General features: G+C 38.8%; 2 protein-coding genes and 2 non-coding genes across 4 annotated transcripts; 2 read left to right on the plus strand and 2 right to left on the minus strand.

Annotated features, from left to right (window-relative positions):
• Positions 1 to 2,198: 2,198 nt before the first annotated feature.
• Positions 2,199 to 2,306, minus strand: LOC112793666 (small nucleolar RNA R71). Its single transcript, XR_003198368.1, has one exon. It is a non-coding gene; the product is annotated as a small nucleolar RNA R71 (small nucleolar RNA).
• A 25,919-nt stretch (positions 2,307 to 28,225) lies between these two features.
• Positions 28,226 to 104,069, minus strand: LOC112777330 (uncharacterized). Its single transcript, XM_025821685.1, has 2 exons — positions 103,681 to 104,069; positions 28,226 to 28,424 (listed from the first exon to the last, which is right to left on the minus strand). Exons 1-2 carry the CDS (start codon positions 104,067 to 104,069, stop codon positions 28,226 to 28,228), a joined length of 588 nt encoding a protein of 195 aa, XP_025677470.1.
• LOC112792977 (small nucleolar RNA R71) lies at positions 64,947 to 65,053 on the plus strand. The gene has a single exon (XR_003197693.1). It is a non-coding gene; the product is annotated as a small nucleolar RNA R71 (small nucleolar RNA).
• An 8,747-nt stretch (positions 104,070 to 112,816) lies between the features above and the next one.
• LOC140183517 (uncharacterized) lies at positions 112,817 to 115,279 on the plus strand. The gene is made up of 3 exons (XM_072231965.1): positions 112,817 to 113,927; positions 114,608 to 114,732; positions 115,094 to 115,279. Exons 1-3 carry the CDS (start codon positions 112,817 to 112,819, stop codon positions 115,277 to 115,279), a joined length of 1,422 nt encoding a protein of 473 aa, XP_072088066.1.
• The last annotated feature ends 28,900 nt before the right edge of the window (positions 115,280 to 144,179 follow it).

Here is a 144,179-nt window from a genome sequence, read left to right on the forward strand (position 1 = left end):
AGCTTGCTTCATATCAACAATCTCCGTGGGATTGACCCTTACTCGCGTAAGGTTTATTACTTGGACGACCCAGTGCACTTGCTGGTTAGTTGTGCAAAGTTGTGATAAAGAGTTGAGATTGTAACTGAGCGTACCATGTTGATGGCGCCATTGATGATCAAAATTTCGTGCACCAAGTTTTTGGTGCCATTGCTGGGGATTGTTCGAGTTTGGACAACTGACGGTTCATCTTGTTGCTTAGATTAGGTTATTTTATTTTATTTTGTTCTTCAGAGTTCTTAAGAATGAATTCTAGAGTTTCAGATGATGTTTTCATCATCACCAAAGCTGATTGATTCTCATCATTTTAGCTCTTGAATGTAATGTCCTGCTGAAGCTTGGCTAGCCATGTCTAATCTTTTTAGACTGCAGCTTTAGACTAACATTGCATGATTCCTGGAATTCTCATTAAGAATTTTGATATCCTTATTTTCTTTTCCACTCAATTTTTGAAAAATCCAAAAAAAAATTATAAAATCTTAAAATCAAAAATATTTTATGTTTCTTATTTGAGTCTAGTGTCTAATTTTAAGTTTGGTGTCCATTGCATATTTTTAGTCTTCTAATTTTCGAAAATTACATGCATTATGTTCTTCATTGATCTTCAAGTTGTTCTTGATGATTTCCTTGCTCTGATCTTTAAATTCTCTTGTCTTGAGTGTTTTGTTGTTTTTCATATGCATTCTCAATTTGTTACTGTCAATAGTATAGAAACTTCTAAGTTTGGTGTCTTGCATGCATTGTTTATTTGATTTTAGTTGCATTTTGATTATTCCTCATCATTAAAAATTCAAAAAAAAATTTAATTTGTTTATTTTCAAGTCAATAATACAGAGAATTGAAGATTCAGAACATGCAGCAGAGGAATTACATAGAAAAAGTTGGGCATTCAAAATGCCCAGTGAAGAAGGAAAACTGGCGTTTAAACGCCAGAATGGATACCATTCTGGGCGTTTAACGCTAGGATGGCACAAGAGGGAAGATTTTGTTTTTAATTCAGATTTTTTTTCAAGTTTTCATAATTTTTCAAAATCAAATCTTTTTCAAATCATATCTTTTCAATCATATATTTTCAAAATCAATTTCTTTCCATTTTTCAAAAATACTTGCTAACAATTAATGATTTGATTCAACATTTCAAGTATGTTGCCTTTTCTGTTGAGAAAGGTTTAATGTCTGAATCATATCTTTTAAATTTCTTGTTAGCCAAGTCATTAATTTTAAAAATCAAATCTTTTTAAATTGTTTTTCAAATCATATCTTTTTAATCACATCTTTTTCAAAATAGTTTTCAATCATATCTTTTTGATTTCTAATTTCAAAATCACTTTATTTCTTTCCCAACTTTAATTTTCGAAAATCATTCATCAAATTTTCAAAATTTCTTTTAATTATTATAAAATATTTTACTTTATTTTCGAAAATTCTTCCCCTCTTCTCGCATCCATCTATTTAAGGACTAACACTCCTCCACTATCAATAATTCGAACTCTATCCCTCTTGATAAGTTCGAATTCTTCTACCTTCTCCTTCTATTCTTCTTTCCTCTAACACCTCAAGGAATCTCCATACTGTGACATAGAGGACTCCATACTTTCTTGTTCTCTTCTCTTTCATAAGAGCAGGAACAAAGACAAAAGCATTCTTGTTGAGGCTGGCCCTGAACCTGAAAGGACCTTGAAGCGAAAGCTAAGATAAGCTAAAAATTACTCTCTGTAGAGGACCTAACAGAAATATTCAAACAAGAAGAAGACATGGCAGCCGAAAACAACAACAATGCCAACAATGTAAGGAAGGTGCTGGGTGACATTACTGCACCTACTCCCGACTTCTATGGGAGAAGCATCTCTATCCCTGCCATTGGAGCAAACAACTTTGAGCTTAAGCCTCAATTAGTTTCTCTAATGCAACAGAATTGCAAGTTCCATGGACTTCCATTGGAAGATCCTCATCAGTTTTTAGCTGAATTCTTGCAAATCTGTGACACTGTCAAGACCAATGGGGTTGACCCTGAGGTCTACAGACTTATGCTATTCCCTTTTGCTGTAAGAGACAGAGCTAGGATATCGTTGGACTCACAACCTAAGAAAAGCCTGGACTCTTGGGAAAAGCTAGTCAATGCCTTCTTGGCAAAGTTCTTTCCACCTCAAAAATTTAGTAAGCTTAGAGTGGATGTCCAAATCTTCAAACAGAAGGAAGGTGAATCCCTCTATGAAGCTTGGGAAAGATACAAACAATTGATCAGAAAGTGCCCTTTTGACATGCTTCCTGAATGGAGCATCATAGGTATCTTCTATGATGGTCTATCTGAACTGTCCAAAATGTCATTAGACAGCTCTGCTGGAGGATCTCTTCATCTGAAGATGACACCTGCAGAAGCTTAAGAACTCATTGAAATGGTTGCAAATAACCAATTCATGTACACTTCTGAAAGAAATCCTATGAACAATGGGACGAATCAGAAGAAAGGACTTCTTGAGATTGATACTCTGGATGCCATATTGGCTCAGAACAAAATATTGACTTAGCAAGTCAATATGATTTCTCAAAGTCTGTCTGGAATGCAAGCTGCACCAGGCAGTACTAAGGACGCTTCATCTGAAGAAGAAGCTTATGATCCTGAGAACCCATCAATGGAAGAGGTGAATTACATGGGAGAACCCTATGGAAACACCTATAATCCTTCATGGAGAAATCATCCAAATCTCTCATGGAAGGATCAACAGAGACCTCAACAAGGTTTCAACAACAATAATGGTAGAAGAAACAGGTTTAGCAATGGCAACCCTTTTCCATCATCTTCTCAGCAACAGATATAAAATTCTAAGCAGAGCCACTCTGACTTAGCAACCATGGTCTCTAATCTAATCAAAACCACTCAAAGTTTCATGACTAAAATAAGGTCCTCCATTAGAAACTTGGAGGCACAAGTGGTTCAGCTGAGTAAGAAAGTTACTGAACTCCCTCCTAGTACTCTTCCATGTAATACAGAAGAGAATCCAAAAGGAGAGTGTAAGGCCATCAACATGGCCGAATTTGGAGAGGAGGAAGAGGCAGTGATCGCCACTGAGGAAGACCTCAATGGACATCCACTGGCCTCCAATGAGTTCCCTAATGAGGAACCATGGGAATCTGAGGCTCACACTGAGACCATAGAGATTCCATTGGAATTACTTCTGCCATTCATGAGCTCTGATGAGTATTCTTCCTCTGAAGAGGACGAAGATGTCACTGAAGAGAAAGTTGCTAAGTACCTTGGAGCAATCATGAAGTTAAATGACAAGTTATTTGGTAATGAGACTTGGGAGGATGAACCCCCTTTGCTCACCAAAGAACTGGATGACTTGACTAGGCAGAGATTACCTCAAAAGAGACAGGACCCTGGGAAGTTCTCAATACCTTGCACATTAGGCACCATAGCCTTCGAGAAGGCTCTGTGTGACCTAGGGTCAAGCATAAACCTGATGCCTCTCTTTGTAATGGAGAAGCTAAGGATCTTTGAGGTACAAGCTGCAAGAATCTCACTAGAGATGGCAGATAATTCAAGAAAATAAGCTTATGGACTTGTAGAGGATGTTCTGGTAAAGATTGAAGACCATTACATCCCTGCTGATTTCATAGTCCTAGAGACTGGGAAGTGCACGGATGAATCCATCATCCTTGGCAGACCCTTCCTAGCCACAGCAAAGGCTGTGATTGATGTTGACAGAGGAGAATTGATCATTCAAGTGAATGAAGAATCCTTTGTGTTTAAAGCTCAAGGATATCCCTATGTAACCATGGAGAGGAAGCATGAAGAGCTTCTCTCAAAACAGAGTCAAACAGAGCCCCCACAGTCGAACTCTAAGTTTGGTGTTGGGTGGCCACAACCAAATTCTAAGTTTGGTGTTGAACCCCCACATTCAAACTCTAAGTTTGGTGTTGAGAGGTTCCAACATTTCTCTGAACATCTGTGAGGCTCCATGAGGGCCCACTGTCAAGCTACTGACATTAAAGAAGCGCTTGTTGGGAGGCAACCCAATGTTATATTTATCTATTTTCCATTGTTATTTTATGTTTTCTATAGGTTGATGATCATGTGAAGTCACAAAAAAATTTGAAAAAGAAAAAACAGAATGAAAAATAGAAAGAAAAACGGCACACCCTGGAGGAAAAGCTTGCTGGCATTTAAACGCCAGTAAGGGCAGCAAATGGGCGTTTAACGCCCAGTCTGGCACCATTCTGGGTGTTTAACGCCAGAAAGGGGCACCAGACTGGCGTTTAACACCAAAAAAGGGCCGCAGCCCGGTGTTTAACGCCAGGATTGGCAGAAAGGGCGTTTTGCACGCCACTTGGTGCAGGGAGGAGTTATCCTTGACACCTCTGGATCTGTGGACCCCACAGGATCCCCACCTACCCCACCACTCTCTCTCTTCTTCACCCATTTACCAATCACCTCAATACCTCTTCCCCAAAAACCCCCCACCTATTGAATCCCACCATTCTCTTCACCACTCACATCCATCCTTCATAAAACCCCACCGACCCCACCATCCAAATTCAAACCACTTTTCCTCCCAAACCAACCCATAATGACCGAACCCTACCCCTCTCTCCACCCCTATATAAACCCTTCTTCACTCCTTCATTTTCACAACAACCTAAATACTACTTCTTCCCCTTGGCCGAAACGCAAGCCCCCCTCCATCGCCTCTATTTCTTCTTCTTCTACTCTCTTCTTTCTTCTTTTGCTCGAGGACGAGCAAACCTTCTAAGTTTGGTGTGGTAAAAGCATTGCTTTTTGTTTTTCCATAACCATTTTTGGCACCTAAGGCCGGAGAAACCTCTAGAAAGAGGAAAGGGAAGGCAAAAGCTTCCACCTCCGAGTCGTGGGAGATGGAGAGATTCATCTCAAGGGTGCATCAAGACCACTTCTATGAAGTTGTGGCCTTGAAGAAGGTGATCCCCGAGGTCCCTTTCAAACTCAAAAAGAGTGAATATCCGGAGATCCAACATGAGATCCGAAGAAGAGGTTGGGAAGTTCTTACCAACCCCATTCAACAATTCGGAATCTTAATGGTTCAAGAGTTCTATGCCAATGCATGGATCACCAAGAACCATGACCAAAGTGTGAACCCGGACCCAAAGAATTGGCTTACAATGGTTCGGGAGAAATGCTTAGATTTTAGTCCGGAAAATGTAAGGTTGGCATTCAACTTGCCCATGATGCAAGGATATGAACACCCCTACACTAGAAGGTCAACTTTGATCAAAGGTTGGACCAAGTCCTCATAGACATTTGTGAAGAGGGCGCTCAATGGAAGAGAGATTCAAGAGGGAAGCCGGTTCAACTGAGAAGGCATGACCTCAAGCCCGTGGCTAGGGGATGGTTGGAGTTTATCCAACGCTCAATCATTCCCACTAGCAACCGGTCCGAAGCTACTATAGACCAGGCTATCATGATTCATAGCATCATGATTGGAGAGGAAGTAGAAGTTCATGAGGTTATATCCCAAGAACTTTATAAGGTGGCGGACAAGTCCTCTACCTTGGCAAGGTTAGCCTTCCCTCATCTCATTTGTCACCTCTGTAATTCAGTTGGAATTAACATAGAGGGAGACATCCTAATTGATGAGGACAAGCCCATCACTAAGAAGAGGATGGAGCAAACAAGAGATCCCACTCATGGAAATGAGGAAATTCCTCATCATGAAATCCCTGAGATGCCTCAAGGGATGCACTTTCCTCCACAAAACTATTGGGAGCAAATCAACACCTCCCTAGGAGAATTGAGTTCCAACATGGGACAACTAAGAGAGGAGCAACAAAGGCAAGGAAGAGACATTGAGGAGCTCAAGCACTCCATAAGATCTTCAAGAGGAAGAACAAGCCGCCATCACTAAGGTGGACCCGTTCTTTAATCTCTTTGTTCTTTATTTTTCTGTTTTTTGAAAATTATGCTTTATGTTTTATTTATGTTTGTGTCTTATGATCATTAGTGTCTTAGTATCTATGCCTTAAAGTTATGAATGTCCTATGAATCCATCACCTTTCTTAAATGAAAAATGTTCTTAATTGAAAAAGAGAAGAATTACATGAATTTTGAATTTTATAATAGATTAATTATTTTGATGTGGTGGCAATACTTTTGATTTCTGAATGTATGCTTGAACAGTGCATATGTATTTTGAATTTGTTGTTCATGAATGTTAAAATTGTTGGCTCTTGAAAGAATGATGAAAAAGGAGAAATGTTACTGAGGATCTGAAAAATCATCAAATTGATTCTTGAAGCAAGAAAAAGTAGTGAAAAGCTTGCAGAAAAAAAAAAGAGAGCAAGCAGAAAAAGCCAATAGCCCTTCAAACCAAAAGGCAAGGGTAAAAATAAAAAGGATCCAAGGCTTTGAGCATACGTGGATAGGAGGGCCAACAGGAATAATATCCTGGCCTAAGCGGCTAAACCAAGCTGTCCCTAACCATGTGCTTGTGGCGTGAAGGTGTCAAGTGAATACTTGAGACTGAGCGGTTAAAGTCATGATCCAAAGCAAAAAGAGTGTGCTTAAGAACCCTGGACACCTCTAATTGGGGACTCTAGCAAAGCTGAGTCACAATCTGAAAAGGTTCACCCAGTTATGTGTCTGTGGCATGGATGTATCCGGTGGTAATACTGGAAAACAGAGTGCTTTGGGCCACGGCCAACACTCATAAAGTAGCTGTGTTCAAGAATCATCATACTTAACTAGTAGAATCAATAACACTATCCGGATTCTGAGTTCCTATAGAAGCCAATCATTCTGAACTTCAAAGGATAAAGTGAGATGCCAAAACTGTTCAGAGGCAAAAAGCTAAAAGCCCCGCTCATCTAATTAATACTGATCTTTATAGATGTTTTTGGGATTCATTGTATATTCTCTTCTCTTTATCCTATTTGAATTTCAGTTGCTTGGGGACAAGCAACAATTTAAGTTTGGTGTTGTGATGAGCGGATAATTTATACGCTTTTTGGCATCGTTTTTAGTATGTTTTTAGTATGTTTTAGTTAGTTTTTATTATATTTTTATTAGTTTTTATTTAAAATTCACTTTTCTTGACTTTACTATGAGTTTGTGTGTTTTTCTGTGATTTCAGGTATTTTCTGGTTGAAATTGAGGGACCTGAGTAAAAATCTGATTCAGAAGCTGAAAAGGAGTGCAGATGCTGTTGGATTCTGACCTCCCTGCACTCGAAGTTGATTTTTTGAAGCTACAGAAGCCCAATTGGCACGCTCTTAATTACGTTAGAAAGTAGACATCCAGGGCTTTCCAGAAATATATAATAGTTCACACTTTGCCCAAGATTTGATGGCCAAATTGGCGTTCCAAATCAGCTTCAGAATTCCCGGTGTTTAACGCCGGAACTGGCACAAAAGTGGGAGTTAAACGCCCAAACTGGCACAAAAGCTGGCGTTTAACTCCAAGAGAAGTCTCTACACATGGAAGCTTCAATGCTCAGCCCAAGCACACACCAAGTGGGCCCGGAAGTGGATTTTTATGTCATTTACTCATTTTTGTAAACCCTAAGCTACTAGTTCTCGATAAATAAGACCTTTTGCTATTGTATTTTCATCTTGGTTCTTCTGGTTCCCTCTCTGGGGCCGAAGCAAATGATCACCATTATCACTTATGTATTTTCAACGGTGGAGTTTCTACACACCATAGATTAAGGTGTGGAGCTCTGCTGTACCTTGAGTATTAATGCAATTACTATTGTTCTTCTATTCAATTCAGCTTATTCTTGTTCTAAGATATCACTTGTTCCTCAACTTGATGAATGTGATGACCCGTGACACTCATCATCATTCTCACCTATGAACGTGTGCCTGACACCCACCTCCATTCTAGCTTAGATTGAGTGGATATCTCTTGGATTCCTTAATCAGAATATTCGTGGTATAAGCTAGAATCCATTGGCGGCCATTCTTGAGAATCCGGAAGGTCTAAACCTTGTCTGTGGTATTCTGAGTAGGATTCAGGGATTGAATGACTGTGACGAGCTTTAAAACTCGCGATTGTGGGGCGTTAGTGACAGACGCAAAAGAATCACTGGATTCTATTTCGACATGATCGAGAACCGACAGATGAATAGCCGTGTTGTGACAAAGCACGTTGAACATTTTCACTGAGTGGACGGGACTGTAGCCATTAACAATAGTGATGCCTAACATACAGCTTGCAATGGAAAGGAGTAAGAAGGATTGGATAAAGGCAGTAGGAAAGCAGAGAGACGGAAGGGACAAAGCATCTCCATACGCTTATCTGAAATTCTCACTAATGAATTACATAAGTATCTCTATCTTTATTTTATGTTTTATTCATCTTTTAATTATCAATCCTCCATAACCTTTTGAATTCGCCTGACTGAGATTTATAAGATGACCATAGCTTGCTTCATACCAACAATCTCCGTGGGATCGACCCTTACTCGCGTAAGGTTTATTACTTGGATGACCCAGTGCACTTGCTGGTTAGTTGTGCGAAGTTGTGATAAAGAGTTGAGATTGCAATTGAGCGTACCATGTTATAAAGAGAGTTATAAAGAGAGTTGAGATTGCAGCAGTGAGCACCACAAATCAACCACCAGTGGTGTGGGGGCAACAAGAAGAGAGTTATAAAGAGCAACAGCCTGAACAAGTGCAGTATATGCAAAATCAAGGTGCTGAACAGAATGAGTTTTATGGAGACACTTATAACTCATTTTGGAGGAACCACCCCAATCTAAGGTGGGGAGAGAACCAAACCTCATGGCAAAGAAACTCTAACCAAAATAATTCCCAAAACACAAACCATCAAAACACTAACCAAAATCAATACAGAAAACCACAAAATAATCACCCTGCATCCACCTACTATCCACCAAATAACCCATCAACTAACTATAATAATTATCACCCACCATCTACATCCACCACTCAGCCATAATTGCCACAAAAATCCCAAAGAATATCCAATCTTGAGATGATGATGGAGAAGATGATAAAGCATCAAGAATTGGCCAACAAGAATCATGAAGCCTCATTGAGAAATTTGGAAAGACAGATTGGACAACTATCCAAACAGCCAGTTGAAAGACCAACCAGTGCTTTTCCAAGTGATACCATCCCCAATCCTAAAGAGGAATGCAAGGCCATTCAATTAAGAAGTGGAAAGACTTTAGGAAATGACAAAGATGCTAAAAAGAAGCCAGCAAAGGAGGACAAGCATGACCAAGAGACGTCCAATCAGAAAGAGGAAGAGCCACAAGCTTCAAGAAAAGGAAAACAAGTCATTGAAGAGCATCCACAAGAACAGAGGAAGGAGGTGAAACCTTACATCCCTCCTCTACCATACCCTTAAAGGTTGCAAAGAGAGCTCAATGACCAACAATTTTCCAAGTTTCTGGAGGTTTTTAAGAAGCTGGAAATCAATCTCCCACTTGCTGAAGCATTGGAGCAAATGCCCTTATATGCAAAATTTCTCAAGGAAGTTATTAATAAGAAGAGAAGCTGGAATAAGAAAGAGACCATGATCTTGACACAAGAATGCAGTGCAGTAATTCAAAAGGGTCTCCCACCAAAACTCAAGGATCTTGGGAGCTTCTTTGTGCCTTGCACTATTAGCAACATGTCCATTGATAAGGCACTGTGTGATCTAGGATCAAGTATCAATCTGATGCCTTCATCTATGATGAGAAGGTTGTCTATAGAAGAAGTAAAGCCTACAAGGATGTCCTTGCAACTTGCTGATAGATCAATGGTAATCCCCAATGGAGTGGTTGAAAATCTTTTAGTCAAGGTGGAGAAGTTCATATTTCCAACGGATTTTATGATCCTGGATCTAGATGAAGAGGGAGGCGATTCTATCATATTAGAAAGGTCTTTCCTAGCCACAGCAAGGGCCATCACTGATATGGAGAAAGGAGAAATTACCTTGAGAGAAATGATGAGCAGATCACTCTAAATGTCTTTAAGTAGATGCAGCATCCTACTGAAAAGAAAGGTTGCATGAGAATTGAGGAGGAAGATTTAAACTGGAAGGAAAAACCCAAGGAAGCACCCATCAACTCATCCTTGGTACAGAGAATTAACAATGAAGAAAAAGCAAAAGGGTCATGAGGAAAAGAAGGCTGAGAAGGGATTGCAAACAGAGGTTACAAGATTGACCAATAAGAAATTCCCTGACATAAAGCCTGCTGCTAAGAAAGAATGGTCACCAAAGATAGGAAAGAAGAGCAAGAAAAAGGTTTCAAAAGGGTGGAGAAACAAGAAAATCCCAACTGAGGAGTTATCAGAAGGATACAAAGTGAAACTGATATACCAACAGTTGGAGACATTCCCACAATCTGATGAATATTACACTGTCAACAAAATACTCTCGTTGGAACATATGGAGATTGTTCATCAAAGCACAGGAAAAAGGCTCACAGTGAGATGGGACAAGCTAAGGCACTATAATCATCAGCCACCCTAACAGAGAACTGATGTCAAGCTAGTGACACTAAAAGAGCACTCCATGGGAGGCAACCCATGATTTAATATTCTTGCTTTTATTTTAATAGCATGAATTTGAGTTTTCACGAGTAGATTTGATGGTTGCATACATAATTTTAAAGCATATGTCTGATTCCTAAGTTTGGTGTGCCTAAAGGCACTCTAAAATGGCTTTTCAAGCATGATGATCATATAACCATCTTAAGATATATACTCATTCATTTTATTGAAGTATATAGCCAAACATTAAGTTTGGTGTTCTACATGTGCTATGATTTTTAAGAAAGTCACATTTGCTCTAAGACTAAAATTCATGAAAAGAAAAACCATGTCTTGCATCATATTGTAAATCTATCTTGTTAAAAGTAGAAAATAAAATGTTCCTTATGATGAATAAACTAACAATGATCACACGTACCATTTGATGAAAAACAAGTTTGGTGTCCACCAAAGCTATGTTTACTTACATGTGGCACGGTTAGTTATTCATATAAAAGGAACATGTGGCCAAAATTTTTAATTTTCTCTATCTAGTTATTAATTTTCACTTGCTCAGCGCCACCTTGATAAACCCATATTTCATGAGTTCTTTTGTGCTTAATTTGAGTGAATTATATAATCCTTCACCTACTTATTCACATTAATTGCATGGTTTTACTCTCCCTTCCTTATTATGTCGTATTGTGAAAAACATGTTTCCTAAGCTTTAAAAATTAATTATTTTAATTACCTTTATTTCCATTTGATGTCGTGATTAGTGTGTTAAGTAGTTTCAGATTTTCTAAGGCAGAATGGCTTAGAGGATGGAAAAGGAAACATACAAAAATGGAAGGAGAAAGCAAAACGGAGCTTTAAGGAAATTGGTGTTCACGCGATCGCATGGACGACGCGATCGTGTGATAGAAGCAAAGATTCAGCGACGCAGCCACATGACTGACACGACCGCGTGGCAAGGAAAAGCTCCGAATGATGCGACCGCGTGACCCACGCGGACGCGTGACAGAGGCCACGCACCAGAAAATTATAGAACACGCCCCAGCGAGTTCTAAAGCCCTTTTTGGCCTAAATCCAAGTCCAGTAAGCATAGACCAGAGGTTATGAAGTGAGGGAATCCATCCATTCAATCAAGCACTCATAATTCACTTCTCATGATTTATATTAGTTTTGAGAGAGGGTCTCTCCTCTCTCTCTTAGGATTAGGATTAGGATTAGAAATTAGGATTTTTAGAAACTAGGATTTAGGACTTCTCTTAGCTTTCTAGAGTGACACTCGATCCAGGTTCAATATTCCTTTTTCTATTTAAATCTCTCTTTTATATTTTGATGACATTTTTATTTAATGATATTTGAGGTATTTTAGTTTATGATTGTCCCTTTTTATTATTCCCAATCTGAGGATATTGTTATTCTAGTAGATTTAGTTTTTCCCCTTTTGGCTTTGGTTAAATAATTGGTGACTCTAGAGTTATCAAACTCATTGTTGATTGAAAATTGGAATTCATCCACTTAACTTACCTTCATAGTTAGAGGTTGACAAAGTGGGAGAAAAATCCAATTCTCATCACAATTGATAAGGATAACTAGGAAAGGACCTCCAGTTCTTATACCTTGCCAAAGGTTTATTTTACAGCTATTATTTTATTTTATTTTACTTATCATATAATATATTCGCACCTTACTTCCAAAACCCCAATTTTACCTTTCTCATAGCCAATAATAAGAACATACCTCCCTGCAATTCCTTGAGAAGACGACCCGAGGTTCAATACTCGGTTATCAATTTTAAAAAGGGGTTTGTTACTTGTGACAACCAAAACGTTTGTACGAAGGGATTTCTGTCGGTTTAGAGACTATATCTACAACGCGACTGTTTTTATGACATTCTTTACTGGCAAAAAATCCTAACGTCAAAATGGCGCTGTTGTCGGGGAATTGCAAATGTGTGCCTTATTATTGGTTATTGTAAATAATAAAAAAAATTATTTTGCTTGTTTATTTATTTTTGTTTTTAATTTTTATTAATTACTATGAATTCTCACCCCTCTCGCTTTGAGTTTGGTTCTAATTTTGTTGAAGGAGATAGAAACCACAACAGGAATATGCATCAAGGTCAGACCAATCAAGGATGGATAGAGCCAAGAGGATCTAATCAACCCTTTAGGCAACAACACCATCCTAGATATCATGGACAAAGACCAGGCTACAATGCATCCCAAGCTGATAGATATGGTGGACCACCTTGTAGCTACCAATAAGCCCCACCCTATGCTCAGAGATCATCTTTTCAACATAACCCCAACCCACCACACTCACAAGCCCCTTTCCACCATTCACTCCCATATGACCCTAACCCTCAACCACCATACCAACCACCTTATGAGCCATATGAACCATATATAGAACCACCCAAATTCCATCCTAATTACTCACAAGAACCACCACTTCAATATTCACCATCTCCATATCCATCAATCCAAGAGCATTATGATCCTACTTATGAAAACCGAGTGCATCAAGAGGCAAAGGATCGTCTCAAGGAAACAATGGATCGATTTCAGGCAACCACTCAACAAATGGGGCAAGTATTAATTCAATGGGCTTTTAGGCGCTTAAATATACAAGGCTCAGCCACAGCTCCATGTGGACAGTCTAGTGAAAAGTGTAGCATGAAGGAGATACCAGAAACCCCAGTGGACAAGACAGAGAATGAATTCGTACTAGAACAAGTAGAAAAAGCTGTCATTGTTCAAGAAGAAGAGTTGGTTGAAGATCTAGGAGATGCAGAACCTCCCTTGGAAAGTCAAGACATAGAGCCTCCTTCCAAGACGGTTGAAATTGATACTGAAGAGGGTGTACAACCTCCAAAGCATATCATAGTTGAAGACTTGGAAGAGGTTGATTAAGAGATGGAGATTCAAGAAGAAGAAGCACAACCTCCCATGCCCTTGGAAAGCAATGAAAAGGAGATTGAATTGAAAGAGAGCTACCAAGAGGAAGAGGTTGAAATTGAAGAAGTTTGCAAAGAGGTGGTAATTATCAGAGAAGAGCACAAGGGAGTGGAGCTTGCAATTTCATTAAAAACACCTCCCCCTAAGTTGCCATCATCCTTCATAACATTCAAGTGGGTAAAATTCATATCCCTTAGCTTTCTAATTCCACTTGACTATGGGCTACTGGAGACGGATGGTCAACTTAGAGCTCTTTGTGACATTAAGAGTAAGCGGAAGATGGCCAGTGGTAAGAATTGTCCTGCAAGGTTCATTGTGGTTGGAAGCTCAAGGTTTAAACGCAAAGGTTGGTGCAAAGCTCAACTGAATGAGTCTAGGAAGTTGTCTGGCTACTTTAGTGAGAATTCAGATTGCCTGCCACCCAGTTGGAACACTAATGATCAACAAGAAGATGGGTGTAAAGGCAAGATTTGGGATCCTGGAATCTACTCTGACATTTGTCACCCCGGGAGCCTAAGAATCTGTTTGAAGCTTCTTAAGGGCTTTACATGCTTAGTTTGGGATCCCGGAGGACACTGGAATCACAAACATTGGTGGAGATTCCTGGATGAGTTCAAGCACAAGCCACCATAACAGGAAGCTTACCAAATGTCCAACTTAAGGACTATAACTAAAAGTGCTAGGTGGGAGACAACCCGCCATGGTATGATCGTTCATTTTGCAATTTTAATTTTATTTAGTTTGTTTGTTTTTGAAATTTATCTTATTGTATTGAACCTAGAATCATGCATAGCATTCACATTAAGCATTGCATTCTGCATTTTTCAGATTAAAAAAAAAATTCCGCTACGCGACGCGATCGCATCAGCGACGCGTCCGCGTCGCTTGGAGAGAAAGGAAAAATAAAAATGAACAGAGAGTCACGCTGGAGCGTGGCTGGAGGCGTGGTAATGGCACATATCGACCCACGCGATCGCGTCGCTGACGCGTCCGCGTCGAATGGGAAGTATGGCCTCCCACGCGACCGCGTGCCCCACGCGACCGCGTGCCCTGCATTTTCGACGTAAAAGGGTGCACAATGCCATATTGTGCGAGAGTGGTGTTGGATTGGTGCTGGAAGCACAATCCTTGTCACACGACCGCGTTGCCGACGCGGCCGTGTCAATTATTTTCTGACGCACACTCACGCGATCACGTCACCCAATTTTGGCAATTAAAATGAATCGAACAGAGAGTTGTGCTGGAGCGAGGCTGCACTCGTGCCAGCAGTGCAACAGGGGTCACGCGACCGCGTGACTGACGCGATCGCGTGCCCATACTTAATGCGCATCCACGCGAACGCGTGCCCTACGCGGACGCGTCGCATGCGCCGCACAACTCACCCTAAAATTGCCACATATCTTATCTTTCTCTCCTCCAAATCCTAACTTTTCTTTTCCTTTCTTATTTACTTCCTCTTCCCTTCTTTCCCTTCTCATTCTTCTTATTTTTCTTTTTATTTTATTTTAATTTGTTTGCATACTTTCATTCATTGCATTATTTTCATTGGTGTTGGAATTTTATTTGGGTCATTGTGGATTGTTGCAAAACTGTTTGGCAATTATATTTTAAAGGGTTGCTTGCATGTTCACTTCAATACTTTCTATACCGTATTCACCATGCATGCTATGTGTTTGTGAAAAAGCCCATATAGCATTATGCACTTCTCTATTTTACTTTATACTATTCAATGCTTGCTTTTCATAAACTCCCTTTACTATTTTATTAATTGACCATAATTGTCAATACAAACATGGTGATTTATTACCAGTAATGCTTGGTCTATGCTACTCATGCCCTTTGCCGGCATGCCAATAAACACCTTGCATTCACTTGTCCTTATATGCACTAGCTATTTTCCATTGATGGCTTTTCACATGTACTCACGAGCATGTGTTAATGTCAGTTACATCCTAATGTGCATCCATCACCACCTTTTCCGTTCTCTTCCTTGCTATAGTTATCTCTTTGAATTTAATTTACTTTCTCTTCCCTTTTTCAGGATGGCCACCAAGAAAGGAAAAAAGAAAGCTACTCCCAAATCACCGGCAAGGAAAGGAACAGAAAGAGCCCCATCTGAGGAACCACAACCCCCGTCTATTCTCACATCTTAGCATGCACCGAGGACGGTGCAATCTCTAAGTGTGGGGAGGTCGATACCGATCTCCATGGGTTAGTACTTTCTTGTCTCAAACACAAACACCAATGTTTAAATTTTCTTTGTAGATTAGTTGTTGCATTTGCATATTTGTTTGATCTTTGCATATTTTACCACTTGGTTAAAGTAATATTTTCTTTTTCAAGAAACCTTTTAGAGTATTTCACTAATTTGAATAAAATTTAATGTTACACTTGCTTGAAGAAATATTATTTTGGAACATGGTTTAAAGCTTGAACACACAAAACCAGTGAGATTTTGAGCCTATTTGATTGGTTGCATTTTATCAACCAATATTTTATTTTTGGTGTGTGTTTTTCTCTCTAAAATTGTGATCTTTGTCTTGCTTGATTCTATATTTCCATTGTTTAATGTATGCATACACTTATATGATTGAGGCCTTGTTTCACTGAGCTTACATACCCATATGGCCTTAACCTTTTCATTATCTATTGCAAACCAATTTTGAGCCTATTTTACCCCTTCAAACTTTATTTTAGCACATCATTAACTCTAAGTGAAAAACAATAATGTCCTTAATTTGAATCCTTGGTTAACTTAGACTAATGAGAATGCTTATGAATTAAGTGTGGGGAAGAGTGGGTTTGGAAACATCTGGTTTGATAATTGAGTATGTTAGAATTTTCTGAAAATGTGAAAAAAATGTTTAGGACATATTCATGCATTCAATAAATTAATCATATGCATTGAAAAAATATATATATATATAAAAAAAGAAAAGAGCATATAAGAAAAAGGGGACAAAATGCCCCAAAGTAAGTAGTGAAGGCAATGCATATGTACTGTACTTAAAATTAGAATGCATGAATATGTGGAAAACATGGTTAATGGATGGCTAGATGTTGTATTATGATTACATGGATTGTTTAAGTTAGGTGGGAAAGTTTTAGTTAATTAAGGATTCAAATTTTAGTCCACTTGGCCAAATACAATCCTACCTTGACCCTAACCCCATTACAACCCTTAAAAGACCTCTTGATTTGTGTATTGGTGCATTAAATTTTTGTTGATTGTTAGATGAAGAGCAAGCTATAGAAAGCAAGATTAGTAGAGAATTGAGAGAATTGACCCTAGACACTTGAAAGTTAGAATGATATACACTACCAAGGGTTTAGTGCTCAATTCTATGTTCCCTGCTTTCATGAGCTATCTTCTTCTTGCAAGTTATTTGTATTGTATTTTGTGATATGAATTAGTGAAATCCAGTTCATATTTGTCTTGAAGTACTTATTTATTTTTAACCAAGTAGGTAGAAACATTTTGCATTTAGTTGCATTTAAATTAGGTTGCATTGCATGACATTCCATCACTTTAACCTTAATTATTTACCTTGGATTTAGCATGAGGACATGCTAGTGTTTAAGTGTGGGGAGGTTGATAAACCCATATTTCATGAGTTCTTTTGTGCTTAATTTGAGTGATTTATATAATCCTTCACCTACTTATTCACATTAATTGCATGGTTTTACTCTCCCTTCCTTATTATGTCGTATTGTGAAAAATGTTTCCTAAGCTTTAAAAATTAATTATTTTAATTACCTTTATTTCCATTTGATGCCGTGATTAGTGTGTTGAGTAGTTTCAGATTTTCTAAGGCAGAATGACTTAGAGGATGGAAAAGGAAACATACAAAAATGGAAGGAGAAAGCAAAACGGAGCTTTAAGGAAACTGGTGTTCACGCGATCGCATAGACGACGCGATTGCGTGCCAGAAGCAAAGATTCAGCGACGCGGCCGCATGACTGACGCGACCGTGTGGCAAGGAAAAGCTCTGAATGACGCGACCGCGTGACCCACGCGGACGCGTGACAGAGGCCACGCACCAGAAAATTACAGAACACGCCTCAGCTAGTTCTAAAGCCCTTTTTGGCCCAAATCCAAGTCCAGAAAACATAGACCAGAGGTTATGAAGTGAGGGAATGCATCCATTCAATCAAGCACTCATAATTCACTTCTCATGATTTAGATTAGTTTTGAGAGAGGGTCTCTCCTCTCTCTCTTAGGATTAGGATTAGGATTAGAAATTAGGATTTTTTGAAACTAGGATTTAGGACTTCTCTTAGCTTTCTAGAGTGACACTCGATCCAGGTTCAATATTCCTTTTTCTATTTAAATCTCTCTTTTATATTTTGATTACTCTGAAGCTCTTATTATGTTTGATTGATGTTGCCCAATTGGCTGTTGATGACATTTTTATTTAATGATATTTGAGGTATTTTAGTTTATGATTGTCCCTTTTTATTATTCCCAATCTGAGGATATTGTTATTCTAGTAGATTTAGTTTTTCCCCTTTTGGCTTTGGTTAAATAATTGGTGACTCTAGAGTTATCAAACTCATTGTTAATTGAAAATTGGAATTCATCTACTTAACTTACCTTCATAGTTAGAGGTTGACAAAGTGGGAGAAAAATCCAATTCTCATCACAATTGATAAGGATAACTAGGAAAGGACCTCTAGTTCTTATACCTTGCTAAAGGTTTATTTTACAGCTATTATTTTATTTTATTTTACTTATCATATAATATATTCGCACCTTACTTCCAAAACCCCAATTTTACCTTTTTCATAACCAATAATAAGAACATACCTCCCTGCAATTCCTTGAGAAGACGACCCGAGGTTCAATACTCGGTTATCAATTTTAAAAAGGGGTTTGTTACTTGTGACAACCAAAACGTTTGTACGAAGGGATTTCTATCGGTTTAGAGACTATATCTACAACGCGACTGTTTTTATGACATTCTTTACTGGCAAAAAATCCTAACGTCACACCTCTTTGAACTCAAATTTTGTTGTTTTGTTAGGATGGATAAGTATGAAGAGGAGAAGATTGAGAGAAATGACAAGATGCAGTACGGTTATTACAAGGGGTGGATAGCATGTCACATGTGCTTGGAAATGGATTATTGGGAAGCACAAATCTGCACAATGGTGGGGAAGGCTCATCACCTAGAAAACCGAACCTATGTGCTCAATGAAGAGGTGATCCTTGTCCTTACTCACCTCTACATGCATAGCGTTCATTCCCATTTTCTCAACAACATCTTTACCAATGCTTGCTCAATCCTCACCCTTCATTTCAATATGACCGAATCACCAACCCCTTGTCTTGCTTCAACAACTCAAGTCCTTACTATAAATTGGCCAGCAACGCCTCTGTGCTTACACACCTTTGCCTTATTCATATAATCTTCCCATACAAATCTACATCATTCTTCTTCCAACCAAAAACATCACACGGTGCCCCTTTCTTTCCCTTTCATCCTGAGCCATGATATAACCAAGATTTTCTTATGATCCCTCCTTCCCCATTCAAATGGCTTCATCAAGTTCCAAAAGAATAAAAGGGAAACAACTAGTTGAAGCTGAACCACCCACCTATGATGCCAAGAAATTTAAATCTCAATTTCATGAATCACAATATCATGGGTGGATGGAGGTGAAATACGTCATTCCAGAGATTGGTTTTAGATTGAAAGAAGGTGAATACCCCATCATGAGAAAAATAATTGAACAGAGAAGATGGAAACTCTTATGTGAACCTCTTACAGATATAAGTGCAACCATGATACGGGAGTTCTATGCAAATGCAGTAAGGCCAAGCAAAATCAGCCCTCCATACAAAAGCTATGTCAGGGGAGTTGATGTGGACTTCAGCCCATCAACAATCATGAGGGTCTTGCAAATAAGAGCAATACCCTTTGGAGCGCCCAACTTTGATGAAAGAATGAAGGGTGAGAATGATCCTGATGAGCTAATAAATGCTTTATGTTTAGAAGGGAGAGACTGGATAAGAGATATAGATGGGGATCCAAGCCACTTGAGGAGGATTGATCTCTCATCTGAGGCCAAGGGTTGGTATGAAATAGTAAGAAGATCCATACTCCCTACTGGAAATACTTTAGAGGTTACAATTAAGAGAATGATTATGACACACTTTATACTCAACGGAGGAGAAATCAATGTCCTACAACTCATAGCAAACAGCATCCAAAAGATGGTTGAGGACAACAGCAAATCAAGTAGACTTGGTCACCCAAGTACCATATTACGGCTGTGCAATAAAGCAGGGGTGCTTTCTAAGGATGCAGACACAGATTGGGTAAAGAAAGGCAGAGGAATCGCCAAGCAGAGGATGGAAGGTGTCACTAACACTCAGGAGGAGAGAAAGCCTCGAGGAAGAAGAAGGAAACCACAAATGGAAGAGGGACAAGCTTCTGGCGCAATGGATTTAAGCCAAATGCAGAGCGCCATTGAAGAAATGTCTTGGAAATATATAAGGAATAAGGAACAACAATAAGAACAATACCTGAAGATGATGGATCAGCAGAGAGAATTCCAAGCAAGATTTTTGGAACAGCAAAGGGAACAATCTGGTCAATCTCAAGAATCATTCAATAAATTGTTCCAACAACAAGTTGAGCAAGAGAAGTACATCCAAAATGTTTATCAACAGAAGAACATATACCACACAGTTGGAAAGCATAGGTATCTAGACAGGATTGAGTATGATGTAGAGACTCAAGCAAAGCTAAACTACATAGCTTGCGGTATGCCAGCAGTCAACCGAGAGATCAAACCCTTTGTTAAGTATCAAGAATTAGTCAACAATCAAAGAGAAAGAGTTAAGAGAAATATAGACTGAATGGAGCAAAGGTTGAAGGAGGCCAGACTCTGGGATCAGATAAACCGATCTTGGGATCGGAGATGCCCTGTTGAAGAATAACAAGAAACAAGAAAGAAGAAGAAACAGTAGCCAAAGAAGAAAGGAGATTCAAGCAATGGAAAAGAGCACAAATATTAGAGGTGGTGGAGTTCCCTTCATAATCTTAGTAAATAAGGAAGATGCATATCTGAAACATGATACGCCTTCCAAGTTTACATATTCTACACTTTTATGTTTTTGAATAAGCTTTCATATTTTGCATTATTATGATAGTTGCTTGTTGATGACAAGTCATCTTATGCTAGCTTTTCAAGCATTTTTAACTTGTTTCATTAGGTTTTATGCACTTTCTTGCATTATATGTAAGTGATTTAGAATGGAATTGCATGGTTTTGTTGAATCAATCAACCATCCTTTATTTGACACTAAACCATGAGGTTTAAGCTAAAATTAATTGGTTTTTGAATGATTTATAAACCTTGTGAATTTGGTGATACTTTGATTGGTTGTTTTGATTACTTGTAGGTGAAGAAAAGAAAGAAACAAGGAAGCGTGGCCTAAGGAAAAAGAAAAGCGTGGCGCATCAAGAAACAAAGGAGCAGCGCTCTCTATTTGAGCGCTACTCAAATCCAAGAAAGCAAAGAAAAAGGAATGATGCTCTCTCACTTAACCGAGCGCTACAAAGAACTAAGAAAACAAGGCAAAAAGCATAGCGCTCGGTTAACTAAGTTAACCTTTTCGGGCTCCGCCCCAAAGAAAAACAAAGTGAAAAACCAAGGAGTGGAGGCCACAAGGTTCGAACCAAGCACCCAAAGGACCAAGAGAAGCTCTTATGCAAGGAAAAATGCACAAAACGCACTCACAAAGGCTCGAACAAGGGAGCTTGCACTCAAAGCAAGGCGCTACCTTTCACTGTTTCACAAAGAAATTGGCCAAAATGCCTCCCAATTGGTTCGAAGGTGGAGCGTTACACAAGGCACACAAAGGGAGCTCATTTAACTCCTTCAACTGAGCTCTACCTTTGATTATTTCACAAAGGAAAGTGGCACACAAGTGCTTCCCTCATGGTTTGAAGCTGGGTCTCACTAACAAGGCAAGGGGCGCTCGGTTATGTATCTCAACTGAGCTCCGCACATTGCATCACCCCCTCACAATTTGTCATGCACCAACTGTTGCAAGCAAAGGCCGCTCGGTTGAATAAGTTAACTGAGCATTATGGAGCAGTGACAAGAAGGCTTGGGTGCGCAACAAATTGCAAGGCCTAAAGCAAGGATTGAGTGCTCAGTTAAGTTACACAACTGAACGCTACCCTGGGAGTGGTCCAAGCGCTCAAATTTAAATAAAAAATCAATTGGATCCAAATCTTCACGAAATTTTGATTTTTCATTTTTGAGCTCATTTTAGATTTTAGCCTTGGGTTTGGAAATTGGGATTGAGAATTGAATTCTCTTCCTCTTTGTTCTTACTTATACACTCTTCACTCTTTGTTTTCGAATCTTGGATTGAGAATTGAAGGAATTCTGTTTCATTCTTGATCTGAGATCTCTCTTTGTTTACTTTCTGGATAATTTCATGGAATTGTGATTTGGATCTAAGTTCTCTTTACTGCTTTCACCTCTATTTCTTCTGCAATTATTCTCTGTTGGATCAAGGAAGGAATTGAGATTTAAACTTATTTTCTAGTCTCATTCAGCCCCTGAGATCTTCAACTTCTCTTTTAGACTTCATAATTGAGTTGAATTCGCTTTCTGTATTGCTTCTTCAAGCAATTTTCCTTTATGTTTGAGATCTGCTGCATTTCAATTCATCTTTTACTTCTCTGATTGATTGCTATTTACATTTTCTTGTTTAATTTTAAATTCCCAGCTCCCAGATCCTTTTACTCTTTCAGCAATTTTACATTTCTTGCATTCTAAGATTCTGCCATTTACATTTCTTGCAATCTAAGTTTCAGTCATTTACATTACTTGTTCTTTAAGATTCAGTTCTTTTACTTCTTCTGCTCTCTAATTTATTGTCAATTCCCCGTTTCCCTTTAAATTTCATGCAATTTAGCTTCTGTTGAATACAAATCACTCAAATCAACACTTGTTTGCTTGACTAAATCAACCACCTAACTAAAATTTTTCAATCCTTCAATCCCTGTGGGATCGACCTCACTCATGTGAGTTATTATAACTTGATGCGACCCGATACACTTGCCGGTGAGTTTTGTGTTGGATCATTTTCCACACATCAAGTTTTTGCTGGGGATTGATTTAGATTGACAATGATTAAGTAAGGTGGTGGTCTAGATTAAGCACCTTTTCTTTGTTTTTGTTCATTTCCTTTATTTTTTTACTAGCATACTAACTATTTGAGACTTTGTCTCTACTGACTTTCACTGCAATCAAACTACAGAGTGCTCTTGTGTTTCTTGTTGTTGTGGTTTTATGACAAAAGCAAGGAGGGATGTCTCCACCTCTGGTGATCATGACAAAAGAATCCTTAGAAGACTGAGAATGGAATCCAGAGGAAAGGGAGCCATTGGAGCAGAAACTTCTGAAAAAGAATATCAAGAAATGGAGGAGAATCCAACAAATCCATCAGTAGGAGTGGCCAATAACAATGGTCAACCACAGTAGGAGTCTCGGCTTCATATACATTTACTAATCCTAGGCATTGTGGGAGTAGCATCCTTACCCCAAATGTCAATGCAAATAACTTTGAATTGAAGCCACAGCTCATCACTTTGGTACAAAATAATTGTTCCTATGGAGAAGGACCACTTGAAGATCCAAACCAACACTTATCCACTTTTCTGAGGATTTGTGATACTGTCAAAACTAATGGTGTGCATCCTGACATTTACAAGCTGTTGTTATTTCCATTTTCCCTCAGAGACAAAGCTACTCAATGGTTGGAGTCATTTCCAAGAGATAGCATTAATAATTGGGAAGATCTAGTGAACAAGTTCTTAGCCAAGCTCTATCCTCCCAAAATGATCATTAGACTCAAAACAAAGGTCCAAACATTCTATGAGGCTTGGGAGAGATACAAAACCCTGATCAGAAAGTGCCCCCCTGAGATGTTCAAGGAGTGGGACATACTTCAAAATTTTTATGAAGGCTTAACTCTGAAGGCTCAAGAAGCTCTAGATCACTCAACAGGAGGCTCCTTACAATTGATGAAGACTGTAGAGGAGGCCCAAAATCTCATTGATATGGTGGCAAACAATCAATACTTCTTTGTTCATCAAAGACAATGCCAACCATCACAAAGGAAAGGAGTGCTAGAGTTGGAAGGAGCGGACTCAATCCTAGCTCAAAACAAAATGATGCAGCAGCAAATTCAGCAATAGTTTGAGCAAATGGCTAAGAGGATTGATAGCCTCCAAGTTCCAGCAGTGAATACAAGCCAACCATCAACCACATGGGGCAGAATGAAGAGAACCAAGAAGATCAGCAGCAGGAACAAATTCAATATGTGCACAACCAAGGTTCTGGATCAAGTGAAGTTTATGGTAACACTTACAATCCATCATGGAAGAACCACCTCAACCTTAGATGGGGAGATAACCACCATCAAAAACAGCAGCCATGGCAAAGAAATTCAAACCAAAACAACTCACGAAACAACCAGCAAAACAATAACCAAAATCCATATAGAAAATCCCAAAACAATTACCCCGATTCCAACCATTATCCATCCAATAACCAAACCACCAACCAAAACAACAATCACCCACCCTCACTACCTCACAACCAACCACAAATCCCACAAGACTTTCAAAGAATCTCTAATTAAGAGATATTGATAAACGAAATTTAGCATGCCAATATAGAATTCAATAATGGATATAATCGTGAGTATAGTCTAATCGACATTCAAAGTTCGCATCAAACAATCCTACAATCTATAACCGAGAGTACTAGTCTCCTGAGTCGTCCTCCCTTGGAATTGCTAGAGAATGCATATTATTGATTAGGAAACCTTGTTATGATTCTTTTGGAGTTTAGCGAAAGTAGACGACAAACAATCAATATTAGAAGACTTGGCCTAGGGTGGGCATTAGAAATTCTATCATTATAGTTTCCTTCAATGATAACAATTAAGCTTTGGTTCACTTAGTTAACCTCTAGGTATAGAGGAAAGTCAAGTGAGAGTAACTAACTTGAGTCACAAGTCCTAGTTTTACCCTAGGGAAATCTAGCTTTAGTGCACTCCAAGTCAATTAGCAATTCCTAATCTCCAATCAACAATTGACATTAACTATTCAACTTTTTCTAATGGTCCAAACCCTAAGCCAAGTAAGAAGCTTTTACTCCATAACTAGCGTTGGCATTTTATCAAACAATTGATGAGCAAGGATGAAAGACATAGTAAGAATGAGAAGAAATTAGAATTAAAAGTACTTCAACACAAGAAATTAACAACAATCAACAAAGAACAACAATAGAAATGAACCTTTCAAGGAATTGATAGAATTCAAAACTACAAAGTTGAATCTAAGATCTATGAGAATTGAACAATTACAAGCACTAATTGAGATTAGAGAAGATGATCCATAACATGAACAAAGTAAATTGTTAGTTGCAATAGATCTCACCAAGGAATGGTTGAGAATTGAGAAATTGAAGAAGATGAACCCTAATGAGAGGTTGGAATCTCTCCCTCTCTACCCAAGAGTGTAACTACCACTAGGAAAATATCTAGAACAATGTAAAAGTGAGTCAAAAGTCCCCTAACCCTTCAACCCTTTGTCTTTTTAAGCTTTTCCCACCAAGGCACTTCCCCAAAATGGGATCTCCAACTGTCTCCACGCCTAGGTCACGTGACCTTTAAAAAATCATATTTGAGCATCGGCGCGCACGCGCACAGTACGCCTGCGCGCCACTTGGGCGTCTTGCAATTTGCGCGGAAGCGTGACATACGCAGACGCGCCCATGGGGGTCATGGCTTAGCCGCTACACGCGCCGGCTCGTAGCTTGGCTCCTAACTTTGGCTTCTGGCTGCACAATCCATGCAGGCGCGCCAGGTACGCGCACGCACCCTTGCTGATGTTCCAAAGCTCATTTTCTCATGCTCCCTTCCTTTCCATCCACCTTCCTTCTCTCCTCTGGGTCATCCCTACCCTATATTCCGAAATCACTTAACACACAGGTCACGACATCAAATGGCACCAAGAGAGGATTAGAAATGTGTCTAGTTTAGTGCAAAATAAGCATGTTTTCATCCGTGAGGCAAAATTAGGAAAGGATCACAAAGTCATGTATTTTCATATGAAAAGCGTGTGGAATCATTGATAAAACCTTGAAATCAATACAAGATAAACCCTAAAAGTGGGGTTTATCAACCTCCCCACACTTAGATTCTAGCATTCCTCATGCTTAGAGAAATGCAAAAGATCGAAGGATCATAAAGGTATAAGAGTCATGAGGTGCAATCTACTTACATGAATGCAACTATGATTAGTGCTATTATCTACTTGGTTAGGAGAAAATCAACCTTCCTAAGATACATTCAAGCTCATAGGGCAAGATAGTGGGCAATACATGAGACTTACCAATTTTTAATCATCAAAGTGAAATATACGCAACTTACATGAAAAACGCCCGTGAGAGTCGGGAACAAGAATTAGAGCCTTTGAACCCTCACCGGAAGTGTTTACACTCTATCCGCTCGGTGTATCGGGGTCTGTTCACTCAATTCTCCCTTAATCATGCTTTCTAAGATTTGTTTTCTATCTAACAATCGACAATTATTCAATGCAAGCATACAATTATCATGAGGTCTTTTCTTTTAGGTTGTAATGGGGCTAGGGTCAAGGTAGGGTCATATATGGCTAGTGGACTAGGATTTGAATCTTTTATTAGCTTAGACTTTCCCACCTAACCTATATAATGACCTATACAATTGAATACTAATCTAACTACCCATTTTTCACTTTTTCACATACTTATGCATTTTCTTTTTTTTTTTGTGTCACAATACTTATGCATTGATTCTTTTATTTGAGCTTCGCCTTGGGGCATTTTGTCCCCTTTATTGCTTTTTTTTCCTTTTTTTCCATACATTTTGTCGCCTTCATTTCTTTTTTTTTTCTTTTGTCTTTTTCATTCATTCATTTTTTTTCTTTCAAACTATATATAGGAGCACCAATGCATAAGGTCCATACATTTAATCAGTACATGAGTATGTACCCAATTCTCAAATATATAGGTACAAAGCACACCCTTTTATCCCAACCGATGTCCCAAGTTTCCCACACTTAAATGATACTCACGCACTCTAGCCTAAGCTTACTAAAGATCCAAATAAAGGACATTTATTGTTTTTCACTTTAGACTCGTGATGTGCTAAATTAAAGAATAAGTGGGTTAAGCGTAGGCTCAAATCTGGCTAACAATGGTTGTTACAAGGTAGGGCTATTTGGATAAGTGAGCTAATGAATTGATGGCCTCAATCATATAAATGCATGGATACAAGGAATAACGGACATATAGACTCAAACAAAGCAAAGATCACAATCATGGAGAGAGAACAATTGCACACAAGAAGGAAAATAAGTGACTATAGGATGTAGCCACACAATAAGGCTCAAGGCTCACTAGCTTGTGTTCTTAACTCAAAATCCCTGTTCCAAAGTACAATCTTCAAACAAGTTTAGCATCAAAATTGGCAAGGTCAAGGTTGCCCCAAAAATCTTAGTTTTGCCCTAAGGTATTAGTTTCCTAGGAGTGAGTTCCTTGTTCCAACCAAGTAAATTTATTATGCAAATGGTGTCGAAGAAAACCTAATCATACAACCTATCCTAACTACAAAGGGGTTCAAAAATTTTATTTGGGTGTTACCTACGGAGATCGGTCGGCCGACCTCCCCACACTTAAAACTTAGCACGGTCCTCCGTGCTATAGGTGATGCGCAATGGGTGGTCGAGTCCTGAGTGTCCTTCATCTCCTTTGTCATCGCTATTTCCGCTCGAGGTTGCGGTAGATATGGAGATATCCGGCTCCTCCATAGGTGGGGAGACAATGCCTAGAAGCTTCTTCACGTGAGCATATCGCCGCTGGTTACGCCTCTCATAACGGTCCAACTTCCTGTGAAGGTCTTCAAGGTGTTGAGTGGTTGATTTTTGTGGTGCGGCTGAAGTGGTAGTGTTGCGAGTGGGGGTAGCCATTCCAAAGTCCATGGTAACTTCTGGAGGCTTGAGGCACCTCTTGGTCGGAATAACATCGCCCTCGACCGGGATTGAGGTCCTCCTATCCTTAGCCTCGCGGTGGACACCAACTGCTGCGACTAATTCGGTCACCATAGCGGGGAAGGGTAAGTTTCCCTTAACATGAATGCGCCCTATGGATTGTCGAATGGCATGCAGAATGTCGACCGGTTTCTCGGTTAAGATGCACCATATCAATAAGGCAAGGTCGGCGGTAATGGATGACCCATGGGTGCTCGGGAGCACGTAGTGAGCTAGGATTTGGGCCCATGCCACAGCTTCTTGAGCGAGGAAACGTGCATCTAAACCCTTTGGTCTTCGCTTTATAGTCCCTCGAATCCAACATGCTTCGGGCAAAGCTATTACGCGGAGGACCGTACTCCAATCGAACTCACGTTCGTCGCATGCCGATAAAGCTTCTTGATAGGCGTCATATGGCCCAATCTTAAGTACTCCTTGGATGGCTTCCACTGTGACTGGTACTTGCTTTCGGCGCACAAAGATTGATGTGAGAAGGGGTGAATGGTAGTTGGAGTAAAACTCCACCACCCAAGATAAGTTGACCTCCCTTGGTTGCCTCAGAAGGAATCTCCATTGCCTCCAGTCAATGCGGGGCATCATCATCGGAGTGAGGTGGGCCGGTAGGACTAGAAGGGGCTCCGGGTGATAATTTCACTCAATCATCCTTGAGTAGACAAGTTCATAGTAGAGGTTAGGGAACTTGTTTGAATCCTTTGGAGGGTTGTCCTTCTCTAAAGCATCAACAGGGCCCTTAGTCTTCTTTAGGAGGGGCTTGGCCGTTGGTTCTTGGCGCGCTCTATTGGTGGTTGGCTTCTTCGGGGCTTTCCATTTGTCCTTCTTGATGACCATCCTGCGATAGTAAAAATAACATCAAGCCCAAGGAAGCACAATTAAATGGGTATCATGCAAGTGAAAAATTGTGCCATAAGAGTATGGGTGTCCTCATTACATGACAGCTGCAACATGTAACTAAGATAACATTTGGTAAGCAAGGCAAATCACTAGCATGTGGGTAAGAGGCATGAGAAGCATACACCCGCAAATACCAAGAATGGAGAGCAAATTATGATAAGGTGAGTGGGTAGAATATAGAATGTGAAGATGCACCTAAGAATAACCAAGGTATTTGGAGAGAGCATATAGTTAAGAAGCAATGAGTCACAATGAGCTCAAAAGATCATGTATGCTTTTCCTCAAACACTTGGCGTGCATCCTTTTTGTAGTATGAAAATAAGTGGAAAGAGAGCAATGTAACATTCCACAAACCAATATTAATCACCACAATACACTATGGTTGTAATAAAGTCATGCAAGACATTTCCACCCACTAATGCAAAAGAAGTTATAACCACAACACCCATGAAGAGTAAAGAAAAGAAGCAAAGACACCCAAATAATGAGGAGCTGAAAAGAGAGGAAAAAAAAAGAAAACTACCTAAAAGAAAATAAAATCAACTAACTAAGAAAAAAATAAGAGAAGTAGAGCAAGAGGGAAGCATAGTATAGTACCTTGAAAGAGATGGAAAGGGAATGGGGAAGTATGTGAGAAGAAGTTGTAGAATGGAGTGAAGGTCTAGAGATGATGGAGAATGGAGGGAGAAATGTAGGGACCACCGGAGGTGGGTGGTCGCCGAAGGTAATGGTGGGAGATGGATGCATCTTTGAAACGTTGCCGGTGCGTTGCATAGGCCAAATGGCATACGCTTGTAAGCATATGTTCCAAAGGGACAAGTAAATGTGGTTTTTTCTTGGTCCTCTAGAGCAATGTGTATTTGGAAGTATCCGGAGTAACCATCAAGAAAGCAATAATATGATTTACCGGCTAGTCGATCAAGCATTTGATCAATGAATGCTAGTGGGAAGTGATCTTTTCTTGTGGCCGCATTCAATCTCCGGTAATCTATGCATACCCTCCAAGAATTTTGCACCCTTGTTGCTATGAGTTCGCCGCTTTCATTTTTGATCGTCGTCACCCCGGATTTCTTTGGCACCACTTGGACTGGGCTCACCCATTCGCTGTCCGAGATGGGATAGATGATGTCTGCTTCAAGTAGCCGGGTGACCTCCTTCTTCACAACCTCAAGAATGGTTGGATTGAGTCTCCTTTGAGGTTGTCGGACCGGTCTTGCTCCTTCTTCAAGAAATATATGATGCTCGCATACTTGGGGGCTTATTCCTACTAAATCCGCCAAACTCCACCCGATTGCCCTTTTATTTTTCCTCAAGACAATTAGCAACTTTTCTTCTTGTTGAGGGGTTAGCTCTTTTGCAATTATCACGGGGAGCTTGTGGGTTTCATCAAGATATGAGTACTTCAATTCCATCTTTTTGTCATGATTTTAAGTTTGAATTTCCGGATGGTTTGTATGGTGTGTGCTGTTTACTTTGCTTGGATCTTCATTCGCTTTTGCGATCATGTACTTCTCATCCAACTTCGCAAGGTGCACTTCGGCAACAATGTTGTCGATTGGATCACACTGGAAGAGAGAGTGATTCTCCAGTGGGTGCTTCATTGCCTCTTCTAGGCTAAAACTCATGACTCTCCCATCTATCTTAAATGAGTAGGTTCCCGAGTAGGCATCTAGCTTGAATCTAGAAGTCCTCAAAAATGGTCTTCCAAGTAAAATGGATGAGGCTCTCTCAGGTTCACTTGATGGCATCTCTAGGACATAGAAGTTAATCGAAAACACCAACCCCTTGATATTCACCGATACATCTTCCGCACCACCTGTCACGGTGATTATGCTTTTATCCGCTAGAACAAATCTTGCCGTCGACCTTTTTAGTGGTGGTAACTTCAATACCCGGTAGACGGAGAGAGGGATAATGCTAACGCATGCACCGAGATCACACATACAATCTAGGAATTGAACTCCATTGACGGTGCAAGTGACCATGCAAGGGCCCGGATCATCACATTTCTCGGGCAATGCTCCCATCAAAGCGGAAATAGAACTTCCCAATGGAATAGTCTCTAATTCAAGAATTCTATCTTTATTCATACATAAATCTTTGAGGAATTTTGCATATCTAGGTACTTGATGGATAGCATCAAAGAGGGGGATGGTTACCTCAACTTTCTTGAATGTTTCTATCATTTTTGGATCAAATTCTATGCGCTTCTTAGCTTTCTTTGCAAGCGTCGGAAATGGGAGTGGTTGAGCAATTTCTTCTTCCAAGGTTATTTTAGTCTTGGGGGTCTCTTTTGTTGATTGAGTTTCTTCATCCTCAACTATGACTTGTGGTGCCTCCTCTTCCACTACCTCTTCTATCTCTATTCCCTCTTCCTCTTGAGTGGTTATGATCGGAGTTGAATCCTTTGCCTCCTTCTGTTTTAATTGAGTTCCGGATCTTAAGGTGATGGCATTGATTCCTCCCTTGGGATTGGGTTGAGGTTGAGAGGGGATGGCGCTTGGATTTGGGGGTTGAGGAGTGGGATTGGATGGTGGGTCCATGCGTGCAAGAAGAGCTTGTAGTGTAGATTTGAGGCCAGTGAGGCCGGAAGCAAGTGTGTTTTGAAGTTCCTTTTGGCCTTGGATGATGGTCCGGAGTGTATCATCTTGGTTAGAGGAAGTGGACAGGTATGTGAGTTGAGGGGCTTGTGATTGGTTGCGTGGTGGTCTTTGATGTGGTGGTTGGTATGTTTGGTAGTTTCTTCCTTGGTTTTGTTGGTTGTATGGTGGGTTTTGTTGGGCATATGGTGGTCAGTTTTGTGAATTGTTGTTGTTCCATCTTTGACTTCCTCCGTTGTTGTTGTTGTCTCTATTTCCTTGTTGATGATTGTCCCTCCAATTTTGATTGTAATTGCCACTCCCTTGATTGTAGCTTCCTCCTTGATAGGGGTACCCTTGGTTAGGATTACTACCTTGGTAGTACCCTTGATTTGGGCGGTCATAGAAATTGTGAGTAGCCGCCAAAGTGTTGTCTTCTTGAAGACTTGGGCACTCATCCGTATAGTGGGAATAGCAAGAACAAATGCCACATACTTTCTGAGAAACCAATTGTTGATTGTATTGTTGAGGGGGTGGTGGAGGTTGATGTTGATATGGTTGTTGTTGTTGCGGTTGTTGTTAGCTCAATTGTAGTTGCCTTAGGATAGATGTCATTTCGCTCAAGGATTTGGTTAGAGCGGTAGTCTCGCTGCTAGTTGATACCTCGTTTACGGTTTTTGGGCGGTTGACTCTTCGTCTAACATGTTGGTTGGATTCGGCTAAGTCAATGATAAGTTGCCATGCCTCTTCCGCTGTTTTATACTTAGACAAAGAACCATTGCTAGAGGTGTCCAAGAGAGTTCTATCTTGTTCCCGCATCCCTTGACATATGTATCCAAGCAACACTTGAGTGTCAATCATGTGATTAGGGCATGCGTCTAGTAGCTTGCGAAACCATTCCCAATATTCATATAGTGGTTCCGTTTCTCCTTGTACAATGCATGACATTTCCTTCCTTAGCCTATCCATCTTTTTCGGGGGCAAGAATTTATCCAAAAACCCTCTTCTAAGCAAGTCCCAATCAGAAGTGACTTCATTAGGTAGAGTGTAGAACCATTCTTTAGCCTTGTCCTCAAGAGAGAAGGGAAAAGCAAACAACCATATAGCAACTTCATCAGATCCTTCCCGTCTAGTTGTTGAGCATATACGATGAAAATCTTTGATATGTCGAATAGGGTCTTGTGCGGGAAGTCCATGGAACTTGGGTAGGAGGTTGATCAAAGCGGTCTTTAGTTCAAAATTTGCATTCAAGTTGGGGTGGGTTACATGAAGAGGTTGAAGGACATAGTCCAGTGCACCCGCTTCCTTGAGAGAAACTCTCCTTGGAGCGGCCATGGTGTTAGTACCTAGAGCAAAATAAGAGTTATTAGTGATATTGATGGGAAAATGGTTATTGCCTTCTTCGAGTGACGGTTTAATATTCGCTTCTAGTAAGGTTGGTGAGGTGGTAGGAACCTTTTCACCTTCCCCAAAACATAACCGCCTCCGAGCTTGTCTAATATGAAGCAAAGTTCGTTCTATTTCCGGATCAAATGGGACTAAGCTCGAATTCGGTTGCGAATGCGTCATGCAATGAAGGAGAAGTAAAACTCATGGTAATGAAGGGAGATTAGTCACTTGAACAAAGAATCACAAATAAATGCAACTATGTACATATACACATATTTACTCTAAACAATAACATGGCACACTAAGCAATTCCCCCGCAACGGCGCCATTTTGATAAACGAAATTTAGCATGCCGATATAGAATTCAATAATGGATATAATCGTGAGTATAGTCTAATTGACATTCAAACTTCGCATCAAACAATCTTACAATCTATAACCGAGAGTACTAGTCTCCCGAGTCGTCCGCCCTTGGAATTGCTAGAGAATGCATATTATTGATTAGGAAACCTTGTTATGATTCTTTTGGAGTTTAGCGAGAGTAGACGACAAACAATCAATATTAGAAGACTTAGCCTAGGGTGGGCATTAGAAATTCTATCATTATAGTTTCCTTCAATGATGATAACAATTAAGCTTTGCTTCACTTAGTTAACCTCTAGGTATAGAGGAAAGTCAAGTGAGATTAACTAACTTGAGTCACGAGTCCTAGTTTTACCCTAGGGAAATCTAGCTTTAGTGCACTCCAAGTCAATTAGCAATTCCTAATTTCCAATCAACAATTGACATTAACTATTCAACTTTTTCTAATGGTCCAAACCCTAAGCCAAGTAAGAAGCTTTTACTCCAAAACTAGTGTTGGCATTTTATCAAACAATTGATGAGCAAGGATGAAAGACATAGTAAGAATGAGAAGAAATTAGAATTAAAAGTACTTCAACACAAGAATTAACAACAATCAACAAAGAACAACAATAAAAATGAACCTTTCAAGGAATTGATAGAATTCAAAACTACAAAGTTGAATCTAAGATCTATGAGAATTGAACAATTACAAGCACTAATTGAGATTAGAGAAGATGATCCATAACATGAACAAAGTAAATTGATAGTTGCAATAGATCTCACCGAGGAATGGTTGAGAATTGAGAAATTGAAGAAGATGAACCCTAATGAGAGGTTGGAATCTCTCTCTCTACCCAAGAGTGTAACTACCACTAGGAAAATATCTAGAACAATGTAAAAGTGAGTCAAAAGTCCCCTAACCCTTCAACCCTTTGTCTTTTTAAGCTTTTCCCGCCAAGGCACTTCCCCAAAATGGGATCTCCAACTGTCTCCACGCCTAGGTAACGTGACCTTTAAAAAGTCATATTCGAGCATCGGCGCGCACGCGCACAGTACGCCTGCGCACCACTGGGGCGTCTTGCAATTTGCGCGGAAGCGTGACGTACGTGGACGCGTCCATGGGGGTCATGGCTTAGCCGCTAAACGCGCCAGCTCGTAGCTTGGCTCCTGACTTTGGCTTCTGGCTGCGCAATCCATGCGGACGCGCCAGGTATGTGCACGCACCTTTGCTGAAGTTCCAATCCATGCGGACGCGCCAGGTATGTGCACGCACCTTTGCTGAAGTTCCAAAGCTCATTTTCTCATGCTCCCTTCCTTTGCATCCACCTTCCTTCTCTCCTCCGGGTCATCCCTGCCCTATATTCTGAAATCACTTAACACACAGGTCACGGCATCGAATGGCACCAAGAGAGGATTAGAAATGTGTCTAGTTTAGTGCAAAATAAGCATGTTTTCATCCGTGAGGCAAAATTAGGAAAGGAACACAAAGTCATGTATTTTCATATGAAAAGCGTGTGGAATCATTGATAAAACCCTTGAAATCAATACAAGATAAACCCTAAAAGTGGGGTTTATCAGATATTGACAGAAAAAATGATGAAACAGCAAGAACTTACAAACAAGAACAATGAAGCTTCCATAAGAAACATAGAAAGGCAGATTGGACAGCTTTCCAAGCAAGCTGTGATTGAAAGGCCATCAAGCTCACTCCCAAGTGACACCATTCCAAATTCTAAAGAAGAATGCAAAGCTATACAGCTAAGGAGTGGAAGAACCTTGGTGAATGACAAGGTGGCAACTAAGAAGCCTATGAAAAGCAACAAAAAGCCAACAGAGAAAGAGAAAGCCAGCAACAAAGAAGTGACAGCAAGCAAGCAAACTTCAGAGAAGCTCAAAGAGAAGGATGACCAGCCAGAAAACTTAAGGAAAGGGAAGGAAGCAATAGAAGGACCATCTTAAGGACAGAAGCAAGAGGAGAAGACTTTCACACCTCCCTTGCCATACCCTCAAAGGTTCAACAAGGAGACTAAGGATCAACACTTCCCCAAATTCCAAGAAGTCTTCAAGAAATTGGAGATTAATATTCCATTGGCTGAGACATTAAAGTAGATGCCTCTATATACAAAGTTCTTGAAAGAGCTTATCAATAAAAAGAGAAGTTGGCATGAGAAGGAAAATATATTTCTCACTAAAGAATGCAGTACATTAATCCAGAAAGGGCTTCCCCCAAAACTTGAGGACCTTGGAAGCTTTTTCCTACCTTGTGCCATTGGCAACATAAGTATCAATAAAGCAATGTGTGACCTAGGAGCTAGCATCAATCTAATGCACTTTTCTCTGATGAAAAGGCTTTTCATAGAGGAGGTAAAGCCTATACAGATGTCACTAGAGCTAGTGGACAAGTTTGGGGTGTTTCCCAAAGGTGTGATTGAAAACCTTTTCGTCAAAGTGGATAAGTTTATATTCTCTACAGACTTTGTGATTCTGGACCTAGATGAGGAAGGAGGTAATTCCATCATACTAGGAAGACCATTCTTAGCTACAACAAGGGCTATTATAGATGTGGAACAAGGGGAATTGACCCTGAGAGTGCATGATGAAAGCATTACTTTAAATTTCTTTCCGGAAACACAACATTCTGATGAAAAGAAAGATTGCATGGAGATCAACAAAGAAGACTTGCAGTGGAAGGAAGAAACCAACAAGACACTCATTAATTCCCTTCCATAGAAAGAAATAAGCAACAAAGCAGGACAGAAGGAGAATGAAACTATGCAGAGTGATGAAGGAAAGTAAGAAGAAAATGAAATGCAGCCCATTGTCAAAGGATAAGGATCACCAAAAAGGAGGAAGAAAAGCAAGAAAAAAGCTCAAAAAGGGTGGAAGAACAAAAAGATCCCAACTCAGGGATTTTCAAAGGGAGATAAAGTACAGTTAATCTACCAACAGTTGGGGACAAACCAACAAGCTGATGACTACTACACTGTCAGCAGGATACTTTCACTAGAGCATGCAAAGATTGAGCATCGAGGCACTGAGAGGAAGCTCACTGTGAGGGGAGATAAGCTGAGACACTACAATCATCAACCACCCTAATGAAGGCCCAATGTCAAGTTAGTGACAATAAAGAAGCACTTGTTGGGAGGCAACCCAACCTGAGGTAGTTTTCTTTTCTACTTATTTTAATAAAAAGGCTAATTAGTTTTATTTTGTGTTGCAAGGAGCTAAGTTTGGTGTTGCACACCAAAATAATTTAGGAAGAATGTAGAATTCTAAGTTTGGTGTTCCACCAAAAATCTCATCTAAAAAACACATTTTCACCTTCTGCATAATGCTAGCTCCAAGCAATCAGATTTACCATTTCACGAAGTTGCTGTTTTCTAGTCTTTAGTTTTAGTACATTTAGCAAAGACAAAAGGATTTCACATATGGTTAACTTGATGCATAAGAAACAATGGCAAGGGACTAAGTTTGGTGTTCACACACCAAAGTAAATTCAAAAGCCATACTCAATTCATGCATATTAACCAATTGCTTAAAGGCTTGAGAAGCAAGCAACTTCTAAAGATTATGCATGGAAACACTTAATCTGTGAAAGTGATCTGCATCATCATCTAGGGGATACAACAGAAGGAAAGATGAGAGACATTCCCAACAGGTTTTATTGAATACTTAATCCTTGTTGCTGTAAAGTGTTTTAATTTAGAGATTCCTATATGTCTTGCTAAAGTGTTTAATTAGGTGAAAATGTTTGCTAAGAAATGCTGGGATCTGCATAATTTCTGTCATCCATCATTAGCTTGAATTTGGTTTTGTATCCCTACTGCTTGAATAAAAGAAAAGTGTTTGGAAAAGGAAGTGAGTGTTCAAAGTTGCAGAAGTTAGAATGAAAGTCAGTGGTGGTACTTGTTCAATTCAATTGTTAGCTCATAAAACAAAAAGCTATATAATAACATGATTCTTTGAAGTTCGAGTTAGTTTGCTGCTATAATCTGTCAATTAATGAAAATCCCTTGGGAATAAATCAAAACAAAAAGAAAAGAAAGAGAAAAGCCAAGAATTGGCAAAGAAACAAACAATAAGTCTAGACACTAATAGCTTGGACCCTAAAACATATGTCTGTGGTGTTTTTGTAGTAGGATATGCTTGGACAAGTATGTTCTGATGAGTATTTTGAAACTTGGCCACTTAGATCAACTGATTTGGGATTGCCAACCAAAAGTCCACTATCAAGAGCAACCTAGCTACAAAACATTTAGTGATCCAAAGAGATGTTGGGCATCGATGTTCCTAGGAAGAAAATGTGAGCCATGTGTCTGTGGTGAAGAAATGTTGAGCAAAATTGCGCCAAAAGGCTGCTGCAACATTTGCCACCAAGCCTTCATTAAGCAATAAGCTTTCTAAGCAAAATAAAGAAGGAAAAGCTAGCAAGGGATCAAGAAAAAGTAAGGCAGTATAGCAACAAGTCTAATGAACCTTTAAGGAAACATTTCTTATCTGTCAGCAAAGAATAAATGAGTTACCATTGTTTGCATAAAATCCCATGAACCAAGTTCAATTATCTGCTAAATAAGGACAGGCATACTTCTCTATTTCATTTCATTTTCTCTTATGTTTAGTGCTTGCTTGGGGACAAGCAAGGTTTAAGTTTGGTGTTGTGATGACAAGTCATCTTATGCTAGCTTTTCAAGCATTTTTCACTTGTTTCATTAGGTTTTATACACTTTCTTGTATTATAAGTAAGTGATTTGGAGTGGAATTGCATAGTTTTGTTGAATCAATCAACCATCCTTTATTTAACACTAAATCATGAGGTTTAAGCTAAAATTAATTGGTTTTTGAATGATTTATAAACATTGTGAATTTGGTGATACTTTGATTGGTTGTTTTGATTATTTGTAGGTGAAGAAAAGAAAGAAACAAGGAAGCGTGGCCTAAGGAAAAAGAAAAGCATGGCGCACCAAGAAACCAAGGAGTAGCGCTCTCTTAGTGAGCACAATGTTCTCTATTTGAGCGCTACTCAAATCCAAGACAGCAAAGGAAAGGAATGTTGCACTCTCTCACTTAACCGAGCGGTACAAGGAACTAAGGAAACAAGTCAAAAAGCATAACGCTTGGTTAACTAAGTTAACCTCTTCGGGCTCCTCCCTAAAGAAAAACAAAGTGAAAAACCAAGGAGTGGAGGCCACAAGGTTCGAACCAAGCACCCAAGGGACCAAGAGAAGCGCTTATGCAAGGAAAAATGCACAAAACGCACTCACAAAGGCTCGAACAAGGGAGCTTGCACTCAAGGCAAGGCGCTACCTTTCACTGTTTCACAAAGAAATTGGCCAAAATGCCTCCCAATTGGTTCGAAGGTGGAGCGCTACACAAGGCACACAAAGGGAGGTCAATTAACTCTTTCAACCGAGTTTTACCTCTGATTGTTTCTCAAAGGAAAGTGGCACACAAGTGCTTCCCTCATGGTTCGAAGCTGGGTCTCACTAACAAGGCAAGGGGCGCTTGGTTATGTATCTCAACTGAGCTCCGCACGTTGCATCACCCCCTCACAATTTTTCACGCACCAATTGTTGCAAGCAAAGGCTGCTCGGTTGAATAAGTTAACTGAGCATTATGGAGCCGTGACAAGGAGGCTTGGGTGTGCAACAAATTGCAAGGCCAAAAGCAAGGATTGAGTGCTTAGTTAAGTAACACAACTGAGCACTGCCCTGGGAGTGGTCGAAGAGCTCAATTTTAATTCAAAAATCAATTGGATCTAAATCTTCAACAAATTTGACAAGCCCACTCCAAATTATGAAATTTAAAAATAGGAAGTGTATAAATAGAAGTTAGTTTGATTTAGAGAGGACCTTTTTGACACTTTTACTTTTGATTTTTCATTTTTTAGCTCATTTTAGATTTTAGCTTTGGGTTTGGGAATTGGGATTGAGAATTGAATTCTCTTCTTCTTTGTTCTTACTTCTATACTCTTCACTCTTTATTTTTGAATTTTGGATTGAGAATTGAAGGAATTCTATTTCATTCTTGATCTAAGATCTCTCTTTGTTTATTTTCTGCATAATTTCAAGGAATTGTGATTTGGATCTAAGTTCTCTTTACTACTTTCACCTCTATTTCTTCTGTAATTATTCTCTGTTGGATCAAGGAAGGAATTCAGATCTAGACTTGTTTTCTAGTCTCATTCAGCCCCTGAGATCTTCAACTTCTCTTTTAGATTTCATAATTGAGTTGAATTCGCTTTCTATATTGCTTCTTCAAGCAATTTTCCTTTTATGTTTGAGATATGCTGCATTTCAATTCATCTTTTACTTCTCTGATTGATTGCTATTTATATTTTATTGTTTAATTTTAAATTCTCAGCTCCCAGATCCTTTTACTCTTTTAGCAATTTTACATTTCTTGCATTCTAAGATTCTGCCATTTACATTTCTTGCAATCTAAGTTTCAGTCATTTATATTATTTGTTCTTTAAGATTCAGCTCTTTTACTTCTTCTGCTCTTTAATTTACTGTCAATTCCCCCTCTCCCTTTAAATTTCATGCAATTTAGCTTCAATTGAATACAAATCACTCAAATCAACACTTGTTTGCTTGACTAAATCAACCACCTAACTAAATTGCTCAATCCTTCAATCCCTATGGGATCGACCTCACTCATGTGAGTTATTATTACTTGATGCGACTCGGTACACTTGCCAGTGAGTTTTGTGTTGGATCATTTTCCACATATCACTTGTGCATTACGCAATCCGCTTGAATGTATGTCTTGTGCCCCTCTGCATAAAAAAAATGTTGAAACAAAAGTGAAAATTTCCAATTTGATAGGGATGATAATAAAATTCAGTGGTGGTATATATGCTAGATTGTTTAAGAAAGCTCACTAATAAATGATAGGGTTAGAGTGTTCCTTTATAGTATAAACTAGGCTGTTGCTTGTAAACTCTTAATGAATAAAGATTCCTGGAAAAAGAAAGAGTAAGAAGGAAAAGAAGAAAAGCCAAGAATTGGCAACAAAAATGAAAGAAATAAATAATAAGGCTAGACACCAATAGCTTGGACCTTAAGACATATGCTTGTGGTGCTTTCTGTGCTAGGATCTACTTGGACAATTAGGTTCTAAGGACTATTTTAAAACCTGTTAACTTGGGTTAATTAATCCGTGATTATCAACCGAAAGTCCACTGTCAAGAGCAACCTAGTTACAAGGCATTTAGTAACCCAAAGAGGTGCTGGGCATCAATGTTCTTGAGAAGAATTGTGAGCCAAGTGTCTGTGGTGAATATGTGTTTACTGAGAAAAAAAAGAAGCTAAAAGGCTGCAACATATAACACTAAGCTGCAATTGAGGATTAAAGCTTCTTAGAAAAAGAAAAACAAAAAAAATCAAACATCAAGGATCAATAAATAACGGTTTCACAGCCGTACTATGGTTTTCACGTAAAGGATATCTCAACCCTAAAAACTAATAAAAGTAGAGCTTCAATTACATTCTGCATGAAACCCCATGAACCTAGACTAAGTGCTTTCAAATAAGGACAAATATGCTTGTTGTTTTCTCTCATTTTTCTCATGTTCTACTGCTTGCTTGGGGACAAGCAAGGTTTAAGTTTGGTGTTGTGATTACAAGTCATCTTAGGCTAGTTTTTACTAGCAATTTTACTTGTTTTCATTAGGTTTCATCCACTTTCTTTCATAATAAGTAAGCGATTGGAGTGGAATTTCATGTTTATCTTGATTCAATCAAACATTATTAATTTTATACTAAATCGTGAGATTTATGCAAGAATTAGGTGATTATTATGAATGATGCAAAACCTTATGATTTTGGTGAGACTTTGATTCCATGTTTGATTGATGGCAGGTGAAAAGATGAAAAGAAAAAGCAGAGAAATAAACATTGCAGAAGAGGGCTGCGCTCAATTGAAAAATGCTACACTCTCTAGCGACGCGTACGCGTATAGGACGCTTATACATAGGGAAAGAATTTTGGAAGACCCACGCGTACGCGTTGGTGTGATCAGCACTTGTTTACAACAGAGCGCTATGTTCGCTTTGAACGAGTGCCTGCGATAATTTCAAATTTGGGATTGAAGAATTGCCACTGACGAGCACGCATACCTGATGCGCACGCGTGGATGGGGCATTTGGGAAAAAACACGCAAACGCATGGATGGCGCGGAAGCTGAGAGTTAAACTTTTGCCATACACGCACACGGACAGAGGACGCACACGCGTGGAGAGCGCTCATGGCATGAATGTAGCGCTCATTCTAAAAATACTACCAAGGACGCGCACGCATGCATGATACGCACAAGCATGGCTTAGCCTGGAGATAGTGATGACGCGCACGCACAGGAGACACGTACGCGTCAGTGAATGAGTGTTGCGCTCTGATGTGTGGAAAACGATCCAACACAAAACTCACCGGCAAGTGTACCGGGTTGCATCAAGTAATAAAAACTCACGGGAGTGAGGTTGATCCCACAGGGATTAAAGGATTGAGCAATTTTAGTTTAGTGGTTGATTTAGTTAAGCGAATCAAATATTGATTGAGTGGTTTATCTTTAACAGAAGCTAAATTGCTTAAAATGTAAAGGGAGAGGGGAGAATTGCAGTAAATTAAAGAACAGGAAAGTAAAAGATGCTGAATCTTAAAGGACAAGAAATTAAATGACTGAAACTTAAAGTGCAAGAAATGTAAATTTCAGTAACTTAAAGTGCAAGAAATATAAATTGCTTGAATGGAAAAAGGGAGTTGAGGATTGGGAATTCAGAATTTCAGCAAAGGAAAGTAAATTGCAACAATTGATAAAGCAGAAATTGAATTAGAAACAACTAGAATTCAAACAGAAATGGAAATTAACTTGGAGCAGAGGTTCACAGAAGAACCAACAAGGAAATTGGGATCTCAGGACTCAAGAGACTAGATAGCAAAGTCTAGATCTCAATTGCCTTCCCAGATCCAAGTCCACAAAGCAATTGACAATAAATTAAAGAAGAAGCAGTAAAGGAACTGAAATTAAACTTAATTATGCAGAAGAGGAATTGAAGAGATTTTGAATGGAGATTGAGACAGAATTTCCTCAATTCTTCACACCCAAAACTCAAACAAGAAAAATAAAAGTGCTCAAGCAAGAACGAGGAAGAAGAGAGATCAATTCTCCTCCCCAATTCTCTGAAATCTCCGTGAAGTCTCCAAGAGAAAGTTCAAAAGCTCCAAGTAAAAGTTCAAAGGAAAATTCAAAGTTCAAAAGTAAAGGGAAAGGTCCCTAATTACATCAAACTAGCTCCTATTTAGGATTTGGATGGGCTTTTGATTTGGTGAAGGAATGAATTTTATTGGATTTTTAATCCAATTTTAGCCCATGAGGGATTGCTTCCAGGAGGCTACCCTGCCCTTGTGGAGGGCAGGGCAGGATTTGATGCGTGCGGCCTTGGTGCGAGCGTGGTGTGCGAGCTTGGTGCGCAGGATGCTGCCCTGCCCTCGCGGAGGGCAGGGCAGAAAATTTTGGTGCGCCAGTTTGGTGCTTGTGCGTGCTGCTGGTGCTGCCGAACCGTCCCTTGGTACGCCAGAATGGTGCGCTGGCCGTGCCACAACAAAATGCTGCCCTGCCCTCGCGGAGGGCAGTGTTTCCAAATTGAAGTCCCGTGTTCGAGACTTGGCCGATGCACACGCTACCCATTTTCCTTGGCTTTCTTGGCACCATAATGACGCCTAGTTCCTTGCTTCCTCATTGTTCCGTGTTCGACTCTTGTGGCAAGCATTGGTAGGCTTTTTCCTTTGATTTATTTTTCATGAAGGCCCGATACTGCCCTTGTGGAAGGCAGGGCAAGGTTTTGCTCTTCTTTGATCCAAGGCACAATTTTGTGCTCTGCCCTTGTCGTGGGCAGGGCAGAGTTGCCTCTCAAGCCTTGTTTCCTTATGTTGCCCTCCTAGAGGGCAGTGTGCCCTTCTGGAGGGCAATGCTTTCTCTCTCCTTTATGCGCCACGCCTTTTTCTCCTTGAGCCACGCTTCCTTAAGCCACGCTTTCTCTTTTCTTCTTTTCTTCACCTACAATCAACCAAAACAACCACTCAAAGTATCACTAAATTCACAAGGTTTATAAATCAATTAAAATTCAATTAAATTTAGCTTAAACCTCATGAGTTAGCATTAATTTAATGGTAGTTGCTTGATCTAAAGAAGTTATGCATTTTCACTCCAAATCACTTACTTAGGATGCAAGAAAGTGCATAAAGATTAATAAATCAAGTGAAATTAGCTTGAAAAATGGGTATATGATGACTTGTCATCACAACACCAAACTTAAATCTTGCTTGTCCCCAAGCAAGCATCAAGACTAAGAGAAATTGAAATGAATAAGAAAAAGAACACATATCCTTATTAGGCATATAGCAGAACTTGATTTATGGAGTCTTTATGCAGACAATGATAACTCAATTATTGTTGCTGTTACATAATATACATCTTTCCTCAAAGGTTTGCTAAACTTGCTGTTATAAGACTTACTTTTTAATTACTCCCTTGCTAACTTTTCTTTCTTATAATGCTTTAACAAGCTTATTATTCTTTTGGAGGTTTGGTTTCTAATGTTGCAGTAATAGCCTTTGGCTTTATTTTTATTTTTTTTTCTTTTACTCAACATCTTTCCACCACAGACACATGGCTCACTATTTCTTCCTAAGATCATTGATGCCCAGCATCTCTTTGGATAACTAAATGTTCTGTATCTAAGTTGCTCTTTATTGTGGATTTTCAATTGGCCATCCCAAATCAGTTGATCTAAGTGACCGGGTTTTAAAATACCCCTTAGAATTTACTTATCCAAGCAAATCTTAGTACAAGAACACCACAGGCATATGTCCTAGTGTCCAAGCTATTGGTGTCCAACCTTTATTCTTTGTTTTTCTTGCCACTTTGGCTTTTTCTTCTTCTTTTTCTTTCTGTTTTTGTTCTCAAAGGCTTTTTCTTTATTGATAAGGATCTTTATAACAGCAAGCTAACTCACACTTTAATGAAAATGATATGCAACAATTATTTCATGAGTTATGCATTTAATCAAACACATATACCACCATTAACTTCCATTCTTACTTATGCAACATTGGATATTTACTTTCTAATTCAAACAAATCTCTTTTATTCAAGCATGTGGGAAACAAAACAAAATTTAGCTAAGTGATGGATAACAAGCATTATGCAGATTCAGCATTTCTCTAGCTATTTATTAAATGACTAAAAGAAAAGCAAAGAACAAAAATTGCATGAAGTAAAAGAAATAAACAATGGAGGCATATCATGTTTCAGACATGCATCTCCTTATTAGAGACATGAAAGAGGAAGTATGAAAGAACTTTGCCACCTTCTAATGATTGTGGCTGCTGCTTGATTCTCCCTTTTTCTTCTTTCTCTTTCCTAGCTTGGAGTAGTCTCGGACTTCTTCACTAGGACATCTTCTATCCCAAACAGAATCCAAGAGCCCTGAGAGTCCAACTTCTTCCAATCTGTTAAGTGTTAGCTCCGTATAATGATGAGACCTTGCTTTTTGCTTGGCGTCAAATTCAGGGCATTGCTCAAATGGCTTGATCTGTGGATTGAGTGTTGGCAAATTGTGGGTCAAATACTCCAATCTTGCTTGTATGTTTTCATCACTCTCCATTCTTTGCACATATCTAACTTCTTCCATGGTGTGATGAATATTCTTCCATTGGTACAGGTTGTGACTATATTCCCCTGCTTTAGCTTGACTAAAATACAGCTTATCATATGATTCTTTGAATTCTTTGTATTGCTCTTTTTGTCCTTCAAGAATCTGTGCTTGAAATTCTTGCTGCTGAGTCATCATTTGTTGCTGCCATCTCTCTTGTTTCTCCTCCATTTGACACTGCCAAGCTTCTCGTTCCTCTTTATCTTTCAAATATTGCTCCCTAAATTCTGGATGGGGCTCTAGATATTGCTCTTGGCGCCCCTGATTTTGGCCTTGTTGAGCCTGCATGAGTTGTTGAGATAGTTCTTCAATTGATCTTCGTAACTGGCTCATGTCTATGGCATCATGAGCTTGATTTCGTCCTTCCTCTCTTTGTGATCTCCTTTGTTTGGGAGCTGCCACCCCTTCTTGATCATCTTCTTCATTCATTCCTTCCATACTTTTCTTGGTGATTCCTTTCCCTTTTTTCACCTTTTCTGTGTCCTCATCTTCAAAGATCACTCCCGCTTTGTTGCATAGCCTAAGGATGGTGCTTGGATGTCCAAGACCACTTGATTTACTTGTGCTGTTAGCCATCTCTTGAATACTGTCGGCTATGAGTTGTGCGAGGTTGATTTCACCTCCATGTAGGATGCAATATGTCAAGAGTGCTCGTTTGATTGTGACCCAAGAGGCGTTTCCAGCAGGGAGAATAGACCTCCTTACTATCTCATACCATCCTTTGGCCACAGGAGTAAGGTTTATTCTCTTCAAGTGGCTTGGAACTCCTTTTGAGTCTCTTTCCCAGTCTGTATTTTCAACACATAGCCCTTGCAAGATCTCATCAGGATTGTTTTCCATCTGCAATCTGGTCTCATAACTAGGCTCTGCATAAGTTATGGTTCTCAACTTTAGAGCTCTAGTGATGGCTGCTGGACTGAAGTTCACTTCAACTCCTCTGACATAAATTGTGTAAGGAGCACTATCTTTGTTTTCTTTTACAGCATTTGTAAAGAACTCCCTGATCATGACTGCACTGATGTCAACAAGAGGAGCACATAAGAGTTCCCACCTTCTTTCTTCAGTGATTTGCCTCATGATGGGGTATTCCCCGTCCCTCAACTCAAGGCCTTTCTCATAGATGACATTCTTTGCCTCCATGAACCTATGATATCTTCCTTCATGGAATTGGGATCTAAATTTGCTTGCATCAAATGATGGAGGTTCGGCTACCATAGGTTCCTTTCCCGGCCTTCTTTTTGAACTTGAGGAGGCCATCGGATTTGAGGTGAGATGGAGGGAAGAGTGAGAATAGAAGAAAGATGTGTTGTGTTTGGGATGATTCTCGGTTCTATTGTGTGAGATAAGGGAATTGTTTTAGTTTTGGGAGTAGAGGGGATTATGGCTTTCATGTGAAGGTAGCTTGAACGAGTGTGTAAACTATTTAGTGCTAACGGCTATTTATAAGTAGATTCTCCAAGCTTTCCAACAAAACCACAATGAATGAGGAATGAGTTCGTTGGTGCTCATGAAGGGTTGAGATTGAATTGATCACACCAAAGGTTCATGGATTGAATGGTCTGCATGCCTTGTTGAGGCTTTGACGTGGATTCTCTTCTCATTGGTTGCATGTATTTAAGTGTTCGATGATGCATGCATGCAGATTCTGCTTCCCAAGGAGCACATTTCTCTAGGCACATGTGACCATCCTCTTTTAGCCTATCCCAGCCGTGGCCCCTCCTTGCTTTTGTCGCCATCTCTTCCTCCTAAATAAATCAAACAGCTAGCCTTAGAATATTAATATAAACGTTGGCAATTGACTTGTAATAAAAAAAAAGAAAAATTATTTTGTTCTGTTTAATTATCATTTGAATTTTTTTTTGTGATCAATTGTGTCCCTTAATTAAAGATGCTAAAAGTTGGTGAACACCAAACTTATCTCTTATTAAGGGGACGGCTTAGCAATGCAAACCATTCTTCACAATTGATGTATTTTATATTAAAAAAATTGATGCATGATCCTTTTATGTATGGTTTTGATTCCATGAATAGGAAACTAATCTGTAGAACAATATTACATATGTAGACACCAAACTTAGTGTTTGGTCATATGCTTCATCAAAATGACGTTTCATATGTTCTAAGAATAGTCTCCTTTCTTTTGGAAAGCAAAAGTTGAGTGTGCCTTAAGGGACACCAAACTTAGAAGTCTGACTTATGCTCTAAAACAGTGTATGCATTTATCAAATATGAGAGTTCAAAATCATACTCAGGGGAATCATAGCTTATTAGATGAAAGAAAAGACAGAAATCTTAAATCATGGGTTGCCTCCCATGAAGCGCTCTTTTATTGTCACTAGCTTGACATTGAACTCCCTTTAGGGTGGTTGATGCTGGTGATGTCTCAACTTGTCACCTCTCACTGTAAGCTTTCTCTGTGTGCCTTGATGCTCAATTTCAATATGCTCAAGAGAAAGTACTTGGTTGACAGTGTAATAATCTTCTGTTCCCAGCTGTTGATATACTAGTTGCACCTTATCACCTTTAGAAAATCCTTCAGTTGGGATTTTCTTATTCTTCCACCCTTTGTAAGCCTTCTTCTTGCTCTTCATCTTTTTCTTTCTTGTTGATCTTTCTTTCTTGACAGTGACTTGGGTTGTGATACCTTCCTTCTTGTTTATCATCCCAGCTTCTTTTTGAATTCCTTTTTCTTCTTGCAGCTGCTTATTTTTCTGTTCTACTGCCTTGTTGGCTGCTTGCTTTGGAAGGAAGTCACTACTTGTCTTGCTTGTTTCTTCATTCCTTTGTGATTCTGGAAAAACTTTCAAGGTGATGCTCTCCTCATGCATCCTGAGGGTTAGCTCTCCCTGCTTTATATCTACGATGGCTCTAGCAGTGGCCAAAAATGGTCGACCAAGTATTATGGAGTCATTCTCATTCTCTGCTGATTCTAGGATCATAAAGTTTGCTGGAAAGATGAACTTGTCAACCTTAACTAAAAGGTTTTCAATCAACCCTTTAGGATATACCACTGATTGGTCTACTAATTCCAAGGACATCTGTATTGGTTTCACCTCTCCTATGCCAAGCTTTTTCACTAAAGAAGATGGAATTAGATTTATACTTGCTCCTAAGTCACACATCCCCTTGTTAATGAATAGGCTTCCAATAGTGCACGGTAGGAAGAAGCCTCCAGGATCTTCAAGCTTGGGAGGAAGTCCTTTTCTGATTAATGCACTGCATTCTTCACTGAGCATTACAGTCTCCTTCTCAATCCAACTTCTTTTCTTATTGATGAGCTCCTTCAAAAACTTGGCATATAGAGGCATTTGCTCCAATGCCTCAGCTAAAGGTATGTTGATTTCCAGCTTCTTGAAAGTCTCAAGAAATTTAGAAAAGTGTTGGTCCTTAGTCTCCTTATGGAATCTTTGAGGATAAGGTAGTGGGGGTGTCAAGCTTTTCTCCCCTTGAAGTTGTCTTGGAATCGGTTCTCCCATGATCTGCTTTCCCTTCTTCAGATTTTGTGGTCTATTTTCTTTCTCTTGAGGTTGATTCTGAGAGTGATTGCTTGCTGTTGCACCTTCATCATTGGCTGCCTCTTTTTCAACTTGTTTCTTGTCACTTTCCTTGGGCTTCTTGGTGGCTTCTTTATCTTTCAGCAGTATTTTTCCACTCCTTAACTGTATTGCCTTGCATTCCTCTTTTGGATTAGGAATGGTGTCACTTGGTAGTGAGCTTGATGGTTTTTCAACAGAGATTTGTTTGGAGATTTGCCCAATCTGCCTCTCTAGGTTCTTCATGGAAGCTTCTTGGTTCTTTGTTGTCAATTCTTGGTTCTTCATCATCTTTTCCATGAGCATCTCTAGATTAGTGATCCTCTGAGAGTCTTGTGAGATTGGTTGGTTTTGGGGTGTCGATGGATGGTGATAGGTGTTTTGATTAGTTGGGTGGTTATTTGGTGGATAATGGTTAGAGTTGGGATATGTATTTTGTGGTTTTCTATATGAGTTTTGTGTAGCAGTTGGTTGGTTGTTGTGGTTTGTGTTTTTCCAATTGTTTTGAGTTGAGTTCCTTTGCCATGGCTGCTGAATTTGATTGTGGTTGTCTCCCCATCTGAGGTTGGGATGGTTCTTCCAAGAAGGATTGTAAGTATCTCCATAGACTTCATTAGCTCTAGGATTTTGGTTGTGCATGTATTGGACTTGCTCTTGCTGTTGCTCTTCTTGAATTTCTTCATTTTGCCCCCAAGGAGTTGATGGTTGGCTTGTGGCACTCACTGATGCAACTTGCAGGCCATCAATCCTTTTGGCCATTTGCTCAAATTGTTGTTGAATCTACTGCTGCATCATTTTGTTTTGAGCTAGGATTGAATCCACTCCTTCCAACTCCATTACTCCTCTCCTTTGTGATGGTTGGCGTTGCCTTTGGTGAGCAAAGAAATATTGGTTGTTAGCCACCATATCAATGAGATTTTGAGCTTCCTCTGTAGTTTTCATGAGTTGTAATGAGCCTCCGGCTGAATGATCAAGTGCTTCTTGTGCCTTCAGAGTGAGTCCCTCATAGAAGTTCTGCAGCTTATCCCACTCAGTGAACATCTCTGGTGGACATTTCCTCAATAGTGCCTTATATCTTTCCCATGCTTCATATAAATTTTCAGCCTCCATTTGAGTGAATGTCTGCACCTCAGTCTTCAATCTTATGATCCTTTGAGGGGGGTAAAATTTGGCAAGAAACTTGCTCACCAAGTCATCCCAAGTGTTGATGCTCTCCTTTGGAAATGTCTCTAGCCATTGAGTGGCTTTGTCTCTGAGAGAAAATGGAAAGAGCAACAACTTGTAGCTGTCAGGAGGTACACCATTGGTTTTCACAGTATCACAAATCCTCAAGAAGGTAGATAAGTGTTGATTTGGGTCCTCCAATGGCCCTCCTCCAAAAGAACAATTGTTTTGAACCAAAGTGATGAGTTGTGGCTTTAGTTCAAAATTGTTCGCATTGACATTCGGAGTAAGAATGCTACTTCCACAGTGTCTAGCATTTGCAAATGTGTATGAAGCTAGGACTCTTCTTTGTTGAGGGTTATTGTTGGCCCCTCCTCCTGGTTGATTGAGATTTGATGGATCTCCTTCCATCTCTTGGAATTCCTCCTCAGATTCTTCCTCTCCAATAACGTTCTTTCCTCTTTCAGCTCTTCTTATTCTTCGAAGAGTTCTTTGGTCAATTTCAGAGAGGATAGGGGAAGATCTTCCTGTACCTGACATACAAACACACAACAATAAACACACAGATCCAGAAAACCAATGAAACTTCAATCTATAGCTAGAATGAAGTTTTAGTTAGTTTAAGCAAAAATTCAAAACAGTTAGCGTGTTAGTCAAAATTAAAACAACAAAAAAGAAAAAGTGCTTGATCTAGACCTCCACTTCACTTAATCATTGTCAATCTATTTCAATCCCCGGCAACGGCGCCAAAAACTTGATGTGTGGAAAACGATCCAACACAAAACTCACCGGCAAGTGTACCGAGTCGCATCAAGTAATAAAAACTCACGGGAGTAAGGTCGATCCCACAGGGATTGAAGGATTGAGCAATTTTAGTTTAGTGGTTGATTTAGTTAAGCGAATCAAATATTGATTGAGTGGTTTATCTTTAACAGAGGGGAGAATTGCAGTAAAGGGAGAGGGGAGAATTGCAGTAAATTAAAGAACAGGAAAGTAAAAGATGCTGAATCTTAAAGGACAAGAAATTAAATGACTGAAACTTAAAGTGCAAGAAATGTAAATTTCAGTAACTTAAAGTGCAAGAAATATAAATTGCTTGAACGGAAAAAGGGAGTTGAGGATTGGGAACTCAGAATTTCAGCAAAGGAAAGTAAATTGCAACAATTGATAAAGCAGAAATTGAATTAGAAACAACTAGAATTCAAACAGAAATGGAAATTAACTTGGAGCAGATGTTCACAGAAGAACCAACAAGGAAATTGGGATCTCAGGACTCAAGAGACTAGATAGCAAAGTCTAGATCTCAATTGCCTTCCCAGATCCAAGTCCACAAAGCAATTGACAATAAATTAAAGAAGAAGCAGTAAAGGAACTGAAATTAAACTTAATTATGCAGAAGAGGAATTGAAGAGATTTTGAATGGAGATTGAGACAGAATTTCCTCAATTCTTCACACCCAAAACTCAAACAAGAAAAATAAAAGTGCTCAAGCAAGAACGAGGAAGAAGAGAGATCAATTCTCCTCCCCAATTCTCTGAAATCTCCGTGAAGTCTCCAAGAGAAAGTTCAAAAGCTCCAAGTAAAAGTGCAAAGGAAAATTCAAAGTTCAAAAGTAAAGGGAAAGGTCCCTAATTACATCAAACTAGCTCCTATTTATACACTTTCTATTCTTGGATCTTAGGATTTGGATGGGCTTTTGATTTGGTGAAGGAATGAATTTTATTGGATTTTTAATCCAATTTTAGCCAATGAAGGATTGCTTCTAGGAGGCTGCCCTACCCTTGTGGAGGGCAGGGCAGGATTTGATGCGTGCGGCCTTGGTGCGAGCATGGTGTGCGAGCTTGGTGCGCAGGATGCTGCCCTGCCCTCGGGGAGGGCAGGGCAGAAAATTTTGGTGCGCCAGTTTGGTGCCTGTGCGTGCTGCTGGTGCGGCCGAACCGTCCCTTGGTGCGCCAGAATGGTGCGCTGGCCGTGCCACAACAAAATGCTGCCCTGCCCTCGCGGAGGGAGGGCAGTGTTTCCAAATTGATGTCCCGTGTTCGAGACTTGGCCGATGCACACGCTACCCATTTTCCTTGGCTTTCTTGGCATCATAATGAGGCCTAGTTCCTTGCTTCATCATTGTTCCGTGTTCGACTCTTGTGGCAAGCATTGGTAGGCTTTTTCCTTTGATTTATTTTTCATGAAGGCCCGATACTGCCCTTGTGGAGGGCAGGGCAAGGTTTTGCTCTTCTTTGATCCAAGGCACAATTTTGTGCTCTGCCCTTGTCGTGGGCAGGGCAGAGTTGCCTCTCAAGCCTTGTTTCCTTATGTTGCCCTCCTAGAGGGCAGTGTGCCCTTGTGGAGGGCAATGCTTGCTCTCTCCTTTATGCGCCACGCCTTTTTCTCCTTGAGCCACGCTTCCTTAAGCCACGCTTTCTCTTTTCTTCTTTTCTTCACCTACAATCAACCAAAACAACCACTCAAAGTATCACTAAATTCACAAGGTTTATAAATCAATTAAAATTCAATTAAATTTACCTTAAACCTTATGAGTTAGCATTAACTTAATGGTAGTTGCTTGATCTAAAGAAGTTATGCATTTTCACTCCAAATCACTTACTTAGGATGCAAGAAAGTGCATAAAGATTAATAAAACAAGTGAAATTAGCTTGAAAAATGGGTATATGATGACTTGTCATCACGCTCTCTTTGAGAATACTACATTCTCCTGAAGCTGCATCCAAGTACCAATCCTGACCCACTTCATCAAAGGCCAAAAAGCCCACTCCAAGTACTTGTTGACTGAATTGGAAAGTGTATAAATAGAGAAAAATTTGATTTCATTAGGAGAGCTTTTCTTTTAGTACTTCTTTTCAGGAGTTCTTTAGAGCTTTAGATCTGATTTTAATTTCTTTCTATTCTTCATCTTCTGCAATTTTTCTTTTTGTTTTATGCTAGAACAATGATGAACTAAATCCTAAATTTCATTAGGGGGAGGAGCTCTATTATAATTCCAATGAATCAATGAAATTCTTCTTCTTCTCTATTCATTTGTGTAGCTATTGGGTATCTTCTATTTTGATTGTGAATTATTCACTCCGGAAGGGGGTTTAATTTAGTAAATGCTTGTGTGAGCCTCGAAAGAGGAGTCACTTGCATTAGAATTGGAGCTCTATCCTTCACTACTCTCTTGATCAACACTATTCGGGAGGAATTGAGATCCTGAAAGTTAGTGTGGCTTATGGATGAGAGAAATGCACTTAACAGCATGACAATTAGATCAAGGAATTGGCAATATTGATTGTGATTAGAGAGATCGGATTGCCAAGGAATTAGGATCCAATCAATTTCAATCTACCATAGATCTATTCATATGATTGAGAAAGGAGTTGAGACCTAATTGGTTCATGAAGGATTATAATATCTCCAATCTCTGATGAATCACTTGCCTTGAATTCCTTTAACTAAATTCTCTCTGATTTCACTGCAACTTACATTTCCAGTTCTATTTGATTCCCAGCACCCAAATTCCTTTATTATTCATGGAATTTAAGTTTCCATGCAATTTAGATTCTGCAATTTTACTTTCTTGCACTCTTAATTAAGTTATTTAAATTTCTTGCAATTTAAGAATCAGCCATTTTTAATTTCTGGTTCTTTAAGTTTTAGCAATTTAAGTTTCTTGCCATTTAAGTTTCAGTTAATTTACATTCTGCATTTTAATTTCCTAGCAATTTACATTTTGTCAATCAATTTCCACTCAAATCACCAACTATAAGCTTAACTAGATTTATCACCTAACTAAAGTTGCTTGATCTATCAATCCCTGTGGGATCGACCTCACTTTTATAAGTTTTACTACTTGATGCGACCTGGTACACTTGCCGGTTAGTTTGTGTGGAATCGAATTTCCCTCATCAACCACCTCCACTTCTTCTTCCATTTCTTCATTGTGGGGTTGCTTGCTCAAACTTGTAGGCTTAAGACCAATTTCATCTAGCCTGGTACCACTGTTAAGGGTGATAGCATTAATGCTTCCCTTAGGGTTTAGTTGAGGTTGAGAGGGTGGACCACTAGATGTTGAAGCTTAGTGGGTATTGTAAGTGTTTAAAGGATAAAGAGCCAAACGGGATAAAGCTTCGGCAATAGTTGCCATGCAATTGTCTTGTTTCCTTTGGAATTCCCATTGTTCTTGAATGACGGCGTGAAGTTTGTTCTCCTCATGAGGAAGGTTGAAGTGAGTGGGTTGATGGTGAAGGTTAGGATGCTTTACCTATGGTGGCCGGTAAGGTAAAGGAAGAGGATTTGGTGGTTGGAATAACAAAGGGGCTTGAGAGCTTAGTGGTAGTGGCTCATGTAGAGGATATGGAACATGAACATGTGGAAGGGGAGGATTATAATGATGGTGAGTCCCACTAAGTATGAGAGGTTGGTAGGCATTATGGTCATAGAGTTCATGCGGAGGTCCTTGTTGCCAAGAATAGCTTGCTTGAGAGCCCCTATTAGATTGGCTTCCCATACTTTGATGTGACTAGATGTTGGTATCGTCATCCCTACAACATGATAACAACCAAACTCCATGCCAAAAGGGTGATAAATCATGGTGAAAAGAAAAGATAAGGTTTAATGGTATTAACAAAGGTAATGAACAAATCAATATATGTCCTAATGGTGCATGTGTATGTAAAACCCCACACTTTTCGTACAGCAGCAGTACCAGCAAGTGCACTGGGTCATCCAAGTAATACCTGAGCGAGTTAGGGTCGATCCTACGAGGATTGTCGCTTGAAGCAAGCTATGGTTGTCTTGCAGGTCTTAGTCAGGCATAATCAAAAGGTTGCTGATTGTGAAACTATGAAGACATATAACTAATAAAGCAAAAGAGGTAGAAAATGCTGATAGGAATAAAGTTGAAAGTTGGAGTTGGGTTGCCTTTCTGAATTAACTCTGGTACTACTGTCTTCTTTGCTTGTGAATGATCTTCTTCTATAGCATGCTGTAAGTGATTAAAGCCATTGCCCATGGTCATTAGTCTCCTCTACTACAGAATGAACGCCATTGCCTGTGGTCATTCAATCTGACGAAGGGTGAAGCTCTAGCAAGTTATTCTCTTGGCGATCCTACTCAAAACGCCACAGACAAGGTCGAATCTTTCAGATCAGAGAATGTTGCTTCTTTAGATTCTAGCCTATACCATGGAGACCCTAATCCCCCCGGAAATTGGCTGAACTAGTGTCTCAAGAAGTCCCCAATGAAGTTGTGGATTAACTGTCTGAGAGATGTATAAATATAGCTGTTGGCTCATGCTTTCTGGTGGACGAAATTGTGACTTATAATTTCACACAACTCGAATAATCCCCGGTAATGGCTCCAAAAAGTTGGTGCACAATACCATGGCTTACATACATTCTTCACAACCTCGCACATCTAACCAGCAAGTGTATTGGGTCGTCCAAGTAATAAACCTTACGCGAGTAAGGGTCGATCCCACAGAGATTGTTGGTATGAAGCAAGCTATGGTTACCTTGTAAATCTTAGTTAGGCAGATTAAATAGTTTTGGGTTTCGAAAATTAATAATAAAAAGAAAATAAAAGGGGATAGAAATACTTATGTAAATCAATAGTGGAAATTTCAGATAGGCGTATGGAGGTGCTGTGCTCCTCTTGAATCTCTACTTTCTTATTACATTCATCCAATCCTTCTTACTCCTTTCCATGGCAAGCTGTATGTAGGGCATCACCGTTGTCAATGGCTACATCCCATCCTCTCAGTGAAAACGTTCCTATGCTCTGTCACAGCACGGCTAATCATCTGTCGGTTCTCAATCAGATTGGAATAGAATCCCTTGATTCTTTTGCGCTTGTCATCACGCCCAGCCTTCAGGAGTTTGAAGCTCGTCACAGTCATTCAATCCCAGAATCCTACTCAGAATACCACAAACAAGGTTTAGACTTTCCGGATCCTCATGAATGCCGCCATCTATCTAGCTTATACCACGAAGATTCTGTTGGGGAATCTAAGAGATATGCGCCCGGCCTAAGGTAGAACGGAAGTGGTTGTCAGTCACGCGCATTCATGGGTGAGAATGATGATGAGTGTCACGGATCATCACATTCATCAAGTTGAAGTGCAACGTATATCTTGGAATAAGAATAAAAGAGAATTGAATAGAAAGTAATAGTAATTGTATTGAAACTTGAGGTACAGCAGAGCTCCACACCCTTAATCTATGGTGTGCAGAAACTCCACTGTTGAAAATACATAAGTAAAAGGTTCAGGCATGGCCGAATGGCCAGCCCCCTTCAGTGATCAAGAGACCGAATAATCAAAGGCTAAACAGTCAAGAGATTAAACTGTCAAAAGATGTCTAATACAATAGTAACTTATCCTATTTATACTAGACTAGCTACTAGGGTTTACATGAGTAAGTAATTGATGCATAAATCCACTTCCGGGGCCCACTTGGTGTATGCTTGGGCTGAGCTTGATCTATCCACGAGCTGAGCCTTTTCTTGGAGTTGAACTCCAAGTTATGATGTGTTTTGGGCGTTCAACTCCAGATCATGACGTTTTTCTGGCGTTTAACTCCAGACAGTAGCATGTACTTGGCGTTCAACGCCAAGTTACGTCGTCAATTTCCGAATGAAGTATGGACTATTATATATTGCTGGAAAGCTCTGGATGTCTACTTTCCAAAGCCGTTGAGAGCGCGCCAATTGGAGTTCTGTAGCTCCAGAAAATCCATTTCGAGTGCAGGGAGGTCAGATTCCAACAGCATCAGCAGTCCTTTTGTCAGCCTTTTTCAGAGTTTTGCTCAAGTCCCTCAATTTCAGCCAGAATTTACCTGAAATCACAGAAAAACACACAAACTCATAGTAAAGTCCAGAAATGTGAATTTAACATAAAAACTAATGAAAACATCCTTAAAAGTAGCTCAAACTTACTAAAAACTACCTAAAAACAAAGCCAAAAAGCGTATAAATTATCCGCTCATCACAACACCAAACTTAAATTGTTGCTTGTCCCCAAGCAACTGAAAATCAAATAGGATAAAAAGAAGAGAATATACTATAAATTCGAAAATATCAATGAATATTAATTCTAATTAGATGAGCGGGACTTGTAGCTTTCTGCTTCTGAAAAGTTTTAGCATCTCACTTTTTCCTTTGAAGTTTAGAGTGATTGGCGTCTCTTGGAACTCAGAGTTCAGATAGTGTTAATTGATTCTCCTAGTTAAGTATGTTGAGTCTTGAACACAGCTACTTATGAGTCTTGGCCGTGGCCCTAAGCACTTTGTTTTCCAGTATTACCACTGGATACATAAATGCCACAGACACATAACTGGGTGAACCTTTTCAGATTGTGACTCAGCTTTGCTAGATTCCCCAGTTAGTGGTGTCCAGAGCTCTTAAGCACACTCTTTTTGCTTTGGATCATGACTTTAACCACTCAGTCTCAAGCTTTTCACTTGGACCTTCATGACACAAGCACATGGTTAGGGACAGCTTGATTTAGCCGCTTAGGCCTCGATTTATTTCCTTGGGCCCTCCTATCCATTGATGCTCAAAGCCTTGGATCCTTTTTACCCTTGCCTTTTGGTTTTAAGGGCTATTGGCTTTTTTTGCTTGCTTTTTCTTTTTCTTTCTATTTTTTTTGCCACCTTTTTTTTCGCAAGCCTTTTGCTTTTTCACTGCTTTTTCTTGCTTCAAGAATCAATTTTATGATTTTTCAGATCATCAATAACATTTCTCTTATTCATCATTCTTTCGAGAGCCAATAATTTTAACATTCATAAACAACAAGATAAAAAATATGCACTGTTCAAGCATTCATTCAGAGAACAAAAAGTATTGTCACCACATCAATATAATTAAACTAAATTCAAGGATAAATTTGAAATTCATGTACTTCTTGTTCTTTTGAATTAGAAATATTTTTCATTTAAGAGAGGTGAAGGATTAATGGAATTATTCATAGCTTTAAGACATAGTTATTAACTACTAATGATCATGAAGTAGAGACACAAAACATAGATAAACATATAACATAAAAACCAAAAAGCAGAGAAAATAAGAACAAGGAATGAGTCCACCTTAGTGGCGCCTTCTTGAAGGACCAGTGGTGCTCTTTGAGCTCCTCTATGTTTCTTCCTTGCTTCTGTTGCATGATCCCTAGTGATTTTGGTGCTCCTATCCTTAGTTGCTCCAAATAATTGTGTGGAAGAAAATTTATTCCCTGAGGTATCTCAGGGATCTCTTGATTTGCAGTCAAATGTTCTACCACTGAGCTATAGACCCTTTAGATGAATCTCTCCATCTCCTATGACTCGGAGGTGGAAGCTTTTGTCTTCCCTTTCCTCTTTCTAGAGGTTTCTCTGGCCTTAGGTGCCATCAATGGTTATGGAAAAACAAAAAGCTATGCTTTTACCACACCAAACTTAAAATGTTGCTCGCCCTCGAGCAAAAGAAGAAAGAAAAGAAGAAGATATGGAGGAGAGGGAGAGATGCGTATGTTTCGGCCATATGGGTGGGATTGGGTATTCTAAGAGATGGATGGATGTGAGTGGTAAAGGGGTGGTGGGGAAGAGAGATTGAGGTGATTGGTGAAGAAGAGAGAAGGTGAGTTGAGGTGGGTGGAGATCATGTGGGGTCCACAGATCTTGGGGTGTCAAGGATTTACATCCATGCACCCATTAGGCATGTATAATGCCTTAGTATATAATTCTGGCATTTAAACGCTGAAGTGATGCTCATTTTGGGTGTTCAACGCCCAATTGCAGCATGTTTTTGGCGTTGAACGCCAGTTCCATGCTTCTTCTTGGCGTTCAGCGCCAACTTTCCTCAGGGTGTGATTTTTCTTCTACTATTTTTGATTCTATTTTTAATTTTTGTATTTTTTTCGTGACTCCACATGATCATGAACCTAATAAAACATAAAATAATAGTAAAATAAAAAAATATAAAATTAGATAAATAAAAATTGGGTTGCCTCCCAACAAGCGCTTCTTTAATGTCACTAGCTTGATAATGGCTCTCATAGAGCCTCACAGATGTTTAGAGCATGATGAGGGCCTCCCAACACCAAACTTAGAGTTTGATTGTGGGGGCTTTGTTTGACTCTATATTGGGAGAAGCTTACTGTGCCTCTTTTCCATGTTTACAGAAGAACACCCTTGGGTCTTAAACACAAGGTAGTCCCCATTCAATTGAAGGACTAGCTCTCCTCTGTCAACATCAATCACAGCTCCTGCTGTGGCTAGGAAAGGTCTTCCAAGGATGATGCATTCATCCTCCTCCTTCCTAGTGTCTAAGATTATGAAATTAGCAAGGATGTAAAGGCTTTCAACCTTCACTAACACGTCCTCTACCAATCCATAAGCTTGTCTTACTGACTTGTCTGCCATTTGTAATGAGAATATGGCAGGCTGTACCTCAATGATCCCTAGTTTCTCCATTACAGAGAGTGGCATAAGATTTATGCTTGACCCCAGGTCACATAGAGCCTTGTTAAAGGTCATGGTGCCTATGGTACAGGGTATTAAGAATTTGCCAGGATCTTGTCTCTTTGAGGTAATGTTTGCTGAACCCATGTATCTAGTTCACTAATGAGCAAGGGAGGTTCACCTTCCCAGGTCTCATTACCAAACAACTTGGCATTCAGCTTCATGATAGCTCCTAAATATTGAGCAACTTGCTCTGCCATCACAGGGTCCACTGCACGCAGGAAATAACACATCTGCCACTGTAGGGATGTATGCCGACATACCTTCTGTATACAGGAAATAACCCCTCTACCACTACAAAAATGGAACTGGTGGTCACGGTACTTCTGTAGCGGGAAATAACCCATCTGCCTTACAGAATTAAAATATGGATCTGTACCGTAGGAAAGCGTTCTCAGTGGTCACACCACTATCTATCTGACTGCCTCAATGCAGCAGATGATCATACAAGTATATTTGGAGTTTCCGTAACGCAACAAATAAACAAATATCTCTTGATCTCTTTACTTTACTCTGGTTACTCCTTTCTCTACTTAATGTATGCATTTAAAGCTTATGTAAATTTCGGTATGAATAGTTAGCCCGTCCCAAGTATATGTTCATTAAGTCTATACTGAAATAGTTTAACTTTTCATATAATACCTAACCTTAGGCGCAACTCAGGTACTAACTATGTTGCCCTAGTTCGTTCGCTAGTCTCTGTCTATTTCTGTCATTAAAACTTTACAGAATTTTCTTTGGTTTTATCTTTTCTTTAATTTTTTATCATTCCTTTATCTTTGCCTCACTAATATGTTCTTACCACTCCCTAAGTGTCTTATGAAGGTAATTATGAGATCCTGCGCTTAAAGCTGTCTTTCTAAAGCTTTTACAAAAAACTGCCTTTTTCGCATTATTTTATTATTTTTATTAAAATATTATTTTTAATTAAATATTATTATTTAATATTTTGTTATTATTTATTATTTTATTATTAATTTTCGAAAATTAACTTACCTTTTACTTTTAACCTTTAAAATTCACTTTTTACCACCCGTAACTTTTAATATTTCTACTTTAACCACCCTAACTATTAGAAATTACTAAATAATCCCTCAAACACCAAAAGAATTACTTCCTTGCCATTTCTAAGATCTAAAACCTGTTCTTCATTTTTCTTCATTACACTCAAAGTGTTCTTCATGTTCTTCGTAAATTCTTCAGATTATTTCTCTATTTTTACCCGTTTTTCAGTCTTTTCAGCAACCGATTTTTACCATAATTCATAATAAATTAGCAGCCACTAAAACCCCATATTTTCCACATGATATTAACACAAATTGAACCTCAATTTAGGCCTAGGGTTTCGTTTTCCCAGCTACTCGAAGAACATGAACTTAAACCTTGAATTTCATCAAATTTCATCAAAATTTTACCAAATTTTCACCAAGAATCAATTATATATGCAACCAATTTTTAGCACAGCCAAATTATACAACATTCACACAACTCAAACACAAATAATCAAGATTAATTTTGTGACACCGTACCTGGTTTTGCTGCTCCTAATTCAGTTAAACTTTCAGGTGGTCCGTAAGCACTTTTTCCTCCTAAATCACATCAAGAACAACTTTAAATCCAAAAACCCTCGACTAACCAAATCTCCCTCAGCACTTTAGGAAGTGATTTCTAACCTTATACTTGCTGGAAAGTCACGTTCCTTGGCCCTCAATTCAAGTTAAGCATGATTCCTAAGGAAGAACATCAAGAAAACACATATTTAAGCATGTTTCCTTGAAACCGAATCAAAAGAGAGATGGTGCAGCCAACTCACCTTGATTCCAGCCTTGATAAGTCATATGATCATGTAGAGAAAGAAGAGAGGATCATTTTGGTCAGATTGGAATTTTGATTTGAGTTTTAGTTTAGCAGAAATCAAGCTTTGAAGATTTGGAACTAAGAACTTTTCTCTCTTTTTCTCTCTTGGAAATTTCGGCCACAAGGAGCAAATGAACCAGCCTTGGAGGTTTTGGGTGTGTAGGAGGAGTTGTGATTGGTTGGCTTGTAGGTGGATTAAAATAATATTAAAATATCTCAGGTGTAAAACTACTAAAACTAGATGTATCGGAACACTTGTAAAAACATATCTAAAAATTATTTTCTGAGCTACTTGCATAAATGACACTAGTAACATATTTATTATGAGAATAAAACATGTATGATGAGGCCTTAGCATTGCTAAAGTCATCAGAGAGTGCTAGTGCTAAGCTGCACCGGTAAACTGTGAACCCGGTTAAACCGATTTTCTATTTTTAACTAAAACTGACCAGGTAATCTTATAATATCATTCAAGAAGATTTTAGTACTAATATAATGATAATATTATCCTATTATCTCTCTTCTCTCATGAATCGAGTCCGGTTTGTCAAACTGAGACTATTTACAAAAAACCGAATCAAAACTCCTAACCGATACGGTTCAAAAACTAGGTTCTTCGTGACCGCGTTATTGAGCTTGCCTCAGAAAGTTCTAGCTTAAAGAAGACGTAATGACAATAAGGATTAAGATACTTGATGATATATCAGAGGTTCTCCCTTTATTGATCCTCCGGAGAAATCCGTACTTTCAGAGAAGATCTCGCGTACTCGAAAACCGGGGTTGTTACAGAGGTTCTTCTTGAGGTAATGAGTTGGCGTGCCACGCCCAACCTGGCATGCCACGCCCCTTTTGTTTCCTCCATTTTGCTCTCTCAAATTTTGTACTAGCGTGCCACGCCTAGTCCCTGCCGTGCCACGCCCACATGCATGCTTGGATGTCCCTTTTGGAATTTAGTACTGGCGTGCCACGCTTAGCTCATGGCGTGCCACGTCAGTGCATTTTAGTGGCATTTGCCCCCAAGTGACACGCCAGTCTCACACGCCCAGCTTCTTGTTTGTCTTCTTCCCATTTTTGATACCTTTTTCACCTGCAATTCAGCACAACTCATCTCAAAGTAGTGTACCATAATATTCATCAAATAATGCATGAATTGTACTGATCAAATGAGATTTGTGATCTTTTATGGTATTCTTTATGCAATAAAGAAGGGTAGATGATGCAAGTCATCAGATTCCAACAACCGTTGATATAATCGTCGCTAAATCAGTATTTTGCGGCAACTAATACAAAAACTACTACAAAATTTGAGTTCCACATTTGCACAAATGTTTACTAGCGGTTACGCATAGTCGCTATTTAACACGGGTTTTCTAACGTTTACAGCTGTTTTGCGATGGTTTTAAAACTGCCACAATATCAAATTGTGGGATTTTAGCATGGTTAGTGGCTGCAATGTAGGATGGATTTTTCAATTTTTATGACCCTTTTTTGGCGGTTCTAAACCGTTGCTAAATTTAAAAAAAAAGTTTAAAAAAATTAGGGTTTTTCTTTAAAAATTATGAATTTTTTTTAAATATTATAGATATATTTTTTGTGCTTTTTGGAATTTTTTAATATTCTAAGTGTTAATATTTTCAGCCCTGAATCTAAACTTGTGGCAAAAACAAAAAAATATCTGCAAAACAAAATAATATAAGTATAAAAGTATCAATAAAACAAATCCAAAGGCAAAGAGTTGCATAGTCAAATTCAACCAAATATTTAATTCAAACCAAAATAATTCCTTTCCTAATATATTATTTTTCTCTCTACCATTCCACGAAACTCATCCCTGCAGCGATGTTTGGTGCCCACTCCTCACCCTGCCATTGAAATAGATATTTCAGAGTAGACTCCATCACCTGCCTCTTTTTCTTCTCTGCTGCTGCTTTATCCTCCATTGCCTTCCTTTTCAACTTCTCGGCTTCCAGCTCTGCTTGTAGTTCAAGCAGCATCCTCTGGGTCTCGTCTACTTAGACTCCGTTGCTCGGCGGATGCTAATTCGGATTGAATAGTTGACTTGGAGTCGGTCCGAAACCCACACCATACACTCTACTCGGTTTCTCTTTTCTGAGAACTTGAGCAATAGAATCATTTTGGGACAACACTCTAGAAGACTGATCCCATTTTTCAATCTCCTCATGTCTTTCCTACAAATATAAATTAGCAAATACAAATATTTTCTTGATTGGTCTACCGCATGTCAAGACAAGCCAAATAGAATGATTAACTGCATCACTTTTATCACAGTAAAAACACACACAAATATGAATGAAAAAATTTTGTTTTGTCTATCATTATTGTTTTGTTATATTTCTCAGCTTCATTGGCATTGTGTATGCTTCTTAAATTGCTACTTTGTCTTTCACCACCAATACGGTGCATCATTTTAACAATATGGATCTAACTCAAATACCTTCAATTTAATTAAAACTAAAAATACAGCTCATCATACAAGGAAGAGGAAACTAAGAAGCATCAAATGGAAAAGAAACTATAATATAGCCACATAATTTACGGTGATTAATGATTATCAAACTTTGAGAGCAGAGTTTGAAAACTCAAATAGAATGTCAAATACAGACGTTTTCAAGAGTTATTTATATAAAATAACCAAAATAGAGCATTTGTTCCAAAGGATGCCAACCACTATAAAAAGAAATAAGGGATAATTGAAACTGAATTATTTAAATTCTATCCCAACTGTTTCTAAATTTCATTGAAATTGAAACTGTCTAGAAACATCTAAGGTAAATTTACAACAATAATTAAAAGTAAGCAGGATTGGAAATGCTATCTCAGTTATCATATATTCATATGGCTACATTAGATTTGGTCTTTGAAATGGAAATACAGGGATACAAAACAAACACGAATATTTTCACTATCTATGTATAGATAACAATCCAAACCCAACCTTTGTAGCTTATTCCATCTGTAGTAAAAGATTTTTAAGTTTATGCTACTGAAGTGAATTTGGAAATCAATTCCTTTAATCTAATTCAAACCGATGCGAGCAGAAACTTCTTTGAGTCCAGTTTGACATACGGATGAAATTGTGGTGAAAAGCTGGTGAATTAGGATTAATAGAAACTCTTCTTTGAAGATTTTATTACTGTTTCCAACCCAATACCAAACCAATTCAAGAAGTAAATTATTTAGTAAAGAAATGAAAAACAAAATAAAATAAATTAAACTATTAACCTATTTGAGATCATAATTTTATCGGTCAATTATAATAAGTGGTGCTTACACTAATTGCTCTTGCTTCATCATTGATATAGGAACCATCTTTTTTTTTTGTGCACTGTGATCCATAACTCTTCTCTACCGACTCTCCCCCCTTGTTGTTCCAAATGTAACAACAAAGTTTATGCCATTACCGTAATCCACACAAAAAAGGAGAATGTAGACATAGAGATAGTCCAAAAAGTGAATAAAAAAGTAATGTACCTCTTCTTCCTTCTGCCGTGCTAAGCTTTTTGAACCATTAGTGTGGGTATATAGTTGTTTAGATCGATTCATCACATTTTTTCAACACTTCTCCTATTGATCCATCAAAGATAAAGGGAAATTAGAAACTAATTTAAAAAGGCTCAATACAACATAAATTGTATTGTTGTGTAACAATGATATACTAGATTACCTGCATCTCAGGTTTACTGCAATTGTCAAGGTACCATCTCCAATGCTCTCAATAAAATTTTCAGGGTATGTGATGACTTGCATCATCTACCCTTTTTTCTTGCATAAAAAGGATTATAAAAGAGCATAATCTCATTGATCATTGTAATTCATGCAATATTTGATGAATTGTGGTAGGGTCTATTGTTACCTGATTGATGGTTGGGGTTGTGAGTGTTGTATTGGTTGGGTGTGTAAGGTTTGTTGTGATCTTGGCTGTGGCTTTGTTGGATCCCCCACCCAAAATTTGGGTGGTTCTTCCAACCTGGGTTGTATGTCTTGGAGTTGGGATCATATGGTGGTCTAGAATTGTTCACATAGTTGGCTTGCTCCCATTCACATTCAACTTCTGGTGCATCTCCTTCTTCTTGAGGGGTTTGGGCTTGAATAGCTGAGACTTGATTGTTCTCCATCTTCTTGGTCAAGGCTGCTTGTTGTGCAGTAATCACTTTATTTTGGGCTAACAGAGCATCCATTGAATTAAGCTCCATTACTCCTTTCTTTTGAGTTCTATTTGAAGCATAAAAATACTCATTCTCAGCCACAGTCTCAATGACATCTATGGTTTCTTCAATGGTTTTCTTCTTATTGAGTGAACCTCCTGAAGAGTGATCTACTGCTTGTTTTGACTCATATGACAGACCTTCATAGAAGATGTGTAGTTACACGCACTCATTGAACATATCCGGTGGGCATTTCCTTGTCAAATCCTTGAACCTCTCCCAGGCTTCATAGAGTGTTTCACCATCTTGCTGTCTGAAAGTTTGCACCTCAACTCTTAGCCTGTTGACTCTCTGTGGAGGGTAAAATCTTGCTAGAAATTTGTTTACAACATCATCCCACGTGGTTAAGCTCTCATTGGGAAATGCTTCCAACCACTTTGCTGCCTTATCTTTGAGTGAGAAAGGGAACAAAAGTAGCTTGTAGGTGTCAGGATGTACACCATTGGATTTTACAGTATCACAGATCCTCAAGAATGTAGTGAGATGTTGGTTTGGGTCCTCCTGGGCACCTCCTCCATATGAACAATTATTCTGGACAAGTGTGATGAGTTGAGGTTTCAACTCAAAGTTGTTGGCATGGATTGTTGGCTTCAAGATGCTGCTGCTACAGTTTCCTGGATTTGGGTTGATGTAGGAGCCTCAGACTCTCTGCTCTTGCCCAACATGATTGCCAGCTTCCTCGCCCATATGGTTATGTGCTTCTTCTTCCATGTTGATTTCTAGATCTTCTTCCACTACTTCCACTCCAACTATGCCCTTGCCTCTTGCTTCCTTCCTTAATCTAAGGAAGGTCCTCTCAGGTTCGCTATCGAAAGAGGATGAAGTTTCTCCCATTCTACCTGTCATACATGCAATAAACAGCAAATAGAGGATGATGACAAGTCATCATATACCCATTTTTCAAGCTTATTTCACTTGTTTTATTAGTCTTTATGCACTTTCTTGCATCCTAAGTAAGTGATTTGGAATGAAAATGTATAACTTCTTTAAATCAAGCAACTACCATTAAGTTGATGCTAACTCATGAGGTTTAAGAAAAATTTAATTGATTTTTAATTGATTTATAAGCCTTGTGAATTTAGTGATACTTTGAGTGGTTGTTTTAATTATTTAAAGGTGAAGAAAAGAAGAAAAGAGGAAGCGTGGCTTAAGAAAACGTGGCCCAAGAGAGAAGAAGTGTGGCGCATAGAAGGAGGAAGCAAACATTGCCCTCCACAAGGGCACACTGCCCTCCAGGAGGGCAACATAATGAAACAAGCTTTGAGAACCAACACTGCCCTGCCCACAACAAGGGCAGAGCACAATTTGATGCCAAGGATCAAGAAGAGCAAAAACCCTGCCCTGCCCTCCTCAAGAGCAATATCGGGCTCATCAAAGAAATAAATTCAAGGAAAAAGCTTGCCAATGCTTGCCACAAGGATCGAACTCGGCACCATGAGGAAGCAAGGAACTAGGCCTTACTTTGGTGCCAAGAAAACCAAGGAAAACAAGTAGCGTGTTCCTCCACCGAGCTTCGAACGCAGGGCATCACTTTTGGAAACATTGCCCTGCCCTCCGCGAGGGCAGGGCAGTATTTGGTGATGCACGGCCAGCGCACAAGAGTTGGCGCACCCAGGGAGTCTCGACAGCAGCAGCACGCATGGGCAGCAAAATCTGGCGCACCACAAAACTCTGCCCTGCCCTCCACAAGGGCAGGGCAGCATCCTGCAACACCACACGCACCAACACGCACGCACCAAGGGCCGCACGCACAATTTCCTGCCCTGCCCTCCACAAGGGCAGGGCAGCCTCCTGGAAGCAAATTTTCTTGGGCTGAAAATTGGATTAAAAATCCAATTTAATTCATTTCTTCACCAAATCAAAAGCCCATCCAAATCCCAAGATCTAAGAATAGAAAGTGTATAAATAGGAGATAGTTTGATGTAATTAGGACCTTTCTTTGGAGCTTTGAACTTTTGCTTTGCTTTGAACTTTTGAACCTTCTTTTGATTTTTGAGACTTCATTGAGAGCTAGGAACTGAGATTTCAGAGAATTGGGGAGGATAATTGATCTCTCTTCTTCCTCATTCTTGCTTGAGCATTTTTACTTTTCTTGTTTGAGTCTTGGGTGTGAAGAATTGAGGAATTTCTGTCTCAATCTCCATTCAAGATCTCTTTAATTTCTCTTCTGCAAAATTGAGTTCAACTACATTTTCTTTACCGCTTCTTCTTTAATTTCTTGTTAATTGCTTTGTGAACTTGGATCTGGGAAGGCAATTGAGATCTAGGCTTTTCTATCTAGTCTCTGGAGTCCTGAGATACCATTTTCCTTTTGGTTCTTCTGTGAACTTCTGCTGCAAGTTAATTTCCAATTCTGTTTGAGATCTAGTCTATTTCAATTCATCTCTTGTTTAGTTAATTGTTGCAGTTTAATTTCCCTTATTTGAATTCTGAATTCCCAGTCCTCAATTCCCTTTTTCCATTCAAGCAATTTATATTTCTTGCACTTTAAGTTACTGCAATTTACATTTCTTACACTTTAAGTTTCAGTCATTTAATTTCTTGTTCTTTAAGATTCAGCACCTTTACTTTCAAGTCTCTTTAATTTCTGCAATTCATCCCTCTCCCTTTACATTTCCTGCCATTTACTTACTGTTAGCTACAAAATCACTCAACCAATACTTGATTCGCTTCACTAAATCAACCACTAAACTAAAATTGCTCAATCCTTCAATCCCTGTGGGATCGACCCCACTCCCGTGAGTTTTATTACTTGATGCGACCCGGTACACTTGCCGGTGAGTTTTGTGTTGGATCGTTTTCCACACATCAATTTTTTGGCGCCGTTGCCGGGTATTGAAATAGATTGACAATGATTAAGTGAAGTGGAGGTCTAGATTAAGCACTTTTTCTTTTTTTTTGTTTCTTTAAGTTTTACTAACACACTAACTGTTTGAATTTTTGCTTAAACTAACTAAAACTTCATTCTAGCAATAGATTGAAGTTTCACTGGTTTTCTGGATCTGTGTGTTTATTGTTGTATGTTTGTATGTCAGGTACAGGAAGATCTCCCCCTATTCTCTCTGAAATTGACCAAAGAACTCTTCGAAGAATAAGAAGAGCTGAAAGAGGGAAGAACGTTATTGGAGAGGAAGAATCTGAGGAGGAATTCCAAGAGATGGAAGGAGATCCATCAAATCCCAATCAACCAGAAGGAGGAGCCAACAATAACCCACAACAAAGAAGAGTATTGGCTTCCTACACATTTGCAAATGCTAGACACTGTGGGAGTAGCATTCTCACTCCTAATGTCAATGCAAACAACTTTGAACTAAAGCCACAACTCATCACTTTAGTCCAAAACAACTGCTCTTTTGGAGGAGGACCATTGGAGGATCCGAACCAACATCTATCCACTTTTCTGAGGACTTGTGGTGCTGTCAAAACTGATGGTCTAGATCATGACACTTATAAGATCTTGTTATTCCCTTTCTCATTAAGGGGTGAAGCTGCACAATGGCTTGAAACTTTTCCCCAAGGAAGTATCACTAGTTGGGACGATTTGGTCACCAAATTTCTAGCCAAATTCTCCTCATCCCGACAGATCATTAAGCTGAAAGAGGGGGAATATCCATTCACACAAGGAGAAGAAGAACCACTCTTCAAGGCATGGGAAAGATACAAGAAAGCAACTGATAAAGTGGGTTTCCGAGCTTTCTATGAAGGATTAACCCCAGAAACAAGAAAAATAGTGGACTACTTCTCAGATGGCCTACTCAAAGCAACAACAACTGCCCAAGGAATTGCAAATTTCAATGACAAAGGAGTCAACAACCAACACTCATCTGAGAAACCACAAAATGCAATCTCAGAAAAAGAAGTAACGAATCTTGAAAGAGTGAATGCATTTGTGAACCTGAACAAACAAATGCACCATCAAACACAACAACACATGGAGCTGAGAGATAGAAAAGTTGATTGCCTGCAGTCTGCTACAGTGAATGCCCAATTTCCACCATGGAGACCCCATTCTTATCAGAAAATGAGGGAGTCTCAACATCAAGAACAAGGAAGTTTCAACCAAGGCAAATCCATGACCACAAACAACCAACATCACTCACCCACTAATACCAATCAGAGCCAATACTCACAACATAGACACTTCCAAACTCATTCCAACTGGAGAAGGGCTGAGTACCAAAATCACGAACCAATGGACTTCAATTATAACAACCCCAACTTCACAAACCAACAAAAACACCATTATAGTAACAACAATCACTACATGCCACCACAATACCCACCCTTCCAACCTTTAACATCCCACAACCAACCAATCTCACAAGACTCTCAGAGGATCATGAACTTGGAGATCTTAATGGAGAGAATGATGAAACACCAATAAGAGATAACAAAGAACCAAGAGATTTCAATCAGAAGAATTGAGAGGCAGATAGCTCAGCTAGTGAAGCACTTTACAGAAATGGGTGAGAAGATGGTAAATACTCTCCCCACAGCCATTGAAGACAAACCAACTAACAACGAAGATGCTGCAAAGAAGGAAGGATGGAAAAGGATCATAGAGGAAAGTAAGAAAACCCTGAATAAAGAAAGCACCAGCCAAGCAAAACACAACAAGGAATTCTTACAAGGAGAGACAGAAGATAGAATTAAAGAAAAACAGAAAATCCCCACTGGAAAATTTTCACTAGGGGATAGAGTAATGATAAACAGTCAAACCATGAAGGTGTCCCCACAGCTGTCTGATCACTACATTGTGACTAAGATCCTTCCACAGGAATTCATAGAGGTCATCAAAGAGGAAACCGGAAGGAAGTTCATCGTGAAGAAAGACAAGCTAAGGCACTATGATTTTCAATCTTCATGATCAGCAGAATGGAGGATGTCAAGCTAATGACAATAAAAGAGCGCTTGTTGGGAGGCAACCCAACCTGAGGTAGTTTTCTTTCATAACTTTTTCAATAAAAATGTTGAATAATTGGTATGCATTGCAAGGAGCTAAGTTTGGTGTTGCACACCAAAACAATTGAAGGGAGAATGAAAGATTCTAAGTTTGGTGTTCCACCAAAAACCTCATTTAAAAACACATTTTCACCTCTTGCATAATGCTAGCTCCAAGCAACCAAACAAATTATTCAATTATTTAACTGCTTTCTAGCTTTAATTCCATAACCTTTAGCAAGGACACAAGGTTTCACATATGGTTAACTTGTTGCATCAGAGGCAATGGCAAACAATTAAGTTTGGTGGTCCCACACCAAAATAAATCCAAGAGCCACACTCAATTTATGCATACTAACCATGTAATTAAGGGCTTGAGAAGCAAGCAACTTTGAGAATTATGCAGAACATGAGTCAACAATTGAAGATATTGTGCATCTTAACTCAAAGAAAACACAACAGAAGGAATAATCAAAGGGATGCAACTTCAAAGGTTGTATCTAAACTTAATCCTTGCTGCTGTGAGTTGTTTTGAACATGGAAACCATTATATATCCTGCTAAAGTGGTTATCTAGTTGCAAGTGAAGTTGTTTGATTAAGTATGCTAAATCTGCATATTGCTTGTCATCCATCACCTAGCTGAATTTTGTTTTGTTTCCCATAAGCTTGAATAAAAGAGAATCATTTGAATTGGAGAGTAAATATCCAATGTTGCATAAGTAGAATGGAAGTTAATGGTGGTATATGTGTTTGATTAAATGCATAACTCATGAAATAATTGCTGCATAGCATCATTTTCATTGAAGTGTGAGCTAGCTTGCTGTTATAAAGGTTCCTATCAATAAAGAAAAAGCCCTTGAGAACAAAAATAAAGAAAAGGAAGAAGAAAAAGCCAATGTAGCAAGAAAAACAAAGAATAAAGGTTGGACACCAATAGCTTGGACCCTAGGACACATGCCTATGGTGTTCTTGTACTAGGATACGCTTGGATAAGTAAATTTTGAGGGGTATTTCAAAACCCGGTCACTTAGATCAACTGATTTGGGATGGCCAATTAAAAATCCACAATAAAGAGCAACTTAGATACAGAACATTTAGTTATCCAAAGAGATGCTGGGCATCAATGATCCTAGGAGGAAATAGTGAGCCATGTGTCTGTGGTGGAAAGATGTTGAGTAAAAATAAAGCTAAAGGCTACTTCTGCAACATTAGACACCAAGTCTTCAAAGAATAATAAGCTTGATAAGCAACATGAGAAAAGAAAAGTTAGCAAGGGAGCAAGTAAAGAGTAAACCTTATAACAGCAAGTTTAGTAAGCCTTTGAGAAAAATGTATATTATGTAACAGCAACAATAATTGAGTTATCATTGTCTGCATAAAAACTCCATGAATCAAGTTCTGCTATATGCCTAATAAGGATATGTGTTCTTTTCTTGTTCATTTCATTTTCTCTTAGTTTTGATGCTTGCTTGAGGACAAGCAAGATTTAAGTTTGGTGTTGTGATGACAAGTCATCATATACCCATTTTTCAAGCTAATTTCACTTGTTTTATTAGTCTTTATGCACTTTCTTGCATCCTAAGTAAGTGATTTGGAATGAAAATGCATAACTTCTTTAAATCAAGCAACTACCATTAAATTGATGCTAACTCATGAGGTTTAAGCTAAATTTAATTGATTTTTAATTGATTTATAAGCCTTGTGAATTTAGTGATACTTTGAGTGGTTGTTTTGATTATTTAAAGGTGAAGAAAAGAAGAAAAGAGGAAGCGTGGCTTAAAAAAATGTGGCCCAGGAGAGAAGAAGTGTGGCGCATAGAAGGAGGAAGCAAACATTGCCCTCCACAAGGGCACACTGCCCTCCAGGAGGGCAACATAATGAAACAAGCTTTGAAAAGCAACACTGCCCTGCCCACAACAAGGGCAGAGCACAATTTGATGCCAAGGATCAAGAAGAGCAAAAACTCTGCCCTACCCTCCTCAAGAGCAATATCGGGCTCATCAAAGAAATAAATTCAAGGAAAAAGCTTGCCAATGCTTGCCACAAGGATCGAACTCGGCACCATGAGGAAGCAAGGAACTAGGCCTTACTTTGGTGCCAAGAAAACCAAGGAAAAGAAGTAGCGTGTTCCTCCACCAAGCTTCGAACGCGGGGCTTCACTTTTGGATTTGGTGATGCACGGCCAGCGCACAAGAGTTGGCGCACCCAGGGAGTCTCGGCAGCAGCAGCACGCACGGGCAGCAAAATCTGGCACACCACAAAACTCTGCCCTGCCCTCCACAAGGGCAGGGCAGCATCCTGCAGCACCACACGCACCAACACGCACGCACCAAGGGCCGCACGCACAATTTCCTGCCCTGCCCTCCACAAGGGCAGGGCAGCCTCCTGGAAGCAAATTTTCTTGGGCTGAAAATTGGATTAAAAATCCAATTTAATTCATTTCTTCACCAAATCAAAGGCCCATCCAAATCCCAAGATCCAAGAATAGAAAGTGTATAAATAGGAGATAGTTTGATGTAATTAGGACCTTTCTTTGGAGCTTTGAACTTTTGCTTTGCTTTGAACTTTTGAACCTTCTTTTGATTTTTGAGACTTCATTGAGAGCTAGGAACTAAGATTTCAGAGAATTGGGGAGGAGAATTGATCTCTCTTCTTCCTCGTTCTTGCTTGAGCATTTTTACTTTTCTTGTTTGAGTCTTGGGTGTGAAGAATTGAGGAATTTCTGTCTCAATCTCCATTCAAGATCTCTTTAATTTCTCTTCTGCAAAATTGAGTTCAACTACATTTCCTTTACCGCTTCTTCTTTAAATTCATTTTAATTGCTTTGTGAACTTAGATCTGGGAAGGCAATTGAGATCTAGGCTTTGCTATCTAGTCTCTGGAGTCCTGAGATCCCATTTTCCTTTTGGTTCTTCTGTGAACCCCTGCTGCAAGTTAATTTCCAATTCTGTTTGAGATCTAGTCTATTTCAATTCATCTCTTGTTTAGTTAATTGTTGCAATTTAATTTCCCTTGTTTGAATTCTGAATTCCCAGTCCTCAATTCCCTTTTTCCATTCAAGCAATTTATATTTCTTGCACTTTAAGTTACTGCAATTTACATTTCTTGCACTTTAAGTTTTAGTCATTTAATTTCTTGTTCTTTAAGATTCAGCACCTTTACTTTCAAGTCTCTTTAATTTCTGCAATTCATCCCTCTCCCTTTACATTTCCTGCCATTTACTTACTGTTAGCTACAAAATCACTCAACCAGTACTTGATTCACTTGACTAAATCAACCACTAAACTAAAATTTCTCAATCCTTCAATCCCTGTGGGATCGACCTCACTCCCGTGAGTTTTATTACTTGATGCGACCCGGTACACTTGCCGGTGAGTTTTGTGTTGGATCGTTTTCCAGACATCAGAGGACAAGTGAAATAATCACCTTAGTTAAGATTAGTGGTTATCTTGGTTGATCCAATTAATCAAATAGTTAGAAGGATGGAAATATAGACAATGGATAACTTGAATGATCTCAGAAAAAAGACCGAGATCTGAATGAAAAAAAGAAAGTAAAGAACAATAATGATAAAAAAAATAACAAGGTAATTAAAATGCTTAATCTAGCTCTCCAATCAATTTAATCATTTTCAAATTCAAACCAATCCCCTGCAACAGCGCCATAAAACTTGATCGGCCAGAATTCACTCCCCACATAAAAATGATGAATTCGCTCTTTTGGCAAGCGCACCAAAATTATCATCAAGTAATAACCCACAATGGAGTGGGATCGTATCTACATATATTGGTTGATTTGAGCAACTTTAATTAATTGGTGAATTAGTTAAGCTAAACATAATAGATTGTGATTATAGAATTATAAATGGGCAGAATTATAAATGACTCAAAAGTAAAGAAAATCAGTAAAGTGCAGAAATGGAAATATCAAGAATGTAAAGGGCAGAAGTTTAAATGGCATAAATGTAAATGGGAACAGGGAATTATAGAATGTAAAAGAAAGCTATAAAGAAGATGAAAGATGAGGATAGGGGAATTCATTGAGATCAGGAGATGTTCTCTCTTTGGATTAAATCCAACTTATATCCTCTTCAATCATGCAACTCATTGACCTCTTGGCAATCATGATTGATTGAGTCTGAATTCCTTGGTAACTCAATCTCTCAGATCTTGATAAATAGCAAATTCCTTGGTCTAATTACTCATGAAGAGAGATATTCTTGGTCCCTAATTATACCACAAATCATCATAGGTCCAAGTAGAAGGAGGGTTTTATGTCACCATATCCAAACACCAAAACCCAGATCCTACTCAAGTGTGAGAAGGGATTTCTAGCATGGTTTCATGTTTCCTTTTCCAAGGTTCCCATGAAACCCATTTTGCATTCAATCTCTTTCCCAAGATAATTGAACACTAAACATGAAGAACGAAATTCCTTCTATCAAATCAAAGAGAAAATGAAAAGAAGAAGAAATTTGCTATCATCAATCCATCAAGTACAACAGAGCTCCCTCTCTCAATGAGAGGGAATTTAGCTACTCATAGCTCAGAGAAAAGTACTCAAGATGAAGAAGATGATGAAGTAAAAAGTAAATCTAAAAGATATTCTCTACACTTCGCTTTCTAACTACTTGAACCTCCTTTTCAGTACTTTTTGGGGTTATTTATACAACTCCTAGCTCTCAAAATAAGAGAAATACAAAACTGAAAAGAAAAATACAATTTGGAGGGAAAAGAAACTCAATAAATGTGATCTCCCAGCTGGCGTGTGGCTGGCGCTTTAGTAGCGTGCCACGCCTTCCTATGATTCTGGCTTGGTGTGCCACGCCTAGCTCGTCAAGTGGCACGCCCTCCTTCATTAGCATCCCTGGCATGCCACGCCTTCGACACCAAGTGGCATGCCCAGGTCTTCTCCCTTTTCTTCTTGCTTCTGGAAAATTGAACTAGTGTGGCATGCTCAGGGTCTGGCGTGCCACGCCCTTGCTGTGTGCTTGATCCATCTCTCTGGAAAGTTTAACTAGCATGGCACACCCAGGGTCTGGCGTGTCACGCCCATTTATATGCTTGGCTCCTTCACTGGTGTGCCACACCCAACATTCAGGTGGCACGCCCAGTTCCTCTCTTGGTTGATTGGTGATCATGGCGTGCCACACTTGAGACTCAAGTGGCATGCCTAGGTGGAGAATGGTGGCTGGCGTGGCACGCCTTTAACACCAAGTGGCATGCCCTTTATGGTTGGCCTCCTAACTCCCTTTCTGGAAGATATAACCAGCGTGCCACGCCCATCATTTTGCCCTGGTTCCATTAGCTGGCGTGCCACGCCCAGCATTCAAGTGGCACGCTATAGTGAGACTTTTGAGCTAGCGTGCCACGCTTTCGATACCAAGTGGCACGCCTAGCCCTTGCTTTGGCTTTCTTGTACATTGGTGTGCCACGCCTGAATGCTCAAGTGGCACGCCCAAGTAAGGGTGAGAGCTTGGCGTGCAACGCTTGGATGATCAAGTGGCATGCCCAGACCTTTTTAGCCTTCAACTTCTTCTCTGGAATCATGTACTAGCATGCCATGCCATGCTGCCCAAATGGCACGCCCATTCATTTGTGGGTTTCTTAAGCATGGCGTGACATGCCTAGCTCCCCAAGTGGCATGCCCAAGTGAGTTTTGAAGCTGGCGTGCCACGCCTTCGACACCAAGTGGCACGCTCTATAGTAAGTGATGGGCTAGGTGTGCCACGCCCCTTTAGTGGCCTTCATTGTTGCTCTTTGGAAATTTGTATTGGCGTGTGATAAACCCCATTTGTAGGGTTTATCTTGTGTTGAATTTAGGGGATTTTATCACCTTTTACCTACATTTATTCAATGAAATAGCATGGTTTTATAACTTCTCCCTTAATTGCAATTAAGAGTGAAAACATGCTTTTTAGGACTTAAAATAGCTAAATCTAAGTCTCCTTGATTCCATTAGATGCCTTGATATGTTTGCTAAGTGATTTTAGATTTAGGAGACAAGGATTGGACCAAGGGAATAAAGAAAAAGCATGTAGAAATGGAGAACTCATGAAGAAATGATGGAATCGCAAAAGCTGTCAAGCCGACCTCTTCGCACTCAAACGACCATAACTTGAGGTATAGAGGTCCAAATGAGACGGTTCTAGTTGCGTTGGAAAGCTAACATCCGAGGCTTCGAAACTATATAAGATCTTCTATAGTTGCATCGCGTATAGTAGTGCGCACACGCACAGTATGCGGATGCGCCGATGGTGGCACATGATCCACTTAATGCAACTCGTGGCCAGCGATTTTAGAAGCCTTATGGGCCCAATCCAACTCATTTCTGATTCTATTTAAGCAAAGGATTGAAAGGGAATCAACATGCTTTTGATCATTAGTCATAGTTTAGTTTTAGAAGTAGTTAGAGTTAGTTTCTAGAGAGAGAAGCTCTCTCTTCTCTCTAGGATTAGGATTAGGATTAGGTTTAGTTCTTAGATCTAGATTTTAATTCATCTTCTTCTACTTCTATTGATGACAAGTCATCATATACCCATTTTTCAAGCTAATTTCACTTGTTTTGTTAGTCTTTATGCACTTTCTTGCTTCTTAAGTAAGTGATTTGGAGTGAAAATGCACAACTTCTTTAAATCAAGCAACCACCATGAAATTAATGTTAATTCATGAGGTCTAAGCTAATTTTAATTGAATTTTAATTGATTTATAAGCCTTATGAATTTAGTGATACTTGGAGTGGTTGTTTTGGTTTATTTCAGGTGAAGAAAAGAATAAAAGAGAAAAGCGTGGCCTAAGAAAGCGTGACCCAAGGAGAAGGAAGCGTGGTCAAAGGAAGGAAAAGTGTGCCGCATACAATGGGGGAGGCAAGCATTGCCCTCCACAAGGGCACACTGCCCTCTAGGAGGGCAACATAAGGGAACTAAGCAAAGAAGGCAACTCTGCCCTGCCCACTACAAGGGCAGAGCACAAATTTGTGCCTTGGAATCAAGAAGAAGAAAATGTTGCCCTGCCCTCCACAAGGGCAGTATTGGGCTCACCAAGGAAGAAAATCAAAGGAAAATGTCTCCAAATGCTTGCCACAAGAGTTGAACACGGGACCATGAGGAAGCAAGGAACTAAGTTCCATTACCGTGCCAAGAAAGCCAAGGAAATCAAGTAGCGTGTGTTTCGGCCATGATTCGAACCTGGGACATCAAAGTGAAAACACTGCCCTGCCCTCCGCGAGGGCAGGGTAGCATTTTGTTGGTGCATGAATCTGGCGCACCAAGGCTCAATTCTGGCGCACCACGGCATGATCCTGGCAGCACCACCGCGCACCATCACGATCCTGGCAGCACCAATTTTTCCTGCCCTGCCCTCCGCGCGGGCAGGGCAGCGTTCTGCGCACCAGGCTGCACCAAGCCGCACCAAGCCGCACCAAGCAAGCACCAACACGCACCAAATCCTGCCCTGCCCTCCACAAGGGCAGGGCAGCCTCCTGGGAGCTATTAATTTTGGGCCAAAAATTGAATTAAAAATCCAATTCAATTCATTTCTTCACCAAATCAAAAGCCCATCCAAATCCCAAAACCCAAGAATAGAAAGTGTATAAATAGGAGCTAGTTTGATGTAATTAGGACCTTTTGCTTTGCTTTTGAATTTTGCACTTTCTTTGAGCTTTGAATTTTATTTTTGCACTTTGGAACTTCTCTTGGTGTCTTCACTGAGATTTCAGAGAATTGAGGAGGAGAATTGATCTCTCTTCTTCCTCGTTCTTGCGTGGGTCTTTTTAATTTCCTTGTTTTGAGTTTTGGGTGTGAAGAATTGAGGAAATTCTGTCTCAATCTCCATTCAAAATCTCTTTAATTTCTTTTCTGCATAATTGAACCCATTTACATTCCCTTTACTGCTTCTTCTTCAATTCCTTGTCAATTGCTTTGTGAACTTGGATCTGGGAAGGCAAATTGAGATCTAGACTTTGCTTTCTAGTCTCTTGAGACCTAAGATCCCATTTTACTTTTGGTTCTTCTGTGAACCCTGCTGCACTTTACTTTCAGTTTCTGTTTGAATTCTCATTGCTTCCAATTCAATTTCTGCTCTATTAATTGTTGCAATTTACTTTATCTTTGTTTAGATTCTGCAATCCCAGTCCTCAAATCCCTTTTACATTCGAGCAATTTACATTTCTTGCCATTTAAGTTACTGCAATTTACATTTCTTGCACTTTAAGTTTCAGTCATTTAATTTCTTGTCCTTTAAGATTCAGCAAGTTTACTTTCCTGTTCTTTAATTTACTACAATTTCCCCTTCTCCCTTTACATTTCAAGCAATTTATCTTCTGTTAAATACAACCCACTCAACCAAAACTTGATTCACTTGACTAAATCAACCACTAAACTAAAATTGCTCAATCCTTCAATCCCTGTGGGATCGACCTCACTCATGTGAGTTATTATTACTTGATGCGACCCGGTACACTTGCCGGTGAGTTTTGTGTTGGATCGTTTTCCACACATCATCTATCTTCTCAATTCCTTGTAGTTAAATTCATTCTTCTTCCATTCTTTTGTTGTAATCTCTTTTATATTGTTCTTGTGTTTTGTTGTAGATCTACTTTTGTTTCTTATACTCTCTTTCAATTCAATCAAGGTAATTCATAATAAATGTGTTTCTTTTTATTGTTGTTGTTAATTCCTTTCAATAATTGTCATTAGATTTCATTCTTGTTGTAGATTTCATGTGCTTTCCTTCTATGCCTCTTATGTGTTTGATAAAATGCTTCTTTTGGTTTTAGTATATATTTTGCTCTTCTTGGCTTTGGTAGAGTAATTAGTGACTCTTAAGTTCTCTAATTCCCTTGTTGATTGATAATTAGAAGTTGCTAATTGATTTGAATGCCTCTAAAGCTAGTCTTTCCTTTATGAGTTGATTAGGACTGGAGGAATCAAATTAATTCATCCACTTGACTTTCCTCCATGGTTAGAGGTTAACTAAGTGGGAGTAATGGACAATTTGTTATCACAATTGAGGAGGATAACTAGGATAGGACTTCTAGTTCTCATATCTTGCCAAGAGCTTTGTTAGTTGTTAGTTTATTTTCTTTGCCATTTATATTTCTTGTCTAAAATCTCAAAAACCCCAAAATAACTCACAACCAATAACAAGACACTTTACCGTAATTCCTAGGGAGAATGACCAGAGGTTTCAATACTTCAGTTTATAAATTTAGGGGTTCGCTTTAGTTACAAACAACTTTTTGTATGAAAAGATTATTGTTTGGTTTAGGAACTATACTTGCAACGAGAATTCATTTGTGAAATTATAAACCATCAAAAATCCAATCATCAAAATGGATTTGCACCCTGCTTTTCTCCTTCCTCCTTTCTCTTTCTTTCTTCTTTTCTTCTTCTTTCTTTCTATTTTTTTTCTTCTTCCTCTCGGAAATTTTTTTTCTCTTTTAATATAAATAAAAAAATTTAATAATAAGAAAATATAATAATAATATAATAATAAATAAATAAATAAATAAATAAAATACTAAAAATATAAAAAATAAAAAAATAAAAAAAATTTCTCTTCTTCCATTTTCTTTTGTCTATTGCATTTGCATACTTTTATTCTTTGCATTTTAATTTTGTTTCTAAATTTGTTCTCATTTTATTTTCTAAGTTTCTCATTTTAATAATGGTATTGAATTCTCCCACTTAATTGTTGAGAATTTCTTGCATTGTTTTGGTGCTTCATGACTTGTTACATTAATTGTAATATTTGTCAACACACAAGATTAGTACTTTAGTCCTTCCTAATTCATTATCCTTTGTTCTTTGTACTTCTTCATCATTGAGTTAAGATGGGACCAAATGCTCTCATGCTTACCACAAATCTTGTTTGTGTCTATTCTTATTTGATCTTGATGCTCAACATGCTTTTCATGCTTTGACTTTAGTCTTGCATCAAGTATTATTTGATATGCCCTCTGCTTATATTATTTTCTCACTCACATGTTGTAGCTACCATTTAGTAGAGAACCATACCCTTATTTGGCATTAGCCCCCGCCTATGTTCTATTTACTTTCATATCTTTGTTATAGGTTTAATTTTCTTTCTTTTTCTTTCCTTTTAGTTTGGCTACCAAGAAGGAAGAAAAGGAAAAGCTTTTAAATGGGGCAACGAACAAGTCATCCGCACAACTTTTCGAAGAAGCTCATCAATTGTAGCAACCTATCCACCTTGCTCTTCTTTGCATGCACCGAGTACGGTGCAATCTTCAAGTGTGGGGAGGTCGTTCGACCGATCTCCATGGGTAACAATTTTCTTTTCAACACCAATTTTTTATTTTCTTTGTTAGATTGGCTATTGCATTGCATGATAGGTTGCATGTTAGTTAGAATTTGTACATATTCTTACCACTTCTTTCTTATTAGGACTACTTGGTTATGGTGATGATTTCTTTTCCAAGAAATTATTTTTTTTAGGGCACCCTACCAATTTGAAAATTTTTTTTCTTGAACTTTCTTGAAAGAATTTATTTTGGAACATGGTATTTGAGCTAAGAACACAAGCTTGTGAGATTTGAGCCAAATGATGTGGTTACATCTTATAACCACTTATTTTTCCTTCTTGTGTGCATTATTCCCTCTTTCTATGATTGTAATCTTTGATTTGTTTGATTCTCTATTTCCATTATTTTGTGTATTCATGCATTTATATGATTGAAGCCATTATTTCATTTAGCTCACTTACCCAAATGGTCTTACCTTTTATCTTCCATTTTTAGCAAATTTGAGCCTACGCTTAACCCACTTGTTCTTATTTTAGCACATTACAAGCCTTAAATCAAAAAATAATAATTATCCTCTATTTGGATCTTTGATTAGCTTAGGCTAGTATGTGTGAGTGTCATTCAAGTGTGGGAAAACTTGGGACATTGGGGGAGTAAAAGGGTAGTTTTATATTTTTGTTGTAAATATTGGGAATTGGGTACATACTCATGTATTGATTAAATGTATAGACCTTATGCATTGATATTCTTGTATGTAGCTTGGAAGAAAGAAAAAAATGAGAAAAAAAATAAAAGAAAAAGAAAAAATATGATAAATGTGAAAAAGAAAAGAAAAGAAAAAAATAGAAAAAGAAGAAAAATAATAAAAAGGGGACAAAATGTCCCAAAGCGAAGCTCAATAAAATCAATGCATATGTGTTGTGATCAAGAAAAAAAATGCATGAGTATGAGAAGAAAAAGTGAAAAATGGGTAGCTAGGTTAGATTTGAAATTGTATAGGATGTCATAGGTTAGGTGGGAAGTTTAAGCTTATCAAAGATTCAAATTTCAAACTCACTTGACCAAATATGCATCCTTACCTTGACCCTAGCCCCATTACAACCTAAAGAAAAGACCTCATGATACCTGTATGCATGCATGAAATATATGTTGATTGTTAGAAGAAAAACAAATCTTAGAAAGCATGATTAGGGGAGAATTGAGAGAATCGACCCTACACACTTAAGCGACTAGAGTGCAAACACTTCCGGTGAGGGTTCGATGCTCAATTCCGTGATTCCCGACTTTCATAAGCTTTCTTCTTGCAAGTCTATTTGAACTTCATTTTTTATACTTGAATTGGTAGGATTCATGAATCTTTATATGATCTTGACCCTACTTGTGCATGTATGACTTGGAGGATTGATTTATTTTTAACCAAGTAGGTAGAATCATTTTGCATTTAGTTGTATTCGTATAGATAGATGCATTTAGGTTATTTGCACTGAATAAATGTCATACCCCTTGTTTCATTCTTGGTTTAAGCATGAGGACATGCTTGGTTTAAGTGTGGGGAGGTTGATAAACCACATTTGTAGGGTTTATCTTGTGTTGAACTTAGGGGATTTTATCACCTTTTACCCACATTTATTCAATGAAATAGCATGGTTTTATAACTTCTCCCTTAATTGCGCTTAAGAGTGAAAACATGCTTTTTAGGACTTAAAATAGCTAAATCTAATTCTCCTTGATTCCATTAGATGCCTTGATATGTTTGCTAAGTGATTTCATAATTAAGAGGCAAGGATTGGACCAAGGGAATGAACAAAAAGCATGTAGAAATGGAGAACTCATGAAGAAATGATGGAATCGCAAAAGTTGTCAAGCCGACCTCTTCGCACTCAAACGACCATAACTTGAGCTACAGAGGACCAAATGAGGCGGTTTCAATTGCGTTGGAAAGCTAACATCCGGAGCTTCGAAACAATATAAGAGTTGTCATAGTTGCATCGCGTATAGCAGCGCGCATGTGCACAGTACGCGGATGCACCGATGGTGGCACATGATCCATTTAATACAACTCGTGGCCAGCGATTTTGGAAGCCTTGTGGGCCCAATCCAACTCATTTCTGATGCTATTTAAGCCAAGGATTGAAAGGGAATCAACATGCTTTTGATCATTAGTCATAGTTTAGTTTTAGAGTAGTTAGAGTTAGTTTCTACAGAGAGAAGCTCTCTCTTCTCTCTAGGATTAGGATTAGGATTAGGTTTAGTTCTTAGATCTAGATTTTAATTAATCTTCTTCTACTTCTATCTTGTCAATTCCTTGTAGTTACATTCATTCTTCTTCCATTCTTTTGTTGTAATCTCTTTTATATTGTTCTTGTATTTTGTTGTAGATCTACTTTTGTTTCTTCTACTCTCTTTCAATTCAATCAAGGTAATTCATAATAAATGTGTTTCTTTTGATTGTTGTTGTTAATTCCTTTCAATAATTGTTGTTAGATTTCATTCTTGTTGTAGATTTCATGTGCTTTCCTTCTATGGCTGTTATGTGTTTGATAAAATGCTTCTTTTGGTTTTAGTATAGATTTTGCTCCTCTTGACTTTGGTAAAGTAATTAGTGACTCTTGAGTTGTCTAATTCCCTTGTTGATTGATAATTAGAAGGTTCTAATTGATTTGAATGCCTCTAAAGCTAGTCTTTCCTTTATGAGTTGATTAGGACTTGAGGAATCAAATTGATTCATTCACTTGACTTTCCTCCATGGTTAGAGGTTAACTAAGTGGGAGTAATGGGCAATTTGTTATCACAATTGAGGAGGATAACTAGGATAGGACTTCTAGTTCTCATATCTTGCCAAGAGCTTTGTTAGTTATTAGTTTATTTTCTTTGCCATTTATATTTCTTGTCTAAAATCTCAAAAACCCCAAAATAACTCACAACCAATAAAAAGACATTTTATTGTAATTCCTAGGAAGAACGACCCGATGTTTCAATACTTCAGTTTATAAATTTAGGGGTTTGCTTTAGTGACAAACAACTTTTTGTATGAAAAGATTATTGTTTGGTTTAGGAACTATACTTGCAACGAGAATTCATTTGTGAAATTCTAAACCATCAAAAATCTAATCATCAGCGTGCCACGCCCATGTAAATGCTTTGAGGATCCCCTCTGGTCTTCAGTACTGGCGTGCCACGCCCAGCTCCTGGCGTGCCACACCAGTTTCACACACCCAACTTGTTTTGTTGTTTTCTTCCCATTTTTGAAGTCTTTTTCACCTGAAATTTAGCACAAACTCATTTCAAAGTAATGTACTATAATATCCATCAAATATTGCATGAATTGCAATGATCAATTGAGGTTATGCTCTTTTATGGTCCTTTTTATGCAAGAAAAAAAGGGTAGATGATGCAAGTCATCAGCAATCATGATTGATTGAGTCCCAATTCCTTGGTAACTCAATCTCTCAAATCTAGGTAATCAGCCAATTCCTTGGTCTAATTGCTCATGAAGAGAGATATGGTTGGTCTCTGATTATACCACACATCATCATAGATCCAAATAATGGGTGGATTATATGTCACCATATCCAATCCCAAAACGCAGATTCTACTCAAGTGTGAGAAGGAATTTCAAGCATGATTTCATGTTTCCTTTTTCAAGGTTCCCATGAAACCCATTTTGTATTCAACCTCTTTTCCAAGATGATTGAACACTAGCATTGGTGGACGAAATTGTGATCAACAATAATGGCTCTTTGGCATGTGCCAAAAAACTAACTCAGAACTTTCTTTCCACAACTCCGTTCAACTTAACCAGCAAGTGTACTGGGTCATCCAAGTAATACCTTACGTGAGTAAGGGTCGATCCCACAGAGATTGTTGGTATGAAGCATGCTATGGTCACCTTGTAAATCTCAGTTAGGCAGATTAAATGGTTATGGGTTTCGGAAATTAATAATAAATAGAAAATAAAATAAGATAGAAATACTTATGTAAATCAATAGTGGGAATTTCAGATAGGCGTATGGAGATGCTGTGGTCCTCCCGTATCTCTACTTTCTTCTTACATTCATCCAATCCTTCTTACTCCGTTCCATGGCAAGCTGTATGTAGGGCATCACCGTTGTCAATGGCTACATCCCATCCTCTCAGTGAAAATGTTCCTATGCTCTGTCACAGCACAGCTAATCATCTGTCGGTTCTCAATCGAGTTGGAATAGAATCCCTTGATTCTTTTGCGTTTGTCATCACGCCCAGCCTTCAGGAGTTTGAAGCTCGTCACAGTCATTCAATCCCAGAATCCTACTCGAAATACCATAGACAAGGTTTAGACTTTCCGGATCCTCATGAATGTCGCCATCTATCTAACTTATACCACGAAGATTCTGTTGGAGAATCTAAGAGATATGCGCCCGGCCTAGAGTAGAACAGAGGTGGTTGTCAGTCACGCACGTTCATAGGTGAGAATGATGATGAGTGTCACGGATCATCAAATTCATCAAAGTGTTGTGCAACGTATATCTTGGAATAAGAATAAAAGAGAATTGAATAGAAAGTAATAATAATTGTATTGAAACTTGAGGTACAGCAGAGCTCCACACCCTTAATCTATGGTGTGCAGAAACTCCACTGTTGAAAATACATAAGTGAAAGGTTCAGGCATGGACGAATGGCCAGCCCCCTGAATGATCAAGAGACCGAATGATCAAAGACTACAAAGTCAAAAGATTAAACTGTCAAAAGATGTCTAATACAATAGTAAATTATCCTATTTATACTAGACTAGCTACTAGGGTTTACATGAGTAAGTAATTGATGCATAAATCCACCCACTTCCGGGGCCCACTTGGTGTATGCTTGGGCTGAGCTTGATCTATCCACGAGCTGAGGCTTTTCTTGGAGTTGAACTCCAAGTTATAACGTGTTTTGGGCGTTCAACGCCGGATCATGACGTGTTTCTGGCGTTTAACTCCAGACAGCAGCATGTACTTGGCGTTCAATGCCAAGTTACGTCGTCAATTTCCGAATAAAGTATAGACTATTATATATTGCTGGAAAGCTCTGGATGTCTACTTTCCAACTCCGTTGAGAGCGCGCCATTTGGAGTTCTGTAGCTCCAGAAAATTCATTTCGAGTGCAAGGAGGTCAGATTCCAACAGCATCAACAGTCCTTTTGTCAGCCTTTTTCAAAGTTTTGCTCAAGTCCCTCAATTTCAGCCAGAAATTACCTGAAATCACAGAAAAACACACAAATTCATAGTAAAGTCCAGAAATATGAATTTAGCATAAAAACTAATGAAAACATCCCTAAAAGTAGCTTGAACTTACTAAAAACTACCCAAAAATAATGCCAAAAAGCGTATAAATTATCCGCTTATCACAACACCAAACTTAAATTGTTGCTTGTCCCCAAGCAACTAAAAATCAATTAGGATAAAAAGAAGAGAATATACTATAAATTTCAAAATATCAATGAATATTAATTTCAATTAGATGAGTGGGACTTGTAGCTTTTTGCTTCTGAACAGTTTTGGCATCTCACTTTTTCCTTTGAAGTTTAGAATGACTGGCTTCTCTAGGAACTTAGAATTTTGGATAGTGTTATTGACTTTCCTAGTTAAGCATGTTGATTCTTGAACATAGCTACTTATGAGTCTTGGCCGTGGCCCTAAGCACTTTGTTTTCCAGTATTACCACCGGATACATAAATGCCACAGACACATGACTGGGTGAACCTTTTCAGATTGTGACTCAGCTTTGCTAGAGTCCCCAGTTAGAGGTGTCCAGAGCTCTTAAGCACACTCGTTTTGCTTTGGATCACGACTTTAACCACTCAGTCTCAAGCTTTTCACTTGGACCTTCATGACACAAGCACATGGTTAGGGACAGCTTGATTTAGCCGCTTAGGCCTGGATTTGATTTCCTTGGGCCCTCCTATCCATTGATGCTCAAAGCCTTGGATCCTTTTTACCCTTGCCTTTTGGTTTTAAGGGCTATTGGCTTTTTCTACTTGCTTTTTCTTTCTTTCTTTCTATTATTTTTTTTCGCCATTTTTTTCGCAATCTTTTGTTTTTCATTGCTTTTTCTTGCTTCAAGAATCAATTTTATGATTTTTCAGATCATCAATAACATTTTTATTTGTTCATCATTCTTTCAAGAGCCAACAGTTTTAACATTCATAAACAACAAGATCAAAAGACATATGCACTGTTCAAGCATTCATTCAGAAAACAAACAGTATTGTCACCACATCAATATAATTAAATTAAATTCAAGGATAATTTCGAAATTCATGTACTTCTTGTTCTTTTGAATTAAAACATTTTTCATTTAAGAGAGGTGAAGGATTAATGGAATTATTCATAACTTTAAGACATAGTTACTACATACTAATGATCATGAAGTAGAGACACAAAACATACGTAAACATATAACATAAAAACCGAAAAGCAGAAAGAAATAAGAACAAGGAATGAATCCACCTTAGTGGCGTCTTCTTCTTGAAGGACCAACAATGTCCTTAAGCTCTTCTATGTCCCTTCCTTGTCTTTGTTGCTCCTCCCTCATTGCTCTTTGATCTTCTCTTATTTCATGGAGAATGATGGAGTGCTCTTGATGTTCCACCCTTAATTGTCCCACATTGTAGCTCAAATCTTCCAAGGAAGTGTTGAGTTGTTCCCAATAGTTATTGGGAGGAAAGTGCATCCCTTGAGGCATCTCAGGGATTTCTTGATGATGAGCTTCCTCATGCATCTCTTGAGAACCATGGGAGATCTCTCTTGCTTGCTCCATCCTTTTCTTGGTGATGGGCTTATCCTCTTCAATGGAGATGTCTCCTTCTATGATAACTCCAGCTGAGTAACATAGATGGAAAATAAGGTGAGGAAAAGCTAGCCTTGCCATGGTGGAGGGCTTGTCGGCTACTTTGTAAATTTCATTGGAGATGACCTCATGAACTTCTACTTCCTCTCCAATCATGATGCTATGAATCATGATGGCCCGATCCACAGTAACTTCAGATCGGTTGCTAGTAGGAATGATGGAGCGTTGAATGAACTCCAACCATCCTCTAGCCACAGGCTTAAGGTCTAGTCTTCTTAGTTGGACTGGCTTGCCTTTGGAGTCTCTCTTCCATTGAGCTCCTTCCACACATATGTCCATAAGGAATTGGTCCAACCTTTGATTAAAGTTGACCCTTCTAGTGTAGGGGCGTTCATCTCCTTGCATCATGGGCAAGTGAAACGCCAACCTCACATTTTCCGGACTTAAATCTAAGTATTTCCCCCGAACCATTGTGAGATAATTCTTTGGATTTGGGTTCATACTTTGATCATGGTTCCTAGTGATCCATGCATTAGCATAGAACTCTTGAACCATAAGATTCTGACTTGTTGCATGGGGTTGGTTAAGACTTCCCAACCTCTTCTTCGGATTTCATGTCGGATCTCCGGATACTCATTTTTCTTGAGCTTGAAAGGGACCTCAGGGATCACCTTCTTCTTTGCCACAACATCATAGAAGTGGTCTTGATGGCTCTTGGAGATGAATCTTTCCATCTCCCATGACTCGGAGGTGGAAGCTTTTGTCTTCCCTTTTCCTTTTCTAGAGGATTCTCCGGCCTTAGGTGCCATTGATGGTAGTGGAAAACAAAAAAGATTGTGCTTTGACCACACCAAACTTAAAATATTGCTCGTCCTCGAGCAATAGAATAAAGAAGAGAAGAAGAATAAGAAGAGAATATGGTAGAGAGAGAGATGTAGGTTCGGCCAAGGTGAAGAAGCGGGGGTTGTGTTGTGTGAAAATGAAGTAGAATGGAAGGGTATATATAGGGAGAGGGGGGAGTGTATGTTCGGCCATATAGGGTGGGAATGGGTGGGAAAATGGTTTTGAATTTTTGAAGGTTGGTGGGGTTTATGGGGAAGAGTGGATGGATGTGAGTGGCGAAGGGGGTGATTGGGAAGTGGGATTGAGGTGATTGGTGAAGAGTGTTGGGAAGTGTGACATGGGGAATACTCATCACAAAATAGGATTAGGAGGTAAGGTGGGAATATAGTAGGTGGGGATCCTGTGGGGTCCACAGATCCTGAGGTGATCCTATGGGGTCCACAGATCCTGAGGTGTCAAGGAATTCCATCCCTGCACCAAATATGCATGTAAAATGCCTTTGCACACCATTCTGGCGTTTAAACGCCGAGTGGTGCACATTCTGGGCGTTCAACGCCCATGTAAAGCATGTTTCTGGCGTTGAACGCCAGTTTCATGCTTGTTACTGGCGTTCAGCGCCAGCTTTTTCCTCTAGCACATTCCTGGCGTTCAGCGCCAGAATGTTGCTTGTTTCTGGCGTTCAGCGCCAGGTTGATGCTCTGTTCTGGCGTTGAACGCCAGCCTGTGCTTCCTCCAGGGTGTGAATTTTTTTCTGCTGTTTTTGCTTCTGTTTTTAATTTTTATGATTTTTTTCATGACTCCACATGGTCATGTACCTAATAAAACACAAAATAACAATAAAATAAAATAAAATAAAATAAAAATTAGATAAATAAAATTGGGTTGCCTCCCAACAAGCGCTTATTTAATGTCAATAGCTTGACAGTGGCTCTCATGGAGCCACAAAGGTGATCAGGTCAATGTTGTATAGTCCGAACACCAAACTTAGAGTTTGGATATGGGATCTTGACACCAAACTTAGAGTTTGGTTGTGGCCTCCCAACACCAAACTTAGAGTTTGACTGTGGGGGCTCTTCTTGACTCTGAACTGAGAGAAGCTCTTCATGCTTACTCTCTTTTGTCACAGAGGGATGGCCATGTGTCTTAAACACAAGGTAGTCCCTATTCAATTGAAGGACTAATTCACCTCTGTTGACATCTATCACAGCTTCTGCTGTGGCTAGGAAAGGTCTTCCCAGGATGATGCAATCATCCTCTTCCTTCCTAGTGTCTAAGATTATGAAATCAGCAGGGATGTAAAGGCCTTCAACCTTTACTAGCACATCCTCTACTATTCCATAAGCTTGTCTCAATGACTTGTCTGCCAATTGTAATGAGAACAAGGCAGGTTGTACCTCAATGATCCCAACTTCTCCATTACAGAGAGTGGCATAAGATATATCCCTGACCCCAGATCACATAGAGCCTTTTCAAAGGTCATGGTGCCTATGGTACAAGGTATTAAGAACTTTCCAGGATCTTGTTTCTTTTGAGGTAGAGTTTTCTGAATCCCAGTATCTAGTTCACTAATGAGCAAGAGAGGTTCACTTCCCCAAGTCTCATTACCAAATAACTTGGCATTCAGCTTCATGATAGCTCCTAAATATTGAGCAACTTGCTCTCCAGTCACATCTTCATCCTTTTCAGAGGAAGAATAGTCTTCAGAGCTCATGAATGGCAGAAGGAGATTTAATGGAATCTCTATGGTCTCTGTATGAGCATCAGATTCCTTTGGATCCTTAATAGGAAACTCCTTCTTACTTGAAGGACGTCCCAGGAGGTCTTCCTCACTAGGATTTTCGTCCTCCTCCTCCTTTGTGCATTCGGCCACATTGATCACATCAATGGCCTTGCACTCTCCTTTTGGATTCTCTTCTGTATTGCTTGGGAGAATACTGGGGAGAGTTTCAATGATTTTCTTACTCAGCTGGCCCACTTGTGCCTCCAGATTTCTGATGGAGGATCTTGTTTCACTCATGAAACTAAAAGTGGCTTTTGACAGATCAGAGACTAGATTGGCTAAATTAGAAGTGTTTTGTTCAGAATTCTCTGTCTGTTGCTGAGAAGATGATGGAAAAGGCTTGCTATTGCTCAGCCTGTTGCGTCCACCATTGTTAAAGCCTTGTTGAGGCTTTTGGTGATCCTTCCATGAGAAATTTGGATGATTTCTCCATGATGAGTTATAGGTGTTTCCATAAGGTTCACTCATGTAATTAACCTCTGCCATGGCAGGGTTCTCAGGATCATAAGCTTCTTCAGAAGCTGCCTCTTTAGTACTGTTGGATGCATGTTGCCATCCATTCAGATTTTGAGAGATCATGTTGACCTGTTGAGTCAACACTTTGTTCTGAGCCAATATGGCATTCAGAGCATCAATTTTAAGAACTCCTTTCTTCTGAGGTATCCCATTATTCACGGAATTCCTCTCAGAAGTGTACATGAATTGGTTATTTGCAACCATGTTAATGAGTTCTTGAGCCTCTTCAGGCGTTTTCTTTAGGTGAATAGATCCACCTGCAGAATGGTCCAATGACATTTTCAAAAATTCAGACAGGCCATAATAGAATATATCTAATATGGTCCATTCTAAAAACATGTCAGATGGACATCTTTTGGTCAGCTGCTTGTATCTTTCCCAAGCTTCATAGAGGGATTCACCATCTTTTTGTTTGAAGGTTTGAACATCCACTCTCAGCTTGCTCAGCTTTTGAGGAGGAAATAATTTATCTAAGAAGGCAGTGACCAGCTTATCCCAATAGTCCAGGCTATCCTTGGGTTGTGAATCCAACCATATTCTAGCTCTGTCTCTTACAGCAAAAGGGAAAAGTATGAGTCTGTAGACTTCAGGATCAACTCCATTCGTCTTTACAGTCTCACAGATCTGCAAGAACTCAGTTAAAAACTGATAAGGATCTTCAGATGGAAGTCCATAAAACTTGCAGTTTTGTTGCATTAAGGCAACTAGCTGAGGTTTCAGCTCAAAGTTGTTGGCTCCAATGGCAGGAATGGAGATGCTTCTTCCATCAAATTTGGATGTTGGCTTTGTGAAGTCACCAAGCATTCTCCTTGCATTATTATTATTTTCAGCTGCCATCTCCTTCTCTTGTTCGAAAATTTCTGAAAGGTTGTTTCTGGATTGTTGTAATTTAGCTTCTCTTAATTTTCTCTTCAGAGTCCTTTCAGGTTCTGGATCAATTTCAACAAGAGTGCCTTTTTCCTTGTTCCTGCTCATATGAAAGAGAAGAAAACAAGAAAAGAAGAGGAATCCTCTATGTCACAGTATAGAGATTCCTTTATGTTAGTAGAAAAAGAAAGGGGAGAAGAATGTAAAAGAGGGGATTCGGATATTTGGATGGAGAAAGGTGAAGAGAAGTGTTAGTAATTAAATAATTAAATAGAATAAGAAAAGAGATGAAGAATTTCGAAAATAATTTTAAAAAGGTGTTAGTAATTTTTGAAAATTAGAGATAAGATAAGATTAAAATTAAAATTTAAAACAATTAAAAAGAATTTTTGAAAAAGGGGTGAGATATTTTCGAAAATTAGAGAGGGAAGGGTAGTTAGTTGGTTTTGAAAAAGATAAGAAACAAACAAAAAGTTAATTAGTTAGTTGAAAAAGATATTAAAATCAAATTTGAAAAAGATAAGAAGATAAGAAGTTAGATAAGATATTTTGAAATCAAATTTTGAAAAAGATAAAATTTTTGAAAAAGATAAGATAAGAGATAAAAAGTTTTAACTTAAAAATTTGAAATTACTTACTTCACTAACAAGAAACTACAAGATAAGATTCTAGAACTTAAAGATTGAACCTTTCTTAACAAGAAAGTAACAAACTTCAAATTTTTTTTAATCAATCACATTAATTATTAGTGAATTTTCAAAAATATGATGTAAAAGATAAGAAAAGGATTTTGAAAATATTTTAAAAAAATTTCGAAAATTAATAAGAAAAAAAAGGAAAAGATTTAATTTTTGAAAAAGTTTTGAAAAGATAAGATTTTTAAAATTGAAAATTTGACTTGACTTGTAAGAAATAACTAATTTTTAAAATTTTTGACTAAGTCAACTCAAATTTTCGAAAATTAGGAGAGAAATAAGGAAAATATATTTTTTTATTTTTGAATTTTTAATTATGAGAGAGAAAAACACAAACATGACCCAAAACATGAAAATTTTGGATCAAAACACAAGATGCATGCAAGAACACTATGAATGTCAAGATGAACACCAAGAACACTTTGAAGATCATGAGGAACATCAAGAACATATTTTTGAAAAATTTTTGATGCAAAGAAAACATGCAAGACACCAAACTTAGAAATCTTTAATGCATGGACTCTAAGAAACGAAAAATGCATATGAAAAATAACAAACAACACAAAACAAGAAAACATCAAGATCAAACAAGAAGACTTGTCAAGAACAACTTGAAGATCATGAAGAACACCATGAATGCATGAATTTTCGAAAAATGCAAGAAATTTTTTTTTTAAAGCATGCAATTGACACCAAACTTAAAAATTGACTCAAGACTCAAACAAGAAACACAAAATATTTTTGATTTTTATGATTTTTTTGGATTTTTATTAATTTTTTTTTCAAAAATATTTTTGAAAAAAATGAAAAAGAGAAGAAAAATTTTGAAAAAGATTTTTGAAAAAATTTTGAAAAGAAAATTACCTAAAATGAGCAACAAGATGAACCGTCAGTTGTCCATACTCGAACAATCCCCGGCAACGGCGCCAAAAACTTGGTGGACGAAATTGTGATCAACAATAATGGCTCTTTGGCATGTGCCAAAAAACTAACTCAGCACTTTCTTTCCACAACTCCGTTCAACTTAACCAGCAAGTGTACTGGGTCATCCAAGTAATACCTTACGTGAGTAAGGGTCGATCCCACAGAGATTGTTGGTATGAAGCAAGCTATGGTCACCTTGTAAATATCAGTTAGGCAGATTAAATGGTTATGGGTTTCGAAAATTAATAATAAATAGAAAATAAAATAAGATAGAAATACTTATGTAAATCAACAGTGGGAATTTCAGATAGGCGTATGGAGATGCTGTGGTCCTCTCGTATCTCTACTTTCTTCTTACATTCATCCAATCCTTCTTACTCCTTTCCATGGCAAGCTGTATGTAGGGCATCACCATTGTCAATGGCTACATCCGATCCTCTCAGTGAAAATGTTCCTATGCTCTGTCACAGCACGGCTAATCATTTGTCAGTTCTCAATCAGGTTGGAATAGAATCCCTTGATTCTTTTGCGTTTGTCATCACGCCTAGCCTTCAGGAGTTTGAAGCTCGTCACAGTCATTCAATCCCAGAATCCTACTCGGAATACCATAGACAAGGTTTAGACTTTCCAGATCCTCATGAATGCCGCCATCTATGTAACTTATACCACGAAGATTCTGTTGGGGAATCTAAGAGATATGCGCTCGGCCTAGAGTAGAACGGAGGTGGTTGTCAGTCACGCACGTTCATGGTGAGAACGATGATGAGTGTGACGGATCATCATATTCATCAAAGTGTTGTGCAATGTATATCTTGGAATAAGAATAAAAGAGAATTAAATAGAAAGTAATACTAATTGTATTGAAACTTGAGGTACAGCAGAGCTCCACACCCTTAATCTATGGTGTGCATAAACTCCACTGTTGAAAATACATAAGTGAAAGGTTCAGGCATGGCCAAATGGCCAGCCCCCTGAATGATCAAGAGACCGAATGATCAAAGACTACAAAGTCAAAAGATTAAACTGTCAAAAGATTTCTAATACAATAGTAAATTATCCTATTTATACTAGACTAGCTACTAGGGTTTACATGAGTAAGTAATTGATGCAAAAATCCACTTCCGGGGCCCACTTGGTGTATGTTTGGGCTGAGCTTGATCTATCCACGAGCTGAGGCTTTTCTTGGAGTTGAACTCCAAGTTATAACGTGTTTTGGGCGTTCAACTCCAGATCATGACGTGTTTCTGGAGTTTAATTCCAAACAGCAGCATGTACTTGGCGTTCAACGCCATGTTATGTCATCAATTTCCGAATAAAGTATGGACTATTATATATTGCCGGAAAGCTCTGGATGTCTAACTTCCAACGCCGTTGAGAGCGCGCCATTTGGAGTTCTGTAGCTCCAGAAAATCCATTTTGAGTACAGGGAGGTCAGATTCCAACAGCATCAACAGTCCTTTTGTCAGCCTTTTTCAGAGTTTTGCTCAAGTCCCTCAATTTCTGCCAGAAATTACCTGAAATCACAGAAAAACACACAAACTCATAGTAAAGTCCAAAAATGTGAATTTAGCATAAAAACTAATGAAAACATCCCTAAAAGTATCTTGAACTTACTAAAAATTACCTAAAAACAATGCCAAAAAAGCGTATAAATTATCCGCTCATCAAGCATAAAGAACGAAATTCCTTCTAGTAAATCAAAGAGAAGATGAAGAGAAGAAGAAGAATAAAAACAATTTAATCCGTTGAAAAATAATAGAGCTCTCCTTCCCAATGGAAAGAATTAGTGATTCAAAACTAAAATATTTACAAGTAGGAAAGTGGAAGAGGAGAGAAGTATGGGTGAGAAAAGGGAGTCTGAAGACCCCTATGAATGATTGATGATCCCCCTATGATAGCTCTAATTCTATGAGACTAAGGCATTTATATAGGCTCCCCTGAATTACAAACTTAAGCAAATTATAATGAAATAAAAATAAACTATTCTAGATGCTTCTTGTGGCCTTGATCAGTTGACAATTGTGGCTTGAATGAGAGTTGGAGTGGGCTTGGTTTAAGGTTGAGGGCTGCAGGAAGAAGTTGAAGTGCCATGCCCACTTGAATTTGCTCTTTAGAGTATGACCCAGTTTGCAACGTTGAACGTATAGAGTTGTTTGAGCCTGAATTTGAATGTCCACTATAAAGTATTATATATTTTTGGAAAGCCCTGGATGTCATCTTTCTAACGCCACTGGAATAAATGGATTTGGACTTCTGTAGCACAAGTTATGCCCATTTGATAGTGGATAGATCAGTCTGTCAAGTAGCCCGGCATGCCAAGCCCACTTCTTGGCGTGCCACACTTATATGTTATGAAACTGGTGTGCCAAGCCCACTCTTTGGCGTGCCACGCCTTCAATGATGCACAAAATCTTCCTCTCCGGCTATTAGAACTGGCGTGCCACGCCCAGAACCTGGCGTGCCACACCCATTATGAAAATAGAGCTGGCGTGCTACACCTTCAATATCAAGTGGCATGCCCAGGGTTTGCAACACTGAAATAATGGTCTTTCACCTCAAGTTTTAACATATAACCTAGAGTGATATATATTGTTGGAAAGCTCTTGATGTCAGCTTTCCAACACCACCAAAATCAGATCATTTTGATCACTAAAACGCAAGTTATGTTCCATTAAAGATGAAGTGGTATGGCTGGTAACTCTGCAGTGATGTGTTTTTCTTCTTGTGCTTTTGGGGTCAATATCTTCCTCAATTCTAGTGTACATTATAAAGTGTTATCTATGGTTGGAAAGCCTTGAATGTCTACTTTCTAATGGCACTAGAATCATCTCATTTGGAGTTTCGTAGCTCAAGATATCTTCATTTGAATGAGAGAAGGTTAGGCTGGCATATGCCCCGGCGTGCCACGGCCACTTCTTGGCATACCACGCCCATAGTGGGGCTTAAAATTACTCTTCTGAAACTTAAGCCTGGCGAGCCACGCCCAAAACACCAAGTGGCACGCCCTCTTTGACATCTTGGCATCACAAACTTGGCGTGCCATGCCCAAAGCACCAAGTGGCACGCCCTCTTTGAGACTTGGCTTCAAAAGCTTGGCGTGCCACGCCCAGAGCTTCAAGTGGCACGCCCAACTTTATTTGTTGTTTCCTTCCCCTTTTGTTTCTCTTTTTACCTGAAATTCAGCACAAATCCATTTCAAAGCAATGTACCATAATATATATCATTTGGTTCATGTAATTGCATTGATTCAATAAGATTATGCTCTTTTTATGGTCCTTTTAGATAAGAAAAAGGGTTAGATGATGCAAGTCATCATGAAACTAGCCTAAGATGCCTTAGCATTAGGAGTTGTAATAACATATTAGTGAGTCAAAGACAAAGGAAAGATAAAAAGTTGAAAAAAAGATAAAAATCGAAGAAGTAGGTAAAGTTTTAATGATAGAAACAAATGGTGATTAGTGAACAAACTAGGAGCACAATAGTTAGTATTTGAGTTGTGCCAAGGGTTATGTATAATATGAAAAGTTAAACTATTTCAGTATAGACTTAATGAACCTATACTAAGGACACGCTAACTATTCATACCAAAATTTTTATAAGCTATAAAAACATACATTAAATAGAGAAATAGAGTAGAGTAAAGAGAAAAGAGTATTCTGAGCAGAGTAAAGAGACAAAGAGAAAAGAGTAATATGATAAAGAGAATAGAGAACATGTAGAGGGCCTATTGAAAGGTCATTTGTTGCATTAAGGCAACTCCAGAGATATTTGTATGTTCATCTACTTCATTGAGGCAGTCAAATAGATGGTAGTGAAACCACTGAGAACACTTTCCTGAGATACTTAGCAACAATGCTATTCTATAAGTCAGAGGACTCTTACAGAGGTATCGAAAACACATATAACTATCATATGCTCCTGTAAGTCAAAGGACTCTTACAGTGAGTGTGTGAGTGTGTGTGTGTGTGTGTGTGTGTGTGTGTGTGTGTGTATGCTACTGTAAATCAAAGGACTCTTACAATGAGTGTGTTAGGCAAATATAAATTAACTAGCTCCGCCCTGCAAGTCAAAGGACTCTTGCAGTGGTTTGCCTTGCAAGTCAAAAGACTCTTGCGATAGGTATTGCCAACAGGAAAGCCTTACCTGGTCAAAGGACTCCGGGTAACGTTGGGAGCGGGTATGTAACTGCAAATGAGCTCATTCCCTACACTAGGGCTAGACATGCATCATACATGGTTGTGCATTTCATCTGCTATAATTGTTGTATGAATATATGCTTTCTTTGTTTGTATTCTATTCGTTGTGTCTATGTTTTAATTTCTTGTATTCTTCTGTTTGTGTTCTGCTTTTTGTTTTCTCTATTGTCTCTATTTATCTATATATTTTGTTTATTACTTCTCTATATTTTGCTATTTGTCTACTAAAAAACATAGAATTAATGAACTTAACTAATAACCCTGGCCCTACTAAGAACTCGCCAGTTCTGACCCCTTCTCTCTCCCTTCCCCCTTCAGATGGAAGTGTGAGTACCCTTCCATAGTTCACTGACGACCGTTCGCAAAGAGAATTCTGCTCTAGGTAGTCTTTTGAGTCTAAGGTGAATCTCGTTCTCTATTTATATGTATATACTATGAGACCAGCCAACGTCTGCACCCCGTTTGTATTCAAACTTTAACCTAAATTCTACATACGAGACTCCTGTTATGTGGCTACATGATGAAGTGCCAGTGAGACATCATATGGCAATGTATGGTCGTGCAAAGGAGTAGTAGATGATGTTCCACCTTTTGATGACGTTCTACCTGACTTGAGTTTTGAAGACCTATAAAGTACTTTCCCTCGCTTTAGTAGTTTAGATAGATTAGGTGAGTATAGAGTCTAGGCTAGTCTGGGCACTGATGGGTGGAAAAATGCCGGTTAAGAATTTCTAAAAATTATTTTCTAAAATGGCGTTGCAAGCACAGTCTTGACCGACGAAATTTCCACTATAAATTTGATTTGTGTCACAATTAAAACTAAATAACCGGGAGTAGAATTCCCAAGTCGTTTCCCAAAGAGTTTACACAAGGTGCAATTTATTGGTTAGGATTTTTCTAAGTAATTTTTTAAGTGGAGACATTATGTATTTGAAATAAAAGATCTTGGTTAGGAGAGATAATTGGAATTTCTATCCTTGTTGTCTTTCCCAAGTGTAATAGAAAAGGTTTATTGCTTCCACTCAGTTATCCTCTTGTAGTTGCAGAAAAGTTAAGTGGGTGTCACTAACTCTAACTCATAAGTCCTAGTCACTTTTGGGGAAAGACTAGAGTTGGTGAAAATTGAGTTAGCCAGCAATTCCCAATTATAGATTACACTTGAGTATCACAACTCAAGGGTTTCCAATTAATCAACTCCTAAGCCCAGTTGGTAGCTCTACTCCATTAACATAGATGCCATTTTTACAAACATGTAAAAGGAGTAAATAAAAGACATGGTAATTATAATAAATTAATAATATCAAAATTGGCACTAACAATTAATAAAAAGGGATTAAACAAGCAATATAATTAAATGTAAAAATAATTCATTGCATTAATAGAATTCAAAATAACAATATCCAAATATGAGCACAAAGCAATTAAATAAAATGAGTAATTGAGTTATTGGAAAAGCAAACTATAGAGATGATGACTTCAATAGAAGGTAGTAGCAGCTCTCTCAAAATCCAATCCAAAAGCAAAACTAAGAAATTCCAAACCCTAAGAGAAGTCAATGTTTTTCTCTCTAGAATTCAAAACTAAACAAAAACTAAAGTGAAAAGTGAAGGTATCCTCAGTCTCAACTACACCCCTACCTCTAGTATGCGTTTTTGGGCTTGAAACTGGGTCCAAATCAGCCCATAAATCGCCCTCAGTGAGTTCTGATAAGTGCAGGACGTGACGCTATGTCACGCGTACGCATTGGCCACGCGTACGCATCGCTGGACTTTTGCGCTTGTAACGCGTACGCGTCGCTGTAAGATGCGTGAATTTGTGCGCACGCGTCAGTTATGCGTGCGCGTCGCTCCTTGCTTCGTAACTCCTTAGTTTCTTATGTTTCTTCCACTTTGACATGGCTCCTCTTCATCCTTTAAGCCATTCATGCTCTGTAAACCTGAAAACACTTCACAAGCACATCACGGTATCGAATGGTAATAAAGGAGAATTAAAAATTAACAATTTAAAGGCTTAGGAAGCAAGTTTTCATTCATAGAACAAAATTAGGAAGGATTTTTAAAACCTTGCAGTTTGTATGAATAAGTGTATGAATAATTGATAAAATCCACTCAATTAAGTACAAGATAAATCATAAAATAGTGGTTTATCAATCTCCCCACACTTAAACATTAGCATGTCCTCATGCTAAGCTCAAGGAAACCTAAAGAGTGACGGGAGAAAAAGGTGAGACCTATGCAATGCAACTTATCTATATGAATGCAACTATATGCTAAAATGCTTCTACCTACCTGGACAAAAGTAAACAAATTCTCCAAGACAAGCATAAACTAGATTCCACTAATTTAAATAACAAAATAAAGTACAAGTAAACTTGTAAGAAGAAAGCTCATGAAAGCCGAGAACACAGAATCGAGCATCGAACCCTCACTAGAAGTGTATACACTCTAATCACTCTAGTGTTTGAGGGTCGAGTCTCTTAGTTCTCTACTAATCTTGCTTTATAAGACTTGCTTTCCTTCTACCAATCAACATAATTTAATGCACAAATATACATATCAAGAGGTCTTTTCAAGGGTTGTAATGGGTTTAAAAATGAGAGAAGAATGGTAGGAAGAGAAGAAGAAAAGGAAAGGAAATTGTGGCTGCCAGAGTTGGTGATCACCGAAGGTAGTCCGCCGGTGGTGGTGAGAGAAGGGGAGAAGAAAGAAAGAAGAAGTAGAAAGAAGAGGGGAAGAAGAGTGAAGAAGAAAGAAGAATTAGGATTGGAGAGGAAAATAAGAGTAAGAGAAAGGGGTTCTGGGCGGCATGCTGAGTTAAGTGATGCGGCGCTTATGACGCGCACGCGTCGCCCATGATTTCCGCACGATTGATGGTTGAAAATTAGAATTTCACACAAACTCACCGACAAGTATACCGGGTCACATAAAGTAGTAATAACTCACGGGAGTGAGGTCAATCCCACAGGGATTGATGGATCTAGCAACTTTAGTGAGGTGATTAGTTTAGTCAAGCTAACAGTGGTGAATTGGGTGAAATTGATACAACAGGAAGTAAATTACAGTGAATTAAAAGTGCAGAATGTAAATCAACAGAAGCTTAAAGAGCAAGAAAAGTAAATTACATCAAATGTAAAGGGAATTGGGTGCAGGAAAATTAAAGAAAGCATTACATTAGAACTCAGAACAATTGCAGAAGATTTAAATTGCATGAAAAGTAAATTTAGATCACAGCAAACTTAAATGCAAAGTTGCAGAAAGTAAATGTGCAGAAGAGAGATTTTTCAGAAACTAAAATTTCATAAGCCAAATTTAATAAAAGTGTATCAACTATGCTAAGCTCTCTGGAGTCTCTAATCCTTCAAGAGAGATCTGGAGTCTCTAATCCTCCAGCATGAGCCTTCTATTCTATCCCTACTCCTACTGTGCGCTTCTTTTTAATAGAACTAACTGAGCCTTTTTATATGCATTCATAAATTACAAATGAAATTGAAATTGAAAACAAATTACAAATAAATGAAATTCCTATTCTAATTGTTTCTTGTGCTTGAGTGATGTCAATTGGGCTCTGCTTGCTTTGGGACTTCGATGGGCTTGTATTGGAATTAATTGAGCCAGAGTTGCAGCTTCCAGGAGAGCGTAGCGTTCATTTAGAGAATGAAGCGTTCTGGCACACATGCGTACGCGTCTCTCACGCTAGCGCGTGCTTTTGCATTTTTGCCCATCGACGCGTACGCGTCACCTATGCGTACGCGCGACCTTCAGAAATTGGACTTCTAACGTGTACGCGTCTCGTAAGCCTACGCGTCCATACAGCGTTCACTTTGTGAACGTAGTGCTCGCTTTTACAATGTTGTACCACGCGTACACGATACCTACGTGTATGCGTGCCTTGTCCCATGTGCACCATCGACGCGTGCGTGTCAAGCACGCGTGCGCGTCATTTTCAAAACTTTGCCTCCATATTTTAACTTGCTCGAAAACGCTGGTTTAGTTAACTTGGCACTCTCTTGGAAAATGAGCGCTGATTGTCAAACAGAGCACGCTTCCTTGATTTAGTCATGGGCCACGCTTTTAAAAGCGCGGCCTAAGGCTCCAAAGTATGTATAAACTCCAAAATGTGCCCTAAAATTTCTCTTTTTTTCCTTTTTAGCTTATTTTGGGTTTTTTTTTCTTCTTTTTCTTCTTATTTCCTACAAAGTTTATAAAATAAGAAGATCAAAGAAATATACCATTTAAGCACAAAAGTTTTCAATATTTAAGCACTAATAATCAATTTCTTGTATTAAAAAGCATAGCAAAATATGACATGATGACATGTCATCAACGATACTCGCCCAACCTTCTGTTCGAATCACCTATTTAGGCTGATTTTCATCCACGTGTACGCGTCGCTGACGTACACGAGTGAATTGACAAAATTGCATATGACGTGATGTGTGGAAAACGATCCAACACAAAACTCACCGGCAAGTGTACCGGGTCGCATCAAGTAATAATAACTCACATGAGTGAGGTCGATCCCACAGGGATTGAAGGATTGAGCAATTTTAGTTTAGTGGTTGATTTAGTCAAGCGAATCAAGTTTTGGTTGAGTGGGTTGTTTTTAACAGAAGATAAATTGCTCGGAATGTAATGGGAGAGGGGAAATTGCAGTAAATTAAAGAACAGGAGAGTAAAATAGACTGAATCTTAAAGTACAAGAAATTAAATGACTGAAACTTAAAGTGCAAGAAATGTAAATTGCAGTAACTTAAATGGCAAGGAATGTAAATTGCTTGAATGTAAAAGGGATTTGAGGACTAGGATTGCAGAATCTAAACGAAGAGAAAGTAAATTGCAACAATTAATAAAGTAGAAGATAAATTGGAATAAACTGAAATTCAAACAGAAAATGAAATTAAAGTGCAGCAGGGTTCACAGAAGAACCAAAAATAAATTGGGATCTCAGGTCTCAAGAGACTAGAAAGCAAAGTCTAGATCTCAATTTGCCTTCCCAGATCTAAGTTCACAAAGCAATTGGCAAGGAATTGAAAAAGAAGCAGTAAAGGGAATGTAAATGGGTTCAATTATGCAGAAGAGAAATTAAAGAGTTCTTGAGTGGAGATTGAGACAGAATTTCCTCAATTCTTAACACCCAAGAATCAAAACAAGGAAATAAAAAAAACCCAAGCAAGAACGAGGAAGAAGAGAGATCAATTCTCCTCCCTAATTCTCTGAAATCTCAGTGAAGACACCAAGAGAAGTTCCAAAGGGCAGAAATAAAATTCAAAGCTCAAAGAAAGTGCAAAATTCAAAAGCTAAGCAAAAAGGTCCTAATTACATCAAACTAGCTCCTATTTATACACTTTCTATTCTTGGATTTTGGGATTTGGATGGGCTTTTGATTTGGTGAAGAAATGAATTGAATTGGATTTTTAATTCAATTTTTGGCCCAAAATTAATAGCTCCCAGGAGGCTGCCCTGCCCTTGTGGAGGGCAGGGCAGGATTTGGTGTGTTTTGGTGCTTGCTTGGTGCGGCTTGGTGTGGCTTGGTGCAGTCTTGGTGCGCAAAATGCTGCCCTGCCCTCGCGGAGGGCAGGGCAGGAAAAATTGGTGCGCCAGAAATGTGCCACGGTGCGTGCTTGGTGCTGCCAGATTCAAGCTGTGATGCGCCAGAATTGAGTCTTGGTGCACAAGATGCTGCCCTGCCCTCGCGGAGGGCAGGGCAGAAAAATATGGTGCTGCCAGGATCATGTGTGGTGCGCGCTGGTGCTGCCAGGGTAGTGATTTGGTGTGCCAGATTCACTTCTTGGTGCGCCAGAGTTGTGCACCAACAAAATGCTGCCCTGCGCTCGCGGAGGGCAGGGCAGTGTTTCCAAAATGCAGTCCCGTGTTCGAATCCGGGCAGAGACACACGCTAAGTCATTTTCCTTGGTTTCTTGGCACGGTAGTGGACCTTAGTACCTAGCTTCCTCATGGTCCCGTGTTCAACTCTTGTGGCAAGCATTTGGAGACATTTTCCTTTGATTTTCTCCCTTGGTGAGCCCGATACTGCCCTTGTGGAGGGCAGGGCAACATTTTATTCCTCTTGATTCCAAGGCACAAAATTGTGCTCTGCCCTTGTAGTGGGCAGGGCAGAGTTGCCTTCTCTACTTAGTTCCCTTATGTTGCCCTCCTAGAGGGCAGTGTGCCCTTGTGGAGGGCAATGCTTGCCCTTCCTCATGTTGTGCGCCACACTTCTTCTCTCTTTGACCACACTTTCTTTTCCTTGGGCTACACTTCCTTAGGCCACGCTTTTCCTTTTTTTCTTTTATTCACCTACAATAAACCAAAACAACCACTCAAAGTATCACTAAATTCAAGAGGCTTATAAATCAATTAAAATCCAATTAAAATTAGCTTAAACCTCATGGATTAACATTAATTTCATGGTGGTTGCTTGATTTAAAGAAGTTGTGCATTTTCACTCCAAATCACTTACTTAGGAAGCAAGAAAGTGCATAAAGACTAACAAAACAAATGAAATTAGCTTGAAAAATGGGTATATGATGACTTGTCATCATGACGCACACGTGTCACCCACGCATACGCGTGGGGTTGCTTGTGCGGCAGGCACCTTTCCCGCACGTTTCCAACATAACTCTTTGTTCAATTTCAATAGAGATCGAACCTCCATATGACGCGTGCGTGTCATTGACTCTTACGCGTTAGAGGCACCCCTTTTTTTAAATAAAAATAAAGCAAAATGAAGGTAACCCCACATAACTGAAAATTAACACTGATATAAATAAAATAGAACTAATAAAAAGGGAAGATCATACCATGGTGGGTTGCCTCCCACCTAGCACTTTTCTTTAACGTCCTTAAGTTGGATGGTCCGTAAGCTCAGTCCTCTTCCTCTGCTGGATCCTTCAAGAGGAAGATATCCAGGTCATTGTTGTTCTTCATCTTCACACCATGATACAGCTTCAAACGGTGGCCGTTGACTTTGAAGAAGGTGGGGCTTGAGGGGTGACTTAGGTGGACAACTCCATATGGTTCCAACTTTTCCACCTCGTACGTCCATCCCACCTTGACCTTAGCATCCCTGGCATTAACCTCATCCTTGAGTTGTAGAGAAGGACTTGATCCCCAACTCTAAATTCTCTTCTCTTGATGTTCTTGTCATGGACTGCCTCCACCTTTTCCTTGTAGAGCCTTGAGTTCTCATATACCTCTAGTCGAAGGCACTCTAATTCCTCTAGTTGCAACTTCCTTTCCATTCTGGCTAATCCCAATCCTGAGTTGCATTCCTTCACAGCCCAGTAAGCTTTGTGTTCCACCTCTACTGGAAGGTGACAAGCCTTTCCGTAAACTAGGTAGAATGGACTCATGCCAATAGGTGTCTTGTACACAGTTCGATAAGCCCATAGTGCATCTGCAAGTCTAGTACTCCAATCCTTCCGATGAGCCTTCACAATCTTCTCTAGTATGCGCTTGATCTCCATATTGGACACCTCGGCGAGAAATTAAAGCAATGAACAATAGCAAGAGACGTTATGTATTTGAAATAAATGATCTTGGTTAGGAGAGATAATTGGAATTTCTATCCTTGTTGCCTTTCCCAAGTGTAACAGTAAAGGTTTATTGCTTCCACTCAGTTATCCTCTTGCAGTTGCCATAAAGTTAAGTGGGTGTCACTAACTCTAACTCACAAGTACTATTCACTTCAGGGGGAAGGACTAGAGTTAGTGAAAATCGAGTTAGCCAGCAATTCCCAATTACAGATTACACTTGAGTATCACATCTCAAGGGTTTCTAATTAATCAACTCCTAAGCCAAGTTGGGAGCTTTACTCCATTAACATGGATGCCATTTTCACAAACATGTAAAAGGAGTAAATAAAAAAACATGGTAATTATAATAAATTAATAAGATCAAAATTGGCACTAACAATTAATAAAAAGGGATCAAACAAGCAATATAATTAAATGTAAAAATAATTCACTGCATTAATAGAATTTAAAATAACAATATCCAAATATGAGCACAAAGCAATTAAATAAAAGTGTAATTGAGTTATTAGAAAATCAAACTATAGGGATGATGACTTCAATAGAAAGTAGTAGCAGCTCTCTCAAAATCCAATCCAAAAGCAAAACTAAGAAATTCCAAACCCTAAGAGAAGTCAGTGTTTTTCTTTCTAGAATTCAAAACTAAACAAAAACTAAAGTGAAAAGTGAAGGTATCCTCAGTTTCAGCTACACCCCTGCCTCTAGTCTGCATTTTTGGGCTTGAAACCGGGTCCAAATCAGCCCAGAAATTGCCCCTAGCGTGTTCTGATAAGTGCAGCAACACGTGACGCTCTGTCACGCATACGCGTCGCGGGACTTTTGCACTTGTCACGCGTACGCGTTAGTCACGCGTACGCGTCGCTGTAAGATGCGTGCCAATTCTCATGTACACGTCAGCCATGCGTGCGCGTCACTCCTCGCTTCTTAGCTCCTTAGTTTCTTGTGTTCCTTCCACTTTTCCATGCCTCATCTTCATCCTTTAAGCCATTCATGCTTTGTAAACCTGAAAACACTTCACAAGCACATCACGACATCGAATGGTAATAAAGGAGAATTAAAAATTAACAATTTAAAGGCTTAGGAAGCAAGTTTTCAATCATGAAACAAAATTAGGAAGGATTTGTAAAACCATGTAGTTTGTATGAATAAGTGTATGAATAATTGATAAAATCCACTTAATTAAGTACAAGATAAACCATAAAATAGTAGTTTATCAGGCACCTGATGACATGTCACCATGTCATGTTTTTCTATGCTTTTTCATATAAGAAATTGATGATTTGTGCTTAAATATTGAATGCTTTTGTGCCTAATTGGAATATTTCTTTGATCTTTTAATTTTATAAATCTTGTAGGAAATAAGAAGAAAAAGAAGCAAAGAAGCACAAAATAAGCTAAAAAGGAGAAAAAAAGAGCTTTGGGGCACACTTTGAAGTTGGAGCACACTTTAGAGCCTTAGGCCACGCTTTTAAAAGCGTGGTCCATGACCAAATCAAAGAAGAAAGCAACCAGCACACACAAAGCTCCGCTCTTGCCAAGAGCAGAGCATTATCGTGATGCAAACAAAGTGAGGTTGGAAGCAAATTTTTGCTAAGTTAAAATCTGGGCGCCCACAGCATGACCATGCCTCATTCAAAGGGCTATAACTTGAGCTACAGATGTCTGATTGATGTGCTTCCAGTTGCGCTGGAAAACTGACATTCAGAGCTTTATAATGATATATATCAATCCATATTTGGCATGAAATTGAGGCACGAGTGAAAGGCATCTTTAAGGACCAAAAACAAGCAAGAATGAACCAAAATGCTTCCACTAAGGCTCGAAGAGGGAGACACAAGGAAACCAAGGAAGTAGCGCTCACTTGGAGAGCATAGTGCTCTCTTGGAGAGCATTGTCGTGCTCTCTCCCAAAGAAAATGCAAGGAAATTGGGCAAGAATGCAACCCCCAAGGCTTGAACCCGGGTACCTCACCAAGTAAGCCAATGCTCCGCTCCCCACAAGAGCAGAGCACTCTCCTGATGCCTCACATCCTTGGCACGCAACAAAAGGATCCCCACACAAGGCACCAATGCTCCGCTCTCCACAAGAGTGGAGCATCCCCCTGGGAGTGTAACTCATGGGCCAAAATTCAACCAAAATTCCATTTAAATTCAATTCCTCACCAAATTGAATCAAGGCCAAGCAAACCCATTTCTCCTCAAATCCAAAGCAAGCTAAGCCCATTATCATCACTCAAAGGCACAAGAACAAGCTAGAATTAGGATTTTCATTTAATTTGTTTTTCATTTCAATTTCATTTTATTTTGTAAAAAGCCTATATAAAGGCATCATTCTCATTTTCATTAAAAGGGAGGCTTGCTCCATTAGGGAGTAGTAGTAGTAGATAGCTCTCTCTTTTAGTTTCCCTTATTCATTTTGAATTGTAGGTTGAGAATTGAAGGAATTCTGTTTCACTCTTGATCTACAATTTCTCTTTGTCCTGCTTCTGCATAATTTTTTTAGTAAATTGAGAATTGGAATTGAGTTTTCCTTTATTGCTTCCATCTTCATTTCTTCTTCAATTTGTTTGCTGTTGGATCAAAGGAAGGAATTGAGATCAAGATTTGTTTTCTAGTCTCTTGACCCCTGAGATCTTTACTCTTTTGGTGAGAGTCTGCAATTTAAGTTTGGTTCATCTGCTGTTTGCTTCTTGAAGCAATTTTGCTTTGCTGTTTAGATCTGCTACATTTTATTCCATCTACTATTTCTCTGATTGACTGCTTACTGAATTTTCTTATTTAACTTTGAATCCAGCTCCCAATTTACTTTCTTGCACTTTAGTTCCTCTACACTTTTCATTTGAGCTACTGTGATATGAATTTAATTTTCCTGCACTATAATTTCCCTGTCACTTGTTCTCAAGATCTATTTGATTACTTGCTTCATTGCATTCTTTAATTTCCAACACCTAGCCCCCCTCTACTTCTCATGCAATTTACTTTTCTTGCAATTTAAGTTTCAGCTATTTTACTTTCTTGCACTTTAAGTTTCTGTAATTTTACTTTCTGTACTTTAATTTTCCTTGCTATTTTACTTTCTATTGGCTACATTTCATCCAATTTCACTTCAATGTTAGCTTGACTAAACTAATCACCCACTAAAGTTGCTTGATCCATCAATCTCTGTGGGATCGACCTCACTCTTGTGAGTTATTACTACTTGATGCGACCCGGTACACTTGCCGGTTAGATTTGTGTGTTGGAAATTCGTTTTTCCACAAAAACACCATCAAGTTTTTGGCACCGTTGCCGGAGATTGATTAGATCAACAATGATTAATTGGGTGAAAAGTCTAGATCAAGCATTTTCTTTGTTTTTGTTCTCTGTTTTAAATTAAAACCAAGGTGTTTGTGTTTTTGCCTCACTAAGAAATTCTCATCTCTGATATGAGTAATTTTAATATTCCTTGGTGTTGTGTTTTCAAAAATTCAAATGGAGTTCAACTCATCTTATGATCAAACAAATTTTATGGGATATTACCCACCATCACCAATCTCTAATGGTGGTTGGGAATATCACCAAGAATCACAGATTCTGAGCACTCCAATCCATGGAGCAATGCTTCAGAACCACAAGATGAGCAAGAGAATCATATGGGATATTTCTCACCATCACAAAATGATTCAAGTCATTATTCTAATGGAGGCTGGGAGTATAACCAAGAAACTGTAAATTCTGAGCAGTTAAGTCACATGAGAGAATGTCCAACCTCACCTTCCAGTTCTACATTTGAAAATTCTTCATCAATTAACTATGCCTCAACACAAAATCCATCCCAAGACTCACAACCAACATAAATTTCCAAGAGCCAAAGACTCTCAAGGATTGAGTCCATGCTTAAAGGATTTGAGGAGAAGACAAAGAAACACGAGAAAAAACTAGAAAACTTCCTCACAAACATGGAAGTAATGTTAGCTCAATTGGTGAGTGCAACAAAGAAAGAGGAAGGGCAAGATGACGAAGCCTCTGTATCAAGTGAACTTTCAATGAAGAATGAGGTTGTTGAAAATGAAACTGCACCTGAGGTGACAAAGGAACATGAACATTCATAACCCTCACAAACTTCTCTTGAATCTGTGATCGACAAATATGAAGAGGAGATGAAGAAATCTTGGGAAAAACAACAAACATCCTCTCTAAAAGAGATATTAAGTCAAATGTTGAGTACAAAGGAAGGATTGGAGGAGCAAGAAAGTGAGGAAGACACTCAAGAAAAGTCACACTCAACTGAAGCAAAGAAGTGCAAAGAGGAAGGGCTCATGGAACAACCAATTCAAAAGGCTTTTGATGAGGAGAAAAATCCAAGACTTTAATACATCACCAAGACATCCTTATTCATGACAGACTCTTTATTTGGTGATTGTATTTAACAAATAACAGTTTCTTTTGTTTAGTTTTAGTTCAAATAAATTGACATATGGTTGCATTCTAAGTTTGGTGTTGCTATGCAACAAAATTTGGTTCCAATGCTTACTAGATACTTGCACTAATTTCAAGTGAAAGTGTCATACTAAGTCTGGTGTGCCACTTATCTTTTATGCAATGTATTGTGATCACCTTCCTATGTTTGCAATCAAAATGTCTCTATCTCTGGTGCCTTGATTGTTATCTTTCATTTTGCTTGCTTAAAACACATGTGCTACTAGCATTTCATCGTGTAAGACATTCATGATCCATCTTAGCCCCATAGCCATTGTTCTAATTGTTGCTTGAGGATGAGCAAGCATTCTGAGTTTGGCAAGGGAAAGGGAAGAATAAGAGGAAAATGACAACAATAGAGAAGATGGACTACAAGGTTGTAAAGTTCCTTTTTTTCTCCTTTGTTTCCAGCACTTTAAATTGTATGATTGTCTTTATATTCTCTGTACGCATGTGTGGTATGAATAAGCATAGCTTGAATCTTGATTTGTAACATGTTGCTGTGGCATTATGACTACCAACTTGAGTTTTGTGAGTTCAAAAGCAGTAAAGCATCATGATCATAAACAAACAAGGAATTAAAGAAGAGTTTAGCATGTGCATACAAGTATTGGTATGATTAATTGTTGCTCAATTGCATTGGATTTTATTTAATTGAAGTTTTCATCTAGGACATTTTGTGAAATCTATTGAAATCATGAAAACCTTGAAAAAAATGAAAAAAAAAAGGGCAAGAAAAGAAAAAGGGAAAGAATGAGAAAGCTGAAGGCTTTGAGTACCAATGGCAAGTTATTTGTTAAGTGCTTGTGGTGTTTATGTATCAAGCCAAATGCTTGAAAACAAAACACTTAGAAGTCAAGGCTAGGCTCAAGTGCAAAAGCACTCCCTCAAAGCTCAAGGCTCTGAGCATCAATGATTAGAGAGTCAAGAAAAGAAACAAATGAGCTTAATGAAGTCCTATAATTAAATGCTTGTGGTGCTTATGTATCAAGTGGTAGTACTTGAAAACAAAGCATTTAAAAGTCGTAGCTTTGTTATTAACTCATGGGGCAAAGCACCCAAAAGAAAAAGCTAATAAAAAAAATTAAAAAAATCAAAAGCTTGTTTCAAGAAAGAAATACAAGGAAAAGATTTCATAAAATGAGCTAGATAGAAGCATCAATCATTTATATTTCTTTTGTAATTGTAGCATGCATAGAAAACTAGCTTGCCATGAACATTAACTTGCTATTCTTCTCACCTAGGATTGTCAATCTTTATTGCATGATTCTTTTCTTGCTTGGGGACAAGCAAGGTTTAAGTTTGGTGTTGTGATGACATGTCACCATGTCATGTTTTTCTATGCTTTTTCATACAAGAAATTGATGATTTGTGCTTAAATATTGAATGCTTTTGTGCTTAATTGGAATATTTCCTTGATATTTTAAATTTATAAATCTAGTAGCAAATAAAAAGAAAAAGAAGCAAAGAAGCACAAAATAAGATAAAAAGGAGAAAAAAAGAGCTTTAGGGCACACTTTGAAGTTGGATCACACTTTAGAGCCTTAGGCCACGCTTTTAAAAGCGTGGCCCATGACCAAATCAAAGAAGGAAGCAACCAACACACACAATGCTCCGCTCTTGCCAAGAGCAGAGCATTATCGTGATGCAAACAAAGTGAGGTTGGAAGCAAATTTTTGCTAAGTTAAAATTTGGGCGCTCACAGCATGACCATGCCTCCTTCAAAGGGCTATAACTTGAGCTACAGATGTCTGATTCCTGTGCTCCCAGTTGCAATAGAAAGCTAACATTCAGAGCTTTACAACGATATATAGCAATCCATATTTGGCATGAAATTGAGGCACGAGGGAAAGGCATCTTTAAGGACCAAAAAACAAGCAAGAATGAACCAAAATGCTTCTACCAAGGCTCGAAGAGGGAGACACAAGGAAACCAAGGAAGTAGCGCTCACTTGGAGAGCACAGTGCTCTCTTGGAGAGCATTGTCGTGCTCTCTCCCAAATAAAATGCAAGAAAATTGGGCAAGAATGCAACCCCCAAGGCTTGAACACGGGTACCTCACCAAGGAAGGCAATGATCCGCTCCCCACAAGAGCAGAGCACTCTCCTGATGCCTCACAGCCTTGGCACGCAACAAAAGGATCCCCACACAAGGCACCAATGCTTCGCTCTCCACAAGAGCAGAGCATCCCCCTGGGAGTGTCATTCATGGGCCAAAATTCAACCAAAATTCCATTTAAATTCAATTCCTCACCAAATTGAATTAAGGCCAAGCAAACCCATTTCTCCTCAAATCCAAAGCAAGCTAAGCCCATTATGATCACTCAAAGGCACAAGAACAAGCTAGAATTAGGATTTTCATTTAATTTGTTTTTCATTTCAATTTCATTTTATTTTGTAAAAAGCCTATATAAAGGCATCATTCTCATTTTCATTAAAAGGGAGGCTTGCTCCATAAGGGAGTAGTAGTAGTAGATAGCTCTCTCTTTTAGTTTCCCTTTTTGATTTTGAATTGTAGGTTGAGAATTGAAGGAATTATGTTTCACTCTTGATCTACATTTTCTCTTTCTCCTGCTTCTGCATAATTTTTTTTTAGTAAATTGAGAATTGGAATTGAGTTTTCCTTTATTGCTTCCATCTTCATTTCTTCTTCAATTTGTTTGCTGTTGGATCAAGGAAAGAATTGAGATCTAGATTTGTTTTCTAGTCTCTTGACCCCTGAGATCTTTACTCATTTGGTGAGAGTCTGCAATTTAAGTTTGGTTCATCTGCTGTTTGCTTCTTAAAGCAATTTTGCTTTGCTGTTTAGATCTGCTACATTTTATTCCATCTGCTACTTCTCTGATTGAATGCATCCTGAATTTTCTTGTTTAACTTTGAATCCCAGCTCCCAATTTACTTTCCTGCACTTTAGTTCCTCTGCACTTTACATTTGAGCTACTGTGATATGAATTTAATTTTCCTGCACTTTAATTTCCATGTCACTTGTTCTCAAGATCTATTTGATTACTTGCTTCATTGCTTTCTTTAATTTCCAGCACCCAGCCCCCCTCTACTTCTCATGCAATTTACTTTTCTTGCAATTTAAGTTTCAGCTATTTTACTTTCTTGCACTTTAAGTTTCTGTAATTTTACTTTCTGCACTTTAATTTTCCTTGCTATTTTACTTTCTGTTGGCTACATTTCATCCAATTTCACTTCAATGTTAGCTTGACTAAACTATCACCCACTAAAGCTGCTTGATCTATCGATCCCTGTGGGATCGACCTCACTCTTGTGAGTTATTACTACTTGATGCAACCCGGTACACTTGCCGGTTACATTTGTGTGTTGGAAATTCATTTTTCCACAAAACACCATCAGCACCAGCTTAAGGACTTCTTGAATAGATCAGGGCCTGAGAGGTTGTACGTATATATAAGTATATAATTGTTATCTAGCTATATCTAGGGGTGTTCTAACTAACATCTATATTCTAACAAAGGCTGGATAACTGAATGTCGTTAACTGCTTGAGATGTATAAAAGTGTGGTTATTTATATCTATTTTATCTGTTATTATTTCCGAATTGATTATGATTGATTCCATTTATTAATCCAAATATTTTCAAAAAAATTACCTTGCAAAATAACTACGCTTTGAACAAAGAATCAGACTCATATAATAAATAATACATAATAATTAGGAAGACAAATTGGTAGCGCTCGGGTTTTGGTATGATCTAGACCTACTGAAAATTGGGTTGTTACAATTTAATAGCGCTCAGAACTCTCCAAGAGCACTCATTGTTTTATGTAGAAAACTAGAGCTTTACTCAGAAACTTGGAGATTCAAGTGGGTCAATTAAGCAAGAAAGCACCTGAGAGGCCTCCTAATACCTTCCTCAGGGATATAGTACCTAATCCAAAGGAAGAGAACAAGGCCATACATTTGAGAAGTGGTAAGATAGCAGGTTTAGAAGTAAAAGTTAGTGAGGAACTGATGAAAAATAAGCTCTGGATGAGGCTAAGAGCCAAGAAGAACACGCCCTTCTAAGACACCTGGATAACCCCTTTCTGATTGATCTTGAGCAATATCCAGCAAAGTCTAAAGCACCTGAGTACAAGCCTAAGATGCCATATCCTTAGAGACTTCAGAAGGCATCCAAAGACAAGCAGTTTTTTAAAATTTTAGAGGTTTTCAAGATGCTTCAGATTAACATTCCTTTTATAGAGACCCTTGAGAAAATGCCTCTTTATGCTAAGTTTATGAAGGAATTATTGACCAACAAGAGGAATTGGAAGGAGAGTGAAACTGTGGTGCTTACAAAGGAATGTAGTGCTATTATTCAGAAGGATCTTCCTGAGAAGATGCAAGATCCTGGAAGCTTTTTTATTCCTTGCACCATTGGTGATATCACTATTAAGAGGGCATTACGTGATCTTGGAGATAGCATTAATCTCATGCCACTTTTCTTGATGAGAAAGCTCCAAATTGGTGAGGTAAAATCCACTCGTATTTCTCTTCAACTTGCTGACCGTTCAATTAAGTTTCCTTTGGGAGTAGTTGAGAATTTACTTGTGAAAGTAGGACCATTTATTTTTTCTGCTGATTTTGTAATACTGGATATGAAAGAGGACAAGAATGCTTCTGTTATTTTGAAGAAATCCTTTTTAGCTATAGGAAGAGCCCTTATTGATGTGCAAAAGAGGGAATTGACTTTGAGGGTCAATGAAGAAGAGGTTGTCCTTAATGTGCTTGAGACTTTGCAACATCCTAGTGATTCTAAGGGATGTATGAGAGTTGATCTTATTGAGCAACTAATTCAAGAGGTTTCTGAAGCTGAAAAGCTTGATGGTGTTTTGGAACCCTCTTCAGAGGATGGTTTACTTGAGATCGATGACTCACCACCTCAAGAGAGGGAGTCACACACCACTAGTATAGAGGAAGGGCCTCCAAATCTTGAGTTGAAGCCCTTGCCTACCTCTTTGAAGTATGCATTCCTAGGTGAGCATGATTCCTATCCAGTGATTATTAGCTCTTCTCTGAGGCATGAGGAAGAGGAAGCATTGTTACAAGTGCTCAAGATTTATAAAATGGCTCTTGGGTGGACCATTAGTGACTTAAAGGGGATTAATCCGACTAAGTGTTTGCACATGATCCTACTTGAGGAAGATGCTAAACCGGTATTGCAACCACAAAGGCAACTCAATCCAACTATAAAAGAAGTGGCTAAAAAAGAGGTTATGAAGCTTTGGAAAGCCTGTGCAAGTGATTCCCGAGAAAGGGGGGTGACAGTGGTCAAGAATGAGAAGAATGAACTTATTCCTACAAGAATCTTCACATGGTGGCATATGTGTATTGATTATACAGGAGGCTCAATAGTGCAACAAGGAAGGATCACTTCCCCTTGCCTTTCATTGATCAGATGCTTGAGGGGTTAGACTGGCATGCATTTTATTATTTTCTAGATGGTTATCCTGGCAATAATCAAATTGTTGTGGACCCTCATGAGCAAAAGAAGACGGCATTCACATGCCTTTTTGGTGTGTTTGCTTACCGGAGGATACCATTTGGACTGTGTAATGCCCTAGTAACTTTTTAGAAGTGCATACTTTCCATATGTTCTAACATGGTTGAAAAGTTTATTGAGGTACTTATGGATGATTTTTCTGTATTTGGTAATTCTTTTGTTTCTTGCCTGAGACACCTTTCTTTGGTCTCTAAATGATGTCAAGAAACAAACCATTTTTTGAATTGGGAAAAATGTCATTTTATCGTGACTGATGGTATTGTTCTTGGGCACCGAATTTCTAGTAAAGAAATTGAGGTTGATAAAGCTAAGGTGGAGGTAATTGAAAAATTACCACCACCCACTAGTGCAAAGGCAATTCAGACTTTCTTAGGACCTGCAGGAATTTATAGGAGATTTAAAAAGAATTTTTCTAAAATTGCTAAGCCTTTGGAGCAACCATTTAGTTGCAGACATTCCTTTTTGTTTTGATGATGATTGTTTCATGCCTTTAAAACTCTGAAAGCTATGCTTGTCTCTACTCCCATCATGGCTCCTCCTAGCTGGGGCTTACCATTTGAATTGATGTGCGATGCTAGTGATCATGCTACAGGAGCTGTCTTAGGACAGGGACAAGACAAGCTTGTGCATGTTATTTACTATGCTATCCGTGTGTTAAATGATGCACAAAAGAATTACACAACTACAGAAAAAGAATTATTAGCTATATTTTATGCTTTTGATAAGTTTAGCTCCTATTTGATTGGTTCTAAGGTTATTTTTTTTTATTGACCATGCTGCTACTAAGTACCTTCTAACCAAATAGGATGTTAAGCCAAGATTGATTAAGTGGGTGCTCCTTCTTCAAGAGTTTGATATTGAGATTAGAGACAAGAAAGGGTTAGAAAATCAAGTAGCTGACCATCTTTTTAGGATTAACCATGAAGAGGGAGAACAACAAGCCACTCTTATGACCAAGACCTTCCCTGATGAGCAATTCTTTGTGATTCAGATGGCTCCATGGTTTGCGGATATTGCAAACTACAAGGCCATGAGGTTCATCCCCAAGGAGTACACTAAACAACAAGTTAAAAAGCTTTTAAATGATGCCAAGTACTTCTTGTGGGAAGAACCTTATCTTTTCAAAAGATACTCAGATGGTATTATCCAGTGTTGTGTCTCAGACAAGGAAACATAGCAGATTCTCTGGCATTGTCAATGTTCTGAGTATGGTGGCAACTTCGCTGGTGAGAGGACGGCTACTAAGGTCCTCCAGAGCGATTTTTATTAGCTGACTCTCTTTAGAGATGCTTGGGATTTGTGAGGAACTGTGACAAGTGCCAGAGAGCTAGGACTCTTCCCCACAACCATGAGATTCCACACCACGGAGTACTAGAGATAGAGTTATTTGATGTGTGTGGTATTGATTTCATGGGGCCTTTCCCAGCCTCGTACTCAAACACTTATATTGTGGTGGTAGTTGATTATGTGTACGAGTGGGTGGAAGCAGTGGCTTTACCCACTAATAATACTAAAGTGGTGCTGAGCTTTCTTTAGAAATATATTTTCAGCTGGTTTGATGTCCCAAGGACAATAATTAGTGATGGAGGGAGCCACTTCTGCAACAAATAGTTGGACTCACTTCTTCAAAGGTAGGGAGTTTGTCATAAAGTGGCAACCCCTTATCACCCTCAAACAAATGGGCAGGTTGAGGTCTCTAACAGAGAACTCAAGAGGATTCTGAAAAAGACCGTTAGCACTTAAAGGAAGGATTGGGCCATGAAGCTTGATGATGCTCTCTGGACACACCGGACGGCATTCAAGACTCCTATTGGCATATCCCAATATCAGTTATTATATGGTAAAGCCTGTCACTTGCTAGTTGAGTTGGAGCACAGAGCATATTGGGCAACAAAGTTCTTGCACTTTAATGCCAAAGGTGTAGGAGAAAAAAGGTTCCTTCAACTGAATGAGCTTGATGAATTCAGAAATTCAGCTTATGAGAATGCCAAGCTCTATAAAGAAAAGACCAAGGCGTGGCATGACAAGAAGATAGCCACCAAAGCTTTTGAGCCAGGCCAGAAAGTCTTATTGTTCAATTCAAGGCTCAAGCTCTTTCCCAGAAAGTTGAAGTCTCGGTGGCAGGACCGTTTGTGGTAACCAGAGTGTCTCAGTTCGATCATGTGGAGCTCTAGGAAGAGAACTCAAATAGGAGGTTCACTGTCAATGGCCGGAGACTAAACCACTATCTTAGAGGCAAGATTGATCGTCAGAGGTCCGCTCATCTGCTGACTTAGCAGAGCTAACCATCGAGTTAGGACGTTAAAGAAGCACTTGTTGGGAGTATGCTAGAGCCCCATTGGAGGAGCTGGCTCCCCCACCTTAGCCAGAGCAGCCAACGATGCCTTAGAGACATTATTTTCCTCTGCAAAAGTATTGGCAGCAACTGAAGGTGAGTCATGAGGGCCATACTGTCCTTCTTCAACAGCTTTTGGAGGAGCAACAGAGTCAGCGTCAGGAGCTCTCAAAAATGAGGCATGACTTTGGATTTCAGAAAGGATTCCCGAGAGCTCTATTAGAGGCAGGAGGCAAACACTAGGATCACTGAGGTGGTTGAGTTCTTTTTTATGTTATTTCCCTATTTCTAATTTTATTTTACTATTTCCTATTTTCTATTTTTTTTCAATCCTTTGCATGAGTATTAGCAGTTTTAGTCTTCATGTTTCTAGTTGATTGTTTTAGTATTTTGATTTAAGTTGAAAACATTGTCTCATGTATCGGCCATTGAGCTTGAATTAGAAAAAAAAATGAGAAAAGAAGTAGTATAATGCACGAGAAATGAGTGTATATATTTTGATTTTTGTCATATTTATCTTGATGTGGTGGTATTTATCTATGGTTTCAAATGCATGAAAAAAATAGTGTGTATTTGATATTGGAGTTAAGTTGTTGATTCTTGAGATACAAGTATTTAGAGAAGTATTATGAGTTAGGTAAATTAAACAAGAAATTGATCCTTGGAGCAAAAGAAATAGCAAAGAGAAAAAGAAAATATAAAAAACAATGCCTAAAGCTCTGAGCATCGATGGCTAGGAAGGTTAAGTGTGATAAAAAGCTTAGAATAGTTGTTTTCCAAGCCAATGCTTGTGGTGTGAATGTATCAAGTAAAACTTGAGACAGAGCACTTAGAGTTAAAGCCAAGTGCAAATAAAGAGTATGCCAAAGGCTATGAGCACCACTGACTGGGAAAATTCAAAAGAAAAATCAGAACTCAAAGAATTCCCAGTTAAGTACTTTTGGTGTTTTTGTGTCAAGTAAATCTTGAGATAAAATATTTAAGAGTCACGGCTAGGCTCAAGGTGCAAAGCGCCAAGGAAAAGAACAAAAGAAATTGTAGTGTTCAAGGATTAGTCAGAGGTTAAAAAGAGAAGAATTCATAATATCATCTGGGTTGTAATTCTGAAGCATATTAACATTCCTGAGCTTCAAAGGATAGTGAGATGCCGAAACTGTTCAAGATCATAGTGTCATTAACCCCACCCAGAGTAAAGACAAGAACTTAATTGAAAACTCAACTCTTAGGCAAAACCCACTTCTCAGTTTCATATTATTTTCAGTTGCTTGAAGACAAGCAACAATTCAAGTTTAGTGTTGTGATGCATGAGCATCTTTTCTATTTTTCATATTATTTTAGATATGAATTTATTGAGTTTTATTGAGATTTTATTGTTTGAAGCCTATCTGGATGCTACTCTGAGGCACATTGTGGTTTTATTTATTTCAGGATAAATTCAGGCGAGTTTGACAGAGTTCATGCAGAGGAAAAAGGAGAAAATTTGACTCTGTTGAGCTAGTGCCAAATGCCACTACGCCAGGAACCTCGTGCTGCATGCAAGCCTTCTGTTGAGTTAGTGCTAAATGCCACGACCCAATGTTTATTGCTAGGTGCTTCGTAAAACGTTGCAGAGCCATACGCTAATGTCGCTAAATGTTGAGTCTGGCGTTTAGCGCTTGGAAGATAGCATGCCACAATTCTTCTATGCCTTAGGGTAGCTAAACGCCGAGCCTAGTGTTTAGCGCCAATAACGCATATCTGGATTACACGGAAGGGCTCCGTTAGCTTAGTTTTGGTTATTATTTATTTTATTTTATTTTATTTTTATTTTTTTAAAATCAAAACACAATCTTTTATATTTTAGTAGTTATTATTTTATTTATTGTCAAATCAAATAGGTTACATATAAAAGGAAAAAAGATTCAGCCCTTCGGGATCTCTTCTCTTCTCTCTTCCTGATTCCGCACTTTACACACTTTTGGAACCCTGAGCCATGAGCAACTAAATCTCCTCTGTTAAGGTTAGGAGCTCTATTTATTTTGATATATTAACACTATTGTCATTATATTTTGATTAATGTATTGATTTAAATTCAAGGATTACTTTTGTTCTTTATCCTAGGAATTATAGTATATTAGAAGATAACTCTTTTTTTTCCTTGAATTCTTGTTGAATCTCAGAAAAGTTAACTCACTTGAATAACAGCTTGAAAGTAACTCTTCATAATTCTCTAATTAGTTTGAATTAATGTGATACGTGACATATAATCACCATATCTTTGGGTATTTAGGGTTTGTGTGGTTAATAAACTAGAATTGGACTTAAATCTTTAATCTAAATTAAGTTACCAAGGAATAGGTAGTTGATTAGGTTAAAAGAGATTAAATCACTAAGAAATTAGGGTTTAATCAATTAAACTTTGCCATGAATTAAATCTTGCATGATTGAAGTAGATGGCAAGAATTGTTAATTCGAAAAAAAATAAATATCTCTGAAACCTTAACTGTTTTCCCATATAAACTTCACAACCCGTTTACAGTTTTGTTTCCTAATCTCTCTGAGTATTGTTTAATGCATTTGACCCCAAAACACTCCTTTGTGCTTGTCTGACTAAGTAAATCATTCAATTATTGTTGCTTGGTCTATCAATCCTCGTGGGATCGACCCTCACTCACCTGAGGTATTACTTGGTACGACCTAGTACACTTGCCGGTTAGTTTGTGATTTTGAAAATCTACACCAGTCACATATACAATAGTATTTGGCAGCTACCAATCCTCGCGTCGCGTGCACTGTCTGCGCACACATGCTCCAAAAATTCCTTAAAAATGTTGTTTTCTGTAGAATTCAGATTTTAGTACCAAACTTGAAACGCGCATAATATTCTCGTTTTAAAACATTTTTCATCCGTTCTTCGAACGTCTTAGACCTCTCGGGCCCAACTTTCATTTAAATGAAAATTTTCATTTAAATCAAGAATTATCAAAATTGAGGGTCCGGAGCACAAGTTATGTCTCGTTAAAGTTGGTTAAAAATAAAGTTTTTCCAAAACTTACAAACCTTTTCTAGTTTTCCAAACTTCAATTCAAACCAATTTCAAATACAGTCTAACCAATACCAAAATCAATAATTGGATCAATTTTTTCCCACTTCCTCAACCATTTCACACCAATTTTTAGTAAATTTTCTATCTTCTTCAATGATACATTAACAAATCCAATAATTCTATTCCAACAGCGAAATTTCACACTAATTGCCATACTCATAATCATTATCAATCATCAACAATCATAATCACATTATAATAACCATATTCATATTCCAACATATACAACTCATTCAATATTTATCACAATTCATATGCCACATGCACAATTCAATAACCATTTACTCAATTTAATCCTATCTTATGTTCTACTAGTCTAAGTTGCCTACAACATTATATATTACCTAAAGAAAACCAAAGTTATACCTTGGCTGATCTCCACACAACTCAGAACACTGAGATTGACTTCCAAACAAGTTCAACGAAGCTCAACCACCAAAAGTTCAATTCCAGTACCACCAACTTCACACCAATCACAAGATATCAAGCTATACACATTCAATTTACCATAATTAAAAACTAGGACTCACAAAACACCAAAACACAAGGGTTTCAAAGTAGCTTACCTTATCCGACAGTATTAGGAGCGAAATCCAGCAATAATCTAATGCTAGATCATCCCTAAATAAGCAAAATCACAAAATCTACTCAATAACTAAATCCAAAATTTCGAAATAGTTAGGGTAGGGAACTAGGTAAAAAAATGAAAGTTTCTTACCACTTTATTTAGCTAGAAATGACGGGTTCGGCAAGATTTTTGCGTGGTCGCAAACGGCATGTACATTGGAGCTTTGTAGCTCAAGTTATAAGCTTGCCAAGAAGCGGATAAATAGTGTCAATGGTGGTTTCTCTCTTCTTTAACCTCAGCAGTCCTTTCACTCTCTAAGTGTGGAATGTGGCTGAATTGGTTCACTAATTGGGTATTTATATGTTGGGCTTGGGCCCAACTTGGGTTTGGTCTAACTGTTTAGCGTTTTGGTTCGTTTGGCCCAACTTTGGGCCAAAACATTTAGAATTAGTGTCCGGTTTTTAATGATAAATATTTTTCTAAGTTTTTCTACAGTTTTTATTACTCTTACATAGTATACCGGTACGCGTTCTTATGCAATTTTCAAATTAAGATGTCTAAATTTTTTAACCTATTCCGGACAATTAATTTATTATTTTATTTTAATTAAACGGTTAATAATTTTTGGTTCTTACACAACCCAACCATGGTTAGTCTTTCTTTTCATGTTCTTTATCTTTGTTTAAGTGGCCCTAAGTCATCATCATCATCTTCTTCTTCGTCTTCCTTCTTTTCCATGCATTTTTGTTTTCTGTTGAATTACATACTTAAAAAAAATGTGAGAGGATGAACACCAAGCGTCCATGTGTGAAGAAGACCACACGCTCGGTGGCCATGCCAAAGGCCTCGCGTCTAGGCTAGACGAGCTCCCAGGGGAGCACACATGCAACGACGCCTGGCATCCTTAAATGATGCTAGCGTCTAAGGGACCCCTCCTTATTTAAATCACGTTATTTAGGGTTTATATTATTCTTTTCTTTTCTATGCATGTATGCTTCTTTATATGACTTACCCTTACTACTAAGACTCTTTTAAATCTAAGGTTGGTGTAATTTCTTAAGTTTGGTGTTGGTAACACTATGAGTCTCTGGAGAACAAAACACATGGAAAGTAAGTAGTGATAATAAATAAACAATCGTGGGTAAGATTAAAGTAAGATGGATCCTCTCTACATGTGGTTACTTGTTTCTTTCTCTTTTGTTTTTGTTTTTTTTCCTTATGCTTTTAATTTTCTTTATCTTAATTTCTGATAAACCCCATTTTTAGGGTTTATCTTGTGCTTAATTTGGGGGATTTTATCACCTTTTCTGACATCTATTCAATGAAATAGCATGGTGTCATGATTTTCTTCCAATTTGTGCTTAAGTGTGAAAACATGCTTTTTAGGCCTTTAAATTGCAAATTTTAATTCACCTTTGATTCCACTAGATACCTTGATGTGTTTTTTAGTGAATTCAGGATGAACATGCTAGGAATGGATCAAAGGAGTGAAGAGAAAAGCATGTAAAGTGAAGAAATCATGGAAAATCAAGGATTTGGGATGCACTCACCGACGCGCACGTGCAACAATCACGCACGTGTGGATATGAGGTCACATGGCGATGCGTACGCGTGACATACGCGTATGCGTGGATGGAAAAATGTCAAGCGACGTGTACGCGTGACCCATGCGTACGCGTCGATGCTTGCACGTGACCTCATTAAAGTGAAAACGCTGGGGGGCGATTTCTGAGCTGTCCAGGCCCAAATCCAACTCATTTTATGAGCCTATTACATGCAGAATTCAAGAGGAGTCAAGGGGGGAATCATTTATACAATTAGTTTTAGGGAGAGAGATGTAGAATTCTAGAGAGAGAGAGGCTCTCTCCTCTTTCTAGATTAGGGTTTTTAGTTTTATTTTCCTTTTAGATCTAGATCTACTTCTTCTTTTGCTTTAGTTTTCCTTTTATCTTTACTTGTTCTATCAATTTACTTCTCTTGTAGTTCTTTTATTTTGTTAATTTTAGCTTATGAACTCTATTGTTGATTCACATTTTCTTTTAATGCAATTTATGATTTCCATGTCTTCTCATCTTTGCTTTAGTTTTCTATTGTTGATTTATTGCCTTTGTAGTTATAGCTTCCTTTAATTCTTGCAATTTATGATGTTTACCTTTATTGCCTTCTATGTGTTTGATGAAATGTTTCTTTTAGATATGAGTTATATTTTTCTCCTCTTGGCTTGAGTTGAGTAATTGATGACACTTGAGTTATCAACTTTCTTGTTGATTGATAATTATAAGTTGCTAGTCGATTTGAATGCTAGTAAAGCTTTTTCACTATGATTTGACTAGGACTTGTGGTCTCAAATTGATATTCACTTGACTTTCCTTCATTGTTAGAGGTTAACTAAGTGGATCAATGGACAATTCTTATCTCAATTGATAGGGATAACAAGGATAGGATTTCTAGTTCTCATACCTTGCCAAGAGCTTTCTTAGTTGTTAGTTTATTTCCTTTGTCATTTACTTTTCTTATTTCTTATTCAAAACCCCAAAACATACCTTCATAGACAATAACAAGAACACTACCCTGCAATTCCTTGATAGAGGACCCCAGGTTTAGATACTTCTATTTATTTTTATTGGGGTTTGTACTTGTGACAAACAAATTTTTTACTGAGGAATTATTTGTTGGTCTAGAACTATACTTGCAACGAGATTTCATTTGTGAAATTCTTTACCGACATACAAATTGCCGTTCATCAAAATGGCGCCGTTGCCGGAAAATTGCAATGGTGTTATGTTATTGGCTATTGTGAATATGTTCATATTGTGAATTTGCTTCTTTGTTAGTTGTTGCTAGTTTTAGGACTTTGCTTTCACTATTTCTTAGTAGCTTTTGATTTTATTTTGTCTTTTCACTATGAATTCTCATCACTTTGGCTATGAGTGTGGTTAAAATTATATTGTAGGAAATGGGAATTTCAATGAGGATGTGTATCAAGGGTAGAACAACCAAGGATGGGAGGAGCCTCAAGGGATTGATCAACCTTCTTGGCAACAACCTCCTCCGGTTTCTCATAGGTATAATCCAATCCCTAATGCATATCAATCCAATAGCTATGGTGGACATCGTTGTGACTATCAACAAATATCACTATATGCCTATGAACCATACCCTCAACAAAAGCCTCAACCATACTCACAAGCCCCTTTTTACCAAACACCTCCATATGGCCCTAATCCATATCCACCATACCAACCACCTTTTGAGCCATATGAGCCACATATAGAACCACCACCGTTCCAACCCCAATACCTCGAAGAACCACCTCCTCCATATTATTACCAAGATGAACCACCTCCAATGTATGAGAATTTTCACCCTCAATATGAATTCTACTTTCCACCCCAACCCTCCATGGAAGAATATCCATGTCCATTAATTCACGGGAAATATGATCTTACTTATGTTAGTAAATTGGAATGAGAATCAAGAGATCGCCTAAAGGAATCAATGGATCGGCTTCAAGCAACCATCTGTCAAAAGTTAGACTCTTGGGATTTATGCCACAAGTAAAACATGTCCAAGGATGATTGTGAAAGAGCAACCGAAGAGGAAGGTATGAAGGGGATTATAGAATTTCAACTTGAGAGCAAGGGATTGGAGTGTGTTGTGCAACAAGTGGAACAAATGGTGAGTGTTGAACCACCACATCCTTGTTATGATGAACCACCTTCCTATTATGAACCCTTCCTCCAAAACAATGAACCATCCTATCAACCCCAAGGCCCAATGGATGATTCTCTCACTTTATTACTTCAAGGGCAAAGAGAAATGCAAAGGGAGACAGTAGAATTTGTGGCCGCCTTGGACGAGGTAGTAAACTGGTTAGCCTCCCAATGCTTGAACACTCAAAGTAATCCCATTACCAATTGTGAAGGATCAAAAGAAGAGCATAGCATGAAGGAGAGATTGGAAACTCCGGTGGAAAAATTGGAATGTTGCTTTGTGTTGGAACAATTGAAGGAAGCTATGATTGTTGAAGAATAGGAAGAAGTAGTTGAAGACTTATGAGATGCAGAACCTCTATGGGAACCTAGAGTGAAAGAAAACCCCTCCAAGAAGATTGAATTGGATGTCGAGGAGGAAAGTGCACAACCCCCAAGGCATATTCCATATGAAGAATTGGACGTGATAGAGCAAGAATTGAGTTCCCATGGCATATTCCATATGAAGATCAAGCATCAAATCTTAGTGGTGGTGAATTCTTTGAACATGAAGAACCTTTTCCCGGTAAATTTGAAAATGTTGTGGAGGTAGACTTCTCTCACCCTTCTAATTATGGTTTTATTAAGGGAAAAGATTAGATAAAATTGATGAACAAAGGATTGAAATTGAGAAATCTTGTGAGGAGATAGAAGTCCTTAGAAAAAGAAGGACGGGAGTTGAACATGCTTTGTCAAGGTCCTTCGAAGCTTATTTACTTAGGTTGTCATCTACTCCTTCATTTGAGTGGGTAAAAGTCATCCCTATTAGCTTTATTGTCCCACTTGAATATGGCTTGCTTGAAACTGATGGTCAACTTAGGGCACTTTGCTGGGTGAAGCGTAAGAGGAGGATGTTTCGTGGTTGGCGTTGCAAATCGAGGCTCATTTTGGTTGACACATCAAATGTGAAATACTAGTGCTCAATTAGATGGGTCTAGGAGGAGAGTTAGGAACTTCATTGAGAATTCACCTTGCTTACCACCCGGATGGAATAATGATGATCAACTTGAAGACGGGTGTCAAAACAAAGTGTGGGATCCCAGATCGTACAAGGAGAATCAATTTTGGGAGACCGTGGCTTGTGAAGAACTCCATCAAGGTTTGGAGGCATTACTTTTGAATGATGAAGCTTATTGGAGATCCAAGCATTGGTAGATGTTCAAGGATGGATTCAAGCACAAGCCACCTTGATGAGGAGCTCCCTATAAGTCCAACTTAAGGACAATAAATAAAAGTGCTAGGTGGGAGACACCCCACCATGGTAACATCTTTTCCTTTTCCTTTTTTTTTTGTAAATATTGGTAAAATTGGTTTAATTTCATGTTTTGTTTGGTTAGTTGAGTTTATTTGGAAGCCTAGTAGGTTAAATAAGGTTTTATGGTGTTTTGGTAGCTGTTTGGGGGGTTTGGAGTGCATGGTTTGGTGCAAGAACTTAGAAAATTTTGAAAATCAGAGCACCAATTCACGCATATGCGTCACCCACGCGTACGCGTGCGAGTTGTGGGCTGGAACTATGCCTCTAGCACAAAACCAACCCACGCGTATGCGTCATCCCACGTGTACGCGTCACCCCTCTTAATAAGCTTCCATGCGTACGCGTTACCCACGCGTACGCATCGATGCCATTTCATCAACCCACGCATACGCGTCACTATACGGGCGCGCGTGGTTTGCCTTGCTCCATACACCTTCTTTTCTTCTTCTCTTTCCATTTCTTTCATTCTGTTCTCTTCTCTTTTTCTCTTTCCCTCTTTCAATTATCATCCAGCACTACCAATCACCATCTAAAACCACTTCTTTTAATCAATTAGTTAGTTAGTTAATTAGTTAGTTCAATTTTCATTTAATTTTTTATTTTTCATTATAAGTGTTGGATTATTAATCTTTTTTATTGTTTATTGCTGTTGAGTATTAAATAGGATGTTATCTTAACTACATTTTTATAATACTCCTTGTTGGATTTTATTGTTGCGGTTATATTTTGCTACTTGGTTTTGAGTTTCTTTATTGAACATTTTATGCATACCAAGTATATGACATTGCCTTTCAAGCATTATAACTCTTTTGAATTGCATGATTTGGCCACCATGTGATTTGAACTCTTTACTTTGATTAGGAAATTTTTTATGGATGTCGTGCATTTATCTTAATGCATTATGTTTCCTGATCATGTGCATCCATGTGTTATATATTTGCTTAATTGCTTTCATGCTTCTTTATTGTTTGTTTGTATCTTAACTCACAAGTCTTTTAGGAATATTTCAAGCACACTAGAATGAGTGAAGTGCATTCTTCTTTTGTGTAAATTGTGACAAAGCTTTTTATTCTAGTGTGCATGTGTTCTAAACCGCGCGCAATTTAGAACTCACACACTCTTTTCTTCAATGTCACAATAATTTACTCACTTCTGTCTAGTGATTACTACCTCATTCCAACAATTTATGCTTCCTTGCTTTTGCATTTACTTGTTTTCTTATCCTGTTTTCTATTTTCAGGATGCACCATAAGCAACAAAGGAAGCGGGAGAAAGAACATGCAACAACCGGTTGACCTACCAGCTGAAGGTAGCAACTCAAAGAGTCGCCTTATCCCCTTGTTCATCTTTGAATGCACCGAGGACGGTGCAAACTTTTAAGTGTGGGGAGGTCGTCCGACCAGTCGGCATTTTTGGGTGACAAATTTCTAATCCTAACACTTTTGGATTTCATTTTTTTAGGTTTTTAGGATTTTTAATTGCATTTTCTTTATTTGCACACACATATATATATATATATATATATATATTATATATATATATATATATATATATATATAATAAGCTTAGTCAAAATAATGAAATTTTTCAAGAATTTATCTATAGGGCACCCCAATTGATTTGCGTAAAATTTTTCATTGAACTTACTTGAATTATATATTATGGATCATGTTTTTGAGATAAGAACACAAGCATGTGAGTTTTGAGCCTAATTGTGTGGTTACATCTTATAACCACTTATTTGCATTCTTGTGTGCATTATTCTCTTCCTATGATTGTAATCTTTGATTTGTTTGCTTCTTTATGTCCATTATTTTGTGTATACATGCATTTATATGATTGAGGCTATTATTTCATTTAGCTCACTTACCCAAATAACATACCTTTCATCAACCATTGTTAGCCAACTTTGAGCCTACGATTAACCCACTTTGTTCTTCATTTAGCACATTACATGCCTTAAAGTGAAAAATAATAAATGTCCTTAATTTGGATCTTTGATCAGCTTAGGCTAGTGAGTGTGTGTATCATTCAAGTGCGGAAAACCTGGGACATTGGTTGAGGTAAAAAGGTGTTTTTTTTATTTTGTTGAAGATATTGAGAATTGGGTACATACTCATGTGTTAATTAAATGTAAAATCATATGCATTGATGCTCTTGTATATATTTTAGTTTTAAAAAAATTAAAAAAAGGGAAAAGAAAAAGAAAGCAATAAAAAGGGGACAAAATAGCCCAAAGTAAAAGTCAATAATAACCAATGCATATGTATGGTGATCAAAAGAAAATGCATGAGTATATGAAAAAGTAGAGAATGGGTAGTTAGGATTGTTTAGAATTTTATAGGTTGTTACATAGGTTAGGTGGGAAGCTTAAGTTTATCAAAGATTCAAATTCTAGTCCACTTAACCATATATAATCCTACCTCGACCCTAGCCCCATTACAACCTTATGAAAAGTTCTCATGATATTCGTATGTATGCATGAAATATTTATTGATTGTTATATTAAAATCAAATCTTGGAAAGCATGATTAGGGGAGAATTGAGTGAATCAACCCTATACACTTGAGTGACTAGAGTGGATATACATCCGGCGAGGGTTCGATTGCTCAATTACATGTTTTCACCTATGATCATCACTTTTCTTGCAAGTTTTTAAATATTTTTTAATAACTCAATTCAATTGTGGATTTGATCTGATTGCTATTACTTTAGCCCTTGTGCTTATATATGTTTTCTGATGCATGAAAACTTGTCTCTCAACAAATTTCCCTTTGGCAAGTATACTGAATTGTCGTCAAGTAAAAACTCACAATAGAGTGAGGTCGAATCCCACAGGGATTGATTGGTCATGAAACTTTAGTTGGAAGAATATGCTAGTTGAGCTAAACAGAGTGTAGTTGATGTTGCAGGAAATTAAATGGCGGGAAAGTAAATTGTAGGAAATAAAGTGCAGAATCTTAAATGGGGAATCGGGGAGATGAACATGGAAATAAATGGTAGAAAGTAAAGAGAATGGGTAAGATCAGAGATGGGGATTCATTGGGCTCAAGAGATGTTGTATTCTCTGGATCAAATTCATTTTCATCTCTTCCTCAATTAAAGCATCTATTGATCTCCTTGGCAATCTTAAGTGATTAGATTCCAATTCCTTGGCAACCTAATCTCTCTAAGCTTGAACAATTGCCCAATTCCTTGATTTAATTGCTCATGGAAAGAGATGAAGTATGGTCACTGATTATACCACATGTATTTCCAAATCAAAGTGTTGGGAGGATTACATGTCACTATATCTGCCCAGATACCCCAATTTGGTCCAACATGAGAAAGCATTTCTAGCATGATCTCCTCATCCCTTTTCCAAGGCTTAGAGGAGATCTAATTATGGAGAGTTTCTTTTCCAAGACAACTAACCAATTGAATTAAGATCGAAAGCTTTCTAGTAAATCAAAAGAGAAGAAAGAAGAAGAAGAATGAAAACTATAATTGATCCATCAAATTACAACAAAGCTCCCTAACCCAATGAAAGGGGTTTAGTTATTCATAGCTCTAGAAATGGAAAATAGCAGAAAAGAATACATCTTAGCTAGAAAATGCAGAAAAGTAAATATACAGAGGGTAGTTCTCTAAAGTGCCCAACTTCTCTATAGTTCAAAACTACTCCTATATATACTACTCTTCTTGATCTTCTAGTTAGTTCTTCGAGTCTTGGATGTGGGCCTTAGATCTTGAGTTGAAGCAATTATGATCATTAGTGGGCTCAGCTTGCAGAAAAGTGTGAGTTAGGCATGGGCGTTAGTGATGTTAACGTTAAGTGAGAATGTGGGTTCGAGAATATTAGTGGCAATTACCTCTTTCACTAACATTCCAAACTCATATAGTCCACGTTAACTTCAACATTAGTGGCACTAACGTTGCCTTATGATCCTTCACAAGCGTTATTGGGAATCAGCTTTTCCAATAACGTTGCCTTGTACCCCTCTTTCCCTACGTTAGAGTTCACGTTAGTATAACTAACGTGACTGACGTTAGGATTTTTGCTAGTAAAAAATTTTATAAAAATGGTCGCATTGTAGATATAGTTTCTAAACCAACAAAAATCCTTTCATGCAAACGTTTTGGTTGTCACAAGTAACAAACCCCTAAATAAATTGATAACCGAAGTATTTAAACCTCGGGTCGTCTTCTCAAGGAATTGCAGGGAGGTATGTTCTTATTATTGGCTATGAAAAAGGTAAAATTGGGGTTTTGAGAATGAGGAATAAATATGGCAAATAATTTAAATGACAATTAAAATAAATAAATACTGTAAAGCAAACCCTTTAGCAAGGTAGGAGAAATTGGAAGTCCAGACTTAGTTATTCTTATCAATAATAATGAAAGTTGAATCTTAATTCCACTTAGTCAACCCTTGCTAAAGCAAAGGAAAGTCAATGGACTAATTAGTTGACCTTCGAATCCTATTTATTTCCTAAGAAAAGGTTGGGATTATTGAAGTTCAGTTCATTTAGCAAAGATAACAGTTATCAATTATGTTGAGCTAAGATAACTCCCAAGTTACTGATTTCTCAACAAAGACCAAAAGGAAAAGAAATTAAATCTGCTGGAATAAAAATTGTCTTCAGATTGGGAATAATCAATGGCATAAATAAAGAAAGCAATATTCAACTGAAATACCTCAAATAACATTAAATAAGAAAATCATAACATGAATGTAGCATAAGCCAAATAGGCAACATAACTAATACAAGCAAGCATTAATGGTATCTGAAAATAAGAGATAATTATGAAGTAAAAGAAAATTGAACCTGGGATCGAGAGTTACTCCTAAAACTAAGAGAAGTCATAAATCCTAAATCCTAAAGAGAGAGACGAGAGAACCTCTCTCAAAACTAGATCTAAATCATGGAAAGTGACTAAAAATGCCGAGCCTCCCTCAATGGATGCGTTCCTCCACTTCATAACCCCTGGTCTATGACTTCTGGACTTGGATTTGGGCCAAAAAGGGCTTCAGAATCCGCTATGAGCATTTTCTGCAATTTCTGGTGCGTGGCCTCTGTCACGCGTCCACGTGGGTCACGCGACCGCGTCAATTGGAGTTTTCCTTGTCGCGCGGTCGCTTCAGTCATGCGGCCGCGTCATAGGTGTTCTTCGTTAGGCGCGCGGTCATGTCAGCCATGCGGACGCGTCGCTGCCTCTTCGCGCTTTGCATGCGGCCGCGTCGTCCATGCGGTCGCGTGGATGCCAGTTTCTCCAAAACTCCGTTTTATGCTTTCCTTCCTTTTTGTATGTTTCCGTTTCCATCCTTTAAGTCATTCCTGCCTTAGAAGATCTGAAACTACTCAACACACTAATCATGGCATCAAATGGAAATAAAGGTAATTAAAATAATTAATTTTAAAGCATAGGAAACATGTTTTTCACATACATCACATAATAATGAAGGAAAAGTAAAACTATGCAATTAATATGAATAAGTGGGTGAAGGATTGAAGAAATCACTCAAACTAAGCACAGAATATATCACAAAATATGGGTTTATCAACCTCCCCACACTTAAGTAATAGCATGTCCTCATGCTATATCCAAGGTAAATAATAAGGTAAGGTTAAAGTGGTGGAATGTTATGCAATGCAACCTATTCTAAATGCATCTACCTAAATGAGTCATGCAATTCTAATTTTTTCACTCATATATAAAGCTTACATGTAGTTAAATTAATTTACATTCTCAAGGAATCATATATATATAGCCAACCTTAGAAAATGGTAAAGAACTTTTACAATTGATATGGGAGAGAAAAACATTTTATAAACTTGCAAGACAATTAGTAATTTAAGTATAGATATATGTTAATGAGTTAGTGAACCCTCACTGGATTTTGTGTTTACTCTCTAGTCACTCAGTGTTTATTGGGTTAATCACTCTATTCTTCTTTTTATCCTTACTTTCTCTAACTTTGTTTTTTCATCTAACCAATCAACAAATATAAAATATAGACATACCAAAAATCGTGAGGTCTTTAATTAAGGTTGTAATGGGGCCAAGGTAAATGTAAGGATATATGTATAAGGCTAAGTGAGCTAATAAGTGAATCCTTAATTAGTCTAAGATCTCACCTAACATACATAATTTCTAAAGTAAAGCTTTTTTTACCTATTTTCCCATAATTCCCACTTTTTATGTTACATGCTCATATTTTGTTCTTATATCACGTGCATTTGCTTTAATTTGCATTTTTGGGAAATTCTTTTGTATCCCCTTTATTGAAAATAAAAACTTTTTTTTTAATGCACATGATAATTAATTATTTTAATTTCACATGAGCATGCTTCCCAATATATTTTTTTTCTTTTTAACTTTTCTACCTTTGTTTCTATCATCCATGTTCCCATAAAGTTTCCCCACACTTAATTGATTACACAATTTCTATCTTAAGCTAACCAAGGATTCAACTTGGGATTTTTAATTTGTTTTTTCTGCTTAAGGCTAGTAATGTGGTTATAGAACAATAGGGGATTAAAAAGGCTTAAGGGAGCTAACAAGGATGGCATAAAAGGTAGGCTTTATTTAGGATAAGTGAGTTAAAATCAAACAAGGCCTCAATCATTTTCTTGGTATGTATCTATATTCTATAATCGGACATATAGATTAAAACAAAGCAAAGAACACCAGAATAAAAAAGAAGGGTGGAACACACAGGAATAAGATATTATGGTTTAAATGCAACCATATAATTAAGCTCGAGACTCACAGGCTGTGTGTTCTCTAACTTAAGCATCATATATCATTCATATATGTTATGCAGGTTTAGTTAAAAATTCCCATTATTCTCATAAAAAATTATTTAGGGTAGCCTTTAATGTTTTAATGTTTCTCCTTGATGAAATGTTGTCAACTTAACTAACATGTGATGCTACATATAAAAAGTGTATGGATTTGATTCTGTTATGTTCAAGTCTCTAGCTTACTTCCTTTTTATATTTTTCAATTTAAACTAAGTTATCTTTATGCTAAAAAGGGTAAACTATACTAATTAATCCATTAATAAGTTAGAATTACAAACTAAACTAAATAACTAAAATATGAACTAAAAATGCAAAATGCAGAAAAAGAGTAGAAATACATAAAAGTAGCAATGTATAAGTACTCAGAAAATAACAATAGAAAAGAAAAATACAGAAAAATATCCAAAATAAAAGAAAAGAGTCTGTAGTGGTTCACCAAGATAATACGCCAGAGATGGCGACCTCCCCACACTTAAAATGGAGCATCGTCCCTGATACGCAGTCAAGCCGGGTGTGAAGGGGTGTCATCACTGGTAGGAATAATAGCTGGAGTCTCGGTGGTGGTGGGCTGAGGATCTGGCTGCTGTAGAGGAGGTGCTGACTGGATCGGGATCTCACGATCTGCAGCCTCAATCTGATGTGGAACCTCTGTCTGGGGAGCAGCCTGCTCTGTGCCTGATTGCGGATGGGTCTTCTCCTGGGAATGAGTCTCCTCCTCGTGCTCATCCGCCTCCTCCTCTGATGGCTCTGATGGTGTGTCAGGCTCGGAGGGGATGTCACTGCCCTGTCGGATCATCAGCTTCAGATGCTCATAGCGTCGCTTGATGCGACGCTCTGATCTCTCATACCGGCGCCGGTGACAGCGCTCCATCTGATCTAGCTGTCGGAACAAGTGGTGCATGAAGCGGTACACTGTCTCTGAGGCAGGTGGAGGTGCAGTGGTGGTAGCAGGGGCAGTTGTGGAGGAAGAGGGTCCGGCGGACGGTGGGACTGTCTCATCAGTAGCAGTGAAGGGTGGTGGTCTGTAGCCCAAAGCTAGGAAGTTCCTACTGTGAGGAATGATCTTCCTACAGTCCGCAGCCGATGGTCTTTCATCGGCATCCTCCCATGGCACGTCAGCTCGACGGCCCAGCTGTGTCACCAAATAGGGAAAAGGGAGAGTGCCTCGGACGTGGACCCTGGCCATATAATGCTGGATAAATCATGGCAAGTACAGGTCCTTACCCTCCATCACACACCATAGGAGGGTGATCATAGCAGCCGGAATCTCTGTCTCATGAGTACTCGGCATCACATAATTACTCAGGATCTGATGCCATAACCGAGCCTCATCATTTAAATACGCCCTCTTGATTCCCTTGGGCAAGGTGGTGTCCTGACCCATCTCCCAAGGAACAGTCGGGTCCAGGGCTATCCTCGCCTTAACAGCATCCCAATCAAACTTCATCAGGCGCATGTCCTCCTCAGGCTTTTTGTAGCCATCAGGCTGATCGAACTTAGGTGGGAGCTGTAGAATATCCTCTATGGCCTCTTCAGTGACCTGAATTTGCCTTCCCCTTAGGTGTACTGCTTCTAGGGAAGTCAAGAAGTAGTTGCAGTAGAATTCCCTTACCCAAGATGCGTCACCTCAGCCGAATTTCTCTCCATAAAGAACCACCCTCTTTGTTTGATTTGCTCAGTGGTGTATTGCTGGAGTTCTCCTGGGATCTTCAGAGTCCTCTCCAGGTATAGGTTCTTGGAGGTTGCAAACACCGAATACTTCAGCTTACAGTACTGGTTTACAAATTTCACTGGATCATTGGCAGGGAGCAGCTGGTCAGCTTTCTCCTGTTGGGTAAAGTTCTTCTGCCTCCAGGAGGAGTCATGCATCAGATCGATGATGGACATGGAGGATTCTCCTCTTTTACGCTTGCCAGTAGTAGCCTTGCCTTTTCCTTTCCTCTGGAGGCAGACATCCTGAAAAATGGAAAACCAAGATATATAAAAATAGGAAAGCAAATAGGCATATAATCAAAGAAAACACAAAGTGGCAAGGGAGAAATAAAATAAGGAAAATGAGTTTATTAAATGTGCATTAAGGATTGTATAGGAGTGAAAAGTTCAAAAGAAAAAATTCACAATCCAAAATGTAATTGAATTCATGTTAAATAGAAAAATTATCATTATGCCATGGTTAGAAGGTTAAAAGAAAGTGAAAAGCTAGAGAAAATGTTTTAAAAGGTTAGTTTGGTTAGTGTTGAAAAAGAGTTCAGGAAATTAGAATTAGTAAGTCAGTAGGATAAAAATTGGGTTAAGGTAAGTGACATAATGAAAAAATTCCAAGTAACAAGGATTCACAGGTAGGAACTATAAGTAACTCATAACCAAACAAGGAAAACAGGTTGATGCTGATTCAAGTAGATATAAAGGAAGTAAAATTTGGAATCAAACATCACAGATGCAGTTTATGAACCAGGATATCAAAAAGGATAATGAAGCTTGCCTTGGCATTCATGAAATGGTTTGGGTAAAGCAGAGGAAAACAGAGTTCAAAATGCCAAACCAAAACATGAATGAGAACGTTTTACAGAAATTTGGGCAGCATTCCGGCTAAAATTGGATATTCCCAGAAAATAAACAGCAATCAAATAGTTCATATGAATGAAAATTAAAACTTGCAATTACATATAAGGAATATAATCATGAAAATTTAGTGTAAAGAGCAGCATGAAATAAGAATTTGTAGCATATGAACTAACATCAGAGCAGCAGCAGGATTGCAAAAACATAAAGCAATAAACACGAACGGTGCAAGTAAACAGACCTAAATCTACTAACCATAGCCTAAGCTACCTAACAACCTAAAAATCCACTACAGCATGCATATCTATCTATCCTAATGATGAACAGAAACAGAAAAAAAATTTAAAATAACTGCGAAGGATAGAAATGCGGCGTTTGTTGGAACCTGGTAGGCGTAAGAAGCGGAATGGGGTAAAAAAGCGGTTGGGTGATGGTTGCGGCGGCGTCCGGTGCGGTGGAGGGGGGTGGTTCGGCAGTTCGGGTAGTGGCGGGGTAGGGGGAATAAGGGAGGAAGGGAGGTGGTGATGGTGGGACGCGGCGGTTGGTGGCGGCGGTGGGTGGTGGTGATTGCGGATGGGAGCAGGGGCGGTGGAGGAAGAAGAAGAGGGAAGAAGAGGAAGAATGGGGGAGGGGGTGGTACGGCAGCGGGGTCTGGGTGGTTGACAGCGTCGGGCGGTGGCGGTGGTGGTGGTTGGGTGTAGGTGGCTGGATTGGAGGAGAAAGGGAGGAGAGGGTTTCGGGAGGGGGGGCGCGACTGATAGGGTTCGCGTGACAGGGGGGTTACAATTAAAATCCACGCGATCGCATGGGGCACGCGGTGGCGTGGCTGGGGTGAAATGGGGTTGACACGATCGCTTGGGTCGTGCGATCGCGTGGAACGGATAGAAGAGGGGGTGACGTGATCGCATGAGGCATACGATCGCGTTGCTTGAAATTGTGCTAAATGCACGATTCCAGCGTCGTGTCAGCGCAACTCTCTGTCTCCTTTGGGGTGGTGTGGAATCTGCGCGACGCGATCACGTCGCTCACGCTGTCGCGTGGGATTAGTGTATGTGCATGTGACGCGATCGCATCAGGGACACGATCACATGGGTCTTTTGTGCGAAACGCACAATGGCCGCACGATTCCACCCCAACTTTCTGGGCATTGGATCTTTATGCCGATTTCCAAGTCACGCGACCACGTGGATGACGCGGACGAGTGGAAGATGTTCTGTCGCAACGGACGCGATCGCATGATCGATGCGGTCGCGTCGCACGCCACGTTTTTTTTTTCTTCTTTTTTTTGTGCAGAATAAGATGCAAATGCAGATGTCATGAATGTTATGCAAAATTCCAGGTTTAATCATAACTCAAGAACAAACAAAATAGACAAAAGTGAAAACTGAAAAAGAGGCGATCATACCATGGTGGGTTGTCTCCCACCTAGCACTTTTAGTTAAAGTCCTTAAGTTGGACATTGGATGAGCTTCCTGTTATGGTGGCTTATGTTTGAATTCGTCTAGAAATCTCCACCAGTGTTTGGAATGCCAGCATCCTCCAGGGTCCAAACAAAGTACGTAAAGCCCTTGTGTGAGTTCAAACAGGCTTGTAGGCTCCCGGAGTATTGAATGTCAGAATAGACTCTAGGATCCCAAACTTTTCTTCTACACCCGTCTTTGTCTTGATCTACATTGGTCCAATCGGGTGATGAGTAATTTGAATTCTCACTGCAGTGACCAAACAGCTTCCGAGATCCTTTAAATTGAGCTTGACACCAATTCTTGCACCTTAATGAGCGGATAATTTATACGCTTTTTGGCACTGTTTTTAGTGTGTTTTTGGTACGTTTTAGTTAGTTTTTAGTATGTTTTTATTAGTTTTTATTCAAAATTCACTTTTCTGGGCTTTACTATGAGTTTGTGTGTTTTTCTGTAATTTCAGGTAATTTCTGGCTGAAATTGAGGGACCTGAGCAAAAATCTGATTCAGAGGCTGAAAAAGGACTGCAGATGCTGTTGGATTCTGACCTTCCTGCACTCAAAGTAAAGTTTTTTGGAGCTACAGAAGCTCAATTGGCGCACTCTCAATTGCGTTGGAAAGTAGACATCCTGGGCTTTCCAGCAATGTATAATAGTCCTTACTTTGCCCGAGATTTGATGGCCCAAACCGGCGTTGCAAATCAGCTTCAGAATTCCCGGCGTTTAACGCCGGAACTGGCACAAAAGTTGGAGTTAAACGCCCAAACTGGCACAAAAGCTGGCGTTTAACTCCAGGAAAAGTCTCTACACATGAAAGCTTCAATGCTCAGCCCAAGCACACACCAAGTGGACCCCGGAAGTGGATTTTTACGTCATTTACTCATTTCTGTATAATCCTAGGTTACTAGTTCACTATAAGTATGACCTTTTGACATTGTATCTTCATCTCATAACACTTTACACGTTTCATACTGTACCTTCTACAGCATGAGTCTCTAAATCCCATGGTTGGGGGTGAGGAGCTCTGCTGTGTCTTGATGGATTAATGCAATTATTACTGTTTTTCATTCAATCACGCTTGCTTCCATTCTAAGATATCACTTGTTTCTCAACTTGATGAATTTGATGATCCGTGACACTCGTCATCATTCTCACCTATGAACTTGTGCCTGACAACCACCTCCGTTCTACCTTAGATTGAGTGGATATCTCTTGGATCCCTTAATCGGAATCTTCGTGGTATAAGCTAGAATTGATGGCGGCATTCTTGAGAATCCGGAAGGTCTAAACCTTGTCTGTGGTATTCTGAGTAGGATTCAAGGATTGAATGACTGTGACGAGCTTCAAACTCACGATTGTGGGGCGTTAGTGACAGACGTAAAAGAATCACTGGATTCTATTCCGACATGATCGAGAACCGACAGATGAATAGCCGTGCTGTGACAGAGCGCGTTGAACATTTTCACTGAGAGGATGGGAGGTAGCCATTGACAACGGTGAAACCCTACATACAGCTTCCCATGGAAGGAGCCTTGCGTGCATGAAGAAGAAGACAGTAGGAAAGCAGAGATTCAGAAGATAGAGCATCTCCAAAACCTCAACCTGTTCTCCACTACTGCAAAACAAGTATCTATTTCATGTTCTTTTACTTTTCACAATTAAACCTGAGAATTATTGATATACTGACTAAGAGTTACAAGATAACCATAGCTTGCTTCAAGCCGACAATCTCCGTGGGATCGACCCTTACTCACATAAGGTATTACTTGGACGACCCAGTGCACTTGCTGGTTAGTTGTGCGGAATTGCAAAAGTGTGATTGCGATTTCGTGCACCACACCTCAAGTTGAAGTGCGAAACCTTATTGAATCTTGCATACCAGCGCTGAGTGCGAGTCATATCCCTTTTCCTCTTAAAACCACAGAGAGCTCTAAGCTGGCCATCTGTTTCAAGTAAACCATATTCAAGTGGAAAAAGTAAAGATAAAAGGCAAAGGTGTTACCCACTTGTAGTTTGTGTTGGGCGGTAATGGCCTTGGGATAGGTGTTTCCAGTGGTTCAGTAAGTTCTACTCCGTTATAATCTTCTGTGAATTCTTCCGTTTCTTTGCAAATTTCTTCCACTTCAACCATATCTTAATCAGAGTCTTTAATTTCTCCCTCATCATCGCTCAAGTCATATATTGGAGGTTGAGAAAAATCTACCTCAGCATCATCTTCATATTCACTCAGGGAAGATTCTTCACTCTCAGAGAAATCACTTGCGGATGCAAGGTCGTCACTAAGAGAACAGGACTCGTGATCATCATCATCAAGGAAACCAGCGTCCTGGGTTATTTCGTCCAGTTCTTCATAAGATATTTGCATTGGAGGTGGTGCAAAATCCTCTTTAGCGTCAATTGTAACATCCTTGACGGAGTTCTCCACAACTCTGGATTCAAGTGGCGGTTTGGCATCTCCTAAATCTTCAACCAACTCTTCTTCTGGAAGATAATTGATTTATTGCTTGCTCCAGTTGATGAAGGGTTGCAGTAAGTTATTTTATTGATTCTTCAAGGCGAACCTGTGATTCTGGCTTTGATGGATATGGGTATGGTGTATGGGGGAGTGGTGGTTCTTGGGAGTAATTGGATTGGTGTTGGGGTGGATAAGGATCGTATGGTGGTGAATGGTGAAAATAAGCTTGTGAGTGTGGTGGTTCGAGGTTATGTTGAGAGGATGGTCTATAGGCACGGGGTGGGACTTGTTGGTAGTTACAAGGTTGTCCACCATATCTCTCAGCTGGGTATGCATTGTAGAATGGTCGTTGTCCATGATATCTTGGAGGGTGTTTTGGCAATCACCTTTTTCACTAACGTTCTAACCTCATATAGTCCACGTTAACTTCAACGTTAGTGGCACTAACGTTACCTTATGATCCTTCGCAAGCGTTATTGGGAATCACCTTTTCCAATAATGTTGCCTTGTGCCCCTCTTTCCCTACGTTAGAGTTCACGTTAGTATAACTAACGTGACTGACGTTAGGATTTTTGCTAGTAAAGAATTTTATAAAAATGGTCGCGTTATAGATGTAGTTTCTAAACAAACAAAAATCCTTTCGTGCAAACGTTTTGGTTGTCACAAGTAACAAACCCCTAAATAAATTGATAACCGAAGTATTTAAACCTCGGGTCGTCTTCTCAAGGAATTGCAGGGAGGTATGTTCTTATTATTGGCTATGAAAAAGGTAAAATTGGGGTTTTGAGAATGAGGAGTAAATATGGCAAATAATTTAAATGACAATTAAAATAAATAAATACTGTAAAGCAAACCCTTTGGCAAGGTAGGAGAAATTGGAAGTCCAGACTTAGTTATTCTTATCAATAATAATGAAAGTTGAATCTTATTTCCACTTAGTCAACCCTTGCTAAAGCAAAGGAAAGTCAAGGGACTAATTAGTTGGCCTTCGAATCCTATTTATTTCCTAAGAAAAGGTTGGGATTATTGAAGTTCAGTTCATTTAGCAAAGATAACAGTTATCAATTATGTTGAGCTAAGATAACTCCCGAGTTACTGATTTCTCAACAAAGACCAAGAGGAAAAGAAATTAAATCTGCTAGAATAAAAATTGTCTTCAGATTGGGAATAATCAATGGCATAAATAAAGAAAGCAATATTAAACTGAAATACCTCAAATAGCATTAAATAAGAAAATCATAACATGAATGTAGCATAAGCCAAATAGGCAACATAACTAATACAAGCAAGCATTAATGGTATCTGAAAATAAGAGATAATTATAAAGTAAAAGAACATTGAACCTGCGATCGAGAGTTACTCCTAAAACTAAGAGAAGTCCTAAATCCTAAATCCTAAAGAGAGAGGAGAGAACCTCTCTCAAAACTAGATCTAAATCATGGAAAGTGACTAAAAATGCCGAGCCTCCCTCAATGGATGCATTCCTCCACTTCATAACCTCTGGTCTATTAGTTCTGGACTTGGATTTGGGCCAAAAAGGGCTTCAGAATCCGCTATGAGCATTTTCTACAATTTCTGGTGTATGGCCTCTGTCACGCGTCCGCGTGGGTCACGCGGTCGCGTCAATTGGAGTTTTCCTTGTCGCGGGGTCGCGTCAGTCATGCGGCCGCGTCAGCCATGCAGACGCGTCGCTGCCTCTTCGCGCTTGGCATGCGGCCGCGTCGTCCATACGGTCGCGTGGATGCCAGTTTCTCCAAAACTCCGTTTTATGCTTTCCTTCCATTTTTGTATGTTTCCTTTTCCATCCTTTAAGTCATTCCTACCATAGAAGATCTGAAACTATTCAACACACTAATCATGGCATCGAATGGAAATAAAGGTAATTAAAATAATTAATTTTAAAGCATAGGAAACATGTTTTTCACATACATCACATAATAAGGAAGGGACGGTAAAACTATGCAATTAATATGAATAAGTGGGTGAAGGATTGAATAAATCACTCAAACTAAGCACAGAATATATCACAAAATATGGGTTTATCAGTGATTCTTAACGTGGGCATGCCTCAGCTTCGAGAGCGTTAGTGACACTTACCTTTGTCACTAACGCTCCAAATGCCCCTCTTTCCCATGTTAGAGTTCACGTTAACTAGGTTAATGTGGCCACTAATGTGGTAGTGAATGCCATCTCCAACGTTAGTGACAAAGGTGAGTGTCACTAACGTTGGCTCATCAATCTCAGCTCCACGTTAACTTTCATGTTAGTGGTCTTAACGTGACCACTAACGTGGGCAATGCTAGCTTGATCCAACGTTAGTGACAAAGGTGAGTGTCACTAACGTTGGCATTGTCTTCCCTTCCACATTAGAGTTCACGTTAAATAAGTTAATGTGACTCTTAATGTGGCCAATAGCCACTTTGTAGCGTTAGTGGTGTTCACGTTTACCACTAATGCTGGAGCTCCCTTTATCTCCATGTTAACTACCACGTTAATGTAATTAACATGGCAATTAACGTGGGTTTATGATGGCTTCGCAGGCGTTATTGTCGACCACCTTTCTCATTAACGTTGCAAGCTCATTCCCATTCCACGTTAATGGTCACGTTAATTAGATTAACGTGGCTACTAACGTGGTTCTTCCTTGCTTCCTCTGTCCTGAAATCAAGCAAATAAAGTGCATCAAAGCTCTAGCCTAAGTCATGAGATTATGCATCATCAATTTGTCATTCAATCCTTGCAAAATCCTCATGAAATCATGTAAAATTCATAATAGTTGCTTGAATCAAGGTGTAAGTGTATTTTCATCCAAAACTTGCCTTATTCACTAAGAAAATGCATGAAACTATCCTAAAACAGTAAAGAAAAGGTCATTAAAACTGGCCTATATGCCCTGGCATCACAATACCAAACTTAAAGCTTGCTTGTCCCTAAGCAAGTACTAAAAGTAAAATTCCTGGTTTATGGGGTTTCATGCATAGCAACTTAGGTTCATTCCTTTACTAGGTTTCAGGCCTTTATCATGCCCTAGAACACTTGTTTGATTGCATCCTTTGAGACTTCCTAATTATTGATCCTCCTTTCCCTTCCAGGATTTATTGCATTTCTTTTTAGGCTAAGTGCTTTGTAAGAGGGCGACTCTTTAAGATAAGCTTTCAGCCAACACTCCCGAACCAGTTGGTTCAAAATGCTAGGTGTTAAGACATCCCTAAGGACTTACTCCCTCAAGTCTCTTTCCCCCATACATACACACCACAGGCACATGGTTTGTTATTTTTCTTTCTTGAGACCTTGGTGTCCAGCATCTCTTTGGGTTGCTAAATGTTCTGTAGCAAAGGTTGCTCTTGATAGTGGATTTTCAGCTGATAATCCCGGATTAGTTAACACAAGTTACTAGGATGAGGCACCCCTAAGAGCTTATTCATCCAAGCATATCTTTGCACATGAACACCACAGACACATGCCTCAATATTCAAACCCTTGGTACCTAGCATTATTTCTCATTGTTTTTCTTTCCTTTTCACTTTTATTGCTCTTTCTCTTTTCTTATTGGGATTTCATTTTTTGGTTAGTCTCATAGGTTGTGTTTCAAGCATAGGATTCAGGATAGATAGTTGCCTTCCTACCTTGTTGGTGAACCAACTTAGCTAATTAATCACCATACCACAAACATTCAAAATTCACTTTACAAGATAACTCCACTCTTGTTCTTTTCTTAACAATTTCTTTTTGATTGGCTTAAAGGGCAAGCATACATATAAGCAAGATGACTATGAACACTAGGGATATTAGACTAGTGAGCATGGACCTAAGCAACAAAATTTTAAAGCATAATTGAAGATTCTTAAGTTACTATGCAAGCATGTTCTATTTCATACATGATTTTCCTTATTTAAAGCTTTGAAAAAGATAAAACAAAGAGGGAACTCCACCACCTTTCACTTATTGGTATGCTCATGTCCCTTTGTCTTGGGGTCTCCTTGATTGCTTGAGTCCCCATTTCCTTTGCGCTTCCCGATCAGCTTTTTCCAGAAACCAGCATCCTCCATCTTCTTCTTTAATGCTTCCCTTTGCTATTTCAGCTTTCCCTCTTCTTGTGCTGTTAAGTCCTTGCGAACTGCCTCATAACTTGGAATGGCAGGGTGCAAGTTATCCATATGCCCAGTCATATAAGTTAACTTGGCCTGAGTATTTATGCTAAATTCTTCTCGATGCAGTTGCCTTCCTTCGTTGAGCACACTGAATTCGTTGAATGCTTTCATCTGGGCTATCTGGCGTTGGTTGAGTTCTTGAAGGTGGTTGTCTTGGCTCTCTTGCCTTTCGGACACTTGATTAATGGCTTGGGTGAGCTGGGAGTAATGCTCCTGTTGCAACTCCATTTGCTATTTCTGCCACTCTCTTTGTTGATCCATTCAACTAGAGAGTAGTTCTTCTTAACGATCCATCCTTTGAGCTTGGACATGTAGTTGTTGTTCTTGTCCCTCCATATAGCTACTTGCCATATACTCAATGGCTTCCTTGATGTGAAATAGATTTATATTGGTTGGATCATATTGTCCTTCTTGCTGGTACCCTGTTTGTTGGGGTTCTTCTTAGTGAGGTTCTTCTTGGTGGGGCTTTTCTTGTGCAGTTCTTTTCCTCATCTGAGGCCTCCTTTTATGTTGAGCAGGTGTCACATAGTTTATGCGTTGGAGCTTGACTAACCTCCCAGGATTTACCCATTGTGGATTGTTGTCTTCGAATACCACCTTGGCTTTCATGCATAGTCTCAGGATGGTGCTAGGGTACCAAAGTCTAGCACCCGAATCATTCTTCTCAACTGAATCCTGGATCCCTTCAGCTATAATTTCATGCACATTGATGCTTCTACCCTTTACTAAGCAATGTACCATGGTAGCTCGAGCAATATTGTCCTTAGAATTGTTTACGGCTGGAAGGATAGACCTCCTTACGAGCTCAAACCATCCTTTGGCTTCCGGGATGAGGTCTCCTCTCCTAATGAACTGCGGCCTCTTGTCTGAGTACCTTTCCCAATCAGACCCTATAACACACATATCATTCACGATTTCTTCAAGTTCATCTTCGTCTGGGGCATTGCTTATTCTTACTTGATAACTAAGTTCGTTGAAATGTGGCGATTTCAGCTGAAGAGTCCTTGTTATAGCATTGAGGCTGAAGTTCACCATTGTTCCTCTTACGTAACTTTTGAAGGTGGGGGCCCTAGTACTGTCTTCTCTGGCCGCATTTGCATAGAGCTCCTTGACGATGTTTGCATTTATCTTTGTCTCTAGGTTGGTGAGCTTTTGCCAACCCCTCTGTGCAATCTTCTCTCTGATCTTTGGGCACTCATCCTCATTGAACTGGAATATCAATTCTGGCAACATTTTCTTATTTTTTATCCATTCATATTGGAGCTCATGGAAGGCGGTCTTAAATCTCCCGGCATCGGAAGGAGGCTGCTCCATAGGCTCCTTCCCTCTTCTCCTTTTAGAGCTAGATGAAGCCATGAGTGGTGGTTGGTATGTTTGCGGCTCACAAGATGTGTCTAGGAGGGTGTGTATGGAACTTTTGGTGGAGGATGAAGTGTGTGCGTTCGAGAGAAGGAAGGGGGATGAATGAGAATAACAAGTGTATACAGAGAGGTTGTAGAATAGGGATTATTTATATAGAGGGATGATGGGTGTTTGAAAGGTGTGGATTGATAGTGTTGTTTTAATGACGGACGATTGGGGTTTGCCATTGGATGAGCACGAGGATCACCCCTTTTATAAGGGTCTTGGTTCGGTCTCCAAGGCTATCCAACTCCCAATGTTGCATG

Source organism: Arachis hypogaea, chromosome 3 (assembly GCF_003086295.3).
Source record: "Arachis hypogaea cultivar Tifrunner chromosome 3, arahy.Tifrunner.gnm2.J5K5, whole genome shotgun sequence".
Classification (NCBI taxonomy): domain Eukaryota; kingdom Viridiplantae; phylum Streptophyta; class Magnoliopsida; order Fabales; family Fabaceae; genus Arachis; species Arachis hypogaea.

Excerpts from the sequence above, each read along its gene's own strand:
- LOC112777330 (XM_025821685.1), bottom strand. The coding sequence starts at position 104,069 with ATGGAGATCAAGCGCATACTAGAGAAGATTGTGAAGGCTCATCGGAAG. Across the intron at positions 28,425-103,680 it reads CTCTACAACTCAAGGATGAG|GATGGTCATCAAGAAGGACA; the intron begins GTTAATGCCAGG and ends TTACTATCGCAG.
- LOC140183517 (XM_072231965.1), top strand. The coding sequence starts at position 112,817 with ATGCCTCTTTATGCTAAGTTTATGAAGGAATTATTGACCAACAAGAGG. Across the intron at positions 113,928-114,607 it reads CTTCACATGGTGGCATATGT|CTATGCTTGTCTCTACTCCC; the intron begins GTATTGATTATA and ends AAACTCTGAAAG. Across the intron at positions 114,733-115,093 it reads GACAAGACAAGCTTGTGCAT|ATGGCTCCATGGTTTGCGGA; the intron begins GTTATTTACTAT and ends TTTGTGATTCAG.